We start from the raw sequence: 144,179 nt of genomic DNA on the forward strand, positions 1-144,179 counted from the left end.
ACGCATTACAATCGTCTGATTGGCTCCTTTGCTTTCAGTGTCCATTGAGGCCAGTTCTAAGGCCTATCTACATCTAGTCTCTTTATAAAGTGAGAGCTTACAAGGTGTTTTGTAGCAATAAAAAGATTAATATTATGGGCAACTTTATGATATTTTCTAACCTTTATAAACTTTTAAATGCTGTAAAGTTATTTCGTTATCTTCTTTTATTTTGGTTTTGATTATCCCAAGATTGACGTGGTTGAAAAACCTGTGCTCAAGTTTTTACAAAACATCCTGACCTGATTGATAGGGCCTCAATTTCCATAGTTCCACTACCAGCAATCATCTGAAGAAGAGACTGCTGAGGTCCCCAAAACTTAAGTAGCCTTACATCTTTTTCCATATTGTATTAGAGGTATTAAAGTTAACTCCATGAAGTTACTATAAAATGTTTACTTTAGAAATAGGTTTAAACAAGCCTTTAACCCCTTGGGTGCCATGGGCAAGCAATATATTAAAGGTTTGAGCAACCATTCAGAAAATATTGTTTGTTTTGAACACATTTTTGTTTGAAATATTATCCTGTTTCATAACGTTCCTTGTGCAGAGTTCTACATATTGACTTTGTAATATGCTATGAAATTATATATTAATTGCCCCAAAAACAATGAATGACTTAATGTATTTAATGCAATGAATGTTTGTTATTTGAGTTTCTTTACTTTTTCTACATGGAAAGTACCATATGTGTCACTATATGATTATGTTATTAAACCATGTAATAATCCAGTACAACATTCTGTTAACACAGAATATCATTTGTAATGTAATATTTAAAATGTAGCTTTTTTTGTTAATTTTGCCTTTCTTCATAAGAAGAGATTTTTAGTTTAAGTATATATATTATTTTGCTACATTAAATTTTATTAATTACCATACCATGTACATCTCAGAGCATAAACTATATATTACAAGAGGTCATTTTAGCTGTTATTATGTGAGTTGTCTCCCAGGGGTTTCTCACATTCTCCGACTGCCGTTCGTTTCTTTGCATTTCACCACAACTGTCAGTTTAGTGAATCAAACTCCTTATTTATGAAAATATTGCGCTGTTCTGCAGAGGTGACGCATACATGGATCAAGCATATTTGATATCCTATGCATACCTAAGAGCCTCCGGGTTTTACCCAATCTCAGGATAAAAATGAATTGTTGAATTCCCTGCATAAATACAGGTACCTTAATACAGAATATCTTTATCTGTCACTACAATACAATGTTTGGTAGAGTACCAAAGTGTTACTAAACTATAGAACTTAATTAGCGGGACTATATTATTATTAATATTAATAATATTTATTATCATTCTGTGTTGTACAAAGGGTAGACAGGTATGTGTATATATGTATGTATGTATGTATATATATATATATATATATATATATATATATATATATATATATATATTAATTAGGCTTAAATAATGGCTAACAAATAGGTATACATTATATATATATATATATATATATATATATATATATATATATATATATATATATATATATATTAATTAGGCTTAAATTATATATACCTAATAAATAAATATATATATATATATATATATATATATATATATATTGTGTGTGTGTATATATATATATATATATATATATATATATATATGTATGTATGTATGTATACACATGCATATATATATTGTACTACTGTATCGCTCTGATTGCCAGTATTATCTCAAGCACTTGACTTTGCTTCTTTTTAAACCCGTCTTCCTTTCCTCTAATCCCTGTCTCCTGCCCTCCCCTGACCTCACCTTTGCCTGACAGTCTGAACGTTTCCTGGTCAGAATAACTGCCCGGTCAGTGAATGGCAGAGAAAACACATAGGTGTTACAATTGGTGCAACATTCTCACGTCCAGCCTAAATCATTTATTTAAAAAAAAAGTATCTTACCTGCGGAAACTTTGTATTTTAACATTTTCTCCTTTCTTTGGATTGCAGGCGTTCTCACTTCTGTGCTTTATCTTTAATTTTGACCTGTTCGTCTTCTTCATAAGCGTATGTTTAACTCCTGATTTAGATTGCCAGCTTTTGGAAGCGATTTATTAATATTTTTCCCCCGGCATGCAGTCACTGTACTCGCGTGAGTCTCCTTGTTTCACTTCTCCAGTCCTACATGTGAGAATTTCAGAGAATAAAATTAAATCACCACCGAGGTGGCTCAATCCTTTGATCCAATCACTGCCCTGTCCTAGGCCTTCAGCCAATCACTTCTCAGCCCCGGGTCCATATGAGGATGAGCCATCCTTAAGCAGGCTTGGAAGTGACCGAGGTGAGGTCCCTCCCTCTGAGTCTAGTGACATTGGTGCACCGGTGACAAGTGCACGGCTCTCCGTCTCTGCTACAATCCACTTGCTACCACTATAGAGATAAAGCGTAGAAAGTGCTTCACGTTTCACAGAGTAACTGAAAGCAGAATTTCCTTCTGCTGTATTCATCCATGCATTTGCCCGGATCCATCTGTTTTGTTTTCTATTCGGAAAGTCAATACGTGTTTTGATTAGGGTGGCAGAAGTACCGTATTTGCTCTGAAAAATACCCCTTGTCTTCTAATCGGGGTCGTCTTCTAATCAGACCTCAAATAGAGGTCTGATTATGAGACTAAGATCCAGATCCCCCGCACCGCTGCAGGGGGCCTGGATCCTCCTGTCTCCCCCCCCATTTAACACCCCCCCACACACACACTTACCGGTGCTTCCTGCTGTGTTGCCGGGGCAGCGGGTTGACGTCTACGCGATCCGCGTAGACAACGTCCGCTGCAGCCGGAAGGAGGTGTGGCTAGCAGCGGGGGTTGTCTGCGTCCGTCACGCATACCTTCCCCGACTGTCAGAGATCAGAGTTCCCCACACCGGTGCTGACAAACCCCCGCTGCCAACTCCACCTCCTTCCGGCTGCAGCGGAAGGAGAAGTCAACCCGCTGCCCCGGCAATACAGCAGGAAATTGGAAGCACCGGCAAGTGTGTGTGTGTTAAATGGGGGCATAGGGCATTTCTGGAATGCCTTATACCCCTATATGCCACTCTGGCACTTAGGGGGTTAAAAGGCATATTATGGGTCAGAGTGGCATATAGGGAGGTATAAGGCATTTCAGGAGGCAGAGTGCTCTATTAAATGCCCCCTTAACGCCACTCTGCCTCCTTAAATGCCTTATACCTCCCTATATGCCACTCTGCCCCATAATATGCCTTTTAACCCCCTAAATGCCAGAGTGGCATGGAAAATACAAGGAAATAAAAACAAAAAAAATATTTTTCTCAATCATAGCTTTTATTAAAAAAAATTGTTTACATGAATTAACATTTACTGGTAAAACTTTTTTCCTTTAGGGTCGTCTTATATTCAGGCTTTTTCTTTTTTTCCTAAGTTAATATTCAGATTTTGGGAGGTCGTCTTATAATCAGGGTCGTCTTATAATCAAGCAAATACGGTAAATCCGAACTGGCTTTTTAAAAATAGGAACTCTGCCTCTAACATATGTATAACTAAATCAATATATATTGTGTCCATCATATCAGTAACTGACAATTCCTTTGGAGCAAACCTGGTTTTGACCTTGAGATTCCAAGGTCCTTGACCCAATCTCAAGGTGAAGGCGTAGATTGTCCGGTCACACAGTCTGCAGTTGACTTCTTCCTATTCTACACGGCTGTGATGGTATTCCCTCAAGATTGTAAGCTTGCATGCCGGGCCCTCTCCACCTAATGTATCGGTTTGTCTCAGTCTTGTCATACCCCTTGAATATATGTATTGTATTAAGCGCTGCAGAATTGTCAGCGCTATATAAATTAAAGATAATAATAATAATCTAACACTCCCGGTGGGTGCTTTTGGTATTAGTACTGTATGTTATGCTTGAATGCATGACTAAATTTAGTGTATCTATAAATAATAGTAAGTCAGTCCATGAGCACCAGTATTAGAGCCATTTGGTTAAAACATTTGTCGAGTCACTCCATAGAATCTTAAGTGGCTGTTAAAGGGTTAATACGTAAGAGTCTCGGGGCATTTAGAAAGTTCCCAGGAATGCTTATGAGATTTTTGCACAGTCGTCTGTAAATGTCACTGCTTTTCTTTTGAAGCAGCACTTGTAAGTACACATTGTGATACTTGTCTGGGCTGCTTAATATACCGACACACGCCACGGAGCTCCTCTGGGTTAATAACAAACTGTTAAGCATGAACTTGTCATTATACACCAAAGAACAAGAAAATTAGTGTGTTCTATTCTTTATCATATGTCTCATCCAAATGTGCATTGAAGGAAGAACATATCAGATCATTTAACGAGTATTATTTACAATGGATGAACAGATTCAGTTTGCTTACCAAGTCTCCTCATTCACACATACAGCTGTCACCTTCCCAGTTTAAAACGATACCAAAAGGGGAGTAGTAGTGGGAACTAAATCTCTAATAGATTGATCAGGAAAAAAAGCTAATTTTAATAATCAGTAAATGACACCCTCGAAGCCGGGGTCACTAATTGCTCAGCATACATACATATTAGTCAATAGTCCTACAAATAGTATTGACTGTTGGGTGGCCCATACACGGCTCCCTGTATCGTATGACTAAGAAGCTAGATGAGTTTCGTACCTTGCCGTCTGTGACCAGCCTCTACTGCGAGTATAGTCTACTGCGGGACTAGCTCTACTTTGAAGCATCAACTCTTTCTAAAGAAGCTATGGTCTGGCCGAAAAGAGAGAAAATCCCTATAATCACGCAAACTGAACCTAAGGAACAAATAAAAAAGCCAAGGCTTAGCTCGGCTTCATCAGGGGTTTTTACTACTCCCCCTTTTACTGCCACCCCCTGTAAAGTGCCTGTAGTTAGCCTAGGCCAAGGTGCAGCCCTAGTTATTTGTATAAATTATTAAGACTTTTAGGGCTGTAGAACACTGGGATAGCCTCATACCCTTAACCCCTAACTTCTACAAAATAGAGTCATCGGGAGGGAAGAGGAACAGAAGCACGAGGGATGAAAGAGGGACATTTGTGAGGTATTCTGAAGATAAGACAAGACCAAAAGTTTAATGACGTTTGAGATCTTACAACAAGCAGAAGACTAGGTGGCTGCCATAAAATGTATATTATCACCCATACTATAGGTCATAGTCATTTACTCAAAGTTCCTGCAAAGTGTTTCCTAAACAACCCCCCTCTACACATCCCTCGTTTATCCAGGCGAGGAGTACAAAGACAAGTGTGTCTTGCCTACATTCAAGCATGGTGGTGGGAGCGTCATGGTCTGGGCCTGCATATGCTGGAAAATAATGGTGAACACACAAAATATTGACACTTTTGGGCCCAATTTGGACATTTCCACTAAGGGTGTACTCACTTTTGTTGCCAAGGTTTAGACATTAATGGCTGTGTTGCGTTATTTTGAGGGGGCAGTAAATTTACTCTGTTATACAGGCTGTACACTCACTACTTTACATTGTAGCAGAGTGTCATTTCTTCAGTGTTGTCCCATGAGAAGATATAATAAAATATTTACAAAAATGTGAGGGGTGTACTAACTTTTGTGAGATACTGTATTTCATGAGACGTGTTCCTGAATCTCACATGAGGTTTGTACCAGAAACTACGTTGTTCCTTTACAAGGCTCAATAATACACCACGTCTCCCTTTCACATGTAGTGATATAAAGTCTGATAGAAAGAGAGCGATGGAAATCAATGAATGGAAAATTCCCTCCGGCATCATTCACCCTGCCTCCACTCAGAAGTCTGGTTTTGACTGATGTTAGCCACACTAACACTGATACATAATAACGCTTCCTTCTATTTCCGCACATTACATCCTCTCTCAGCTCCACTTTCTGTTAGGAAGTTCTCTATTTTGATCAAATAGCCAACAGATGTATGACACATTAATGCGTGCAGAATACAATTTGTATATCATTTAGTAACACATCAGGATACACTTTAATAGCCTTTAAAAGTAGTGGCTAATATTAATGCCTACTGATGACACAAAGTTTTGGTATTAATGATGTATGTACCTTGACATTGCGCTAGGCCTGGGCTGCACCCCCAGCCACCCCCACTATGGCTGCCATCCTCACTGCGGGGCTTCAGTATATGACGTCATGGCCCGGCGCTCCGTGTTTCAAAGGCATGCAACGTTTTTAATGCATTTTATGGAGGCTGTGTCAGCTTTCATAGAGTAAATCAGCAAGTTGGGGAAATCAGAAATCTTGTAACCATTCCACTGAGCAGCAGCTCACCAAAGGCTCCAGGTTTTGTGGAAGAGGGACTACCGCCCCCTAGACCTACTGACCTAGACCAAAATACATCACTGGTCAAGGTCATCTAATCATGCTTGGACCAAGCCACACATGGAGGCAGGGCTAGGGTCATACCGGGAGTAGGAGGAGAAGTGGGCAAGGAGTGGACATGGTCAAACTGTGTTCCCTTGCTGGAGGAAACTGCCCTAAAGACCTGGGGAAGCAGATCTTCACCCTGAGACTCTGGGACTAACCCGGAGAGAGTTCCCTGGTATCCATCTAATGTTTCCATGATGGTTTTTAACTGAAATTGTCTCTGGAAGTTTAGTAACCAAGTCCAAGAGATTTGTGGCCATGTTCAAATTAGTACAAATTATTAACTATTGATTCACAGAGTATGGCTCTTTTTCAAAGCTTTGTAAATTTTGGGAAAATCATAGGAAATTAGTGCAATAAATATTCCATCACATGTTTGATACAAGTTAATTAGTGGGTGGCATTAAGCATGTATTACCTATATGTGTCAGTTGACAGGGTGTGAGCTCCACAACTGGCCAAGTTCAGTATGTTAATTGTCAGGAAGTGTGAAGTCCTTTTGTTTAGTTCAGTCCTGATACCTGCTTATTCTTTACAATGTAAAATGGAAGTCAGTGTTTGGAAATTGTTGCTGCTCAGGAAATGACGTTGAATTCTTTTCCCAAGTTTTGTTTTAAAGAGGAAATTCTTCTTAGCCTGTGTGTCTGACGAGGGAAGACCGAGAGCAGAATAGAAACTCTTTATTTTTATTTCTATCTCTGAAAGTGTTAAAGGAAGCAAACACAAAGGGCTGAAGGTTTGGGTGTCCTTTGTTTCATATGTCCATCGTCTGCCCTTTTTACTGTGATTTTGTTTTTATGTGTCACATTCAAAGAGTCCTCTCTTTATAGTTCTAATTTGCTGAGCGTCATGGGAAGTGGAGCAACAGTAAAGCTGCAGATGCTAGCTGTGAACTAAAATTCCCATGATTCTCAGCCAGCCAGGTGTCCATCATAATGCTGGCTGAGCATCATTGGAAGAGTAGTCCACAGCGGCAGAGATTTTTTAAAATTTAAAAAGGCTAATCCCTCCCAGGAATTTTACATATACGCATACACTGCCCTTACACACACCTGCCCATAAACACACATATACACATACACTGCCCTTACACACACGTAAACACGTACACTGCCCTTATACACACACACTGCCCTTACACACACTTTCTCCCCATCTATTACCTCTTCCACCATCCTTCATCCTCTATCCTGTGGTGGGAGCGCGAGGCCTGTCACTTCAGACCTCACTTTACTATTCCCTCATCACTACTCACAGGCTATTGCTGCAGAGCGCAGGGATGATGTCATATCCCCACGCTTGGCATTATTTGCTGGCGCGTAGTGATGAGGGAGTAATAAAGGGAGGTCTGAAGTGACGGACCTAATGTTGAGACGACTAGAGGGAGATTGCGATCTCTCAGCTAATCTGCAGGCTGCAGCTGCTCATCGCGCAGCTATGCCCCCCCCCCGCAGCTGCACCTGAGGTGAGTACAGATCTCGCCTCACCTTTCCTCTGCCCCTGCAAAGCGGAACAGAGGAAGGGATAGGCAGGACAGTGGGACAGAGACCTAAAATCGGGACAGTTGGGGGGCATGCAATTTCCATTTTTTTATTTCTTTTACAGATACACAAAAATGGGTTGTTCTTTAAATATATATTACACTTGAATAATTGTATTGTCAGCACATTCAGTAAAAGAAAACTTGTTTTGTTTTTTAATTTTAAGACTTTTTGTTATTCTTTCTCTTCAATTGGGAAATGCCTTGTTCTATAGTGACATCTTGTGGTCACTTTGAGTAACAGCACCATACCTCTAAAACAAGGAAATTGTAGTTTATTCAAATACACATAAAGAACTTTACAGCTTTATAACATTTGAATGAGATGTCTTTTTAATGCAGTTATTTATGGAAAGTATCATCTATATGCATCTCATTGTCAAAGAAAACAACTAATACCTATTTAGCTGCAGCTAATCTGGAATTTAATTGGCTCACGATCACTACCGCCAACAATAGCTAGACTGAGGCACAAAGCCTGAAAACTGGGACTGTCTCACTCAAAACAAGACACTTTGGAGTTTGACCATGCTCACCCCCCACCTACTAAAGGCTGCGTGTGGCTAGGGGCCCCCTGTATGCTGCTTGCCCCACCCCTACATGCTTCTAGTCCTTTATACAAGCCCCAGGAGAGGGAACACTCCGGGTAGCATACTCCGGGAAGTTCCTAGGTATTTTCCTTATAATGTACCCATTCAGATTCAGTGTTCCCAAGCAATTGGTCCAACAGGTTTCAGCGCCAAAGATAGGTTATAAAATACAATTTAATTTCAAATAATTACAATACAATCCATATGATACCCATATATAAAACATTGTAAAAAATGTTATTGTTGTTTTTGTTATCCAGAGATATATATAATCAATATAACGGTTGCCCTTACGCGTTTTGCCTTTAGGCATCAGAGGGTGAATAATAAGAATGTATGATATCCCTATTTATTTAGGGTGCTTTTATGCACGACATCTTAGTCTGTTGGTTAGAGGTGATGTGTGTAGGAATCACCAGTGTGGATAATATTACTGCAGGTTGTGCAGCCTACTGGTTTAGAGCTCTCTGGAGTGTGTCTCTGTGTTAAGCTTCACATGCATTGGAAATAAAATTGTAATTTTATAACATATCTTTGGCGCCAACACATGTTGTAACAATTTTAGTATTAATATCTTGGGGGAATTCAGCAGCCTTTTTCCTTTTTTCATCTTTCCTTCCTTTCTTTTCTTTTTCTTCTGTACCATTATCCCAGTTTATTTAGTGTAACTAAAGACAGGATTTGGGAAATATTCAAAGGGTACTTTTATTAACAAATGTTTTAGGGTTGCAGTTTTTTAATGTGTGTGATCATTTCGTATTATTCAGCCGTGAATGCTAGTATAAATGCAGTATGAGTTTTGACTTGCTGGAGCTGCAGATCAGTAAGAGCCATCAACCCTGCCTTGCCCTAATGAAAGAGTAAATAACCCCTAATTAAAAAAAATATCCATCAACTGCACCTAAATTGAACCGTATCATCATTTCACTTTTTATAGGAGCTTAGGTACATTAAAAGAATTCCATCTGAAGGAGAGATGTAACGTTACATCTTATTCTATGTTGGGCCAAAAAAAATGTACCAACTTCGAATTAAAGGGACAGTTTAGTTGCAGTCCTCCTCAGCAATTGCAAATGTTTGAAAGAAATGGGAGATCTACCTTTTGGGTAGGTTTATTTACAAAGAATACATACATACAGCACCAATCGATGACAGTAACAGAACGATGGAACTTGGGTGCTATAGGCTCGCAGTTCTTGAAATGATGGAGAAGACAAAGGGTGGAGGACAGGGGTAGAAGTGACCTTGTCCTTCTAACCAGGAGTCTTTATATTCTTGTACAGTATCAATTACTAAAGTGACAAGGATATGGAAGCTGTTATAGCTGCAAATGGGGGACCAACTTAACATTAATGTCTATGTAGTTAGAATGCAATGTCATCAAAGTCCCTGTTGGTGTAATGGTCAGGTGTCCCAATACTTTTGTCCTTATAGTGTATCAATAGATCTCATGTGCCCGCTAATTTGTATGACAATTCCAGAAAGAACTTGTAGCAGTCGTGTGATTCAAACACATGTTCCTGGCACTCATGTTTCACTCCATATATATTTAGAACAAAGAAAATATGGATTTCTAACAATAAAATAAACCAAAGGTTCAGTGAAGGGTTTTCAAGACCATATTCTGTCCCTTTGACTTCTTATAACATGACTTCTTGAACCTTGGGGAGCCAGAAAAAATAACTATGGCTTATTACCTCTTTATGTACTGCCGAAGGAGACTTTACTCAGGTTGAATTACCGCAACCTGCCCTTTTGGAACCCCCAAAAGATTTTCTTATAACCCACGTGAAAATACCCGCTTATCAGCTCTGCTTCATTTTGACCATCTCCATGTATTTAAAAAAATGTATATGTAACATAAACACATCTCCGTGGTTCTAAATCCTCCAGCAACGTAATATAAACAGCTTGCGTGTTGTTACACATAATAGCCCTTCTAAATTAGTGAAACGTTGTGACAGCATTAAACACTGCAGTATAAGAAAATAAATGGTTTTATCAGATTCCTTCTCCTCCAGAGGGACATATATTTTCTCAGCTTGTGAGGTCTGTGTTAAATTTTGTGCTGACGCAGACTTCTTCTTCTTAGAAATCATTGGGTTGCATGCGATGAACTCACACTTAACCTGCCTGTAACAGATTATCATTTTGAATGTAAGATTATTTGATATGTGCCCAGGCAACAAGGCCCAATGCATACATTATGGTGAAGATAATAGCCTGGGGGTTTATCCCAAGGTGTGCGGTTCCTGTAGTCACTGGATAGTCAGTCCTGGCAAAGACGGGTGAAATGTTTCTAGTTCCATTCGTTTGCCACCTCCTCGCCTTCTTCTATACCTCCAAACAGTCCTGATTTTTGGGCGGCATTTCCGATTCCCAGGGTACTGCACCATGGTCCCAGGTAACTGGCCCACTGCTAAATATCTAAGTATCCCTGTGACTAAAGATCAGTCAAATCACGCCTTAAATAGGTTTATTTACAAAGCATATGTATATACAGCGCCCATCCATGACAGATGACAGGAACAGGACTTGTTGGGTGCTACGGGTAGCGGGGCACAAAGACTGGTTGAGAAGATCCTCACAAGGTGGTTATTCCTGTAAGTCAAGCAGGTGACCTCCAACGTTCTCCAATGTGAATTACACAATGGGACAATTGGTTAATGCTGCAAATGACTATTGTAGGTGGAAACAGCTGATTTTTAATGGAATATCTTCACAGGCGGACAACGGCCCTTTATCACTCCCATCACTCCTGTGTTCCAATGGCCCTTTATCACTCCCATCACTCCTGTGTTCCAATGGCACGTTGCGTATGCTGATCCAAGTTTAAGTTTAAAAGGCTAATTGATCGCTAGAAAACCCTTTTGCAATTATGTTACAGCTAGAAATTTCCTCGTTTTCCATGAAAACAGCTGGGTGACCCCAAACGTAGTAGTATAAGTTCATTTTAAAAGTTATCCAAAATATCACATGACTGCCTACAATGGGAAATCACAGGTAGGAGGCTATTGGAACATAAGGAGAGAAAAACACTTTCCCTAAATACTAAACTGCATACAACACCCGTCAGAGTGCGTTATTCGCTTGGTGGGCTTCTGTTTTCATTTCTCTTTATTTGCAAAGAACTGTCATAACTGGGAAGTCCTACTTCCCAAGGTCTCTGGGTCAGTTTCTTCTTCCCCTTCTTTCCCTACTACTGTCTGCCCTCTTCCACTCCACCAGAAGACAAGTTCCAGGTAATCGTCCATGGGAAGTTCTTGACTATGAATTGGTTAATTGACTTCGATGATTGCCTATAACATGCTACTTACAATGAAGGGCCTCATCTGGTAACATGTTGTAAACATCTGTTTTTTTTTGTTTTTTTTTAAATTCAGTTTAGTTCAGTCACCAGATGATTTTCTTGTGCAATCACAGATGAGTCACTTTTTTAATCTCAACAATATCATTTTGTTTAATTCTGATAAAATGCAGGCTCCACAAAAACACAAACTGTGTGCAACAAGATCAGAACTATAATACAAAAAAAGTGAAGTATATTATTTTTTCTTTTTCCACGCATGCAATTTGACGTGTCGAAAGATAGGGAAACATTTTTTCAGTGTTTTTATTTTACTTAAACTTAAATTTAAGACACTCGGCTTCTCCTTTTATTGGGCCAATATACAAGAAATTGTATATGTTTTCAGTACATCAAAGGTCTCTTCCTCCGTGTCAAATTCAGCTAAAGACTCCGTATAATAATACACCCTTAGGGCAAGGGTTTTAAGTTTTTTTTTCAGGATGGGGAGATATAGATGTAGAAGCAATCATTTTGTGAAATTTCCTTTCTATTAAGGATGGAATCTGACAAAGCTTATGTAAACAATTCATGGACCATCAAAATGTTGTCAGGCTCGCTGATGCGAAACCTGTATTGTATTGGTATGTGTTCTTAGTTAGACTTGAGTGAGCGTGCAAGTGGTGAGAACACCAGATCCCCCAAGCTTTTTGTGATTGTATGTCTGGAGTTGGACTTTTTATATGCATCGCTGGCTTGCCATATTTGATGCCATTGCCTTCAGCCTCCTATGCATCTAGGATATTATACACAATCTACCAATCCACTCTTTCTTCACCTTGCTTGTCAGTTTTGCTGGCTAGATGTGTATTTTATAGAAGTTGTGTTATATTCCACTGTAATGTCCAATATATGACCCTAGTAGTGTTGATAATGCTTGGTCTTCACCTTGATGTATTCTTGGAGAACTGGATTATGTGCCAACCGCCACAAACTACACACAATCTCATGGGTCTCTCTTGGTATTGTTCATTTCTGAGTGGACATGGTATTTTCCCCATCCAAACAAACTCAGGTGTTCACCTTTGGTTATTGTGAAGACTTCTGTTGAACTTTAGCTTATCACCAATCTATTGTTTCCAACATCAATCCATTCAAATAGAGAAGGCTATGCACAACAACATTTTTAAGGGTAGGTAACCGTTTTTGGGGTACCAGGAGGCTTCTAGTAATCTCAAATATATTAAGTGACACTAAGTGAGTTTGGTGCCGCGTACGTTTGAGACATTCTAGACCAGGGTGGATCTCAATTGCTCCTGAACTCTACTTCCTCAAACCTAAAAGTTTGGTAAACCAAAATGTGCAATGTGCCAAAGGGGGGCTGTGGATTCTGGACATTGTCTTTCACTAAAGCCACATTTCAAAAAGAGAGGTTGGAATGCAGCACTCAGCAGTGAAATGGTGCACGAGCCAGGGTACCACCAAGTCCCTCAATAAATCCAAAATAAAGAAGCAGAGGCTCAGCACTTCAAATAATAAGGTGAGTTTATTTCACACAGGCAACCTGTGCGTCGAAACGTTGCCTGTGTGAAATAAACTCACCTTATTATTTGAAGTGCTGAGCCTCTGCTTCTTTATTTTGGATTTAAAGCCACATTTCAACATCCCCCTTAGAGACCATGACAACAAAAATAAAGATACATTCTGAGGAACAACCAGATAATCAACCCTTGAAAGCAAGTATAAGAGATTTGGAGTTTCTTGCCAAGTCAGTTGGAAAGGATTGCTTGTGAAGTGATCCTTCAAGGTGCTGTCTTTCTGCATGGGTACACTGGGTAGTTGCCCAGGGGCCCTATGTTTTAGTGGCCCCCGGTCCCATGGTAATCACATTATACTTGTTATATTGTGTAATGTCCGTGCTTAGAGCAGCTCGAGCCCCAAATAAAAGTAGTAAAAGTATGGTACCTACTTCGGTATTGTTCTGAAATGAGAACTTTTGCCACTGGCCGGCGCTGACTCATTTTTATGACGTAGTGCGCTGGTCGCAGAGATGCAGCAGGTGGCGCAAGCACCTGATGCAGGTAACATTTCACAAGAAGAAATATACAAAGGAGCGTCCTGAGTGTCTCTGTGAATGTATGATTCATGACACATATTCCAGACTATGGAACATTACGAATACTAGTGCAGTGGATTACCGGAGTTGTAGTTGGCCTGACATCATTTCAGAATCATGATTGCAGGCTTTGCAATCACTCATGTCGAGCGTATGACGGAGCCGGAGTAGAGATAGCACAGACAAGGTATCTTTAAAAAAATGTAAACTGCGGAATGGCGAATGTGTAAAACGCAAATGGTTAAAACATTCATCATCCAAAGGTTGTTTGTACTGCTTTGCATGTCACCTATTTTCCAATAAAGAATCTCCCTTGGCTACATTAGGGTTTAATGATTGGAAACCCCAGAAATCTTATTGAAGAACTTCAAAATGGAGAGGAACATCATAAGTTCATGATGGCATATATATATATATATATATATATATATATATATAGATTCATTCCCCAGAAGGGGCTCTATGGGCTTCCCAACAGAGGAACCTATTGAAGAATCCTCTTAAATGAATTTAAGTATTATTTAATTTCCGCAGATATTGTGGTGTCGTTTGTAAATCTTACGATTCAGCATAAAGAAACCGGATGAATCGATTCTTTATTAATCAAACAGCATTTCTTGCAGCAAGAATACTGGCAAAGTATCGGCACGTGTGGTTTCTGTCATTCGCTTTTTTGCTTTAGAGGTTTTGCATTTCATGGAGAAAATCAAACTTCGACAACATTTTTTGACTTTGTTAAGTGTTTGTATTCTTTTTTCTCGTCTGCTACACATCGATGGAATGTTCTGCTCTCATGTTTAGGAAAATATCATGTTGTGGTCAAGAGTCATCGCATTTTGTGGCTGTCCATGCTCTGCATGAAAGATGCCCTGGATTCTTTATCAGCTGACTCTAATCAGGAAGTGAACACAAGGCGAGAGGCAGATGGATTAAGTGAGAGAATGGAGAGCATGGAAACAATCTCTCTGACAATTTTTTGGAACGACATTATCAAAAGATTTAACAAAACACGTAGGTTCCTGCAGTCTAAAGATGTGGACATTCTTGTTGCCGTGAACCTTCTCGAGCCTCTGAAGACTTATCTTCAGGAAATTAGAGGCAAATTTAGTGACGATGACCTGAAGGCCAGGCGGAGGTGCCCAGATTCGGATTATAGTTAAGTGATGAACTGGAAACAAATGAAGTGTCTTACTAGTAGATACGCATACAAATTCGAGGTGGAAACCCTCCTCCCTGTTTTGGACTCTGACCTGGCAAAACGTGCAGAAGCTTATTCACGGATTGGAAATCTGTTTTCCTTCTTCTGTCCATTGGAAACAATTATTTCTGATGAGCTAAACAGAAAATGTGTGCATCTGGCTAATGTGTATGACAAAGACCCTGATTATGGTGACCTAAGTGAACCAAGCATCTCAAGCACTACATGGTTCTTGATTAAAAATCTAAGACCCTCCCTCCATTTCACAGCAAAATAATTTCAGGAAACCGGAAATCCATCCATAATCCATATTAATAAATAATTAGGGGAGCAATCTTCTTAAGACAGCTCCGATGTCATGGGGAGGACATAACAATACCCCACAGCTTGTTTATTTTATAAATATAATAAATTCACGCTACAGCTTCAGACACAAACTCACTTGTTAAAAGTGGGATAGAACCAACCACAGAAATGTAACGGGCAAGAGACAGATGCGAGAACATAGAACTGGGAATGTTGAAGAAACAATCTTTCTCCATCTGTACCTCCCCAAATTCATATTGTATTCCATTAATTTACACCTAGTCAAACTAAAATCTACAGCTTCCACACGCAGAAGATTTAATTTATGTAAAGGTCAACTCCAAATTCCACCCACCTGCCTTCTATAGCTTCTTCTATCAAGTACAATTGGCTGAAAATGGCCCAAGAGCAACAGTAGTCCAGGAACGTCACCAGTTAATGCCGGTTTGTGTTGATGGTCCATCACTTTGGTTACATTTTTTGGTTAAAATTTCAGATTTGACAACATACTGAGTGTTTCGGATACTGCTGAGACCCCACGAGACAAAAATAGGACTATAGGTAATAGGTATTTTCACCCCTGCACCGATGTATAGCTTCATTTATATGTCCCAGACAGACTATAAGACCTTCAAAGGCGACAGAGCCGTGGGATCTAGAGCGGAATCTTGTTCTCTAGACTTTCTGAGCTGAAGCCATGGTTGAAAATGTACACCATTTGTTCCAGACTCCTAAATCCTAGATTTGTCAAACTATGCAGAAAATAAAGTTTTAACTTGATCCCACTCTTGGTCACATAATCCCAGGTGCTTCTATTCCCGCCAACGTCAGTAAATAGTAAGTAGAATAAACATCTTTCCTTTTAATATACTTTGTCCTTGGGCAAACATGTCGGCAGCAGTTCATACCCTCCACCTGAAAAACGCAGACCGGTCATTCTAATTGTTCAAATGATCTTATCTGGACTAAGGAGGGGAAATGGGAAAAAGGACTTTAACCCTTAGGCAGACTTAAAATGATCTGCAAATATTTAAGCATCTCGCTCTGTAATCTTTAATCTTAAAAGTTAACCATTCCTTTAAATACACAATATCTATATTAAACACAATTTGCCGGGAGACACCTGAAACCTATGCCTGGGTGCTGGGTGTTGTGATGACCACGGAATACGAACAGACCTGCATATAACATCACTTTTTGTTGGATATCCTTGCAGTGGGAGCCCAAACCACTGCAGATTATGATACTATATATGATAGAATTTAAATATATATAGATCATTATATATTAAAATAAAAATTATTATTCATATTAATAATAATAAAATAAAAAGACCCCAGATGACCTCAGAAAAAAGGAAAGATACACAGTAACATAGAATTTGTCGGCAGAGAAGACCCATTTGGCCCATCTAGTCTGCACATTTTCCTGCAGTAGAGACTTTAATCAGTCCTTGGTCTCGCCTTAAATCCAGGATTACTTTACGCCTACCCCTTAAGGATTCACTGCTGAGGGTCTTAACCATCACCTGGGCTCTATGAAGGTCCTGAGTATGGACTGAAATTACAAACAATATAACTTTTCTTGCTCATCAATGATATTTTATTGTTTCTACCCGAATGGTAATGGTAACCATTAGGATACTGGGTGTCACAACAAGCTCTGTAGTCTCTTGATTATTTTGTAGTATTAATTTGGCGTTAAGTCTTTTTCAATATGTCTACCAGTTATCTTCTTTACAATGTCTTTTTTTTTTTGCTCTTTATAAACGTATCTTGATATGCAACTGTTAGTACTTTTCTTTTTGTGATATAGTAGCTCAGTCTGAGATCATTATAAAACACTCACAGATTTTATTTAAGAAAGTAAGAAGTGATTTATTACTTCTTTAGTTTAGTCCAAACTTCCTCTTTGCCATTGAACATATTGAGCCATGGACCGTAATCGGCATACCTGGTAACTTCCAGGTTCTGGCCACCAGGAACCCTGACATTGGTGGCCGGGTGACAACAGCGGTGGACAGGGCAACTGACTTTGCCTGGGGGCTAGCCCCAACCGCTTTAAATTTGTATGGATGTGGGAGGGGGAAATGGCCATGGATGGGAAATGAGGTCTAAACCCCACTCCTGCAACCTGGAAATTTTGGCCCATGGCCCGAAGACCCGGAGACGCTGTGCCTCACCCGGAATCTTTGGGCAAAATCTGGAGAGCTCCCCAGTATGAAAAATCTGTTGATGGCCAACTAGTTTATCATTATTGTGCAGAATACGTTTCCATTAACCCCGTCCTTCCACGTCAATGTGAGTCTATTAGGGTAAAAACAAGGACTGTCATAAAGTGATGGGATTGTAGATGAACTGGATCTATAAGGTGATTCATGGAAAAACTGAAACGGAGGATTTATTTAAATAATCTTAAATGTGATATATGTTGTAACACAACAGTTCCAGCCCTTTAACTCAGAACTGGATTGTGATTTTGTTCCCCCCTTAAAATTCATCTCTTTAACTAATTTTTTAGATGGTTATTTATGTTAGCAGCAAGATGTCAGTCTACAGCATGCAGAATTGCTTTTAGCTCATTAAAGTAGACTTTTTTTTATAAGGCGGTGAATGACTAACTCTTGAAACTGGCTCATGGAAATTTTTTGATTGTTGTTGAGAACTGTATCATTGTTGACAAACAATACAGTCGTACCCCTGATTTCGGTCCGGGATTAGTGTCATTTTATCCTGTGTCGACTCCTTTATTCCCTGTTGTATATGCAGCTGCCTTCCCTGCAGGGTCTGTCTTTTTTTCCCTAATACCCCGTGTCTGCCTAATGATTGTTGGAAAATGTTTAAATAAATAACTAGAGCCTTGATCGACAGATAAGAATATGAAACATATGCTATGCCATTTATCTCATCCATAATTCAGCAGCCTCTGCTCCCTGCAGGTCGGAAACTGTTTATCCTGCAACCACACCTCAGCCTTGGCTTTCTTTGGACTCCTGGGTCACTGTTGTTTTCCACAAACTGCAGCGATGGACCCATCCCAGAATACATAGTCTTTTTAACTCTGTTATGTCTACTTAGTCATGTTTTCATTGTTATGTATACCTGGCATTTGTAACTTACACAATTACATATTTTGACTTTAACCTTTCCAAGAGATCCCTAATGGAACTGATCTAGACAGGGGCAGACTGGTGATGATGAGGTGGACCAGACTGGTGGTGATGGGGTGGACCAGACTGGTGATGATGGGGTGGACCAGACTGGTGGTGATGGGGTGGACCAGACTGGTGATGATGGGGTGGACCTGGCGCTTTAAGGCCACTGAGCCCCCAGCTGCAACCTGTACCACCTGATCTGCTGCTCCAGTAGTGTGGCCCTGTCGGCCAGTTGCCCATGTGCCAGATGACCTGAATCCAGATGAAGGAAAACAACAAAACCCTCTTCTAATATGTAACCATTTTTCTATATATACACTTGAACACACACAAAAATATAAGGTTTAGTCTGAAAAAAATATCATTGTTAGTCTATAAAAAATAGAAAAATTGGTTTTGCATTGAAATATCCCAGAAATATGTTCACAGTAATGTGAGTTGGTGATAAAAGCTGTGATTGTTCTCTCTGCGCTGTTGAAACAGACAGTGGTTCTATGTGGAAAGCAATGTGTTTGGTGCCTAGAGCTGTGACATCACATCATGTTCTGCTTTCATCGTATGGTAGGGTCATATTACATCATATTGCCTATCTCATGGCAGCATGTCCAAAGCCAGTTTCACAGTAAAGCAGCACTAAGATAGAGCGAGTGCCAGGACTTGGTCGGCTGGAAAGAGGTTCCATTGTTTGTAACGTTCTGACGGTTGGCAGTTTGGGTTGATAATGGGTCAGATGGTATAATAAATGTTCATTATGAGGCTTTTCTAGATCTGGATGAAATTCAAAATGAACCCACGCCAAATGTAATTATGTCTCCATTAAGAATCAGCCCGAGCCAAGCCAATTTCATAAACATAGCTTTGCGGTCCTCTTTCTTAATGGGCCTAATAGGAGGTTTGGGACCAGCAGATCTTCTGCCAGAGAACCTCTTTTTTTTAGAAAGCTGGATAAGGTGAAAGATTAGATTATTAATAAGAATAGTTTGGTGCCCTAGCTATCCGACTCTATCAATAGTCTACAGTATTAACCTGCAATGAATTACAACAGATCAAACATACGGCCTCTTCTTTACTTCTTCCTAATATCTCTGAACACTAGGTAACCTAATCATGGTCATTGTGCGAACTAAATCACTGTCCATTGCCACCCGCATAATCCCTCAACGTAATCAGTCCACTTTATCCAGTAACACCACATCCAAACAATAACTGCGCACCACATCTTTCTACTATCTCGACCCGTTGACCTGTTTTTGTTCTCAGATTCCTTATTTCCTTGCAGTAGGCATTTCATAGGCTTAAGCTTCCTCGCTGATGCCCCATGTACACAATGTCCTTGCGCACGCCGAGGAACATCTCTGAGAGCCAGGAAAATACACCAATGTCCTCCAACATCAACCCCTGCTAAGAGAAAGCTGGCTATCATTCAGACATAGATACATAGAATCTGAAGGCAGATAAGAATGGTTCAACCCGTCTAATCTGCCCTTTTTTCCTGATGTAAAGACTTAATCTGTCCTTTAACGTGTCTTCGGGAAAGCTTTATGCCTATCCCATGCATGCTTAAATTCCCTTACTGTATTAGCCTCTACCACTTCTGATGTGAGGCCGTTCCATTTATCTACCGACCTCTCGATAAAACCTTCTTCCGTTACATCTAAGCCTCTGACGTTCTAGTTTTAGATCATGGCTTCTTGTTCTAACATTTGTCCTCTTTTGAAAGAAACTTCCTTCCTGTATTTAAATGTCATCTCCTCGTTCTCTTCTTTCCTCCTAGTCAATCTTCAATGGTTAATTATATACATTTCATAGACTTAAACGTAGCAGAATGAATTTCTGTTGGTAGTAATCGTAACTTTTGACTGCCATCTCGATGTAGAGGACAATCTCCGTGAGATCTGAAAACAGAGGAATTATAATTAAAGGGACACTCCAGCCACTGGTTGCTTTAAATGATAATGGGGTCTCTTTGGAGAATGCACGAGGGGATTCTGCGGAACCCCTAATATGGATTTGCCGCCCATCCCCCAGCTACTTTCTGTGACTTTCTGTGCAGGAGATGTGTTCGGCGGAGTACACCTTTGTGCAAGCGATATACTCTCCACTTGTCGGTTCTAGCGCTCGGAGAATGTTGCTAGAAGGGGTCTGTTCGGACCTGTGCACATCCACGGTAAGCGCTCCCATCGATTCCTGCCACTGATTGGCTGCTTCAAGCAGATTATCCTATATATTTGAAAAGAGATTCAGCGGTTATTTAAAATACGTCTGAGCAGACAGACAGACAGACAGCCGGCCCCTTTAAAGCTTGTCTTACAGTTTCAGTGTGCGGGGCTTTAACAATAGCTCTACACAGAAACCATGGGGACATCTTGAGGTGTGAAGTCTACTGATGAAGTTTCTCTTTTGGACTTCAGTAAATGTGATTCTCCTGCATGCAAATAACTGCAATCTCCTTTTTTTCCTGCATTTTGTTGCCTCTTGAGGCAGGCAGGAGGGGGGTGCAGAGTCTGGAAACCTGACCCTGGTGTTTGGAATCTGGGCAGCACCCAGAGGTTGGGCTTCTAATTGTTCTAGGAGAGATCCTGCCCCTCCACTGTGAAGCAGAGAGAAGGGGGAGAGGCACAGACACAGCAGGAGAGGCAACAGGAGGGGGAGGTGTGGCAAGAAGAGAAGGCACAAGGAGTCTGTGGCACAAGGTGGTTTCAAGCAGGGTGAATGGGGAGGAAAGGAAGTGCAAAGGGAGAGTACAAAAGGGAGTAAGGCAGATCAAAAGAGAGCGCTGAGAGGCAAACAAAGTGATGTTTGGGGAGGAGAGGACATCTACAGCACTGCAAGAGAGAGAGATCCACTGACCAAAAACATTTGATCAACAACTGGAGAGTGAGGAGGAAAGCCCGGCTGAACCTCACCCTGATGCAGATGGCAAAGTAGTGTGCAGAAAAAGCAAGATCCAAGAGTCCTGGTAAGAAATCATTTTCTTAATCTACCCCCCCCCCTCCCCATTCATATTACATTGTTGTTACTGCTCTGTTGGAATCCTGACTCCTGCAGTCCCTTGAGGATTTGCTAGGCACTTGAAGATGCTGCTCCTGGTGATTGTTAGGTATTGAGGTCCCTTCTCACATGGTCCCATACCTCTGGGAATGAGGCAAATTGCTTGGGTTAATGGGCTTTAACCCTTGCAGTGGAACCTAGGATGTATTTTGGATGATGAATCAAGTTTGGGGAACTGTTGGATATCTTAACATGCTGGGTTCCTTGGTGTGGTTTGGGGAGGACTCCACTCCTGGGATGTTTTGGTCTATACAGTGTGCAGTCTGCCTATTGTGTCTGTATTTAGTAAAAGTTTGCATGGATTGTTACACTAACTGATACATTTGTATAAATATTTTATTTCTGTAGTTTTACAGAGATAGTTGTACGAAAGTTCCAATACTGGAACTGAGTAAAGTGAGATTCTAAAAGAAAAAAACTATGATTAGTAGATGCCAGGGATGAATTGACTTGTAATTTTAATGTCACAGTTCCACTAGACAAAGAATACATTTTATTTTAAATAGAAACCATCCTTTTGGGCAGAAAATGGCCAGATTGTTGTGTCACAAAATGGTTTAAGTCAGCAGTGGCTTTTAAAACATATGATGCTAGATCCCAGCAGACAGTGGGACCCACAGCTGCGATGTATGGCACCAGGCGCAGGCAGGCATCCCCCTCCCCTGGGCAAGCAGTGGGGTTTGTCAACAAGCAGTCGTGCAGTCACATGCGCGTGGTCTTGGACAACCTCTTATTGTATGAGCTTCCTCTCTATAAATCTATATTTTTTTAAATAGATGGCCTGGTAGGCATCTGAAGAGGTTAATTCCATATCTTAATGGATTCTAAATAAAGCAGTATTCATAAGTGTTAATAACCATATTAACTCTTTACGCCTACCCCCGCCCTGCACACCTGCTGGCATACGCGGTGTTTGTTAACAGGTATATGTGAAAATTGTGTTGCGTTGTCTTGTGTCTGCATTTCAGTGGCCATCGTTTAAGAAATATTGGACTTTGACATCAATAAATTAGGCCTTTGTGACCCGAAAGTATTCAATTGTCCGGCTGAAAGGTCTATGGAAAGTAACTAAAACTGCCTTAGACTGCTGATATATGAAGGAGGGGGTCATTTTATTTTAGCCCTTAACTCTTTGAGTGCTGGGAGTGTGCGAAACATTCAGTATTACTATGTGGTGCACATTAGGAATGGTTTACCCCATCCACATAGTGTGTAGTCGCTCGAGTTTTATTGTGTTCTGATTTGGTAAGTTCAGATGTCTCAGAAGGTGACATCAAGTCTTAAGTTTTGTCTGGATATGCCTCCTTTTTTATGAGGCAGCGCCTCTTTATTTGCCTGTGGGATATGTCTGTTAACACACCTACTCTGATTTACCGATGACACAGGCTGAATCATATTAAGTGCTCTGTGATTATACATTAAAGTTTCAGGGGTCATGAAAATGTTACTAAATATTCAAACTGATGATTAAACATATTTTAGGTCATTTGACTGAAAGTTATTGGGTAATATGAAAGATTCGCTGTAAAGGTACAGTCGGTAATTTCCTGTCTGTTCCTTCTATAAAGACGTATCATCTCCTTTGTCTTTTTGCTATATGGTTGTGTTTTTGGTTTAAAAATGTATAGAGCAACAACAGTCGCTGAAAGGTATGGAGTTCTATGGATTGTATCTATTGGTTGATATCAGTAGGTAACTTATGGACCACTCCTGACATTGCGTGGGTTGATTTTGAAGAACATACATGTCTGGAGAGTAATGCATCCTCCTGAGATTGTTGATGGGCCACGAGCAAAAATGAAGGGACCTGGTTACGTTTTAGAAAAAAACAACCCTGCTTTTGACTAAACACGTTCATGGCCACCTTGAGTTGACCACAGTAGCTGTCCCATCAGATGTACAGCCAAATGGTAGGTCTTGAACAATGCAAATATGTGAAATGGTGTTTCTTCTTTGAGGACCTGATAAAGAACATGGGGTGTAATTGTTAATCATCCAGAGGAACTATGCTTTGTACCACACTCAACTTGTACTGTCTCCATTTCTTGTTTCCATTCGTGGCTTGGATTTAAGGATTCCTTCAAGATATATAAAAACAGGTGATACGTATTCCCTTATTCCAGAATCCCGAAGAATATGATATAGATGCCTTGCCCTCTCCGTACTTATGTGGGGAGTTGTAAGGTATGTGCAGCTGTAGTGGGGGTGTTAAGCAATCTGATATAACCGTACATCTCTGCTCCACCAAGTGTCTGTAGCTGCCAATTTTACCACCTCCTTTTTGCTTTCTTCCCAAATGGTGGTTTGGGCCATGAGTTCTTTGCCAGTTGGTCCCGATTTCTTTTAAAATGTAAAATTCCATTTCCTTTTTGTTTGCTTGTCCTGATCTTTTTGTTAATGATTTGTAGTTTAAACCTAAACTCCTTGACTCCGGTCTGGCACACTTTATACAATGCCATGCAATATAGGGTGGGTGGATGTTGTCCTCCTTCAATCTCTTCCTAGATAGCCGAGGATAAGAAATGTAAAGAAACCTCGGCTTCGCACACAGCCTCTATTAATGGCGAACAGTGGACTGTACGCTGTGTACAAACACAGATACTGTGACTCATGGTTTGCTATTGTTAACATTCAATTAGGAAGATAGCGCATTATCAACAGACTGATGAATCAGTGCAACAAAGGTCAGGCTTCCTTGCCCAGCTCCTTATAAATGTTTTTAATGCTTTCTGTCTGTCCTCTTATTGCCGGTGTATATCACTTGTGCAAATAAAGAGAGAGGGACAACTTTAACGGGGAACGCCCGCCATTTTAATTCCCGGTATCATGTTAACAATGAGTTTTCAAAAAAATATTCTCATTGCTCGCTTTCTCATAATTTATTGTTTCCAGGAAGCTGCATACGAGCCGTTTGTATGTGTTCCAGCTCTATTATATCGGCCCAATCTGCTAGACTCCTTATTTTTTACTGCCTTGTGGTAAACAATAGAAAGGTTTAGTCTTAAACACCCAATTGGGCCCTCTGGCTCAGGGAACAGACTTCATTAGAATTACCATAAAGCAGCGGCTTGGTGTGGTGTCACTCAAAATATCACATAACTGACAACAAGGGCGTCCTATAGGCAGTAAAAAAAAAAATTACTAGAAGAACCCAAATTCAGACACAAAAGTTTGTAATGTTGTCTGTAAAGCGTCATAGTGCTAAGGGGTGGCTGAGATTTAAAAGGAAAGTTTTATATCCCCTGGCCTCTAAACCTTCTATTAACAAAATTCTGCTGTTCCTACCTACGGGAATAGTAGAATTCCAAAGATGCAGGGCTTGGCTTTCATTCTTATTGGCCACTTCCTGGTTCCTAGCTGGACACTTTATTTTAGGGAATACGGTGATGTCATAGTGCTCTACGCAGGCCTACAGGATATCCCCTGTTGTCAAGCAGACAGGCACACGTATGAGGGCATTAAACACAAATGATAGTATTGTTCGTGATACAGATCTTCACAAAGAGTTGTAGAACAGCATTTTGCTCTGAAAATAAGAGTATTGTTTAATCTATAGATAAATGCAGTTTTCTGTTTTTGGTCTGTTAGAGTTGATATTTCTTCTTGAGACAATGAGTTCTGCTAAAGAATGGATGTCCTACATGGCCTTTGGCCCATCTTCTCTTATTCATGTTTATAAGACTTATGTCATGCTGTCTCTTGCGCTTAATTTTGCATATCACCAGCTCTTTGGTTACAATAATACCTTTTGCAGCTTTTACCTTCGTTAAATCCATTCATTAAAACTACCCGCAAGGTGGGTAAGCTGGCCATAGAGCTGCCAGAGCCAAGCACTGGAAGAATACCACAAGGACCCAGTACTGGAAGCGGTCTTCCACTGCTGGATCCAAGTTGGCTTTTGCTCCTTCTGCTGAGCCAGTCACATCGTTGGGGCCCACCTTCCAAGAGTCCATCGTTAAGAGGACTTTGGGGCCCATATTCTTTGGTCCCGCGTTTCAAGTTGCTTAAAATTATGTGGTGGGTACACGTATATCGCCATGTTCTACGCCTCTAAATATCACCGTGATTTGTATAGAAACATCCGGAAATGTGCTTATAAATTAAAAATATAAAATACATAGTTCAATAGGTTACACAAAGTTTTGTTTGCCCTCTCTCCTGCCATGCCTCTATCCACACCCCATAAAAGAAGACTGTCCCTCATTGACAATTCCAAATTGTGTGACGCACGCAAGTGTGATTTGGCGATCACGGTAAACAAAAGCAGTCTAGAAATAATCACATTATTTGGCTTTGTGTCCATAACATACAACCTGAATGCATATGTTAATATCATTAACATGCTAATATCTTTTTTATGACACAATGGCTGTTCTTCCACATGACAAAAGCTGACCCAAAGAACTGTTTGTTGTTATCGATATCTGCATTCTATTCAATCCATTTCCTTCTTATTTACGTATTACGTGTGTATTGTATAGGCAGAGATATGGATTGGGGGTTGTTGTAATTGTAGATTAGGCAACTAAAGATCTATAATATGTCTCTGATATTATCCACAGGCAGACAGGTTTTCTTAGTATGCGAAATTCCTAAAATAATTTGTTTAATTCAGTGGGGGGCGCGCATCGGAGGACAATTTCTGCTCGTGTTACGTACATCAGATAGGCTATCTGATAAAAATAGTCCACATTTGTTATTTGGGTGTAGATTTCCATCCCCCAAAGTTTTGCTACATTATACTGGGGTGTTGGCCGTATCATCTACCAAAGCTACAAGATAACTATCATCATACTTTCTCTGGCTGTATGCGATACGAGAAGATATAAGATGCTTGACTTATTTTAAGGGGCCTATTTTGAGTTTTGCAGTTCCTACGTACTCTTAAAAACTGACCATAAGGCCACAAGCGTGAACTACAGGCTGCTTTGGAGACTTTTTTTTTTTTAAACAAAGGCAATTAGTGTGAAGATCCTCTCACCAGTTGTGTTTTGTCAAGGGAAAAAAAACACATGGACTTAAGTCAACCCCGTTTGAGATTTGTTTTCTTTTACACCCTCTGGGGACTTGTAAACTAAAGAAGGGCAGAGCTGTTGTCTTGATGTGATGTTCTAGGAAAGCTGTAGCAACATGGGCCTGTACAGGGACCTTGATGAGTAGTGACAGCTGAGACCTTTCGTAGATTGGGCAGTGACGTGGTGGTGGGACCGTAGAGTTTGGTCGACAGAGCGTCGTGATCTATGGACATGATCTATGGACAGCTCTTGTGCGTGTGCTTTCAAGTGATAAATGGACGTTCAGTGCTAGAGAAGTATAAATATTTATCCCCTCAACTAAACATACAAAAGGTCAGAGTTCCAGTCGTAGAACCAATGTACCAATCAAATAAGGGGCATTTGCCTCGGTTGCTCCGAGCCTACACGTCATCATCTGCGAGAGTCCTAGAACACTGTTGTGGAGTCTTGCCGCCCAGTTATAAAGAATATCCCCATTGAATACTCAACCGGCAACCATACTGACTACCCCGGCATTGTAATGTTTCTACAAGTGGCATTTAAAATGTATTCCCTGGCAATCATAGTGATAATCTTTTTATCCCGCATAATCTCTTTAAATAAAGTTCCTCCGGAATCTACAGGAATTTAAATGCCCAGAACTAGAAAAATATAATTTTTTTATTTTTTTACCCATTTACTATTTAGCTCAATTCATCATTTAATTGTCACGTGACACAAAACCAGGCACTGATAGGCGGCTGATGTACATTCATAAAAACGCTGCCTTTTTTATTTATCACTGAGCCTTCAGAGGACATGACGAAATTACAGATCTGCCAACGTTTATTTGCTTTACGTACTCAAGGGTACACACAAGCGCTGATCAAATAACTGCGTGTGTATGTGGCGTGTTTATTCACATGACTATTTACCGGTTACTGAGTTTGGGACGGTTTTCTAGCGTCTCCTTGCCCCCCTTTTCGAGAAGGAGGATTAATTATACTGTATAATTACTTCCAGTAGAAGAACATGCTGTTAACCCTTTATTCCACTTTTAAGGGGTTTCCATATCAATAGACTTAAACCCTTTTCAGCGGATGACTCCTTAAAGCGCCCCCCCCCCAATCGTCTAAAGGCCAGATCGACACAAACTGTGTGTAAATAGAACTCGAGTCTGGTTTTGAGCAGCATGTTGTCTGCCGTTCTCCGCAGGGCACCTGCTCTTTGAATCGCATCCAGGAGAGCGTCGGATGAATTACTTATTTCGGCTTTTTACCCGTTTTTGGTTACTAACAAAAGCTCAGCCAGGCGTCAGACTGGCCAATGAGACACAAGCAAAGAATCGTGTTTTATTTTTTTTTGTTTTTGTTTTTTTTTGACACTTTTTAATGAATTCTTGCATACCATTAATAGCATTCTATCAATACTTTTTTTTTTTTTTATAATGAACTGTATGTTTAATAGCGATCAGGTCACAAAAGATTCCGTTCCAAACCCCTCCCTCGGTGATTAGGGTATGAAAGAAACTTTTCAGAACATTAACTGAAGTCTTTAACGTCTCTGTGTACCTTACGCGCTGCCGGGAGAATTCGGGGCTTTGATGTGGAATCCAAGCATTGTGATGTTATTTCTTCAACTGCCCCGTAAAACAAAAAAAAGTGTGTGTGTGGGGGGGGTGTCTGGAATGGCCCGTGGAGAATGTACCGTGCCTACTGGGAATAGAATTTCTTTTTATACCCGTGCAGCGCTTGGTATGTATTCTCCAACAGGCTCCGAGGATTGAATTTTTATTAAAGAATCCCTTAACCGTGTAATTAAAACATGAAAGACGTGCAGGATGCAGCTTGTCTTACACCCAGCAGATTTGGGACTGTTGGTAGCTATGGGTGAGAGGGCTACTGTTTGTCTTAGTCTGTCACTTCTCGTCCTGTCATACTCCTTGAATGTATGTAGTGTATAAAGCGCTGCGTAAATTGTTGGCGCTATATAAATAAAATAATAATACTAGGATGTTGAAAGTTCATGAAAAGGAGGGCGCGGAGGTTGAGTGCGATCGATGAGCCGAGAGTCATTTGCTTAAAAAGAAAACCGGTTCTCAATTCTGAATCAATTTTTTTTTTTTAGTGTTTTCCCCTTTTTTAATATAAAATGTATAGTGTGTGTATAAACATCAACATATTTAATCACCCCCTTGGGCAATCTGCCCTTCCATTGTGTCTGTCCAGTGGGCCGCTGACAAGGGAGCTCTCCGAGCCGGCACCACCTCCATGCAATGCGTTACTAGGTGCTGTGCGCCTTTAATACGCAGGTAGTGTGGCTTGGCTGCAACTTGTGACTTTATAACCTATTCGTAGTTATTTGTACAACATTGTGTTTTTTGTTTACACTATTTCATTTATAAACATACCTGTTGTGACTGCTGGGGCTGTAGAACCCTCTGATATACCCAGCAAACATTCTGAGCTCCTGGAAAAGAGGGAGAAGAGGGGTTTGGGTTGCAAAAGGACTGTCCCCCCTGAGCAGGGGCACTTGGGAGGTATGATATAACCATTTAATACTAACTTTGACGTTACATTTGTCTACCCTCTGGCATGTCTAAGGTGCATGAGTCACTTCCTTCCACTAAAAATACAAGATTATACCTTTCGAAGGCTGTAGAATATTAACAAGATCCGTACCTAACAGGAAATGACCTAACTGCGCTATTGTGATTTTCTTTATTATTATTTGTTATATTTTTTTATAAATATTTCTATTTTATTATATATGTAGCTTTCTGCTGGATGAAGTGGGTACATAATTCTAGTGGCATCTAGTACAAAAAACTAGTAGTTTTTTATAACGCATCAGCTTTTATTGACCAAGACCCAGGAATCTGTATAATATAATTCTAAAATATATATATATATATATATAATGTATGTATGTATTTACTTACTTGTTTTATACTGCGAGGGGGGAGTGGCCCAAGCATGACCATGTGTGCCACAAACACACGCGACCACGCATTTAGTGGGTTACACCCTGGTATTAGAGGGTTAAAACAGGGTTTATTGCATGCAGACACCTACTTTTCCTTAGTGTCTGAATTCTTGGCAGAGACCATAACCACGGTGTTGTAGGGTTCAGTTTTTTGCTATTTAAGGGGGGAAGGGGTGTTGTCGGTTCTTCCTGCATTTTTATACATCCCTGACTTTAATACCCCCCCCCCAGCACGTTGGTCTGCCCCTTGTTTTAGTTATGTCAGACTTTGAATACTCTTTGTAATGCGCTTGGCTGGTAACAACAGCAACTTGAAGCCTCAATGAACTCCTGGCTGATTTTAACTTTTATAGCTCATTTCATACAAACGGCAATCCCTTCCAAACATTCTGCGGTAAATTGTTAAAAAGTATGGTGTTTTTTTTTGTTTTTTTTTGCATTTAATAACTTAACTGTAAGCTCTTGTGCACAGAGCCCTCCTGACTGGTTTCTGTAAGTCAAATAGTTATGTTATATACTACTTATGTCCTGGCTACCCATTGTACAGCACTATGGAATATGATGGCGCTATATAAAACAATAATCGATAATAATAGCTGTATGTATGGAGGAAACCCTCCCCACCCCCCAGGGTTTTTGCTTAGTTTTGTCTGAAATCAATCCTGTTGACGGGAGCGCCGGTAAACTAGACTCCAAAGAAAGCCACACGCAGAGGACAGAGATCACGCTAATGCTTTTTAATCTTCTTAGCGATATATGCGCGTTCAGGTCTGTGCAAACCAGAAGCTGGTAATCCACATGCCCGAGACTACGAGAGTGGAAAAACTAAAAAGATTTTAGTTCAGATCCCCGTGACACTATTAATCTGGACTGAATGTGACAGCATTCATCCCGACAGTCTTGGTTTTTGCATGACAGTCCCGGTTTTTGGCCACTGTCCTGGGTAGTGGTTGGAAATAAGCAGCCCACAAGTTGACTGTAGCCAGAACTGGTCACTGTTGCTTTGTATTAATAACAAACAAAACCATTGTAAATGTCACTCCGGGTTATATGACCGTGTCTTGGAGTACACCTACCATGTCTGTCTTTTTTTGTAGGATCATGAGGTTGTCTAAAGTGTAAAGTTGTATTTTTGACCCTCCAGTGAAGAATGTTTCCTCCCACTTTAACATCTTCTTTTAGCCTTTATTTATTGTTCTTGTAAAGCTTAACCTTCAAGGGAAGGAAATATGTTCCACATCCCATCTTAAGGGTAAGAGTATGTCTACAGAAACTGATCCATGTGAACGTGTGATAACATGACATCACACGGCATCTGTCCTTCCTGCTGGCCCTATAAACAGGACATGCGCTGGGACACATGCCTGGTCGTTGAGACCGTTCTGGCAAATTCATGGGGTTTGAAAGCTGTAATGTTATGGGTTTGATCGTAGGGGTGTGTTTAGAAGGATAGAATGGAAAGCAGAAGACTATGGATGATCTGGTGGCTAAAGACATCCTGATGAACCTGTAAATGCCCAGTAGGGTTCTGGTTAAACAAGAACCCAACTAACGCAAAGACCTAGGAGTGGCAGTAGAAGGTGTCCTTGGCCACCTTAGACTCGGTGTTTAACACTGGGTGCATCAAACAGCCAGAACGTTTGTTGAATGCTTCAGTCTGGTCCTGTAATGTTAAGCGTTGTGCATATGAATTGGCAATTCATCTGGTTACAAAATAACTATGTAGAATTTGACGTCGGAGAAGAACCATTCAGCTCATCTACTCTGCCTGTTTTTCCTGATGTAGACTCAAACCTTAATCAGTCCTTGGTCTAGAGAACAGCACAAGCAAACTAAAAAATAAGTTCTCCAGACAGTGATTTACATGGTGCCATCATGGTCTGCTGTTCGTAGTTGGCACCATTGGCGTTCGAAATCATTGGCACTAGATTTCCCCCCGATCTTCTACCCATAAGAAACGATACCAATAAGACAATAAGAAAAGTCTACAAAACAAAAGGTGTCGCTCTGGACAGGTTTCTGATACGCATGTAGGATTTAATTTGAAGCTCAGGAAAAAAAACGCGTCTCTATCTTCATTCAGAATAGAAGACTGGCTCCTACCCCATCACTATATACAGAGAGTCGTTCTAAAATGTTGTGGAGAATTCTTGACTGTCATAAAATATTTCAAAGTCTATGTATGTATTGAATTTTGATGATATTTCCCCTGTAACGGGTGAGGCTTTTATTAAACAGTAATCTGGTTTTAGTCACTGGGGCAGTTGGAGAGAAGTTGGGGGTGGGGGGGGGTGTTTGAAGCTGTATGGGTGTATTAAAAAGATAAGGATTTAGCATGAGATGAAAAGAACGCAAGCCCAGCACCAGTTGGCCAAGGCGCTGGAGCGTTTCAGTTGCACTCAAATAGTAATTAGAATGTTTAGAACCCCTGTGGAGATCTGAGAATGGAAAGTGTACTTAATCTTCCGGCCACAACAGCATGGTCAACCCCAATTAAAGTGTATGGGGTGGTAGCCACGGAGGACTCTAATCTCAGGACAATGGGTTTGTACCAAGAGAACCCCACTAAGAGACACAAACTATTACATTTAAGAAGTTGTAGTGTGCCCCTTCAAACCAAAACCAGAGAATATGCCCTGTGTTGATATGTATTGTGTTGTAAAGCTCCGCCATACTCTACAGCACTGTACATTGGGCGAACATGACCTCCGGTAGCAGTTTGGGCTTACAGAAACCATAGGCTAATACATTGAGGGAAGTTAAACATGCATGGGATAGGCATATGGTTCCTGAACCAAAGACAAGACCAACGGCTGATTAAGGTCTGAGTCTTCACATAATGATAAATTGACAGCCTAGATGGGGCCGAATGGGTCAAATCTGCTGTTAAATTCTGCGTTTCCCTGTTCTAAACAAGTAGATATTGAAGTGTTTTGTCAAATGATAGCGTAACAGTACTTGATATTTCAAATATTTAATTTGGAATGTACACACGAGGCATGCCCTGAATGTGAGAATATATATCGTATGATCAGCTGGGACATTAACGTATTGAATGATAGAAATGACAGACCACCCATGCATATCTTGGGCAGATGGCAGGTAATATAAGATATGTTATGATATTATTGTAAGACGGTAATACCCAACCTACAGCTGTGCGTTCTGGCACATTTCTCATGACGCAGGGCAACACATGCGTTGATTATGTTTCTATGAAATACATTAGAAGGATTTCTGGAATTCCAAGCGGCATCACCATAGAATGCAGACTATGAACTCGTGGTGGCGTTTGGCTGCCGGTGGCATTTACAATACAGGCGTCTACGATAGAAATGAGGCGTTGGATATTAAGAATCCATTACGACGTGATTCCCTCCCTGAAACCCAAGCCGGGTTTATTAATGTTCTCGTGCGGTGACACAAATAGTGACGATGATTGAAATTCAGTATATTTTTAGATATTTGCAGTCACAAAGGCGTGAAAAACAAATCTGGGGTCTCATAAGCGGAGGTTTCTGTTTCCAAGGCGACGCCTATCTGTGCCTGATTTGTTTCACATGACAGGTGTTCCAAAATTTATGAAAGAGGTTACATTTTACTCAAAACTTTCTGCAAAGGATAAATAATTCTTGTGAACGATGCTTCTAGCGCGACATCAAATTACAAAAGTGTTGGACAGAGTGGGTGAGACAGCACCTATTAAACTATAATTGTAAAGTTACATTAATAAGTCATAGAAAAGTGTGTGTATGTGGATATCTATATATATATCTCTCTCTCTCTGATAAAATACCAGGTATTCTATACAAATGCCACCATACCAGCCTGTGGAGGAACCTAGAATCCCTTGTATGGCTTTCCAGAAAAGCGCCACTAGTGGGGATCTTTTGGAGAACCCAAGCCTTTAGTATGCTTAGAACTAAACAACTAATGAAATGCATTTTTTCTATACATCTTGTGTTAACTTGCTTTATAACTGCTGCAGGACTCAAGAAAGGAGGCATAACCCAGTGGCTAATTAGATGTGTGGTAGAAAATCCACAGGCTTAACTGGTTCCACCGCTGTAAGTATTGCGGTTAATTTAGTAAACTGTTGAATGGGTAAAGTAGGTTACATTTATTCTCCTATTACAACACCTGCCTTGCTATATGTTACTATTGGAAATTAAGAATAGTGACGTGATCGGGGTGTGCGCACACGTGTGTCCATGCATGAAATTATGGACACCAGCATTATTTTTCTTCTCTTACAAACCATGGAAAACCATTCGTTTACTTAAACTAATTTGTAAGTTATTAATCGTGAGCTGGTTGGATTTCTGTTGGTTAAGGGGACATCCTTTAGTTGCTAATTGCAGTTGCTGTGCTCTGCTGAGCCGTTTAATTCCTAAGGGTGGTAGACCTTGGATAGGAGATGTAGGAGTGCTATGAAAGGGGATCTGTCTGCTTTCTGTCTCCAGCTAGACACTCATTAGCGGACAGAGCCTAGAGATCTGATGAGTGAATGATTGTGGGTGTTGAATAATTCCTGTGACCTAAGATGTTCCCATCCCTGTAGTCTTGTGCAGTGACGCCTACAGAGTGTTGGCTAGCTGTGAAATTTGTGGGATGATAAAGTAGGACACGGTATTAACAGTCCCCTCGGAATGCAGAGAGCCCTAATGTATTAGCAGCTTTGAGCAGGTAATTAATTTGTGGCAGGAATTAATATGATAAAGTTTGGAAGACCTTCGGCCGCATACAGACATTAAGGGGTTTTTAGTTTGTTACCTAGCTTTTCAGAAGAAAAGTCTGCTCTAGATATGTTTGAAGAGCTGTATAAAGCCATTTATGGGTAGTAAAGGTTCCGAAATGCACCCCTGTGTTTGACCACATGTCTTTGCCACAGAAGGACTCAGCCTGAAACTCATCAATTAAACTCTGAAATGTAACTGAGTTATCTTTCTACTTGAGTCTGCGCCAAGCCAGTGATGCGGCAATCAAGGGCGATCTCACTTTGGGTTAGAATTCGGAATAGAGTGGATTTTGTTTGGACGATTCTCTGAGCCAAGCAGGCCACTAAATACTGAATTTAGGAAAATGTTAAAATTAAAGTTTGGTGAACCCAGTCTTATGGACTTGAAGCATCTTGTCCTAGTATGACCAGACTGCTTCTCCAAACAGGTAGCATCATGTGAATCAGGAAAGATTTCAGATATCGGTGCAGTCCATACACATTGAATTTGAAAGCCGGAAAGCTAAATGTGCAAGATGTCCCACGACAAGAACCTATTGATCTTGATGGAATCACAACTCAAAATAATAAACTTACAGACCCTGATTTTCCACCTGAATGAACAACTTCTTAAACGTGTTTGATAACAAAAGACTTTTCCTCAACGAGAAGGGCAAACATGACCCTTTTGTAGAGATATGGTGCTTTTGGGGTCACTTTGGACAACTAGCTAGACCACTTCTGAATGTGGGAATACACATTACAGGTATACATACGGCCCCCCCCCTTCCCATTTATATTCTAGGACATGGTTGTGTTTACTGATTCATTTCTGCAAAAAAGCTAATTAAGTTCTGTTTTGATTTAAATGAGTTACTTATAATAATATAGCTCATCGGGTCCACACAGGTGTTACCATAATCCTTTTCTGACATGGTGGGTAAAAAAGAAAATATTGTCCTCATCATAGCAATGAACTCGTGCTGAGTGATGCCATAAAAACGAGTACGATCCTTTTTCCAAATCTGTAAATCAAAATCATACATTTATATGTAATATGTTTTTAACTTCCATAATAATTTTTGGAGATTTATACATTTTTACAGTCTGACAAATATCTAGGTTTTTACTCCTCTTGGAGTTCGGTATTCTGTTTTCTCACCAGATGTTGGATACATCTGAGATGTCTCTGAAACAGAGGACTCTCTCAAGTGCAGGAAGCACAATGGCTTCTTAGTGATCCAATATTGGGACGTAGATGCAAAACGCTGACGATGCGAGCACAATACATGGCCACAGGACTTCCTGGAAAACAGGAAGTGCTCTCTGGACAATTATGAATCCTCTCTTAATTGTAAGGAACCGGTCCAGGAACCATGCTGATGTCATGCAGTCCACAATAGAAGATGTGAAAATACACGTTGTACTTGCAAAACTTATAATTGTGTTTCAGTTCAGAATAAAGCTATCCTGAGCGGGATAATTTGCAAGTGGCTATTAATTTGTGGGAAGAAAGAGACTTCTGTGCAGTGGCAGATATGTATGCACAGTGGGAGGATTATATTGTTTGCTTAACGCATTGGGCATGCATCATGCCATTAAACACATTTCTCCGTAACATCTTTTCTCCTTGGAACCATTACAACAATGCAGTGGGAGGAATACACTCGCTGGATCATAATTCCCCTTTGTCTCTGTTGCTATGTTAATTTTGTATTGGAATCCTTATGTATTCTGTTTCAAAGAGAAGGTCAACAACCAAGACTTAACTCTGCTGGTGAGCGATTCAAGACCACACTAGATATGTTTTTAGGAGACTAAAGAGGGTTAAAGTAAAAGTCATGGATTTTTTTTTCTCTTCTGCTATTATTTTAATAGAAAAAAATACTTCTTCCTTCCTATTTCAGTCTCCACAGCGAGGTTCTTTTGAGAAACTCTCTGCAGTTGCTAACCCCTCGTTTGGCTAATCTTGACGTACGGACTGTGGACAGTTGAGGAGCAGCGAGGTTTGTTATTGAACCCTAGTTTTAGAAATGTAATGCATTCTGCCAGTGCTTACTCGTCTATTTCGTGTCTGGAGCCTCCTGCTAGATAAGCTCTAGATTGTGAGCTCTTAGCTAGCGTCTTGGCACCATGCATGAGTGTCTGCCAAGGATATGGACTGTAATGACTAGGAGCCACAGGGTTCAGTGCCAACCCAAGCAGTAAAAGTGGGAAAAGGCGGTGTAATTACGCAAACGTCACAGGTCCGTTTTACGTGTCACTCCTGATCCGAAAATGGGACCTCGGGAGCCTACTGCATGGAAAGAAACTGAAGAGCGTTTCACACAAACCCCACCAGGACAGAGACTGAAACCACGTGGAAATGGGAGAAAATGTTCTAATATGCAGAATAAATACTGAATGATATTCCATTAGGTGGTCAGGACGGCTCCATCTGTAGCCAAAGTTTGCCTGTTGGTTTCACAATAAGAGTTTCGCACATATTTCTCTGATTACCATGATTGTCCCGTCACATGCTCTTGATAAACGGTCTTTATCTGTTTTGTGCTACAGTGGAAAGAATTGGAATAGCCACAAGTTTGCAGTTTTGGAATGGGGAAAAAAATCCCGTATATTTAAGGAAATCCGTGATCTTTGTTTATTAGTAGAAGGAGAGTTTAATTTTTTTCTCGGTATCTCCTATTTAGTTGTAGACACTGGCATTGTTTATATGATGGGGAATGTACAGAAAATCTCCCTTTCTGATAGTGTTTTTACTCTGCGAATGCTCACGTTTCTTTGATTTAGACTTCAGAAGGTAGTGACGTGGTAAGAGAATATTTTGGGAGATGAGTGGAAACAACTGGAACCGGATCGTAAATGGGACGTTGGGAGACATCACATGACGCTTATGAATTTCTGACTCCACACCTGGCGTACATCAGGGGAGGCACAGAACTTCTGGGGTTCATGATTAGCAATACTTCAGAAAGGGTTGTTTTGTTGTGTTTTTTGGCAATATATCAAAAATTATTCTTGGCGTATATGTTATTGAACATACATGGGGAGGGGCTGTTAATATTTAATTTATATAGCACAGTGATGTGCTTTATGTGATTATTTTATGTGCGTTGTTTACTTGACAACAGACAATTACAAACAACCCTTGTGGAAAACTTAAGATTTCCTGCACGTTTTGAGTTGCGTTCTTACCAATTTCCCTGTTTTGAAATAAATCTACCATTGTGGGGGCGCTTGTTCTCTCCTTGCTTTGTTACTGAAGAAGAGATGTAGAACGTCACAAACCTTTGGAAGTGACCTAACTTGTGTCTTTGTGTGCATGTCTCTGACGCGTCCATATGGACGCAAGTCCTTCCGACACGTCACCCACCGTAAGCATTTCGAATCGTCATTTTTGTTTTGCCCGGAAAGAGATGATGATCATTCCCATGGCGAAAATCAGGACACGCATTCCAGTGGATGCCTGTCACAGCTACAAATGGAAAGAGTGGGAAGTAAAGATAAAGAAGGGAACGGCCAGGGGGGGGTCATAGGACCAGGCCTCTAACAGCTGTGCTACCAAAATAGTTTGAAGACCGCACCTGTTCGACTGAAGATAATGTAGACTTCTTAGGAAGGCGAATATATATACCCCGTAGTAGCATTTTTCCGCCATTTTTCAATTGCTTGGACAACTAGTTTACCATTTTAACGTGGACTGCTGGCCAAATGAAATTATTTTTACCCAAATCCGTGTTTGAAGCCACAGGTCTGCAAATGCCCAGCTGGTTTCATAGTGTGTCCGCTGCCGGACGTTCAGCCAAATCATTAACAGCACGGTTGCGTGAGCCAGTAAATGGTTTTCTGCACAAAGCCCTCACATTGTGATGTTTTAACCCTTTGCGTATGAAAAGTACAAGCAGACCCTTGATTGGTGCATCACACTAACCCTATTAGACCAAACAATATTCACCTTTATCCTATGTTGAAAGTTTGACATGGTATAATCAGCCATGAAAGGAACCTTGGAAAAGCTTCAAAGACCCATGTACATTGTGTAGTACTGATTATAATTTTGCTTCCAGCTTCCCTCTTAATGGTAGTGCACTTGATCTTCGCCAAGAGATTGAGAAGCAGCCTTTAACCTCTTAATGGCAGCCAAGGAATAGGTTATTGTGACTGACTATTGTTGCTCTGGATAAAGAAGAGGCGATATGTGACATTGTGCATATTTTACGCTTAATCAGAGTGGTGTGACTGCTTGAAGATATGACAAGTCCTAAGTAACCCACAGCAGCCTGGTGTCTAATGTGACTGCTCGTTTCTAGAAACCCAGATCTAGAACGGCCCCTGAGTGAAGCTAGTAGGTCTTGGCAGGTGCAAACAATAGGCCTTCTGTTAACCTTTAGCAAAAAACTATCCATGTATTTTATAATATAGAGATGTTCTTTTCCAAAAAGACTATGTTATTGATGACACCTGTGGCAACAAGGTCTTCGTTCGTCATGCATATCTAGATGGTGGAAGTAAATGATGGGTTGCTACAGCTGGAGAACTGGAACATTTGGTACAAGGTATAATAAAAGAATGTTTCAATGATAGTATTTCAGAGTTCTACAGAGCTGGTTAAATGAACCTTCATTCTACACAGTCTTTCAAGATAAACTAATGACCTCTTCATGGGTTCCCCATCTGAACTAATGTTCCTATCCTGCCTTTTCCAGCTGGACAAAGTGTCCCCGATATTTCTTTTTTTTTATTATTCCTACCTCCTTCATTTCAGAGTCTTATTGACTGGTCGGTCACCCCGTCATGTAGCTTCTTGCTTCCTGTTCGATGTTTTCGGGATAGAACTATTTTAGATGGCTACTTTTGGTAAGGATGTTTAGGGTCTCCATAAATGAATATTATGTACCACTTATAAGGCTTAAAGATGTCTGTATTTCTTCTTTGCAAAAAAGACATCTCTTCCATGGGGAAAGTTCTACTTAACGTTTACCAAAATGTTATATATATATATATATATATATATATATATATATATATAATGTATATGTGTGTGTATATCATGGCTTTTTGGACTTATTCATGTTAAACAGATTATATGTATTTAAAAATTAATAAGTCCTTATTTATCGGGTTGAATTCATGGTGATTTTTTTTACCCCCTCTGTCTGAAACTTCTAGAGCAACTGACATTCAACCAAAAGGGAAGAAGAAATCCATGCCAAGTTCTCATTGGCACCATGTCCACTCCAAATAAAATAAAGCTTTTGAGAACGTGGTAGGGTCACCTTAAGGTGACACATGAGAGAATCTGTTGTTCACGAACCTCTCCTTAGTGTTTCTTGTTCAATGCTTCTGATTTATGCTGGTAGCTTGTAAATAAAGGTAGCAAAAGACATTTGGCACGTATCCAAAATTACTCTGCAACCAGTCAGGAAGGCTAATCAACCTCTGCAATATGTTTGACATTTCCTGAAAGTTTAAAGTGGCTCTCTGCCCGTAGATGGGAGCCGAGGTTAACGTTCACGATGGCTGCGGTACACTGTTCCACTTCTTATTTGTTTTGGTCAATTCTACGTATTTTTACGTAAACAACTGATCGTTTCCTTTAAATTTCGAGTACTTAGAACTTCTGTTCTAACCTCGTGTTTAGTGAAATATATTTGTGGCTGGCGATGACCTTTGTGGGTTGGCATGAATAGGACATTCATATTTTTCCCTAATGTGAAGCCTGATTATTGTGATTTGTAGGTGGAAAGCATTCTTTACATTGTTAAAGGGTCCTTGTTCGGAGTCAGAATCTCCCACGCACCCCCTGTCCTTGGAATGGTCTACAGAAGTCTAAGCTGCTCCTGTCGCACACAATGAAACAAACATACGTTACCAAGCGCACTGCTTTTTGAACGTGACTTGGTCAGTGTGAATTTGCGATGTTTGTGCCAGCTCGACTCGAGCTTCTTGAGCGTAATATGATAAGTGACTATTTTCCGATGAAAATGGGGCCTTGCCAGGGTTTCTGTATGTAAGTGTAACACAGATAACACATACCATGGAACGGATTACGTACATCGTATAACACCTTATTGATATCAAGGCATGTGGAATTGTCAGTTACGTAAAGTTGAAGGATGTTTTTGTATTGCTTGAGTTCGCATTGCGTGGCTCAGTAACTCCATAAGTTCTCCGAGGAACGTGCATGCAGAAATAAGATTGTTTTGGTAGGATCTATGCAAAATGAACGCATTACATATGTTGAGGACAGGTTCCTGTGATCTCTTCACATCAGTATCGACAATTCAATCGGAGAGCAACCTGGATATTTGCGAAGCTACAGTATATCTTGGAACCTGGACTTTCGCAAAGGATCGTGAAAACTGGACTTTGGTACCACCGATTGTATTGATTTGGGTTTGTAGGGCGGTGAAATATTTTAACTCATGGACATCAGTACGCGGACTCTAGAAAGCTTCTTGCGTAAATTTATCTAAGCTGGCCTGGCATAATGCATTGTTTAAATCTTTGAGATGACTTTCAAGAAATCTTCCAGTGTTCGCAATGTATTGTGCAGGAGAAGATCGCGGGGATGTTTCTTCTAACCTGTAGTGAACATAGACAACTCCTGGTACTGCCTGGAGCTTTGTATGCATAGCTTCTGGGTAAAAAGGAGTATTTAGTGGCCAGAACCACCACCCATGAAATGTAAGAGCTTAATGACACATGTTATGTCACCATCAACATATTGTGAATGCCGGGGATGCACTCGGGTCAGAGTTAAAATGTTCTAGTCCTCTGCAAACTCTCATGTTAGTGAATGAACCCCTGTGTTTCTCTAATACTGTCTTTGACTATTCTATGAAGGTCCATGAAGATCCAAACACTAAGCAGCTAGCTAGATTATATTAAAAACCAGCCTTGTGGCTAAGACCCCTCAGAGTTGATGGGGATTGTTCGGATAGACCGCTTTAGCAGAAAGCTGCAGTCTCACCGGCTCCCTTTAAATCTTTGAACAATGCTGAAATACTATCCATTATAAGCTGTAGGCAGCTCGTTCTGTTTCTGCTGTGGAAAGCAGCCAAATTCTTATTTCACTCGCTATGCTCCCCCATCGATACACCATTACATTACCCTTCTCCCTTTTTGAAGATGGAGCCAGCCCAGCCCTTAGACCTAATCTCCCTTTTTTCTCTCCCCTTCCATATTATTGTGTTTAAGCTTTGTTGGAAGTTGCTGGCAGGCGACGTTTCCTGCTACAGTTTCTCACACAAAGTCACCTCCGTTCAATGCAAGGGGTCAGGGGGTTAATCCAGAGGTGGTAAAATAACAAGGTATTCTGCCATATCCAGCAGCTATATCTACACGCGGGCCTCAGTTTTCCAGACTCTTCTATATCAGTCAAGTGCTTATATTTTATTTTTCGTTTAAGTACTTTCATATGCGTTCTTTTTTTTAATGGGTGTCAGGGACATTAAACGGTCCCTTTTAATGGATCCATGAGTTGTCTACCTTCTTGCAGGTCAACAGAAGTTTGCAGGAGATCATTTTTAGCTCTCTGACTTTATTATGCTTAACGAAAGGCCAATCCGTCTGAGCTTCTACCGAAAGAAGGGCAGCGCTGGCCCCAGGTAATCCAAAATTAATGTAGGAAGAGTTCATGAACTTGACCTCGCTTTGAATTTGGAAAGGTCAGCTAATCCCTTGTTGTTGGAGAACCTCAGTAGGGTTGGCCCTTCGTAATGCTTAGTGGAGTAACTACAGAGCTGAAATGTCTCTCTCTTCCAAACTCTTGCGTTAAGCAGGTTGTTTCTTAGGGGAAGCTACATGGCTTAAATTCCCTTATCCCTTCTCTCTTTGCTCCTACCGCTTAACCTTAACTCGATACAACCTCGTACATCAAAATATATTCCTTGACGTGTTAGACTTTGAATGACTTTGAATGGTATTTCTTGGGTACTCTGTAACCGTCGATGCGCTGACTCAGAAACCGGGAAGGTGGCAAAAACGGGGAACTCGGAGCGTTGGTGCAGAAATACGCAAAAAGTTTTCTTTTGCTTAAGAAATTGACTTAACTCAAAGACTGCAAGTAATTTGTATTAAAAAAAAAAAGACTGTCTGTAGTTGATCTCAGACTCGCTTGGAGAATTAAGCCCGTAAAAGGTTTTTATTGTTTCACATTTTTGGCTGCAATTTGTCTCTCCAAAGAAACCAATAAACATCTCGTTTCTGTGCGCCCTCCATGTGCCCCTCTTATGGGGTGTGCCCCGGCAGACCCTCGCCGGAGATGTACAATGCTTTGATTATTTACAGTGGGATTTACCGCTAATGGAGAGATTAAGAATGGAAAGCATTTGGGCTATTCAGACTTGAATGAGATTCACTCTGGTTATGGGGTTATTCAGATGAAGCACCTTTTGATCTTTTGCTCTGTTTGTGAAATGTTAATTCTTTTGCCTTAACACGTTCCGTACCCTTAAATTGAACTACATCAGACCTTGTTTGGAAAGCTAGATTGGTAACACTTTGAAGCAGCCTTGCTGATTTCATATATTTTCTCTAGTATCCCTCTACAATTATTCTATATTCTCTTCTTACTATAGGTTTGCTCGCCAAAAGTATAAGGATTTCCCAGCTATGGTTACTTTGCTTATGGTTTATTAACAGAGCAGGGTTCCTGCGGTAGGTGGAACCCATGGGTGATGTCCCATGCTACTTGATGGGAAAATAGTTTTAGGAAGCCATTTTTTACACCCCAAATTTCTTAAGGAACCAAAGGTGACTGGTGCAGTCCTGTCCCCCCCAAAAAAAATTAAAGGTCTGTGGGTAGGGATCAGGTAGCATCTACATAAGGACACATGGTGGTAGTTAAGTGGAACAGCCTCCCAACAGAAGTAGTAGATGCTAATTCACCATGTAGTTTAACCCCTTAATGACAAAGCCCATACATGTACAGGCTCAAAATGCATTGTTTTCAATGGGTTTAGGGACCACCCGTTGTCCTTAAGGGGTTAAACATGCATATGGCTGACCCTGAATAGTGTAGATGTATACGGGAGTATTTGTTAAGTTTGTATATTGGAACAATGAAAGACAATGTGGCGTCTGGATGAAGTGAAATATAATTTGCTTGGTATAAATGATTCAATTAAGCTTACTAAAATAATCCTTTTTTCTTCGGTGTCTTGCTGTGTGCATCTGTTTCGTTTTTCCGGAGAATCTCATGTTTCCTAATGACTTATTGTTTAAAACAAAACATTACAAAGAAACTTGAATTCCATATACATTGAATAGCCTTTGGTGATCTAAACCGGCTAACTAGATGTTTAAGGCGTTCAATGTGTGGATGAAAGTCGGTTTGCCATTAATTACTAAAAGGTTTATCATTAACAAGTTTGTTTGTTTTTACAGGGCGTTTGATGAACTCCTAACCCACCAGCTGAAAGCTCCTCCTGTCCGTTAGAACCTCCAAACCATGACTGAAGAGATGGAACGTCCCAGGAGTGGACTAAGCATGGCCAGCAGCGTGGTCACCACCGCCTCTGTCAACCAGGGGTCAAGGGTGAGTATCATTTCCCCTTCATTAACAGGGGGTTTGTGTTGCCTTAATCAACTCCCTAATATGAATGTTTAACAGAAAAAAACGATACTTTGTTCCAGGAGCATTAGTTTTAATCTGTCCCTTTTACGGCTCTTTAGTGCAACGTTGTTATTCATCAAACATGTTCACCAAAAACACGTGGCACAGTTGAGACTTTATTAAGGATACGTCATTGTGGTTTTGCAGCATGTGACTTATATATTTTTTATATTGTGCATTATTTATTTTTATTAAAAAATTTTTTATATATATATATTGTATTATGTGTGAGCAGTAACCTGACTGTTTTTGACTGGGTTCTTAAGTTGAACTCGGAGGTCAGGAGATGCAGAATTTTTTTGTTACAAGAGATCCACATGGTGGTGACTATGGTCATTTAATGTTGATTACCCCCCCCTCTCGTGTTTTGATGCAGCCCTCAACCAGATCCGTGAAAAGAGTTCACACATTTGGCAAAAGAGAATATTCTCTCAAGAGAGACCCAAACTCGCCAGTCGTGATCCGGGGGTGGCTTTATAAACAGGTACTGTGGTTTTCTCCTTTCAAATAATGGTAACAGAGAAAAATCTTTGTATATAAGTAAAGATAGACTGGGACTAAATGCAATTAGTGTTTTTTTATTTTTTTAGAATTTTATTAAATGATTACTCCAAAATAATAAATGGCACTACCGCAGACAACATATGGTAATCATTGTTGGGTACTGTATGGAGGAAGATAAACGTTCACTAGTATTCCCATGTAGGTAAAGGTTGAGTATCCCTTATCCAAAATGCTTGGGACCAGAAGTATTTTGGATTAGGGATTATCTCAGATAAGGAGTCTGGTTTGCCGGTGTCAGAGTATGGTTTGTGGGGATATATTACCCCCTTCTCTACTCTGGCCAGTCGTACGGCGCGTAGCGTCATGGCGGAGAAGCCAAATAGGAGGTGAGGAAAGGCTCTACGGGACTACAGGAGAGGTCAGACACCAGCAGCAGAAGCTACCCTGGTTGCTTTCCCGATTGCTTAAGATATTTTGATCTAAATGGTGTATTTTTGCAATTTTGTAAACACTTGGTGAACAGTCTGTTTGCTGTCCAGATTATAGTTTAAAAACCAAGTCAAGTCTCCCAAAAAACAAACGAAGTGATGACTTCCAGATTTCATGCATAAGCATATTAAATTTGTTAAAAATAATAAACGCACAAAACAAACCACAACAATTTTAGCCTTCAAGTAACTTTGCCTCCCTCTAGTGTCCATATCCAAAAGTGTCCTTGACTATTTTACAGCTAAGTGGTTCCTATAAATACCCCCTGACTCAGAATTTAGGAGTTTCAGGATAAGATTATACAAACGCCTCTAGAAGACTTTTTGTAGACCCGACGTAAATGTGTCTAGGACAGAGCAGGCTCCATGTAGAACGAAATTGTGTAATAATTACTTTTTACGTGATTTATCCTCTAAAACATCAGGCTTTTACCGTGAAGGTACGTCAATAATTCTGTGGAGTAAACCTTTTCAGCTTATAAAGTGTGGTCTGACAATCCTTCTTGACTTCACTTTGTTTTTTTTGGTTTTTAGGACAGTTCTGGTTTACGACTGTGGAAAAGAAGATGGTTTGTGCTGTGTGACTTCTGCCTGTTCTATTATCGAGGTAGTATGAAATGTTTTGATCCTTGACAAAATATAGTTGCACATATAATCCATAAACTGACATCATAAGCACTCTTTCCTATATTTAAAAAAAAATTTCTTGGGTGGGTAGTCCTATCTAAGGCATAAGGTATAGGCAGTCTAGGGTAGCATTACCTACTACTCCTACTGAGGGCACTCATGATCGCAAAAGACAAAAAAAGGACAAAAGAGCTCATTGAAGCAGACCATATCAATCTGTCTATTTTTTGCTAAGGAAACTGTAATTTTGAATAAACATCTCCAGGATCCACTTACGTCGTCATTTTTGTCCAGTCTCTAAAACAGTTAGAAAGCTATATCTTTAACGCCAGGTCTCCTAGAGCAGAATGATTTTGGTGGAGCCTTGGAGAAGCAATACTTACTCAGTAGATTGCCTTTAACCCGTTTCTAACTCTTTTGGACGCTGTTTGTTTTTGGGTTCCTCAGACAGCAGAGAGGAGACTGTGTTGGGGAGTATCCTTTTGCCGAGTTATGAAATCTTACCTGCCAGCCCACGAGAAGTGAAAAATCGAAGATTCAGCTTCAAGGTAAAGTTTCCTAATGCGATAGATCTATTACATGTGATGTATGATGAAATAGGCATGTACAAAGCATGATGAACCACCATGTAAATGAATTTATTAAAAGGAAAACTCTGGAGGCCATTAATTTGCCACTAGTGCATTTGCATACAAACCTATGGTGTTAGATAATGAAAAGTATTCTGTTAAGAAATGTGTTCTTTACACCTTTTGGAATCACGGCTATGATTTTGTAGTTGTACGTAACGGGGTGTCTCTGATTCCGCAGGCAGAACATCCTGGGATGCGGACTTATTACTTTGGCGCTGACACACAAGAAGATATGAATGCTTGGATCCGAGCCATGAACCAGTCTGCCCTGGTGGTTGCTGAAGACAAAAACAAGTATGAATGTTGGAAGTCATGTTTAATATACTAAGTCTATAGAAAGCATATTAATTTGGGCTCTTCGTGGACAGAGAATGCTTTGTTAACTTGGTTGAAAGTCTTAATGAAACTCTGAATAGTCTTGATTATTGTCATATGTAGGCCTTTGATATCTCTCTGTCCCTAAACGATGAATGCTTTTTTTTGTGTGTTCAGTTATACACCTGCTTACAGTATTTTATTTACCATGTAACTACATTGACCATGTTTACATAATAAGCCTTTTTTATTTCTTCCGTAGGGCAAGCCATACTCCTAGAATGTCCGGTTCTCCGCATGATGACCTTTACGCGAGCTATGAGGATTTCCCAAACCCCGGGATCAATCCATCCGACCATGCCAAAAGCGCAGAGTCTCTTGAAATCGCTCAGCTATCTGAATCCAGATCACAGGATGAGAGCTCCAGGGAAAGCCTCCAAGAGCAGGACAGGAATGGAGACTTTGAGAAAGATAGCTTATTCAGTGGGCTCAGAGAGTCCTTAACTGATGCTATGCAGCAGTACACATCCATTTCCCTGAATGGGTCAGTCCCACCGCCCACCCCTGAAAATGGCGTGAAGAATATGGAAGTTACTTACAATAGGGAAGAGGTGGAAAGCAAAGGGTTGGAGAGGAAAGATTCTATTCCTGAGGACGAAGAGTGGGTGCCTTTTCATAAAGATCAGTCCGCCTTTAAGGACCCTTTAGAGTAAGTAGTGTTTTGAAAGGTTAGGTTGTCCTAACATAAAAAATCGCTTTTGTAGTAGCATGTTCTCACAAGTAAAATAGATTCACTTAATGGCACACCCTAGTCCAAGATCTTACAAGAATTCACAGAAAAACATATTTTGCAACCACATCGAAACATCAGGATTAAGCCATTAACCCGATTACTTAAAAATAAAATGGGAATTATATTTTAATCTGTAACCATTGGTGGTGGGCATTCTCAGACCTATACATCACCAACAGAGTTTGATGCAATATATTGTGTAATGACAGGTGTAGCTGAACTCAATGAGTTTTGGCAAATTTTTAAGTGTCATGAGTTCTAGCTTCTTAAGGGCCATATAGTTACTTGTTGGTTATTCTTGATGTAATGGGGATTTTAATTGCAATACTATTATTGTATGGTAGTTGAGAAGATTTCTTATCTGTTTCTGCTCAGGAGCTACAGCACCAGAAGTCCATCTAGGGTTCTGCAAAAGGGATTTGAATGTCCACATGATGTCTATGCCTCTCCGCTCTCTCGCTCTGCCCCTTCATCGCCTGCTGTGCTTCCAGCGCATATTTATAACACTGAAGTAGGTGACAGAATCTGGAGTTCAAGGGATGAGAAATCTGTGTCACAGACTGAGCTTCCTGACACACCAGACGGGAAGGATGAGGATCTGCCCAATGTGCCATCTTCACCATCAAGAACCACAACTGGCCAATCACCTGCAAGAGCAGAATATGTGCTACAAAGAGTAGCAAAGGCCTCAAGATCTCATTCTCTCCCACCAACACCTTCTGAAATTTCTAGACATAGGATCGTAAGGAGTTCACCTCCAAATAAATATGGAAGCCCTTGTACTTCTGAGAAAGTTGTGTACTACCCTGACAATACCTATGCAATACCTGTGCCGTCTACTGCAAGCCCTACCAGAAAAGATGCCCCCATTACACCAAGCCTCAGTCCTAGGGTTCAACAAGCCCGTCCACCTTCCAATGATGATTTGGCTGTGCCTGGATCTCCATCTCAAGGCAGGGTCTTCATCAGATCAAATACCCCCATTGGGCGGGTAGACATGCTTCCTTTAGAGGAAAGGTCTTCAAATTCTGTACCTTCTTCAAGACATAATGAAGAAAGATCAGGTGAATATTTTGTGACCAACTCCAGGACAAGGTGTCACATTGTGAAATCTTCGTTATCGAGACCTCAAACGCCATCTGATCGGTACGATGTCCTGCCGTGTGATGATCCTTACTCTTCATCTTCAGTGGCAAAGGGTCCAGGTAGATACAGCAGGAGATCTCAGCCTCTGGGCCCAGAAGATGAAAGACTGGTAGATGGATGTGGGGTACCATTGCCTCCCAGATCTCACCTGTATTCTAACCGGATGCAGATGAGACCAAATGCTCCAGCTGACAGAGTAATCGTAGAAGAGTACCCACCAGAGGTATCTCTAACACCTTCTCTCATGAGACATCGAGGCCAAGCATCAAGGGTAAGGGCATTGTTTATATCCCATTATTATTGTGCACTCTTTAAAAAAAAAATCTTCTTATGAGTGTAGCATGGAACATTCAAATAGATTTAACTAATCTGCCGAATGCTGTAGTGATAAGATCTTTTTCTAAATTGAGCGCCCTTTGGTTACTTGCAAACTCTTTTTTTTTTTTTAAGTGTGGTTTGAAAAATATTGATCGCTGTTCCATGCTAACTGTATTAAAATATGGATCAGTCACCATAGCAACCCTTTGAGCGTTCATGCTGACTGTTCCACATTTACTGCCTTGCCTCAGAATTGCCATTTTATAAATATGGCTCTGTGTGTGAGAATTTATTAATATGCCAAGAGCAGACAAATAACCGTGGAAATTGTTCGTCAGGCTGATGGGAAATAGGTCCAATCGTATCGTTTTCTTCAGTATGGTTGGATACTGTCCAACATGGTGTTCCAGTGGCTGATTTGTTGTGGGCTGGTTGTCTTCACATGTGGAGGTTGTTACATTTAGTGACTGTAGTGTATAGGGGTCGCGGTCCCGGTGTGATTTCTGCTGTGCAGCCCTTTTGTACCTATGGTATAAAGGTGAATGTAGTGCGTTTATGAATTTACCGCCAAAAATAAACTTTGAATGAGTCAAGTAAACAGGATTGTGCTGTTCATAAGACAGAATGACCTGCTGGCGCATCTTTTGAATGACAGCTATGTATGCTAGTAGATATACTTTCCTGTTTTCAAACTGACCCTTCCTATCCATCCCTGCCAACAGTATTCCGAGAGATCATTACTTCCTCCAGCAGTGTGTTCTGGCCGAGGTCTTGGCAGCGCCCCCCGACACCTGTCAAAAATGGTGAGTGTCTCATAATGTGAGCTAATGGATAGTATTTTTAATATGCAAGCCCTGTCCAGGGGAGTAAAGTGATATTTCACAGAATTAATTCTCACTAACCACAAAGTGGATTTCTCTGTTTACCCAACTGACTCACAATGTATCATCTAGAGTAAATTGGCAGACCATAGGTTCCAAGTCTAGATAAGTATCATAGCTTGAGTATGCGTGCCTCCGCCAAGCTTTCGTAGAGTTTAGACATGGGAAGTTGGCAAAACTCCTTTTTGTGTGCTCTTTCTAGGGGCTTTCCATGCACTCGTATTTGTCCTCTTAAATAGGTGCCGCTGTATTGCTGGCCGTTTTGGCTGGGCTTGCCCCCCCGAGGGCACCTTAGCATCAGAAAGGTTGGGACACTTTCCAAACTAAATGTGGCAAACTGTTATCTGTCCTTTCCCTACACAACTTATGTTACTTATTTCTTGTATTAAAATATACTGTGTGTGTTGGCAATGTATCAATGTATTATTTCAGCACAAATTAAAACTTACATCTGGCGAGTTAAAAAGCTGACCTGCTATATTGTTGTTCTTCTGATTTTTCTTTCATGTATACAGGGATCCGCCAGCTATTCACAATTACCTCCTCTTCCTCCTGTCTCAAATCGACCGGGACCTCATGTGCCCTCCGGAAAGAGGATGTCCATCAGTGTCATGGTACGGAACGCATAACCCTACTAAGACATATGGAAATAGACAAAATAAATATCCTCTGTAATCATTTTAATGAACCGATAAAATGTTTCTGGCTTCTAACTGGTCAGAATAAAATGTAAGATGTATTGTAGGGTCTATTCCTTTTGTTGATGAGACTTTACAATAAATGATTGGCATAATGTAGACCTCTAATAGAAGGTTAGTAACATTGATCTCCACTTTTATTAAGTTGCCTAGACACCTTTCTGTTTTTGTAGTTTCATGCCTCATGAGGTCAAACCACAAAACCCGAGTTAATGTTCTTGTTTTTTTAATATCCTAGCCATCTGGCTCTACAGCCTACCGGGAGAGAGGTTTCCATCCGTCACGGCTGGCAGACAATAGCATTGACGTAAGTACCGAGTAAATTTGAGCCAGACATTTAAGAATAAAATTAGATGTAGTACAGCGGTGGTCCACTCTTTTAAGGAAGAGTAACCACCTGGACATCCCTAAAGTACTATTTGCTGTATTTAGTAATTCCTTTTCATTTATTAACCAGGTTATTTTGACAAAGCTGTGCGGTCAGGATAAACTCCTCGTCAGTATTGAAGATGAGACCACGCATCTCCGAGCTGAAAAGGCAAGTACTGTGCTTCTAGTTTGCAACCGTAAGACGGCTCGTCATCGATTGTTCTGGGAAAACCTGCCTGGCTTATTATTACTCTGATGTGGAGATGTGTATATATTAATGATCACAGCAGCCTCTTACAGTATATAATGTCTTATTTCAGGAGAAGCTGGAGGATGCTCTGCAGGTTACTCACCACCATCTTGATGAGTTCCAAGGTCAAGATCACGTGATTGAAAATATCTGGTACCAACAAAGGCTTCTACAGGATGACCTTGTTTACGTGCGTGCAAGGCTGTGTGACCTCTCCCTGGTAAGATCCCAAAACTAGTACATTGTTTTTCTGCTTTGACCCCTAAATTAGGCCAATTGGCCAATTAAAGTTGAAGCAGAGCACTCAACGTATTTGATTTTTTTTTGTCATTACTAGGAACGCGAGAGAGCATGGGAAGAATACAGAGTCCTTGAAAGCGAGATGAACATTCTGAGGGAGACTTTGGAACGAGTCAGTCAGATGGGTCATCCGCAGGTATTTCTTCCCATTTAACAAAATCTAATCTCTTAATTAAATGGTAGGCAAGAAATTTGAAGTATTTCAATTTCAGAAATCAGGTCCGCATAGAAATAAAATGCAAGGGCAGCAACTCGCATTTCAGGTGTTTACCATTTTTATGCCCGCTGTGCAGGTTTAATGATGATGATGATTAATTACTGGAAGAATCCAAAATAAAGTGAATTTTTGTGGGACATCACAGAACTATATTGAGATAGTTTCATTATTTTAAGAATTCGGGATATATTAAATGGAATTAGTCTTGTAATTTTCTTTCTTCGCTTGTTAATCACAATACACAGGACCAGGCAGCAGCCAATCGGGATCTTTGGATGATCAATGACATCATTTCTGGCCTCCGATTCAGTAAAGCCAATTTCCACGTCATCCCTGAGCCCACGAGACATCCTGGTATGAAGTACCCCATGTTTTTTTCCTGTTATTTTACTTGATATATCTGCTTTTATTGCTGTCGGATGAGGATAAGACGCTGGCATTAAGATGCATTCTTAAATTTGAAATTTGTAAACTAGAATCCACAGCCAGTGAACAAGAAATCTGGGATTTGTAATACAGGCAGAATGGACAGCAAATATTTCTTAATTTCAGTTCATGGAAACCCAATGCCTCTCAGATTCCTTCACACAACGTTAAATATTTTAGGGCTTCCTTCCAAGAAACGGGTGGGTTAGTCAGGCTTTGTTCTGAAGAGATACCAAGAACGTCTAGGCTTTTCTATATAGTGTTTAAGTACATTCCTACAAACCTTTTTTAATTTTTGCAACTTGGGTTGGTTCTTGTAGTGATACGGATGGCCTCATCTCCAGCTGGCGAGCCGCAGTCAGCCCTCCAGAGAAGTTTCCTTCATCATTCTGGACTGAATCCTCTAGGCCAAAGAGAAACTCAGCAAGTAAGTGAAACTGGAAAATGGCTTTGTCTTTGATGTTTCAAAGAGTAAATCCTTAGCATTCTAAGGAATTCTAATCTCATGGATTTATCGGCTGTAGTCTGTTCCCATTCTTCTGATACCTGGAAACTTATTTCTTAGTAGGTATGTGTATAAGATAAAGTGTTGGTTATTGAGGAATAATAGGTTTATACCTTGTGAGTCTAAGCTCTCTGATCCCCTGTCTATGTCATTACCTCTTCAGACGCTTGGTGACCATCTTACACCTATCTCTCCTCATTCAGTGTCCTGTATATCTGTGGCAGCCCTGTGTTTCATGACATAAGTTAATTGAAGTTCGATAAAACCAATGAAACAATGAAAGGTTTTTAATTTCTATGGCCAACACTGAAATGTAACAAGATTCAATTTTATCATTTGACACACATTAACAGTTTAATTGCTTTGATCCATAAAGGACTTTGAAGGTGTGCCTCCTAGACCCCCGCTTCCCAAAGACCATAACGCAAATAGTGCCGAGACTGATGCACAGAGCGGAGGAAACGGTGACCAAGTGAGTACGGTTTAGAATTAAAACTAACTTTTCTAAATAAGTTTTCTCTCCCTATTTTGCCTCTTTTTAGTTTTCCTTTGTACGCATTTCTTAAAATACTTGGGGCTGCCAGTTCTTGGTGGTCTAGTGGGGGGGACAGGGAGATCTTTACCCATTATGGTCCCCACCTAAGCACCTGTATCTCATAACCTGGTGCTTCCTAGCAATGCATGTCGAGCAGGAGAAGATAACCCCGTAACCTGGGTAATCTCGCCTCCCTGCCCTCCTATACACCATCATTAAGATGCCTTTTTCGTACAATAATAATATTGCACACCTTTTGATCTTAAACACTTTTCTATCGATCTCTCCGATAGCCTCATAGATTACAGTAAGTACAGAATATTTGTTTTCTAATCATGGTGTCTTCTTGACATTTTGAAACTACAGAATGAACAAGACCAGGTAATCGAGCAACAGGCTAACCCGGCCCCCGTGAATAATCCAGGACAGCAGACATTAAATGAAGGTGGAGGTAAGGAAGTTGTATGAGTAAGCCCCAGTCGGGTGCGAAACGCGTTGTTTACAAGTCTCCCTGTACAATAGAACTGCCTTACTAATAAAAATGTATCTCTCTGTGTCGGATCATTGTGTGCAAAGCCTTCCTTTTCTTTTCGCTAAGATCATATATAATGTGAGAGATAAGACAGGCTACAATAAATGCACGCAACCAATAAGCTATGGGATTTGTGCTCTGTCCTTCAACCATTGTCTACAAGCTCTCCTGTCTGAGAGGTCTGGTACATCATTAAGGAAATTAAACTTATTGTGATTTGTAATTGGAGATTGTATACTGTTAAAACATAAGGTTTATTTTTCTTCTTTTTCCACGCTTTTTAAGGGTGACGAGAGAGAGTTTACCTTTTTCTCCCTCTTTTTGAAGGCAGCTCACAATTTATATTTAATATTTCTTTCAATTTATGGATTTAATTCCCATCTCTTTCTTGAGCTTTTTTGGCAGGAAATTTGTTGTCAGGCTTAATACCGGAACATCAATGTTTAATAAACTCAGAATAAATTTAGATTTTTAACTTTAATATCCTCAGCTATAGTCCACAATCGTACAGTAACCCTCTTAGTCCTTCTAGTAACCCCGACAGGTCCACTTTTTATTGCAATGCATCTCCTCTTAGAATAATTTTGAAGACTTGTATAAATTTCCATTAAAGTGTGATTTTTGACAGATATGTGAATGGTAAAGAAGGGAAGAGAACATGTATAAAATGTCGTCTTAACTCAACATCTTCACTTTGCAGATCCTGTGCTCCCCAGTAAGGATTTGATTGGCTTTTGCCTGGTTCAGTCCACTTGTCCTTTATCCATCCCCAAAGTTCACAAGATAACTTCGGAGCCGAAGGTATGACTTTACACATTCTACTTCAGAACACTCAGAGGAAACTAAAAATGGGAGGTAGTTTAGATGAGTGCTCTAAATGCCCAACGTTTATTGGTGGATTATGCAGAAATAATGATGTAAAGTTTTGAAATGTGGTCTAAATCAAAGTAGAATGGTCCATTTAGCAGTAACATTGGGTATGGTGTTGGGACCACTATCCAAGCTTTGGGGGTTATGTTTAAAAGCTATTATATAAATTATAATATTATATGTCCCGTAAGGTATGGGGTTTTGTTGCTAATATTTGAGACAGTTGTAATATTGGTTTCACAAATCATCCAGGCTTCACCTCCCAACGTGGTCGAAGTGGGCACTGTAAGGAAACCACGAATGAGTGCGGAGGAGCAGATGGAGCGCATGCGGAGACACCAGGAGGCTCAGATACACGAGAGACCAAAACCTGGTGTTACTACTCAACGACAAAATTCTCAGAGGGTCATCACGGCTACAATTGGTGGACGGGTGAGTAAGTCGTACAGACTTTGATGTGATTGCATACAAATCTGTCCAGAAGAAGTGTTTACGAACTAGGTCTACATGCACTGTTTTCTATATATTAAATCCAACTCTTCAAATAGTAAATAAGGAATAGTTGTCTCTGAAAGTTCACTTTTTTGGGGCATTGGTTTCCGGTTGTCAGCTTAAACCTGGAAATGAGGAGAGAAGACTGACCGCATTAAGTTCAGCTCAGAGGTCTTATCGGCTGATTCTGCATGTTAAATCATTTTAAACTGTGAAAGATTGCAGTGACGATGATTGCTTGTGCAAAAAAAAACAACAAAAAAAACAACAATAAAGTGAAAGAGGAAATGCAGTTATAACCGAAGTAAATATCCGGAACTTATTAAAATAGTTAAAAAGACAGTTAGTGGTTTCTTGCAAATGGCTGCTTAATAAAGGCATGTCAGAATTTAAGAAGTTTCCAATACAGTCTGGGTTTTTTATTGCGTTGGTTTGATTCATAAAAACAGGGCTTGATCATTTTCATAGCTTTCACCAAGGAACTGTGTAGCCCAAAGCCCCTAAATTACATTTTAAAATAGATTTTTGTTTTCCAACATTCCTAATGGACCATATTCTCATTTGGTGCAGTTGGGATCATCATCTGAGTCCCTCCCAGTCCGAGCAAATTCCCAACAAGCGGACAAACCACCTTCAGAACAGCGGAAGCCAGCACTTGTGAGGGTTACGGCTTCCTTTTACCCAAGTACCACATCTACCCCACAATCCGGAAAGATAGGAAGTGGGAAGTCAAAAGTAAACCCTACTAAGGCCGTTCAGGACAGCAGAACTTCAGCCCAGTGCAGTGCCGATGAACCAACATACAGTGTGTTGATGGAACCTCAGACAGAGAGCGTGACTTCCATAACCAGTCTTGCCATCTCTCCAGTGGCCAAGGTGACTCCCCCAATGAGGACAAGCAGTAAAATAGTCACTGCTGTCTGTATGCAGGCCAGAAAGGATGTGCGAGAGGGCAGCCCTAATAAACAGGAGGTACGGGAACAGTATGTGTAGAAACATTTTGTCCGTTTTATTGAAGTTACTACAGATGTTTCCATCGATATGATTCTAATATGCATTTGGGTTTCTCATATTCGTTTTTTTTAAATATTTAAACGGGTCCCTTTTAATGTCACCTTTCCTAATCGTATGTTTTTTAACTCAATACTCTAAAGCAGGGGTGTCCAAGTTTTTTCTGCGGTGGGCCACTTCATCAGAAATGTGTGTGTGTGTGTGGGCCACACTCATTTTTCATGCATATTAAGACGGGGTTAATTGGGTGATAATGAAAAAAGCAGTGGAAAAGTTTTTTGATCAATTTTTATAACACACACACCAGGACAGGCTCTGCCACGACACACAAACACACACACCAGGACAGGCTCTGCCACACCGACACCCAAACACACACACCAGGACAGGCTCTGCCAGACCGACACCCAAACACACACACACACACACCAAGACAGGCTCTGCCACACTGACACCCCAACACACACACACCAGGGGCGGAACGAAGAGCTGAGGCACCGCTGCCACTGGGCAGCACGGTGTGTACACACCGGCCGCTTTACTCTCCCAGGGGCCAGTCCGCCCCTGCTCATGCGGCTGCGCCTCGAAGTCTGGCGGGCCGCATGCTGGATGCCCCTGCTCTAAAGAAACTTAAGTAATCATTGTTAAAGGAGAATTTCCTTTGGAATACAACTTCTTGAGTATAAAATAGTTCTGTAGGTCTGCACTGACGAAAACTTAGTTTTATCTTGTGTTGCATCAATAAATCCTTTGTCTGCCGTCATGGAGGCGGCCATTGTATGCAGTGATGTGGTATTTCGGTGGAATATAAAGACATTTTTGTTCTTACGGTTCTTATAAGGTAGAGTAAAGGAGGCAAAAGCCATGACCGACCGTACAACATTTATTACAGATTTTAGAGCCTCAACGTAAAATAGTCCTTTACTAAACTTATAAGAACCGTTCGACCCATGGCTGTGTTTGTAGATATTAAAAAAAAAAAAAAAAAAAAAAAAACTTTATGAAGCTTTGTTGAATTAAATGTTTTCATTTTTTTTTCTTTTTTTTTAAAGCTTTATAGGTGGGCCTTTTACTTTTTAATATTTATATATAATGCTTTTTCCCCCCCAGTCTAACTCAAACCAGATGCTATTCCAAGCAAGTTCTTCTTCAACAGTAGAGCCAAACTCCACTCCACGACCTGAACAACTTGACGTGAAAAGGCAGACTGTGGCTGGGACCAGGTAATTAATCCAGTGTTTTAATCTGGTTCAATACCACGATCATCCCATCTAGTCTGCCCGTTTTACCTAATGTAAAGACTCGGATCTTAATCACTCCTTGGTCTTGTTTTAGCCATAAAGCTATCTCGAATCTACCCCATGTATGTTTAAATTCCCTCACTGTGTTAGCCTCCCCCACTTCTGATGGGAGCCTGCTCCATTTATCTACCACCCTCTCAGTAAAGGGAAACTTCCTTACATTACATCTAAACATTTGAACCTCTAGTTTAAGGTTATGACCTCTTGTCATAACATTTTTCCTCTTTAAAATCTGCCCCACACCCCAGTCCTGCCGACGTAGGCCAAACGACACCACTGCCTGTATTGATGATGTATTGGTTCTGGTTCATTTTTCTTACGTAGATAATGAGCCGTTGTGTTCTAGCTCTCCTGGCCGTCTGTGTAACATGCTTACTCTGTCCTCATACACCCATTCTATGTTCTCAATGTATGTTTGGCTTTGCAGCCCTGGCACATCCCCTGGGGGTTTCAGCAAACACTCAGACGAGGGTAACACCATCACAATGGAGGGGGAACGGGAACGGATTATGAGTTTATCCCATACACTGGCAGCAGAGGCCTCGCGACGCGGCAAAATTATGACAGGTAATTGGAATTTTAGTCGCAACCACACTTTCTGCCAAAAGACTCAACAAGCAACATATATCACACCAGACGTTTGATACAATGAAAGAACATCCTGTAGGTATATTAAACAATGGCTGGCTACGAGTTGACCGGGGTTTAGCCAACTAGTAGGTCTCCAGCTGTTGTCCATTTCCCATAAAACACGGCTACCTCGCACGTGTGTTAACAGACAATCTCACTTCGAGATGTACCAATATACACATATTTCTGATATGTGAGCTTTGCAAGATACCCCCAGTGAATGTCCTCCATGCCCTGGCATTTAGCTTATCTAATGTGCTTAGGGGAGTATCGGCTAGAATACCGCTTATCAGTCAGACAATGAAGGCGATGAATTCACGCGTATCATTGGAATCGAATTGAATTCTGTCCAATTGTCCAAGACTTGTTGGCAATTGTGGTTTTAGTTCTTCTATGGTCATGCATGAGTATGTTGGAATTTTGATATCTGTAGAGCTGAAAGGCATGAAATCGCGCTAAAAAGAAGAGATTCCATTATACTGTACAGGAAAAAGACAGCTAACAGAAGGAGCATAAAACTTGATTTAATACAAATAAGTGCCATTTACAGATAGTCATGGATTCTGTGTTTGTAGACCTGTATTGAGAACATTAAGTATGTGATCATGTAGTTTTGGCAACAGGAGTATAATGGATAGATATTCTGTTACAACAAACATTTTTTAAGGGTTACAATTTTGTCTTCCTCAGCCAAAGCATTTGCCGATGACTGCGATGAAGGAAGCGATATCTCTTCCTCAGATGAAATTTATCCATGGGACTTCATTATGCAAGATTCTTATAGCAAACGGCCTGACGTTAATGAATCCAGCCAGTTCCGAGCTGCGTCTAACTCTCTTCAAGCTGAAGGCAACCCAGCAGCCAAGCTAGGAGGAGTGTGCCAACCTTCCAAGCTGCCACGATCTTCAGGAGAAACTTGCAGCCCACAGCCAAAACGTCCAGAATCGGGAAAAGACCTTTGCCATTCCAGAAATTCAGAGAACCAACATTATGAGAACTGGTCTGCCCAAAATAACAATGGAAACTCTGATCACTGCCCAACTACTAGAACAGAGACTGTGACAATGTCGAAGTGCAATGGACAGGTGGCCAATTATGATTTCCTCATAGAGGACTTGCATTACCACCCGTTGGATATTACCAAAGTGGCTGATTATTGTAAAGAAGAAAGGGAACCAATCAGAATCACACTACTTCAGTCTAGCTTCTAGATTCAGAGACAAAAGAAGGAATGGTCCAAGAAGATCTGAATCTAAAACATGAGCCTTAGTGTTGGAAACGGAATGTTGCGATGAAGATGGGTTAACCTATGTGGAGTAAAGGCGATAAGAGAAGGAAATCCTAGATGAAGATACATTGTAAAGTCTGTTAGATAATGTAAATACAGTGTACATAGTGAAGATGTGATCAATATTTGAATCCTGAATTGGAATCTAGACGCACTGAAGAGTGGAAAGATTTGGGAAAGGTTGATTTAGATGTTGACTTGATCAAGAAGGTGACCCTCTACAAGGTAACTGCCGATGTTGGGTGAAAGGAAGAGGCATGTAAGTGTTCTATGGAAAGAGGAGGTTATTCATGAAGTCGCACTTGTGAAGTGTTAGAAAAATGTTATTGCTATTGTTGTTGGTCCAACCCAAGATAAACTGAAGACTTGTGTGAAAACTGGAATTCTGGGTTGCCACGTTAGCATCGCTAGGGACAGTTGCACTATTATGAAACTATGATATATATTTTGAAAGTGATGCTGGCTTATAAAAAGGGAGACTGGAACATATGAAGGGATTTTCCACCTATCTGAACATTTTTTTTTTATTATATATAATAATTCGGTTCTACGCCGCTTTATAACTGGAAGACGCATTGTGCCTTATGTGTTGGCCGATTTCACAAAGTGAAGAAAACACAGTGAAGTTTTTTTAGTTTTCTTACGAAACATTAACTCCGGTTAAGTCCTTTACATGAAGAAAAGGTCACGTCGATCCATCCCAATTCTCCGACGAGCATTGCCACCCTGCTATACTGGAATTTTCTTTCAAATCGAACTGTTACTTTTGGTTGGTTTTTTTTTAACTTTGTTTTAACTCAAAGGCCACTAAATGGTCTCTTTTTATTTTTTAATTTTTTTACGTTGTTTTATTGCTGTGCCTTGACCAGTAATATAGTGGTTTGTTATTCTGCTCTTTTGTGAAGGGCCTGTATAATTTTTAATACGAAATACATTGTTACGAGTGTGCCTCTTACATACATAGGGTTCAAGTTATACGCCGACTGTCTTTTAACCTGCTATTAAACCCCAAAAAAGTAGGTTAGCTTTATTGCCTTATTAGCATATCTAATACTTTTTATTGGATTTAACCATTATTTCAAATAAACTCCAAGTGGCGTTTCGTTTTTTATATATTTAATTTTGTATTACATATTTGTAAAGGGGAATATCAAAACATACAAAGGAATGGGACTAAAGCTTTAAGTTGTTTTGTGTTATCTATGCAAAACTGTAACGTGCAAATAAAGCAATGTCTGAACGTGACTTTGGTGGGACTGTTGAATTCAAGGATATTATTTTCAAAATGTTTATGGGGGGGGACACAGTCCCCAGTGAACACCGGTTCCAGTGTAGATGGGTTCTGAGACCTCATCCTTTCTTCACCCAGGCATGGCTTGGGTGCAGGAGAAGAGGAATGTTGTACCAACGGAAGTAAGGATCACCATCTGATCACAAGATCAAAGGCAACGGATGTACAGTAGCCTGGGTCCAGACACAAGAACATACGCTACGGCTCGGATGCCTTATTCGGCTGTCTGCTCAAAAAGAGCTGGGCTGAGCCCAGATGCTAGAAAGACTATTATGATGTCCTACCAGATCTTTATGGCGTTAAGAATCAGTGGACAAACCATCCCTTGTTATATCTCACGGGACTGGTAGGTGGCATCCTGAGCTCAGCTTGCCTACTATGTATGACTTATATCAGGGGCGTCCAACATGCAGCCCGCGGGCCAAATACGGCCCGCGTGACCTCGAGGTGCGGCCCGCGTGAGTTCGGCAGCCAGGATCACAAGCCCTGCCGCTTACTTGTGGGAAGGTCTATTCTCTGCTCCAGTCCTGCCTCCTCTGTGGGGAGAACGAGGGAGGCCGCGCCCCCTGCTGAAGTCTGTGAGCGGCGTCGAGAGCTGTAGTAGGTAAGGGGGTGGGGGAGGTTGTTTGAATGAGTATGCCTGTGAGGGAATGAATGTGTGAATGAATGAGTATATGAATGAATGAGTGTGTGTGTGATAGCATGGATGTGTAAGTGCTGGAACCTAGGCATGATGGGACTGTGATTGCTGTTAGCAATCACACTCCTATCATGCTAAGTCAGCCAGTACATGCTGAAACCTGGCTAGCTCCCCCCCTTGTGTATTGATGCTGCCAGCAGTATGGGGTCTGCACTTACAGCCACCCTGTACCAGCATGTACTGGCTGACTTGGCATGATAGGAGTGTGATTGCTAACAGCAATCTGCTAACAGCAATCACAGTCCCATCATGCCTAGGTTCCAGCATTTACTGGTTGGCTGGGTATGAAAAGAGTGTGTTTGCTGTTAGCAATCACACTCCTATCATGCCAAGTCATATTGTTGATTTTTTTTGTCCAATTGTAGTGTGTTACTTTTAATAAAAGTGTGGTTACACACTAAAATTGGACAAAAATTACTAGTACAATGCCCAGCCAACCAGTACATACTGGAATCTGGGTATGCCTGAGATTGCTGTTAACAATCATAAAAAAATGAACCCTGAATTTTCGGTTTTGGTCCAGAATTTTCATTTCGGTGTATCCCTAAAATAAATAGAACTATTTCATTTTTACTTATCCAGAATCCTGAATTTGTAGTCACAAAACTTTCTAGGCCCAGAAATCAGTGAGAGGAAAAGTAAAGGTTTTGTGTCATTTACTTTATTTTAATCTGCATATCTTATTAAAGGCCATATTTTCACGCAGTGAAAAATTAGTGCAGCCCGCGCACGTATACAATTCTGATGAAGTGGCCCACTGCAGAAAAAACTTGGACACCCCTGACTTATATAGTTGAAGTATGGGGAAATAAATCTTAAATGCAGATAAAGAGTGCATGTCAACACAACTGAACAACCTTATACCTGTCGGGGGTTTTGACTATCAAACATATTACATCCCTTGTATATTTTAGCATAGGGAGGCGTGCGAGCTGGAGTCAGGTGAAGCTGATTTTTGCTCTTCTTTCCTTATGTTTTTTTTTTTTTTACACAGTTTGAGAAACTGAGTGTTGTAATCTGCTCTGGACCATTTAGATTTCCTCCACACAGAAAGGGACTGGAAATGAAAATCTGTCCTGACATTTTAAGGCCGGTGGCCGATACATCGCATGTGCCGCTACACGCTAACTCTCTCTCGAGTCATGTGTATCGAGCAGGGTGCCAAGCCCTAAAGAACTGTGTCTGCTGTGCAAGCAGTGATCCTGGTAATAGCAGGAGGCACAGAGGGCATCGGACCATCAGACATTTGCTTGGTTCCACCATCCATTTTACAGGCATTACAGGCTCGTTTCCATCTGTCGGCCGCACTTACGTCATCTGGCAGCCACCTTCTATAAAGTTACGATCGAATAAAAAGTGCTGGTAAAGCCGTGTCCCCGGTCACATTTTGGGCATCTTTTTTTGGCAAAGCAGTAGAAAAAGGATGGTAATTCCCAATTTGTGAGCGGCAGTAACAGCCCTCTTTTGTTGCATTGTATCAAATGGCAGATAATTTTAATCTAATATTAAAATACTTTTTCTGAACAACTTAAGAAATGAAGCACAAGCTATGGAGCAACAAAGCATATGTTCCCTTTAACGCTGATATAAGAAAAGCACCAAGGACTGAATAAGGCTTGAGTACTTTACAGAAAGAATAGAATATATGGGCCAAGTCATTCTCACCCCTTACCTTGGTTACTGCTTTCTCGCTCACGTAACTTTCCATCATGTAACCCCGCCGTGTCCCGCATTCTCAGGCTGGTACAAAAGTCTCGGTCAGAATGGCCCTTTGTGGAGAATTTTGGACTTGCTGGGGGGGGGGGGGGCATTTCCCCCCCTGCCCCACAGGCCAGCCCACCCCTGATCCCTAACCCATGGGTATGTAAGACAATACCAAACCTGAATACTCTCCGGGTTTGACTAGGAGTCTCTGGGTGAAGTCCTGCTGCCCTGGGTCTCTGGGTCTGCTTGGAAAGTTTGGCCCTACCCACTTTTCACCCACTCCACGACCACTTTCAGCCTACTCCCCATCCACTAACGGCTGCTTGGGAGCTTAAGCTCCTTCCCATACTTGCAGCTAGACCGGCCCCTTTCCCGCTCCCCAGAGTATTTCAGGTATGCCCAATACAATAAGATATACAATAAGGTATCCTTGAAACATTCCTATTTTAAGGCAAGACAGGAGGCTTCCTATTTTGCATATCTTCCTTTACTCTCACCAACAGCAGCAAAGAAAGAGTTAATAACACAAGTGAAAACAACCAATAGAAACAGTACACAGGTGGTATATAAACCCCTAAACTATCTTCCTCTTTCTTTGCTGCTCACCAGAGCTGCAGGTCAGTCCTTTTCCTACCTATGTTTATTGCTGATTTATTGAATATTATCCATTTATTATTCATTACATATTGTTTTTCTCACCATTTATATACAGTATAGATTTCTGGTATATATATATGTGTATATATATATATATATATTTTTTTTTTTTTTTTTTTTTTTTTTTTTTTTTTACTTGTCTTTTATTATTTATATTCATTGTTTCTTTGCATCTGTGCATTTTTTTTGGGGGGGGGGAGACCCCTTTTTATATGAGTTCCGGTTGCTATTTTCTTCAGTTATTTTCTAGATCATTACAGTAACGTTGTGTGTTCTGTATGTGGAAGCGATTTTGAACCATACATTGCCGAGTCCATGTGGTTTGCACATTGTATACAGGCTGAGTCCATGTGGTTTGCATATTGTATACAGGCTGAGTCCATGTGGTTTGCACATTGTATACAGGCTGAGTCCCTGTGGTTTTGCACATTGTATACAGGCTGAGTCCCTGTGGTTTTGCACATTATATACAGGCTGAGTCCCTGTGGTTTGCATATTGTATACAGGCCGAGTCGCTGTGGTTTTGCACATTGTATACAGGCCGAGTCCCTGTGGTTTTGCACATTATATACAGGCCGAGCCCCTGTGGTTTTGCGCATTATATACAGGCCGAGTCCCTGTGGTTTTGCACATTATATACGGGCCGAGTCCCTGTGGTTTTGCACATTATATACGGGCCGAGTCCCTGTGGCCTTGCACATTATATACGGGCCAAGTCCCTGTGGCCTTGCACATTATATACGGGCCGAGTCCCTGTGGCCTTGCACATTATATACGGGCCGAGTCCCTGTGGCCTTGCACATTATATACGGGCCGAGTCCCTGTGGCCTTGCACATTATATACGGGCCGAGTCCCTGTGGCCTTGCACATTATATACGGGCCGAGTCCCTGTGGCCTTGCACATTATATACGGGCCGAGTCCCTGTGGCCTTGCACATTATATACAGGCCGAGTCCCTGTGGCCTTGCACATTATATACAGGACGAGTCCCTGTGGCCTTGCACAATATATACAGACCGAGTCCCTGTGGCCTTGCACAATATATACAGGCCGTGTCCCTGTGGCCTTGCACAATATATACAGGCTGAGTCCCTGTTCTCATCACCTACCTTATACAGACATAATGTCTCAGGATACTGTGCCATCCCAGGATTCCTTTATGGCCTGGTTAGGGGCAAAGTTTTCTAACTCAGTGGAATCCGTTTTCTCTAAAATGTCTGCCAATTTGCCCCAAGGGCAACCTCCTGCTCCCTCCAGACCAGAGGCAATACCATCGGAGTCAGAATCCGAGAAATCTGAAGGAGAGGCGTCCGGCTCCAAACGGCCTTGGAAGGGCAGTAGTGTTTCAGTCGGCAAGGGTAAGGTACCTGCCAATGCCCAAAACCCTCTGACACTCCTTTGCATGACCCATTATCTATAGTGGACGTATGGCACGCGGATCCATCTAGTGAATCAGAGGCTTCAGCAAATCTGGTCTCGCCCAGAGATTTCGACTCACGCTTCGTCCATGAGTATTTGGTGGATGAGCCCCACCTAGCCGATCCCCAGCAGAACTTGGGAGCAGTCACCCAAATCCTATCCCTGGCAGACAGAGCAGTTCTACAGGAGACACCCCTTGATCCCAAGACTATCCGAGATTGGGCACTTTGTGTGGTATGCCTTTTGGGAAATGCAACTGTTTCAATCGCTACTGAACGTCGCAAAGCGGCTTTACTCCGCATGGATCCCAGGTTGGCGGAATTGGGCCCTAAAGACCTAGGTGCGGCCACTTACTGTTTGGAGACGCATTCGTCAAGGAATTAAACCGCCACGTATTCTTGATGACATGATGGAATAAGGCCAAACTGTCAATGAGGAAGGTCTTTCAGACTGGCCCTCGTTTTTCTGGGAGGGCTGGTCGACCTTCTTTCCCTTCCTTGGGTTGCGGGCCATATATCATCTTTTTCCACGACTGGGTATGGGTTTCGTCGGACCCTTGGATCCTCCAAACGGTACAGGTTTTCCAGATAGTTTTTCATCTCTTCCCCCTTTCAAGTACGTTGACCGCCCACATCTCGGAGGGCATTCCCGATCAGGCCTTAAAAGAAGCAGAACTCCGCGCCTTACGCGACAAGGGGGCTATCCAGCGGGCAAGGATCAATCGGTTTCCTCAGCTCCATTTTCCTAGTACGCTAATGCACCGGGGATTTCTGCCCGGTGATCAATCTACAGGCTCTCAATGCTTTCGTTGTTTATCGCCACTTCAAAATGGAAGGGATCCGTCTCTTCTGAGACCTTATGTCGGAAGGCAATTGGTTTACACGGTTAGACCTCTCGGACGCTTTCTCTCCGTCCCGATTCACCCAGATTCCGGGCGATTTCTTCAATTTCACTGGGGCAGGCAGGTATGGCTGTTCAAGGCCCTTCCCTTCGGCCTAAGTTCAGCCCCTTGGTGTTTTACAAAGCTTCTGAAGCCAATCATGGCTCTCTTCAGGTCCAGGGGTATCAGGTGTATAGTCTATCTAGACGACATTCTGCTCTTCTCTAGCTGCCGGGAGAACCTGCTCGCCCAGACCGCTTTCGTGGTGCAGACCCTTCACCAACTCGGGTTTCTAGTCAATTCTCAAATCCGAACTAGTCCCAAACCGCTTTCTCTTCTTAGACAACATGTCGGCGGTTCGGTATATCAACCGCTTAGGGGGTTCTCGGTCCAAAAACCTCACAGAGGTAACAAAGAACATTTTCGACTTTTGCCTTGCACGCAACATACTCTGCAGGCAGAATACCTCCCGGGCGCCGAGAATCTCTTGGCGGACGGGTTCTCCAGACACTGGCGGGATGCGAGCGACTGGAGACTTCTCAGTCGGGTCTTGCACCTGGACCTATTTGCATCCAGGACGAATCGCCAGACGGTCATTTCGAGGGTCATTCATCACCTGTGTTGGGACGGGGGGTCTTTGGCTCTGGTGACCCCCCCCCTGTGGCATGCTCAGCCGTGGTTTCCAGCCCTGCTGCAGTTATCTGTCCAGGATCCTCTGGAGATCCCATCTCTGTACTATCTCCTGACGGGCCCGGAGGTCCAGGTTCATCCGCTCATCCTGGAAAGACTTCTCCTCCTGGTGGCATGGATGATTTCAGGGGACCCCGAACGGTCTCGGGCCTATTGGAGGCGGCTCAGTCCTTGCTCTGCAAATCTTGGGCTCCAGGTACCAGTATGTCATACCGGACAGCTTGGCGAGGCTGGGCTACTTGGAGTTTGGGACGGCACATGGATCCCCATTTGGCTAGTCTAGACTGTTCTTAATTTCTTGGCGGATTTATTTTACTCGGGCAAGTCCTACCGGACGGTTACTGCTTTCCGGTCAGACATTTCGTGTTGTCACGCCGGTTTGTGAGTCTGTGGGTAGGGCTCCCTTAGTCTGCCACCTTTTGCGCCGTATTCATTTATCCCGTCCTCCGGCGCCACGCTACGGTTCTCTGTGGGAAGTAGCTGTCGTGTTAGATTTCCTTCGGGATGGCCAGACAACGATTCGCTCTCCCTCCGACAGTTGTCGGCGAAACGTACCCTTCTGTTGTCTCTTATCCTTTCGTGGGGTTTCGGATGTTAGCGCTTTGGATGCTCATGCTGTCTCTATTCTCCCCTGAGTCTTTTCTTTCGGATCCACAGGAGGACCAAGACTTTGTCCTCGTCTGTATCCTAGCCGTTTTTTCTAGATGACCCAAAAAGGTGTCGCCGGGTGTGTCAGGACTTATCTGTCACGCACGACGTCGATAAGTCCAGTCTTGACATCTCAACTCATCTCCTATGTGAAACTTTCAAGGCTGTTTCTTCTCCTACAAGAGCATCGGTGCTCTTTCCGTCAGGGGGGCTGCGGCCTCCTGTGCCCTTCGGGCTGGTGGAGCTTTAGTGGATATTCTGCGAGCGGCGGATTGGTCCTGTGCCTCCACCTTTCGGGCATTTTATTTCCGCCCGGTTTCTTCGTGGGCAATGGCGTTGGTTTCAGGCGTTAAAAATGAAAAATAGGAAGCCTCCTGTCTTGCCTTAAAATTTGAAATTATTCTAGCCTTGGTGCCCGAATAATTATAATTTTAATAAAGACAGGAGGTGAGTATTTTCCCTCCCTGCCCTCCCGATGGTTAGGTGTACACTCTGGGTAAGTAGGCCGGGTTTGAATTCGTAGGGCCGGCCCTGTGTAGACGGTTTGCTGCGTTTTTCAGTCCCGGTTCACAGCGGACGGAAGAGGAAGATAGTTTAGGGGTTTATATACCACCTGTGTACTGTTTCTATTGGTTGTTTTCACTTGTGTTAACTCTTTCTTTGCTGCTGTTGGTGAGAGTAAAGGAAGATATTTATATTTATTATTAAAATTATAATTATTCGGGCACCAAGGCTAGAATAATTTCAAATTATTTGTTTTTTTTTTTTTTGTTTTTTTTTTTGTTTTTTTTTTTGAAGAGAGGGTGGTCGGGGAGACTAAATTATGAACAACAAATCCTTAAGAATTTTTTATGCTGTGACTACCATAATAACAAAATATCTCTGAGATCTATCTGGACGACGGTGTTACATAAACCTGCATTCAGGAATTTATACCTTAAATTGTGTACATTTTTTTAAAATTCCCTTTAAAAGCAGATAACTGCAGCTTTTTTTGTGAAGTCACTTAAACAACTCAACATGGAACTGAAACTTGCTGAAGGATACAGAACAGTTTTCCAGGCAGCAAACTGGTTAACTTTTTGTACGTAAACTGTATTCCTTAAGAACAGCCTCCTGTTTACTCTGTGGGACTACATATCCCATCATGCTTCAGTTAATACAGAACATGCCCAGCCTGTTGATTTCCTCCCAGATCAGCTGCTGGGAGCGTGACTGGAACTGCCGTAACATCACTTTTAATGCATCCCATTGTCTACCTTGTAGACGAAGCACCATGGCTTTGAGCGGGTCAGAAATGGGTCTGCGCTACCACAACAGAGTGGCTGTGGTCACAGGCGGCACAAAGGGCATCGGCGAAGCAATTGTCCGGTTGTTTGGTAAGCGCTAGCATCTAGCAGTCTCTAAATTGAGGATAAAATCTACTGTTGTTTTTGTGTTGTTTTTTTGTCAGTGTGATTAAAATGAATTTGTTTCTAAAAAAAATGCAGTTCATGTATTATAGCCGATGGCCATCAGCTCTCTGAGTTTCTCCTAAGTTGAACAAAACTTGATAGAACTTAAGTGAAATTCTCTGGGTGTGAAGGTTTGCGATACCCGACTTTTTCTGAGAAGGAATGACTTGGGTATTGACTCCATATAGTAAAGGCTTGTTAAAGAACATAAAGGACATTTAATAAAGTCATCTCTTAGTGTTCCCTCATGGGACATATGTAGTTTATACATTCCATTCTTATAGATAATCATTGTGGCTTCCACAAAGCCACCTCACGACCCATTATCGGCGTGCTGAGAGGTGGCTCCTCGGGTAATGTAGGGGGGCAATAGTGTCCCAGCCGTGCCTCATCTCCGGTCAAACTCCCCACAACAAAGTGTCCTGGTTCACACACCCGAAATGTTGGAGGGATATGCACCCCTGACATCAGGTGCCGCGCAACTTTTAGAATAACTGGCTCATAATTGTGAGAAAGTAACATGCTGCTTTCTCCATGCAGACAAGGATTTGGCCGCAGGTATTTATGTATATATATATGTAATTTTGCAGTTTATGTATAAAAGGGATTCTGGTTCAAAGACTGAAATGTTTTTACAACAGCAACCAAAAGAATACTCCAGTCAGCAAGACTATTCCATCGGATGCACTTGTGATAAGACCATGCTTGGAGCTTTGCATTAGAATTATGTTTCTTTTGAGTTTGTTCAATGTTTTTGGAGCCTTTTAAAACCGCATCTTCTAAAAATATCTGTTATTTATTCATAGTCCAGAGTGCGTGTTTAGTTTTGTTAATGTTTAGAGAGATTTAAAACAAAAAGTTAGCTTGTAGCCTAAAAGAAGACCACAGTATGCTTAGTACAGGATCAGTTTGTATCCAGGAGAACCCACAAGCTTCTCAATAATAAGGAAACTTTCTGGAATCTCTTGCATCATTTAGAAACTCACGACACAATCAACAGAGCTTTAAGAAGACTTGGTGGGGTCTGTGCGTTATGGGGGGCCAGTGCATGCCCCAGGTGGGCTCCAGGCAAATGGCTGGCTTGGCTTAGCTTTATGGTAGGAACACAAGCCAGAGATGATGTCCAACCTTCCCCTCCAACATACAGTTTACACAGAGCTCTATAAAGGCCAAGCAAACCTTTCTTTTTTACACACAATATAATGTTTCCAGGCAGCTGCATATATAAGTGTGTGTTTTAGCTATATTATCATAGCCCAGTCTATTACAGAATAACTCTTATCATACTGGTAAACAATAGAATGGCTCAGTCTTAACCACAGTAATGAAACATTATGGAGGATAGGACTTCATTAGCATTGCCATAAAGAATTTGCTCAGTGTGGTGATTGAGCAGGAAAAGACACTCAAAATATCACATGACTGACAACAATGGCCACCATCTGCAGATAAATGAAGTTTAGGGGACAAAATGAATAGTTTTTTTTTAACTGTGCTGACCTACTGTATACGGTACCAGGGTTGTTTTCTACCCTATATCCATACCTTGGCTACCTGGAGCCCCCCTTCCAGGATGTGGGTATGAGGACCCGCTGATGTCAGTGGGGTGATCCCGCTGATGCTGGTGGGTGGTCCCACAGATGCCGGTGGGCGATATTGTGTCATCAGTGGGTGGTCTTGTGGGACACATGCCATTTTTGGAGGCGAAGTTGGTGGGAAGTGGGGCATGCCATAATTCCACTCCCGTGACCCGGAGTGTCCCCGCAGTGATCTGGAGTTCCCTGGTGTGCTCATATCATTCTGGTTGGGAGTGGGGCGCTGACGGACCCTTGTAAAAAAACTTAAAGAACCCATGAATGAGGCATCATAAAAATAGATAGTAATTAATTGGAATTGATGATACACTTGGTATAGGTGACACAAATAAATAAACTAAATGTTTTTCTTTTTTGTTTACATGGACTCGTTTCATTCGCAGTGAAGAATGGTGCCAACGTCATCTTCTGCTCCAAGGGTATTGTAACATCTTGTATCCTCTTTTGCTTTAATGTTTCTTATTCCAGTAAGTCACGTGACGTGGTGTCAGAGTAAGTATCGGCTTCCCTAAGCCTTCGGTGCAGAACAATCAGGGCCGGCCGAAGACTTAACGCTGCCTGGGGCGAAGTTTAAAACGCCGCCCCCCCCGCCGACCCCGGGGGGGGGCGGCATTTTAAACTTCGCTGACGCCATAATCTACGACCCCCCCGGTACTTACCTTTAAACAGTCCTGCGGCGAGTCTCCCTGCTCTGCCACGGTGCCGGCTTGTAATGCTGAGCGCCGGAAATTGACGTCACTTCCGGCGCTCTGCATTACAAGCCGGCACCGGGACCGAACAGGGAGACTCGCCGCAGAGGAGAGAGAGAGGGGGGCGCCGAGCGGGTAAGCGAAAACCACTCGGTGCCCCTCTCTCTCTCCTCCGCTTCAAAAAAAAAAACAAAAAAAAGCGCTTGGGGCGGCAAAGTGCCGCCCCTTCTAAAGTGCCGCCTGGGGCAAATGCCCCAGTCTGCCCCATTATAGGGCCGGCCCTGAGAACAATACAATCACACTCATGTGATTTAGACCCATAAGACACAATAACTGTCTGTAACCTTGAAGTCTGCCGGCCGAAGGTTCAGTTTTCTAATCATCGACAAACTTAAACTGCGATATCTGTATCCAGAAAATGTGGATATTGGCCTTATACTGAATTATGTTCTAGAGTGTACGTGTAGAACCTACCACTATTTTATGAAAAACGATATCTTTGCCACAGAAACGCCCTCAGCTAAAGATGCCAATTCTTGTTCTTTATAAAATTGCAGTTTTAAAAATTTAAGTTGGAAAAAGCAGCAAAAAATTATTAGAAATGTATCCTCACTTAAAAAAAATACCTCTTTATTTAAGAAGAATGAAAATATAAATACTTTTTTAATGAAGCAATTTTTGATACATTTTAAGTTTGTTTTTTAAATATTTTTTTATTTTTTTAATTATTTTGCCATATGCCAGTCCACAGCTTTCTGTATGATAATAGATCCAATATTCTAGATATATCAAATTAAAACATGGTGTCTGTATCTCCTACAGCCAGTCTACAGTCTATCGTAACATAAATTATGAACTCGTTCTTGGTTTTGTGTTTTATAATCTTGTTACATGGCTTATAAACAGTCTGAAAAACACACATTTTACCGGCAGTAAAATTTAATTAAAAAAAATTAGCAAGACCCCCTCCGGGCATTTGGATAGACAAAATACTTTTTAAGCGTGTATAAATAATTCACATTGCGTGGCTGTATAATTTAAAATTCAGAAATTGAATTAACAAAGTATATTTTAATCAACTTTATGTATGAGTCCCTTGTTATTGGAAACATCCTTTAGGCTGTCAAACGTTTTGTGGTCATCACATCTTATACGAATTTGTTTTTCTTTACAGAAGAAAACGCTGGAGATCTTGAGAAGGAGTTACTGGAGTCTGGACCAGGAACCGGTACTTACGTCTCTTGTGATGTCACTAAAGAAGATGAAATTAGGGTAACAAAAAGTGTAGTACTATGAAGCACCGTTTGTGCACAATGCATTGTTAGTGTACTACTTTCCTTTTTTCTATTTATTTTTTTTACATGACCCTACCAATAGCCTATCTATCAGACTATATTGTATTAAATAATATTATATTACATACTAAAGGCACCACCTTGTGGCTGGGTGAATGCAGAGCCCATGCCAGCAGACAGAAGGCAGCCTCTCGGAAAGGGAGCAGGCAACTTTCCCGACTAAAATGCTGTTTTGTCTAATTTTCCTACTCCCTCTAACAGCAGGAAGCATACCTAAGTATGCTTCCTGCGCATGCTCTGTAGCACTCTCATGTATGTTGGCTAAACTCTTTTGATTTCACTGGTGGCTTCAACAGTGGTGCTTCAGAGCATGTTCGGGACAATTCCTTGTGTCTGTAGAGGCAGCTCCTCTCATTTTCTAACTCCGATATCTAAAAAAAAAAATGTCCATCCTAAATAAACTCCAATATTTAAAATAAAAAAACATTTATGGGGACTAGAGTGTCCCTTTAGATTTAGGGTAAGAAGAAAACCTGGCCAGTTGTGTTACTAACTACCTGACTTTCTTTGAAACAGAGGCTAATTGATGTAACAATGAAGACTCATGGACGAGTAGACTGTCTCATCAACAATGCTGGGTGGCGTAAGTGTCAGAATATGGAAACCTTAAACAAACCCTTTCCCATCATAGTTATACTTACAATGTTAAAGTTACTGTGCCCTCCTATATGTAAAAAAATGTAACCATTAAATAGTGTGTACCTGATTAACTATTACAGTGAATGTGTAGGAATTAATATTATTATAATTTGTTCATATAGAGCCAATTGTTTATGCAGCACTGTCACGGTCAGGACTACTTGCCAAGCCGTGACTGTGTGGAGGGCGTGGGCATGAAGGGGTTAATAGCACCAGGCCTCTGGATTTACTAACTTCACCCCTTAACCCAACCTTTAATCCCCTTTAGCTACTGAATATCCCCCCTGGTAGCCATCCTGTTAATGGGATTAGTTTAACAATGCAGTTCCTGCCTGTTTGGCAGCCAGGCTGGAGCCATCTCTGACTACCTTGGGCCCCTGTATGACAGCTCATTCTGTCACAATATATATCCTGTAGAACTTAATAACAATACGGTAACGCGTTATCCTCTCTTAGGGTTTGTGGATATCGATACTAGAGCCCAAAGACAGACTTAGGTTATGAATATTTTAATAACAAAAAGACAAAGATTACACAGTGCCAGAATTACAAAAAAACGAGACATACAAAAGAAAATAAAACAGCAAACAGTTCTTAAAAACAATAGGACTTAAACACAGGACCCTCACTCACGAGTTTCCCCAATAAGCCGGCCTGTGAGAACTCCTTAAGTCCAGATGGTTTCTTATGATGTTGTTCCGATCAGAGTATATCATGGAGTTCTGCTTTTCGGTCGCTGCATTGTCCCTAAATCAGACTCTGTTTCAAGAAAACACCCCTCTGACCACATGTCCAATTATATGACACCATCCCCAAGAATCGGGTCCCATCTTTGATGTGCCAATAAGTTATGGTGGGGTAAAGGTGATGGAAACCCCTCCACTTAAGATAGGAATGGAATTCCTATAACTCAGGATCCTTATCTGTTAGGCCATGAATCACCACAGGGGTCCTTTGGGAAGATGACACTTCTAGCCAGAACAGATACAGAGGGCATTCACAAAGAAACACATTTAATTCAACCTCAGATTAACTCATTGAATGCTTAAACAAATAAACTAACCACCTCTGCTGGGTTACCCTTCCATGCATCCACTACGTTATATATGAGTTAATCATGACAAGCACCTTATATATTGCATGGGTATAACCATATGTGGGAGCTCTCTGGGTCTGACCCGGGGTCCCCAGGTAAGGTTCTGTTTCTCTGGCCCTCCAGGTCAGTTTCTTCTTTGTTCAGGGAGTAGAGCACCATATGTTAATGCCCACTCCACTAAAGCCCCACCACTACATTCATCTAGTCTACCCCTCAATGAAGCCACACCACCAGAAGATGGAGAGCTCTAAGTAGTCTAGTGTAGGAAGTTCCCAGGTATGGGTATAACTGTACCTAGGAGGGCAGATGTGCCTTGAAGCCAACATCTTGCTTGGCCATGGCTTATGTAGAGAAGAGGTCATATCTTTTTAGTCATTGCAATCTTCCTTATGTGAATAGGATAATATACTCTAAGTTGCCATATGCAATATATGTAACAAATGATATTGTCTTTGTTTTGTATTTCTATAAAAAGTTAATTATTTCTGTATTAAGCCTCTTTAGGCCTGGAACTTAACTGGATCCATCATTACATTAATAGACATAGGTGTGTGTGTAGATATAAAATGTTAAAGTGCGTTCTGTTTGGGAAATACTTATTTAACCAAATAAAGTAATTTACATTAAACACTACGCACCAGTTACACCTACAGCTTGTTTGCAAATGTGATTCTAGACCCCCCTGAACAGAGAATAGATGACACTCATGCCGAGGAGTTCCTTGATCTCTTGAAATTGAATTTAATTGGATATTTTCTGACGGCAAAGGTAAGCCGATGTAACAAAGGTAAATAGCAGTGTGGGGTCTCATAGTTAAGATTCTTGGTATGTTTTATTCCCTGCTTGGGTGGTAGCCTGTTGTCTTTATTGTCACAAGCTCCCATTAGTATGAGTGGAAGCCGGAGGTGGTGTGGGGAGAGGGCACTCAAGTTCAGAGCTTCAGAGGCCACACACAGAAGCCAAAATAAAGATCTGTGCTGCTCCATGGGCTGCTCAGAGGAGATCAGAAGTTTTTTCGGCTCGTGTATCCCCACTCCCTGCAAAATACTGTATATATATATAATTTATTGATTTATATAGCTCCATCATATTCCGAGAGAGAGAAGAAATTAACAACATCGTGTGTTTTGAAGGAATGAACAAATTCAATTTTGTTTGGTTTTTAGGGCCAAAAGGTCTGTTTATGAAATATACCCCTCCTAATTATATTCATTTTAACTTTTTTGTTTTTTTAGTACGCTTTACCTCATCTAAGGAAAACACAAGGAAACATAATCAACATTTCAAGTCTTGTTGGAATCATTGGTCAGAAACACGCTATACCTTACGTTGCTACTAAGGTAGATTTCATTATTTGGGAAATTCTGTTTTAAAGATGTCTGATCGAATATATATATATAAATGCTTACAGATATAAAGCTTCATAAATCAGACCCTCCTTTTAGTGAATGAACCTCATTATTGTCTATTCACAAAGGTTTGAGTTGTGCCGAGTTCACAATTGAGTTGGTCATGTCGACTTAACTAAAAATGAGTAATTTAATCTGTTCACTAAGACAAATTTATAGGCCAGTTGAAAAGTGAACTCAGTTCGGGTTGACTCTACTGCCAACTCCCAGACAGTGAAAATTGTAGCAGTTAGGATTTTAGTCGACTTGAAAATAAGCTTTAATATGACAAAATTCCGTGGAACTGGACAGCGACCAACTCAACTGACAGACTCACGCTTGACAATACTCAGCTCAACAGCATCTTGTCTTTCCATGGCAAGATGAGTCGGTGTTCCAGCTGACTTGGGTGAGTAGTTTTGAGTTACCTCTGTCGCTCGAAAGGCAGCTCTAACCTTACTGAATCGACCATTGGAACACATAAGTAGCCAGAGTACCGTTCTGATAACAAAAAAGTATTATGTGTATTTTCACATTCAAAGCTTCTGCAGGAAACACCAAGGAATCATTTTTAATGTCAACTCAGTCACTTACCAAGTGTGTGTGTGGGGGGGGGATTAAACTTGGCAGCCCAGAACACCTCATGGTTTAGGAAGGACCCCATCTAAGGGTATAGGTGCCGACTTCTCATATTTTCAGGATAAGATTTAAAAAATGACCAAGACATAAGAACGGCCCTCTGAAATATAAGGCAAAAGCTTGCAGAAGAAACTCTATGTACACCTCAGATACTTGACAAGCCATGGGTCAGTAGATCACTTAGAAAACTAAGATCCTTCACCTGTTAACATAAACCAAATATGGCCACCTGTCCAAAAATGAACTTAATTACATGTTAATGACATATATTCTATTGGGTTTTGGGATGCATGTTGTACAATTGAGGCTCCTTCCAGGATTCTCAGTGGGTATAAAGATTTTATTGTACATTCATTGTGACCGTTCATTGAATAGGACTTTACAAGTGCTCCATTTGATCCCCTAACTTTATTGGCAACTCATTACTATAGAATTTTGGAATGATCTCTGTTGAAATATCCATTTCTCGTTTTTAATCTATTATATTTGTATCATTACCAGGGTGCAGTGACTGCAATGACCAAAGCAATGGCTGTGGACGAAAGTCAATACAATGTGAGGGTTAACAGGTACGTTATCATTTATATGTGATTTTATGAAACAAGTGGCACTTTTTAGTAGCATAATACCATAGTACCATACCTGTGGTAAAGGTAGAATCCTATGACACCGCCATGTTTAAAGTCACTGATCTCTTCTGTATGACACATTCTACTGCCAGTGCTTCAGGTGCCAAATATTGCCCGACCGTACGCTAGAGATGCTTCAGGTGCCAAATATTGCCCGACCATGCGCTAGAGATGCTTCAGGTGCTGAATATTGCCCGGCCGTACGCTACATGAGTATTAAAACATACCATGCCGGCTGTCATATCCAGCCATTGGCTGCACTCTACATCATTAGGTGGGCACCAGCCTTAAAGTGCCAGGGCGACCTAGTTATCCCCAGTCTGGTCCTGAGGACATCCACTTATGTTATTCAACATGCAGATTGTCTTAATAATATAATAAATATATAACACACACAGCACCTTTTGGAAGTATTTTGTACTGCTTTGTTATCTTGATAAATGACCACGATGCATTTGAATTATAAGTAAAATAATGGTGTTTTAGGGCATTGGGTTGTTTACTTTATTAATTGTTTAGGTTTAAGAGAAGTTGTCATTCTTTTTTAACAAACACTTGTGTTATTAAACACTACATGTTGTGTCTGGCTATTAAGGATTATGATAAAGACTTTGTCTTTTATGCCGTAGTATATCCCCTGGTAACATATGGACACCGCTTTGGGATGAACTCTCAAGTCACTCTGCTAACCCTGAAGCCATGATTCTTGGAGGAAAAGACGCACAGGTAAGCACAGAAACGTTAAGTGTAATAACCCTAGCAAGGGGATATTTTAGTAATAACCTTTGCACCAACCCACCTCCCCTCGCAAGCAATAAAGGCAGACGTGGCCCCATGACCTCAATGAGAACTCAACTCAGAACTTTATGAGCTGAGATGGCATACTCTAGTTTGCATGCCCGGATAGTGTTTGTAGGTATGCTCCCTGCTGCGGTAGGCTGGTATACCCATGTGTCAGACACGCTGTCCTGGTTCAGGACCCTGCCACTAGGGAACAGCGCATCGGGAGCACCTGAACATCAGATCACCATGTTGGTGAATGCGCAGTAGAGCTTGAGTTGCCACTTGATTCCCTTCAACCCACCCAACTGCAATAATGTTCCATTCTAATTCAGAGTATAATTGCTGTTCGGCAAGCAGGCTGCCCGCTTCAGTAGGCTGGCCTGCCATGTCAGATGTGCCGGGGTGGGGGTTCATTCCTAAACCCTGCTTCTAGAGAACAGTACATTGGGGGCCCATGACCATGGGTGCTGCCCAATTTACTTCAATCAGACTAGCTTCAATAACGTTCCAGTCCAGAGTATAATTTCCTTTTTTTTGCCTGATTTTGTTTGTCAGCTCTTGGGCCGGATGGGCACAGCAGAGGAATGTGCCAAGGCTGCCCTGTACCTAGCAGCTGAAGGAACATTCTGCACAGGCATTGATCTCCTACTGACAGGAGGAGCGGAACTCAACTACGCCAATAAAAACCAGCAGGAGACCCGTTCCAGCATCTACCATTAACGCTTTATGGAAGTAAGCTTTTTTAATGCCATCAAATCAGAAAGATGAAATAGGTGACCCGATGTCCTTTAACCCAGCCTGCATCAGGAGATAATATATAAAAAAAAATATATATGTATATAATAAAGCATAATAATATAAAGTAAATAAATTCACCCAAAAAAGGTCTAAATAATCTACATGTTCTCTCCAGATTTTATGGCTACAGGGCACAATATATTATTAAATGTTTTTAATGAAGATCTCTTGTTGATGGTCGTGTGGAAATTTGATCCGAAGACGCATAACCACACCTGGGAACTCTCAAGGTTTGACACTGAGTCTCAAGGATGTTGCCCTATTCTCAGGGTGCAGGGGCAGACTCTCAGGGTCACACATGGCAGGCGCATAATCGAATGTGCCCCAGGATAACTATGACCCACACCCCATTTTCCCCGATAAAGACACGTACGCGTTTATTAAGTTTAAATATATTTTCCACAGCTTTATTAACAATTTACAACTTACCAAACTGTAAGGTGCCAGCTTAAGGAATGCACGAGTTTAAATTGCACAATTTCAAGAAAAAAACTCAAAAAGCAGGCTTTCTCTTATTACGAATAGGTGTCCTTTTGCTGTGGTGGGACATGCGGAGCCAAACAGGCTTGAAACGTGAAAATGAATGCTGTTACCTGAGACAAACATATTTTTCTGTATTGATTATTTCTTTATTATGTTTATATTTAATTAACTGTATGGTTACACATACTGTTATATTTGACACACATTGTAACCAACTGCAGCATTACAAACAATTCTTGGTATTGATGAATGTCCAGGTCCATCCCTAAAACCGCCATTTTTATCAAGTAACATTTTGTCTCATTCCGATTTTTTTTTTTTTTTTTGCTGGAGACACAAAAACAGGCAATAATAGGTTGTTGCCATACAAACTTGGAAAGAAAAGATTTCTTTATTATATTTATGTTTTTAGGTGTGCAGTTAAAGTGTTGTCTTGGGTCTCTGCAGTCAACTATCTGCTGGTCTAATGTATGGTTTTGGGTCACGTATTTCATCCGATACATTCCATGTTTGACTGTCACGCAGCCTTCTTTATCATGGCGTTCTATGGCAGTAATATTTTGTAGAAAAGCATAGTCTTTTAATGCCGCTCAAGACCGGACTGGCGATGACAGGGCAGCCCTAGTACTTTAAGGCCAGTGGCCACCAGATGATGATGTGGATGGCAGATGGCTGGATATGCGTGGCCACACATGATGTTTTTATGCTCTCGTGGTGCGACTGGGCATATCCAGTCGGTGGCAGCACCCCGCAGTATGGGGCTGTGTCGGCCAGTTACCCTCTGGGCATTTGGCTGATGTGCCAGATGGCCAGTCCGGGCCTTATGATGCTCATATATTAGCCTAAAACTCAGGTCTTGAAGGCCCCAAAGGGTCACTGTCTCAGGATATCTTCATGGCCAGGTCTATATGGAAAGACATAGTGATTGAGTATCTTGGGTGTGTATTTGAGGTCCATTCATCTAAACTCATCTTTTTAAGTGCTTTTTATACATACAAAAGGGATCTAGCTACGTGATTTTGTGAGGCAAGGAATTACGTTTCTGTAGCATTGTGCCAAAGATTTTACTCTAGATTTATATTTTCATTTTATGTACTCTATAATCTGGAAAAAAAGGAACAGTTGTATTTTTATTTTTTTTATCTTTTAGAGATATTAAAACAAAGATTTTATACCATACAGTTACTTGATTACTTTAAAGATCAAATTCTTTGCATTGTTTTTTGTTGAATCTAATACTTTTATGATTGTTCTTATAAACCATAAATAAATGTGAATTTTAATATGTTTGCAACACGTGTGTGAGCGATAATGGCGCCTCGGTACAATGCAGCACCCTGTTTGGGTTATAGGCATACCTGGGAACTTCTGGGCTCTGGCTAACTGGAGTCTTTCTTTGCGGGACGCGGCCAGGACTGCACACTGACGTCAGCGGGAAACAACCCTATTTTAAGGGAAAATGGGTGGGGAGCGGGGCGCCCGGAGGATTCGGGTCTTGACCTGGAGAACTGGTGCTTCGTCCGGCAATCTCCAGATCAAACCTGAAGAGTTCCCAGGTATGGTTATAGGTTTTTAGGTTATAATCAAAACAGGGTTATAGCTTTTTGGGTGAATGGTGTTCTGGTTAATTTGCAGGAACCTTCAAGAAGAGTCAGAAACCAGGAATACAATTGCAGTTCATTTATTGAAGAGGACCTTTTAACCAACTGAAAAATGCATTCCTCCCAACATGGCCGATCTTAACATCAGGAGTTCCAGGCGGCGGCCTGGGGTGACTGAATCAGGGGTGCCGGGTGGTCTATCCTTCGCAGGGAGTCATGTCAGCAGAGGTGAAAGTCTGTGTGGATCTTTACTATGGGCAGATTGTCCTTTTTAGGACCCAAAACCCTGTGCCCACCTTTCCTCCTCTGTTGGCTGAGGATGAGTGTATCACAATGTTCTACAGTCCTAATGTTCAGAATTTAGATAAAACAGAGAAAAACATGGGTTTAAAGATTAAAATGGGTAAATACATACTAATTGTGTAAATACGGTACATTAAAAAAAACGCAGGGTCACCAAAGAGTATGCTTGTCTGGGGTGCCATTTGGTCTAGGATCAACCCTGGGGACACTTATGGTAGGCACTCCTGGTAATACTTCTTCTTAGTGATCTCCTTGGTTTACACACACTATGGGACGGAAGAAGGACGGGGCAAGGAGAGCCCTATGCCATGATATTTAAGGTTAAATAAGAGTCCTGAAGCAATAAGACCTTGAACATAATAGTTGTCGGATGTCCTAGCTTTAGAGTGGTGGGTCATAGAGGTTTTCCTAAGACATGTCTCAGCAGTCAATGACATCATGCATTACCCAGGAAGCAAAAATACGCGCATCTTGTGAATCGGTTACTAATGAAAAAACGCAAAGAGAGAACAAGTATTGAATTCTGTGCTCTCTGCGGTATTATTATACACACCTTAGAGCAAAACATTGTAGTTGGTGGGACGGGAGCTGGTGGGACCCACAGCATACTTTTACCAGCACAGAGATGAAGTCAGACATCTTTGTCTCGTTTTGGCTTCTTTCCCATCGTGATGTGGGCGCCCTGTTTGCACGCGTCGGCTGGTAAAACGGGTTTTTGAGTAACATCAGTATAAACCCATGCTGGCATAGACGTGTCCTCTTCTAACTCCTTTTGTGACCGTCATACTCCTCGTAATCATTCGAGTGCCTTCCACTCCACACAGCGCAGGACTAACCTTATTAAAAAAGTATTTCTGGATTATATTATTAGCTTTTATTATTATTATCTTTTATTTATATAGCACCAACAATTTACGTTACATTAAAACATCACTTCCAGCAACTTAAATAATGATAAATTTTATTAAAAATTCTAAAAAAAAATAACAAAGAAGAATAATCCTGATTTTGAGAAAATAAAATGATCCGTGCTACCAGGGGAGGGCTGGCAGCCTAAGGCCTGGGGGGCAAGTCAAGTGGCTCCGCCCCTCGCACTCACCTTTCACCCCTCACGCTGCTCCAATCACTATGCGGCCGTCAGACTGCTGGAAAACTTACCTAAACGGCCGCTGGGTGCTGATGCTACCGGTCGGAGCTACTTTAATCCTTTTTTTATTTATTTAATACGCTTGGATCGGCTTGCCATATTAAAAATAAATAAAGTATTAAAGTAGTGCCGGCCGGCAGCATCAGCACCCAGCGGCCATTTAGATTCGATTTCCAACAATCTGATGGCCGCATAGTGATGGGAGCAGCGTGAGGGGTGAAAGGTGAGTGCGAGGGGGCGGAGCTTTCACCCCTCACGCTGCTCCCATCACTTGGCGGCCTTCAGATTGTTGGAAAACGAATCTAAACGGCCGCTGGGTGCTGATGCCGCCGGCCGGCGCTGCTTTAATACTATTTTTTTTTTCATTTAATAGCCGATCCGGCTTGCCATATTAAATTTTTAAAAAAACGTATTAAAGTAGCGCCGACCGGCGGCATCAGCACCCAGCGGCCGTTTAGATTAGATTTTGGGCGGCCTGGGGGGCAATTGCCCCCCCTGCCCAGCCCGCCCCTGCGTGCTACTTACTTTTTTGTCCAGTGTTGGAATGTGCAGCCGTGGGATGGATATCCGCAGCCACAAGCTGTAAAGGGGATTGTGTTTGGCCACGTGTACATCATTAGGAGGCTGCTGGCCTTAAAGCTCCAGGGCCGCTTTTCTGCCACCAGTCTGGCTGCTGACAGCTACGGAACTCGCATGATGTGCAGTCAACTAAAAAAAAAAATGCATAATGGGAATTGTAGTTTGAAACCGATTTGTAGTTTAACAGAATTTGCCGGACTGTCTGTAGTTGTTTGTAATGCATGTACTGTAACAGAGCCGGACGGGCAATCAGGGGCAATCATGTAGGTGCAGCCGACGGGTTGAGGTGTGCGGCCACGCACTACGTTTTTCGCTCAGGTAGTATGTGATCGGGCATATCTGGCCGCTGTCTGCATGCTCATCTGGGTGAGCATTATGGGGGCAATGGCCAGCATTTGCCCTGGGGGACCGGATGACCGGTCTGGGTGAGATCTTAAATAAAAGATAATATTGATTGTATATATTAAAATATAATTAAAGGTCTGTATGCTGAGAATACACATGACAAGCAGAGTGTTCTGTAAACTTCCATTTTCAGCTGATCAGTACACAAAGGGTGTGTTCCTACACTTGGCCGGGCACAGCTCTCCTTGCCGTGTCATTGAATGGGAAACCCTCCCTATTTCATGTTAACCCCGAGTACCCAGCAGCTGACTGCATTTCCCGCTGGCTCCTGGTATTAGTTTACACCATCAGCTGATCACGTGCACGGGGGGCGGGGGCCCTTCAAAGCCATCTCATTGGTCCAAATATAAAAGCGTTTAGGAGGTGGAATAGGCGCCCTTGTCTGTGATTGGTCTCTGCAGAGAGGTGGGTACCGATCCGCCCTCATGATTGGACGAGTCTTACAGTCTGGCGCGCACAGCTATCAATGTTTTCTTTTGTATTGCAGGAGGAATCCTAAACAAGTGACCACCTATGGCTATACATTACCATAGCAACAGGGAGGCCCTAAATACAGAATAAATAATACTGGGTGTGGAATAAAGCAGCAGGTTTTTCTACAAACCAGTATTTTTTATAGCAATGCACAGATCAGCTTTATTCCTCCAGCAACATAAGAGTTAATATTTAGAAGGACTGGGTTATTACTTATAGAGGATGCATAAGAAAAGTATGAGATCAGATCACACACATATGCATATATATATCTATATATATATACACACACACATGTAATATAATATGTAGTATGTGATCTGCCTCTATGAGTGATATGTATTTATATATATATTATAGGTAACCATTTATTTGCCGTGGGTTACAGTAAGGTAAAAGAAACTATAAGGAGTGGTTAATCATGCGCATGCATGTGAATGGCTGGCATGTTGCATGATCCTGTTCATCACACGCTCTAGTTTATACATACATGTCGAGGCCCCGCCTGCAGCTTTCTCACCAGTCTCTCCTAGCATTCAGGCGGGTAGGAACCATAAGATCGGCGGAACGTTTAGCGCCAGACCGGGGCTCACCGAGAGGGTGTACGTTAACCATGGCAGCAGGAGCGGCTTTATCCGGGGTGAAGGTGAGTCTTAGGGGGTAGAAAGGGGTGTTGGGGTGCCCGGGATGCTGAAGTAGGAGGGTCCGGTCCATCGAGCTGGAGGCCCCCCCCTAGAATAGAAAATTTTACCCCCAAGAGGGCATCTGAGCGAGACGGAGATCATTCAGTGGGTTATGACCGAGACTGTAGTGGGGTCTGGCGTTATCTATGGAACGATGTGAATGACCTTTAAAGATAAGAACATTGCATTATAATCCATATGACCTTAATGGTATAGAATGAGTGCATCAGCCTTCCCTATAGCCTTAATACTGTAGTTATTATTATTATTATTATTATAGGCCACAAATACTTCATCAGACAGAGGTGCCCTGCTCATTATTATTGTTTTATATAGCACCATCGTATTCCATAGCGTTGTACAATGGCGAGACAGGACATGACAAGTGGAATATAACAACAGCCCTGAACACAGGAGCTTACAATCACATTGATCTGTATTATTGTTATTATTGTTGTTTATTTATATAGCGCCAACAAATACGCAGCGCTTCTTTCAATGCAAATATTCAAGGGGTTTGTGAAGACCAGTACTAACAGAATAAGACGAACCGATGCATTAGGTAAAGAGGGCTCGGCCCGCAAGCTTACAATCTGTCCTTGGGGTTTTAAACTGTATTAATTATTCACATATTAAATCTAAATATTTGGTATATTTTCTCGCATGCCCCGAACTGACAGATCAGATCCCTGCTTCTTTGAGTCAACCTAAGATGAGCAATATTTTTTCTTGTTTAATATTATATATATTTATTTTATATTCAAATTAAATAAAATATTTAGGTATTTCTTTTCTCGTAGGCTTTAATATTATATATATTATATATTAAAATAAAATATTTAGGGTTATTTTTCGTGCTCACTGCAATAGTTTTTCTTGTAGGCTTTAATATTATATATATATTAATTACAATTAATATTTAGGTTTTTTTTGTACTCGCAATATTTTTTTCTCATAGGCTTTAATATTATATATTTATTATATATTAAAATAAAATTAAGTAAAATATTTAGGGTTTTTTCATACTGCAATTTATATTTTTTTCCATGGTTCTGTATAGATCGCCTCTATTACTGCCAGGCGTTTGCATTCTGATGCTGTCATCTTCTTGAGTAGCCAGCGGCCAAATTCTAGTCATCTGTTTTCTGAAGTTGATTTATTTCTTTCTGATTGGGAAATAATGGCATGTAATAGTAAAATAATAATTAAACATTATTTATTGAGTAGGTACAGTTTATCCATAGAAGTTAATGCTTCAACCATACCAACATCTTAAATCCCAATGAGAGAGAGACTTCAGAGGGTTGTAGTGAATGGAGTATATTGGGAGCGAGGTCTTGTTCCCAGTGGGGTACGTCAGGGATCTGTACTTGGACCCATTCTCTTTAATATTTCTATTAGCGACATTGCAGGGTTGATGTTCGTGGAGGGAGAAGCCAAATGGCAAATGATTTGGGTAAAGTGGAAAAATGGTCAGAGCTGTGGGAACTGAAGTTTAACGTGCATAAGTGTCAGATAACGCACTTGGAGCATAAGAACCCAAGGGCAGAGTATAGAATATCTGATACTGCCCTAACCTCAATGTGTGAGGAAAGGGATTTAGGGGTAATTATTTCTGAGGATTTAAAGGTAGGTAGACAATGCAGTAGAGCAGCAGGTAATGCTAGCAGAATGCTTGGTTGTATAGCGAGAGGTATTAGTAGATAGAGGGAAGAGCTCATGCCGTTGTACAGATCACTGGTGAGACCTCACTTGGAGTATTGTGTACAGTACTGGAGACCGTATCTCCAGAAGGATATAGAAATGTTGGAGAAGTGCAGAGAAGGGCTACTAAAATGGTTTAGGGGTTACAAGATAAACCTTACCAGGACAGGTTAAAGGATCTTAACCTATATAGCCTGGAAAAAAGACAGGACAGGGGGGATATGATAGAAACATTTAAATACTTAAAGGGAATCAACAAGGTAAAGGAAGAGAGTTTATTTAAAAGGAGAAATACTACCACAACAAGAGGACATAGTCATAAGCTAGAAGGGCAAAGGTTTAAAGGTAACATCAGGAAATATTGTAAAATAATATAACCTCTACGGAAAGGGTAGTGGATGCAAGGAATAGCCTTCCAGCAGAGGTAGTGAGGGTTAATCCAGTGAAGTAGTTTAAGAAAGTATGGGATGGGCATAAGGCCAAGCTAGATATAGGGTAAGGCCAGGAACGAAGGATCATATAACCCATCACCGAACGTCGGCATAAAGGCTGCGGTAAGTGCAACGTGTTCAAGGTCACCTTATTGTTTATTAGAAGCACAGAATTTCACGTGACGGGGTTATTATATTATGCGCTCCCGTAAATAACGTCACAGGGTTTGTTTGCCGGGTAGAGTTTGAAGTGGTTCACCTGAGCTGTATGTTTAACACGGCCCTCAACACGGCCCTCAACGCCTTTGGTTGGACATCCCTGATTAACTCCCAATGCAAAAATTCAAGACAATAAAAGTGGGGAACCTGGGACTCTCCGTTTTGCTGGGAGGTAGTAAGTAAGTGGAACAGCCTTCCAGCAGAAGTGGTAGATGTGTATTTAAGGTATCCTGAATGTAGGATACCTTAAATATTTTAAGGTTTAAGGTTTGAGTCTTTAAATCAGGAAAAATGGTTCTTATCGGTTGATGAATTACAGATCTATTAATGATCTAGTCCTGGAAACTGTAGTTCACCAATAGCTGGAAGGTTACATTTTGTATACATTCAGTATATAGAAGTTTTCCAGATAAAACATGTTTAGATTATTATCCTTGCTTATAGAGCGCATGCTTCTGATCTGCTGTGAACCTCTCTGACTCTAGAGTCATAAAATCCCTCCAAATGCATAAAGTAAATAAATTCCTTTTATTCTTATTTGTGATGGATCGGGTTTATATCAATTCTGCATATATTTTTTTTTTGCGAGGGGGCGTATTCTTATTTCTGGAGAATATATATTAATAATACTCTACATGAAAGCAATGAATCCTACTTCTCAGTAATGATTTACAGTGGAGACCCCCTGTCGGGGCCGGACTGGCCCTCTGGCACACTTCTAATGCATATTGAATTTAGGGAGTTAAAACTCTATCGCCAAATCCTGCTTTTGCGAATGAACCTCGGCTTCTAAACATAAATACTACATGGACAGAAGTATTGAGACACCTGACCGTTACACCAACAGGGACTTTGATGACATCACATTCTAAATACATAGACATTAATATGAAGTTGTTCCCCCTATTGCAGTACAGGGGGGAATTTTTGCCCATTCATCCAGTAGAGAGTTTGTGAGGTCAGGCACTGATGTTGGACGAGAAGGTCCAGCTCGCAATCTCCGTTCCAGTTCATCCCAAAGGTGTTCGATGGGGTTGAGGTCAGGGCTCTGTGTGGCCGGTCAAGTTCTTCCACCCCAAACTCATCCAGCCATGTCTTTATGGAGCTTGCTTTGTGCACTGGGGCCACAATCATACTGAAATAGAAAAGGGCCTTCCCCAAACTGTTCCCACAAAGCTGGAAGCATAGCATTCTCCAATATGTCGGCTGGAACGGAGATTGTGAGCCGGAGCTTCTTGTCCAACATCAGTGCCTGACCTCACAAACGCTCTACTGGATGAATGGGCAAAAATTCCCACAGAAACCCCCCAAATCTTGTGGAAAGTCTTCCCAGAAGAGTGGAAGCTGTTATAGCTGCAAAGGGGGGATCAACTATGTATTTAGAATGTGATGTCATCAAACTCCCTGTTTGTGTAACAGTCAGGTGTCCATATAGTGTGTGTAATATATATATATATATTATATTATATTATATTATATTCAAGTGCATATAAACTACCAATGTCTGTAATAATTATGTATTTTGACGGAATGAGAATGTGTAACATTAGGACATCTTTTCTTCTCGGTACTCACCGTTTCATCTCCTGATTTTCTTCTATGTGCGATGTGTCCACAGATGAACATATTCTAAAATGACAAAATGACATCATGTTAATTGAAATGTTTAAACACAGAGATAAACCTTCCTTTAGTTACTTAACCATTTCCAAACAGTTTCATTGGCATTGCTGGAAAGTTACCAGTTGGCTAGCCGTGTTTTTTTTTGACCTAGCAGGCATTGTATGTTGTTTGCAAGCATGTCACGTGATGAAAAAGCGTCGCCCGTCTATTCTTAATGCCAAAGTGTTCGTGCGGCTCCAGTTGTACCTGTTTCGCTGCATTCAGGGGACGTTTAATGCATATCGTAGCTGCGTGGTCCCTTTTAAATGGTGCGCTTTTTGGAAATGCGCATGTGTGTGTGTGGGGGGGATCTGCTCAACCCCCCCATATGTATTTGCCCCATCCTTTAACCCCCAACCATTTCCCGTGCAGCCGAACACCTACCTCCAGACAAGGCAAGTCATTGGCCAAAAATGCTTTAATTAAACCAGAATGCTTAATGCGTTAGGTCCGCTTATTATATTTTGAACGCCGTAGGATTTCTCGTTACCCTAATCGTTGCGCCATGATTACTTTTATAAACAAGACCTGCCTGGTATGGCATTCTCCAATGGATTATAGCCGCAGGTGGCCATCCAAATATGAATGGACGAAAGAAAACTTGCTTATAACGTAATAAATGCGTAATATATGCTGAGGCATCAATAGACGCCGTCCTGTATACAGCTCCAGACTGAGATCATGAGGTGGCCTGGCACTTTAGGACCAGCGACCACCTGATGATGAGTGTCGGTAAATAAAATGATCTGACATGCAAGTTTCAAGGAGAAATCTGGTTGCCAAATTGTGTCAGTAGTAGCCACGGATATGTGACGGGGTGAAACGGATGGGCGAGAGTATCTTATTTTATTAACTACTAAGCTTAAAATAAAACATTAAGCACTTTTGAGGAAGCCGGTAATCTTGGCAATGTCCTGGGGGGTTTGGGGGAAGCAGCTTGTACGATAGAAGGTAACCAGCACTGACTGGTAGGAGACGATGCTACGTGCCTGAAGTCCGTCAGAAGTAGGCACACGTGAAGAGCCGGACAGTAAACATTGTGGTAGTCGCATCTCCCCCAAAACAATAATCTCCATAACCCAGTGCTGTAATATCAAATATACTCAACCATATTACCAATGGCTGGCAACTTCTACGACGGGGCAAGCCCAGCCAAGTGGCTTTAAGGAGAGACAGTCCCTCTCTTGGCCCCAGATGCTCCCATCCCTCTTTCTAGTCCTGATGTTGCTATTATCTCATAATAATAATAATATTTGCTCATAATGTTTGTATTGATGTGTTTAGAAAGTAAATAAAATATATTCTTTATAGCTTTTACTCCAATTTACACATAATCTGTCTTTATGGGGTTTGCTGGATAGATTTGTGTATCAGGGGGAGGAAGAATAAAATAAATAGAGAGTAGAATGAAAAGGGGGGAGAGAACAAAAGAAAGAAAGAAAATGAGAGCGAAAAAGAGAACAGACACATAACTAATTATTAATAGTATTATTATGGTTATTATCACTAGTATAATCCTGCTGAGGGTGATGAGAGTTGTAAAGCAGGCAGGAGATGATAGGGTGACAAAGAGCAAGGTTTACATTTCCATGTTTCAAACAACTGATATGGGGCTCATAAAATAGTAACTCTACCTGATATGGAAACATTGGCTGACAGCACTGCAATCCATTACGCTGCATCTAATGCCTGGGAGTTACGTTCTCATCATGTAATTAATATGAAATGCACTGAAATTGGGAAAATAATTCTCCAAACATTTAATAAACATACAGAAAGTGAGAGGAAATGTATTTAACCCCAAAACGTAACGTTATGTTCTGGGGGGTATAGTAACCACTTGCAAAAGGCCACCAGGACACCTTTTAGTTCATAACCTCTTGCTATAGTTTCAATTTTTAATATTTTTCTATAAATGTGATTATCTCCAAAGACTCTTTTCTACTTTGATCCTGCAGCTTATTATTGTCATTCATTTTGGGTATTTCTCTTGCTATTCTGCATGTTTATACCTTTCTTTTTCAATAAAAGTTTCTTTCTTTATCTGAAGCGGATTTGTTGTTGCTGTACAAGCGTATACCTTTAAACCGATACATAAAAATCATTAGCTGCATAATTTATGGTTATTGCATATTCATACCCCTTGACAGTGTTTGATGCGCATGCCAGAGGCAGCAGGATCATCACTCGCGTTCTCCAAGTTCTTGTAAGATGTAATGAAGTTTTACTTTAACAAGGGGCTGGTAGATAAGTGGAACAGCTTCCCAGCAGAGTTGGTAGAGGCTATCACAGTGAGGGAATAACCCGCAACAGGCATTATTTCTTTACAATACACTTTTCATACTGCTTGATGAAGAATTTTGCTTGCGTCTGCAAGCGCAGAACTTGACGCCTCCGCAAGCAGCACGTTGCATACTTTGCATATTCTTACTGACCCGACCTAATCCTCAGCTGGGGATCTGAAGTGCCCCCCCCCCTCCCTTTGGCACTGCTGATCAACCATCCCTCTATAATTAATATAATCTTATACTTTGAGTTACAGTCTTACCCTCCGGTTTGAATATTTATACACTCCATATATGTTATTCACAGCATTCCTTCGAAATTAGGTAGACGTTTAGTCCCTTTATTCCCGGGCAGCTTCCGGATCATAGGAATTGTAGTGCATCCAACCGTACCCTTCCACCAGCTGTTGGTCTTCAAAGTCCCAACAGCATATGGAGCGCTGCCATTGGGCAGCCCTTTCATTTTCCTTTTTTTGGGCTTTATTACCAACTTAAAAATAGAATATATATGTATTCATGCTTAGAATTTTTTTGCCTTTTATATCCAATTTTAGTCTAGTAGGGTTTGTGAATAATTTTTTTTTATTATTTTTTTTATCGCAAACTACTCACCATTGTTGTCTTCTATAAACTGTCTTCAGTTCTAAAAATTCTTCTAAGTGACCAGTAAATAAATATCCCCAATTCGGTGCCATTCTTCTCGTCGCCGTACTCCCGATGTTAATGTAGTCCGGTCCTGTTTGCTACAGATGATACCCCCCTCTCTAAGCACTGAGCACACATGTGCTATCTCTTTAGGGTCCAGAGTCCAGTATAAAGTGTCAGCTCGTGCTGCCGGCTGATTGGCTAAAAGGGGGGACCGTCCCATGACATCCCACCGGGTAGGAGGAGCTCGTATGGCAGGGACAGCTTCTCACGGCACTATTTCTGCTGAGGTCGGCAGAAATGCTAATGAGACCCCTTGCTTTGTACCCTGTCTGCCAGTCGCACATTACCTTGCGCTGTTGCCGGAATGATAATTAACAAAGTTTAATAGCACGGCTGCTAATCCCTTTGTGGAAAAACAGCTTAAACTACTCTACATTTTTTTTTGGGGGGGGGTTAGCATTTGTTGGTCAGGCAGGAGTCATGTCCATGTCTGCTCAACAGCTTTTCTAATCCGATACAACCGAGAAGGTCATAGGTTTTGAGTTCAAAATGAGTTCTAAGTGTTGATTGTGTGGAAAGAAACCACTATTCATAAACTAGAGACCTACTTGTTGCTCAATAGGGGGTTATAGACACATTCTGGGGCACATTGGTGACAGTGGGCCTATCGGCAGGAGAATTCAATCGGTTGTCAAGGTGTTTACATCGTAAAAATCTCTCCATACACATCTCCAAAATTATTTCCTTACCCCAGGGTGACCAACATTGATGGACGAAGTCAGATGGAGAGCTCTATGTGGACCTTTTGATATCTCAAAGCTAAACTGAAAACATGCGCATGTTGCCAGCAGAATAGCCTCCCCAAATCTATCCTTCTCATTGAATTTGCTATCAAAAGCCAGACATAAATGTATTTTGTGATGACAATATGTTTAATAATCTCCCATAAAGTAAGGGACAACTTTGGCACGTTGAGGATTTCCTACGATGTTTGGCCAAAAGCCATGGGACTTGGTACTGGTTCTGTACAAAAGGTTGCTGATACCTGAATTACTTTATGGTTATACATATCGTTGATGGTTCTAAATAACCAACACTCACGTAAGTCAGCGTGTATAATGCCGAGGAGCTCCGCACACATTCTCTATGAGTTGGCTGCTATATGTCATTACAACTGATTTGAAGGACATACAATGTTGCGGATCCCATCGTTTTGGTGTGACATTGTCATTGTGATTTTAGTGGGAGAACCCTTGTATGGTTTGTATGGATACTGCAGATACATTTGTATCGAATATGTATACGAGCCGGTTCATGTTTATTACTTTGTTACTCTGGGCTCGGGGGAACGTCCTTGGACTTTATTACTTTGCATTATTTACATTGAATAGATCTCCATGATGTAGATTTTTATTATTTCAATGAAGTACTTAACATTAAAGTTGAAATGAACCCTCTTTGTATCCCAATTTATGCCGTCTATATTTCTCGTTTGATGAATGTTTGCATATCTTTTCTGTGTCTTCTCCAGGTTTTGGGCAGACAAATCATTTCTACTCATCGTAATTGGTCGTATGTCACCTGGAGAGCCGCCAGCACCGCCTTTAAGGTAGGAACTCATATTTCCAACCCCAAGTCCCCATTGTAAATGCAGTGTATGGAGCACCATGTGTATAGTGTGAAGTTTGTCTTATCTGAGTTGTTCTCACTGCTCGGATAGGGTTTGTGATTTAGCTGCTTGACGGATCTTCAGTATAGTTGCCTTGAGGGATTGGGAAAACATAGACAGATAGCCGTAGATCGAATCATCCATCGTATGCAATTTTCAACGTAGAATTTTTTTAATTTTTAAGTAAAGAATCTATCTCGCTGCACGTTTTGGGTATTTGTGACTGTTTATGATAAAGGTGCTGTTCCAGACATTAATAGCACATCCTAGTGCAAATAAACCTTAGCAAATCTGCCATTGACTTTTTTCCTGTTTATGAAGCTTTTTCCATTTCTAAAGCAAAAAAAAGTTCCACGTGGCCTTCTTTTGTGTCACATGACAAGCGTTCTCGGTGATGGTGAACGTTTTTGGGCCTGAGTGCCCGTTTTTATGCACGAAACCCAGTTGCAGTCTTCAAAGTGCCCAAACTGCATGTTAGTGCCGACCCCCGGTGTAGTACTGTATAGTTTTCACCTTCCAGAAAAAAATAACACGCACGCCGGCATATAATCACACAACTATTATGTTTAACCCTTCTTTTCTCATATCTAAAAAAGGGCACCCATCCTGTTTAATCTAAATCTATATATTATATTATATATATAATATATATATATATATATATATATATATATATATATATATATATATATATATATATATATATATATATATATATCTCACCTTGAACCCATGTTCTATCTCTCCCTTTTCTCATCGTCCCCTTTTCGCTAATTCTCCCTTTTCTATCTTTTCATTTATTTTTATTTTTCCTCCCATCTTTTATCTTGCAGGCGTCAGACTTGCAAATCGAGCTGAACAAGCATCCCAAACAGAAACCAGACGTTAAGAACTTAATATTTGGGAAAACCTTTACTGACCACATGCTGACCGTAGAATGGACCAATGAGAAGGGATGGGGGAAACCTCACATCAAACCTTTCCAGAATCTTTCGCTTCACCCAGCCAGCTCGGCTTTACACTACTCGGTGGAGGTGAGCGCGTTGGGGACAGCTGTGTATCTGGAACAAAGCGGTCGGCGCTCAACGTATCTGTCGGCCACCATATTGTCTTGTAACGTTACACTTTATTAATGAAAAAATGGATTCAGACATCTTGATTGATACTGTTTAATTAAAAACTGGAACTTACCAGCAGTGTCATCATTTAAATATCTTAAATACTCAGTTTTTTTTTAATACACGTATCCTCGCACATCCAGCTTCTGCATAACTCTGCATCTAATATATCTTTGCTTCTTTGTTGCAGCTCTTCGAAGGCATGAAAGCTTTCAGAGGAGACGATAATCGTGTTCGTCTTTTCCGGCCCAACTTAAACTTGGAGAGGATGCACAGAACAGCTCTGAGAGCCGCATTGCCTGTAAATATCATACTAACTATGTATACATTTTTCTCTAACCATTACAAGCCCAACCGAGAGGTCTAGAACTAACCAGCTAAGACCGTTTTGATCTCCCTGACCTCAGTAGTATATCATCATGTGCAGATCCAACTTTTCTTACCATGTTTTTATCTGTAACCATTCAATGGTAGCAGGGATCTGTAACTACTAGTGTTTTTTTCCCCCCACAATTGTTAATTACTTCTTATTTTTCTGAATTGACAGTCGTTTGACAAGGATGAGCTCCTGGAGTGCCTGAGAAAGCTTATTGAAATCGATCAAGATTGGGTTCCCCATTCTAATACCGCTAGTCTGTACATTCGCCCTACTTTTATTGGAACAGAGGTAAGTGAAGTCCTTCAGGGTTAGGGTCTTTTCTTAATATAAAATAGCATTTGTTGTAAACACAGAGCTTTAAGCATGACCTCCACTCATATCAAGGTCCTCCAAGGGTTGAATTTAAGACCCCGCAGTTCAAGAGTCTCGTTCTCGTGTGAGATTATTTTTGTGCTCAATTCTTGTCATGCATTATTTTTTTGTAACTGCACAGATTGTGATATTCTATTCAGATGATGTTAAGGATGGAAGGTAGCTAGGCACAGTCCTTCACGCTGCAAATGGGCCGGCCAGGGAGATCGGAGATCTTCCTTGTCTCTAGTTTATTGACCGGTAGTGCACCGGCGAGCTTGATCACCCAGTAGTGAGATCTCCCTCTGTTTTTTGTGGCTGCATCGGGGTCCCTATACATCGATATGAGAGATATGCAGGCAGGGCATTCCCAGTAAGTGTATCAGACCAGGTAGATTTCAGTGAACACTTCCTACTAAGTGATATTTTAAACATCTAGATTGTAAGCTCATTCAACCAAGTCCCTCTGCGCCTTTTGTTTCGGGAAGTCCAAACTGTTATGGGATGTGCTATTTAATAAATCAGAATCATACTTGCCTTATTTCACTTGATCACTTAATTAAATATATTGTCCTGTAGGGTGATTTCTTTCACTAGTTTAGCTGGTCCTCCTCCCCTGGGTCGGTTTGTCATCTTAGGAATAATTAAACCTTTAGCTTTCAGGGCATCAGCTGCAGCATAAACCGGCTGAAGTTCTTTTATCGTTTCTGCTACAGTATGTTTAATGTGTCTAAAGATACATTTTTTTATCATTCGAATGCCAGCGGAAGGCTTAGCATTGAGGAGCACAACAGTTGGATAGGTTAGTGGCGATGTGTTATTATGGCATTCAGAACAATGTTATGCATCTAGTGTCACTCTTCTCAATCTTTATAGGGTACTTGTATGGCCAATGAACTATGAAAGATAGACTCCAACATTCTTGCATGATTCCAAATATGTAGTTAATGGAGTACAATTACCGTTGTAAAATTACAAATCCATTTTGGGGTCATTGGCTTGTATTGTCCATGTGTCGGCATGTGCATAAGAAGATAGGATGTGCTCACGGGTACATGTTGGCGGCTGCTGGGCCTTGGTGGGTAGATCCTCCAACTAGTTATATAGTGTGTATATATATATATAGTCCAGTATAGCTGTACTGGGTTATGGCTTTAAAATCCATTTCAGGTACAATTCTGGGTTAATGTGTACCATACAATATTATTTGTGTGTAATTTAAACCTCTCTCTCTTCTCATAGCCTTCCCTGGGAGTCACAAAGTCAAATCACGCCATGCTGTTCATCATCATTGGACCAGTGGGGCCATATTTTCCCACAGGCGGCTTCAATCCAGTTTCGCTTTTGGCTGACCCAAAATACGTACGAGCCTGGGTTGGCGGAGTAGGAAACTACAAGCTGGGAGGGTAAGCGATGAATGGGAAATAAAATCATTTACACTGTCCTGGTGCATAAAAGGTGATTCTGGTGATCAGTAAGAACATTTTGTTCACTCTTTATACATATTTATCAAGAGCAATGTCTGATTTTTAGTTTTGACCCTGAGATATATATTGGTCGTCTAAGACAGGGATACATTGCAGGTATGACTGCAGCTGTTGCGCTCCCATCATGCTCCGTTAACATACTAAAAGAAAAGGAGTCTGTCCATAGCTGGGTAGACACAACAGCCGGAGCATTATCTCCTGGTTATCCTTCCTCTGGGACACGACGTTCATGTTTAGCGTGGTTGGGTTTGGGTTCTAGATCCTGTGTTCTCCGCCAGCGTTTAATACTGTGCTGCTATCGTTGTTGTTGTTATAAACAGAAACTATGGTCCTACAATAAATGTCCAACACGAGGCTGCCCAGCAGGGATGTCAGCAGGTGCTGTGGCTTTATGGTGATAACCGTCAGGTGACTGAAGCTGGCACAATGAACTTCTTCATGTATTGGGTCAATGAGCAGGGCGGTAAGTTTCAGATGGAAAGAGCTTTATCGGAGGTAGTCACTGTCAGAGTCATTGGTGCCGTTGGGGTATTTACAGTGCAGATTGATACCCTTCGGGGCACTTACGCCAACACATGCTGTTAATAAGAGGTTATATAACATGAGGTGGCAAAATGCCAATTTTGCTAGACTGCCTTAATTAAAAAAAAGTTAGAAAAAAACAACAAATGGAAGGATGTTACACTATACAATTTGTAGAAATAATACATAAATAGGATAACGCAATGTTCCAATCCAAGTGGGCCCATGCTAGAAAAAAAACCAAAATGCAGTAATATAACACAAACGTATAAAGAAAAGGTACGGAAAATAAAAATAAGTCTATAGTGAAGCGAACCAACGGTGACCGATGAGAGCCACATAGAACCAATACTGTTCTATGAAGAAGTCCAGACAGACCCAAACTAACCTGTGCCAAACTATTATTGGGAAATCTAAGACAAAATGGTCTCATTGTACAACAAAGTAAGAGCTTAGATCTTCATTCTCTTCAGTCTTACGGTTGTCTCCCGTTCAGCAAACCAAATTTAAATCTGAAAAAGGGATCCATATCAGTCATTTGACATTAAAAGCCTTTCACATTAGTGAACTCTGGTTTCAAACGTATCCAATGATAACTTAGTTCCAAGAAGTTTTAGTAATTGGGCAGCCTCACCAAATGTGGAGGATCTCCTTGATTTGTATATGTTTTCCTTTTCACCCCCTGTACCGGATGCTGGATCCCAACATTAGGAAAATTATTGGCATTGTCAAATTTATATGAGTTTGCAGGGGTTAAATTGTAATATTTGGTACATCCCCCCCCCCTTTGCTTCAGATTCACTCACTGTCATAGTCTATGTTTAAGATTCGCTTCCCAAATCCCTTTACCTCTGTTGTGTATCCGCCATCGTTGTATGTGTGATGAGATTAGTCTGGTGTAATCCTAAGAAATTGTGTTTGTTTGTCATTTTCCCCTCACCTGGTAAAGTGACTACAGTATATAAACTCAGTCCCAGTACAGTGTGTTCTCTTGTATCCTGACTGGTGTGTCGAGACTGGTGGTTCTTTGGGAGACTCTCTTTCTCTGGAGGAGCATATTAACCCTGAGAACCCATCTTGTAGCCATTGCAAGCAAGATAGCAATGACAGCCGGGGATGGTGCTGTCACCCTGGTTCCTCTCCTTTGTCATGAGATCGTCACAGCATCACTGTAACAATTATAGAAACGCAAATCCAAAAATATCATTATTGTGGATAATCAGCTTGTGTGTGTGATTTCTTTTTAATTTACCCAAATAAGGGTGGAGTTATTATAAATTAATTGGTTAATTAATGTTTTTTTGTCACTGTATAGAGGAAGAGCTACTGACTCCTCCGCTTAATGGTTTAATTCTGCCTGGAGTGACGAGACAAAGTTTGCTGGATCTGGCGAGGCAGTGGGTGAGTGTACAGACGGGAAACCCGTTTACGATCTCTTTCCATACACAGAGGCCATTTGTCTTCAAGGATAATTCAATGAGGTCTGTCTGACCGGGAGGTAGAGCTTCCTACTGGCTCCGGGTTGGCTCTGGCCATTAGCTCCGTGTCAGACTTGTCTGACTCTCTTCAAATACAGGCAAAAGTCTTGATTTCATCCAATCCGTTCCAACTATTGTTAAGCAATTTAGCCGGGGGTTGATGATGGTGTACCCAGAACATATTCGGTATGGCCTTTAAGGCCTAGCAACAGACTGGATACAGCAACAGAGTGTAGATACAGACATTGGCGGCTCTAATTGGTCTGGTGGATGGAATCATCTAATGGTCAGTTATCAATAATAGTATGAGGAACGGATTAGTAATTTGAGGGGAATATTTAAGTAAAAACTGATTTTTGATCTCCTCCACTCCTAAAAACATGTCTTTAAGTATGTACTGTGTTTGTGGCATAACGTATTTGTACTCCCCCCCCCCCCAGGGTGAATTTAAAGTTTCTGAGCGCACTGTAACCATGGGCGATCTCATCAAAGGGCTTCAAGAGGACCGAGTGAAAGAAATATTTGGATCGGGAACAGCTTGCGTTGTTTCTCCAGTCAGCAGGATACTTTATGAGGGCCAGGTGAGTGTCCAATCCTTTAGAAAGATGGAACCGCTGGTGTTTAGAGGGCCTTTGGGAGTTTGAGGGGTTTACCCGGGACCCTATCCGTTATAAAGAGAACCCTGCATCGATCTGGAATAAGTCAGCATAGTTCTGAATTCATGTAAGTCTCAATAATGTTAGAACAATGAAACAATACAAATAGCAATGAAAGAAAATATTCTCGCTGTTGTCCCTTCTTTACCGCTACGTGTCCGCAGTGGCCCTTTAAATGCCAATTTATCACAAATGTTACACATCCGCCATCTGCAACGTGGAGTCAATAAAGTCAAGGAACCTACACAAGGACACCTTGTATTTTCTTTACATGCTATAGATATTTTTGCATGACGTACACTGGATACAGGAGGGCATACATATTTTTACTCTATTTATTATATACATTTTTGATCCATAATAAATCTGTGAATTAACCCCTTAAGGACAATGGGCCTTAAAACCCATTGAAAACAATGCATTTTGAGCCCGTACATGTACGGGCTTTGTCATTAAGGGGGTTAATGTAAAATCTCTTTAGCCAATGTAATAAACGAAATGCTAGCGTTTTTATGCAGTAGCCATTATTTTTTTTTGTCACTTTCAGAATTACGACATACCCACCATGGAGAACGGGCCTGAAATGTCGAAGCGTTTCCTGAAGTCGCTGAATGACATCCAGGTAGGTGAAACTGGCCACCACGCCATTGGTACAATGGGTTAATATGGAGAACAAGTACAAGATGCCCTATAAATAGGTGAATTAACACTTTTCTAGTGAAGCTGAGCTTTTATTTTTTTTTGTTTTTTTATTTAGTAATTTCAGACCTACCTGCATATTTTTATACTTTTAAGTAGCGACTTTATTCTTTGAATTTTTGTTTTGCCTTCAGAGAATGCAGTTTTATTCAATGGCGCAGACTTTGGTTACTTCTTTTGCAATCTCTGTGGTTAATTGCTGGGACAGATTATTATATCTGCGCTCAACCCCAATTTACTAGGTGGTGCCAATGTCATGAACGTTTAGTCATATAAATGGGTGGATGCAGCTTCACCAGCTATATCTAGGAACCCCAGGGGATGGGAGGAAAAACTTTAGCAAACTTGAAATGGATGGGCTTCCAGATCAAGTGAATATCTGTAATAGGAAACTGTTGTTGTTGTTATTGTTATTATTATTATTATTAAATTTGTTAGCCTTTATTTATTGCTAAAATATTCCTCAGTCCTATACAGTTTAAATATGGGGATCAAGTACACATGAGGAATGGTGGGCTTATGAGGGCTTTATATTCTAAAATCCAGCCTCCCCCATCTGGTGTTTGTGTGCTCAGACTAAAATACAGTGCTTAAGTCATATGTTTAATGTATGTAACAAAAGGGAACTGGTTCATTATTTGATGGAAAGTTGAAAGAAAATTGGTTGAACCTTTAAAAATCTGTTACTTCCAAAAAGGCATTTCACTTTAGATGCAGTTTTCATTATAAACAATAGATGGCGACATAGGCCCATGTTTTTTGTGAACAGATCGAGTAATACAGACGTGTTTTTTTTTATTGCAATGATTGGCTTCATTATAAAGAACAGTTCAAACTGACTATATTTAGATAAATATTATTCTTTAACTGTGTGTGCTGACCAGCGTATGGGAGCATTCACTATTGTGGTTATTTCCAGGAAAGTTTAATGTTTCTACTCTCTCTCACCATGTATTATGAGATTATGCAAAGCAGTTGTGAGATGTGATGTTTCAACTAACTAAAATTCATACTTTAGTAGATAAACCCCTATAATGTCAACACGAGGACCATTTATTAAAACTTCTGCTTTATTAAATGTTATCATTTTGTTCTTCACAATAGTAAACCTGGTGGTTTAATTAAAAGAAACAGTAATTGTCACAACGTTGTTGCTTTTAACATATGCCTATATCTGCACACACATACAATCTGTATTCGCTTTCTCTTTTCACAGTATGGACGCACTCACAGTGACTGGGCATACCTTGTTTGAAATAAGATGGATGTCTGTTAGATCCTGCATTCCAAAGCATTAGAATCATAAATCTCTTGGATTTTATTTATAAGGGTTTTAAACGTGTTTCTAAGGGCGATCAAGTGGAAGAAAGATGGAGCAGCTTCTACCTCCACATCTTCGGTTCTCTACCCACCCTTCCTTCCTTGATTTAATATTAGTTTTTTTTATGGTGCTTGAGTAAGACAGGTGACATATTTTGTTATTTAATATATGAAATGGAATAGGGGATTATGATTTTAGGAAATGCAGTGTAGACATTTGACAGCCGCTGTTAAACATAAATATATATTTAATTTTGTTTGCTGATGTGATATATATACACTCCGATGAATTAGCAGCATCATCATTCATGCATGTTATCAGGAACAGAGCTTTTCCTCACTGCAATATAGAGTTTTTTCCAGTGTATGAATGGCACACACTGCTGTTTAGAATGTATATTGCTTCACTATTCTAACACACAAGCCCCTCTTAAAATGGGGAGCATGTGGCCGTCGCTTCTTACAATATATGCACAAGCCCCACGTACAAATACATAAGAAACAGGGTTCTTTAAATAGAGAGAAATGCTTAGAAAGAAATGTTTTTTTTTTCTTGTGGCAAGTGGGGGATTTATAATGTCGTGCGACACAAGACCAGCTTTGGGCCAAACTCAGGCATTCTGTATGTGTTGTTTTCTAGGGGGTATTTTTGGATTTTTTTTTTTTATTTTTTTTTTTTATTTAATTCTCTTGGCTAGGTATCCAAATTTTACACGTGAATGTAAAAAGGTTCCTTTTAAACAAACATAACATTATTTACTGAGATTTGAAGACGATAACCCAACCTACCAATTGATGGTAAGTTACTACTGGTGACTTTGATACCTTTTGTTAGAATAAACCTCATTCCAAAAATGTATTATACAAAGATTCCATCTATTTAAATCATCTTTAATGATAGTTTGGATCCTCATTTTGATAAAGGCAGGTTTATTACATCACAAATGCCCTCTTACAGCTGCGTTTAAACGGACGGTTTCATGTGATGCGTAGAGCCATGGTTCACCAGGTAATCACAATGACCTACGATGCCATTTTGAATTCAGTTGGGACTGAACTCAGGAGCATAAGTCTAGGGCAAGGGTGTCCAACCTGCGGCCCTCCAGCTGCTGCAGGACTACATCTCCCATACTCCTCTGCCAGCCCCTTACATGAAAGAGCATTATGGCAGATGTAGTCCTGCAGCAGCTGGAGGGCCGCAGGTTGGACACCATTGGTCTAGGGTGTCACCAGGGTCCAAGGTGCTCTGAATCCTGATATGTTTTTGTTTTTTGTTCTTTTTAAAGATTGAAGGAATTTTAACCTGACAGACTTTATTTTTTTGGAGGGTCAACTCTCCAGCTTTTCTAGAAAAAAAGTTTGTTTATTCTATATAAATCATGGTTAATTAAGTCAAATTTCTTGAAACACATCATTCAGGGACAGTTCTGTCATTGCATTAGAAACGTCCCGTAGGCCAGTTGACGCCACAATATAGCGTGAAATGGAAAGTTAGATGTTCTTGGTAGTAATTACTTTTTAGCCAATGCACCCCATATTCTTCAACTAAAAATGGTATCATCCCAAGACGATATTTGCTCCTCTGTAGATAAGAGACATTCTTCTCCTTGTCCACCTATTGCTAGATGCTATAATTACTACACTTAGTCTAAAAATATTACAAAGCTTGTCCTAGAGAGGGGCTAGGGTGTCATAACCTGCACACGTTCCTCCAGTTTCTATTCTTTATCTATGGACCGTATGTCATAAATTCAGTAAAGCCCCCACATGCAAATGAGGCTCTTTAGAATCACAGATGATGGAGCCTTGGAGCAAACCCTTATTATATTACACCTTTGTGCATCTGATCCTTTGATGCGTTTTACTACCTCACCACAAACTGTAGTCACAAATATGGTTTTTGAACTTATGATTGACATAACCACTAAGTGGGATAACTAACCTGAGCTTCCAAACGTTGCTTAGTGAGTTTGTGTATAAGCGTATAAAAAGGTATGGACGTGGTTTTACATGCTTTAATATTGAAGTGAGGAATTCCTCCTTATTCTATGCAGTATTCGTCCTGGAGGACCCAGCTTGCCGCTTTTAGATTTTTGGAACACCAAGGAATGCACAGGCAATAAACCATACAAAATAATAAGTTTTAGACAATCCGAAGCAAAGTTTATGCTGAATTCTCTTACCTCTGAAAAGTTTTATCCCTTTTCCCTCTCCATTTTAGGCTGTAGTCTAGTTATAGTTTTGAGATTAAATCATTCAGAACCTAGAGCTTTATTATTTATTTTTTTACTACACTACGAGGCACATGTCCTTAATATAGGGCTAATTTTCCTTTTGTTCAAAATGTGAAACCTGAAAAGTTACTTTTGTAGACCTTGGTGGAAGAGGAACCAACATCTTCATAGAAAGTGTATAACGGTTCATAGTCTTCAATTCATATGTCTGAGTTCTTTGGTGACAATGACTTATTGCTACATATAGTTTTATGAATATGATGAACCAATAACATGTTATTAATGTCTGTATCCCAATAAATTAAGAGATCTTCTAAAAGATGGCGACAATTGTAAAGCAATAATTTGTGTCCTTTGTGGAGACATCAGCTATCAAGCTTTTAGTAGGAAATTGAGCAAATATTCAACCGTTGAGTGCCAAATGGACGAGCAGTATTGTTCCTCACCCATCAGGCCGTTGTGGTTATGTATTTAGTAAGACCAGAGTTCTAGGTACTTGGTTAAATACCTAAAACTCCAGTACCTTCAAGAGAAACATGAGCTGTCTGCATTCAGTTTACGCGTAAAATGACTGGGTTTGTTTAACCATGTTGAGTAGGTATTGTTCATGGTGGGAAAACCCGTTTTTTATGGAAATTCCCCTGGGTTTAAGTGACTTGGGGTAATCTGCGTAATTTATTTTAGCATGGTTTTCTAAATCTAGTGATGAGGGACCTTCAAGATGGGTCCATGTTAAGGAACGCCTAAAACTCATGTGAAACGGGAATGAATTAACCCACACATTCATTATTTTTGTGGTAGTATATAGTAGTTTTAAATTATATTTAGTAAGATACTGTATTCGACTTCAATACATAGAGTAGAATTTTTGATATTGGTGGCTTAGGTGCATATACGGTATAGAATTTTAGGCTTGCAACTTTTCATTTGGATTTATGTAACCTGTAGGTGGTCTTGTGAGAAAAGTCATTAGAATCAATAAGAAAATGCTGATAAGTGCACTTACTGTAGTTCTCATTCTAAATTACTCAATCAGAGCAATGTGCGAACAATCAGAACAGCTGGTCAGCTTAAAAACACTTTGGAATGCGTTGGACTTTCAAAATGACGCTTAGTCTTCTCTCCACTCTGAGCCGTGATTCTTCCAGTAGAGCCGCAGAAACATTTCCTTATGTTTTGCAAAATGTTCTGTATTTTTACAAAGTTTATTGTTTTAGCTACTTTGTGTGCTTCAACTTTTCGCAATAAAACATTTAAACTGTGAGTTGCTTGTTTTTTTACTAAATATGTTATAAGGTAGTCATGGACATATCATGAACGTATTAGGGAGCCAAAGGTACATCTCAAATACAATTTTTTTCAGAACCTTAATGTCAGTGTTTCATGTCCAATGTGTTTCTGCGGATGGCTTGTCATAAAATGTAGGTAGCGATATTTCCTACTTTAAGAATAAAGAAAAAGTTGACCTTTGCTCTAAACTGAGACAGTCTGCAGCACTGCTTTATGAATGTTTCAAGGTTCTTTGATAGGGCTTGCAATTCACCAATCCTCCTGACTAATGGTATAGCCATCAAAAACAAAATGCAGAAGTCTAACAGGTTCAACCAGGTGGTCACACAGCTGGAACAAGAGTAAGTTTAGGTAAGGCATCCATGGTATAGGGTTTCAACCTTCATTATGCAAGACTCTACTACATAGACATTGTTCAGCATCTATACCATCAACTGGAGAGATGACCTTGGAATACAAAGTTTGACGCCCATCCTCTCCTGGGTGAGTACTATAATACAAGCTCGCTCCCCGGCTACCTTACAAATGACTTGACAGACAAAAGAAAATGGAGGGAAAGCATACAGAGAATCCAGGATGTCTTGATTGTTGCTTCGCTAAAAAAGGAAAACCTTTGTATTTTGTCTTGTTAACATTAAGTCTTATTTCTGCAAAAAATAGTAGAAGAACTTCTGCTGGAGTTCCCACTCTGCAACCTCTGAGTTTGTCCCTTTAAGTGTACTACGATATTCTGTCCAGATCATGACTTGATGGCCGTGATACATCACCGTGAGAGGCCACATGCCCTTGTTCCACCCTGCCTAGTCCTGTTTTCTTGTATCTGAAGGGATAATGCCTCCAAAACCCGGTTTACAATCTTCAAGGGCTGTATTTAATGAGAGATAAAAGAGGAAACTGCCTTGGCCCAATCCCCTTGGGCTCCCTCAACAGACCCCAGTGACAAGAGGCCTGCATGACAAAGTGTGTGCAGCCACATCACAGACCTCTATACTACTGACTTCTCCGTCACTGGTTTTTGCTGGGCCAGGACATGAAATCTTGGCCCAACATCTTGAGGCTCATAAACCCTGAAAGAGGAATCAGTAGTGTGGAGGTCGGTATCATGCCTTGAATATTCATCTCTTTATACTTCATACTGTTGTCTAAAAGAAACCCTAGCAAACAAATCCTTTGAGTAGGTTGGTGTTGAGATTTCTCCTTGTTTATCACTCAAGAGTCTACAGCCTTTGGAGGCCTATGTCCTGACAGCTTGTAAATCGGGATTTATGAGATACTTCCTTTTGTAAAGGATTTCTAATCACTGAGACAAAAGCTTGCCAGATCAACTATTCTTGATTAAATGATCATGTCTGTCCTGTAGAAATCTTTGCTAGCATCATAGAATTTGCTGGGAGATAAAAACCATTGAGCTCGTCTACAGTAGTCTGGCCATTTTTCCTGATGTAAGAACTCAGATCTTAATCAGTCCTTGGTCTTGTCATGCATAAGGCTATCCTGAACCTATCACATGCATGTTAAAATAAAGCAAACATTTCTTATATTCCATCAAAACCTCTAGTTTAAGACTATGGCCTCTTGTTCTAAAATTTCTCCTCCTTTGAAATATTCTTTCTTTCTGTATTTAATCATATCTACCCTGACTCTTCTTTCGTCCAAGCTATACATATTACGATCACTGTCAATATTATTCTGGAGATGAGGTCTCCAAAACTGTGCACAATATTCTGTAAGGCGGGAGAACCACCTCTCTTCCTACTATTAATGCCTCTCGCTATACAACCCAGCACTCTGCTTGCTTTTCCCCCACAGTTTATCGCATTTGCCGCTGACGGAACAGTTGTCCCCAGTGCAGTGCCTTGGTATTATTTTACATTAATTGGGAGTTAACAATGGGCCTGGACCTGAAGGAAATAAACCTTTGTGTTCATCATACATTTTAAACCAACTTTGCTCACTATTCCTTAGCCATTCTTCTTTTCATGGTTCTATAGGACTGGAGATCAAGGTCTATAAAAGAAAATTAAATTATCTTTAATTTACTCTATCAAATGTCTAGTTTAACTTCATTTTTAGTACATAATATTTTGGCACTGGATAAAATAATTGAAACCAACACTGATGATACAGCCTGTTATTGAATATTCTGCAATTTAATGCATAAAATTTATTTATGCCAATGTCCTGCTACAAATATTTAGAATGTAAATATGTACACGTCTGGCTGGGTACTTAATTGAAATTGAATAGATTTATTAAACTCTATAGTTTGGGATACTTAACATTTCTCAAAGAACTAAGGCTAACTTGCCCCATCTCGGTAGCAGGCTGGCCTGGTATTAAAGTATTTGGACTGGATGAAGCAGCCCAGGTCCAGCACACCGCTGGACTCTGCCTGCCAGTTCAGGAAAACGTTGTTTGGTCTGACATTCGTAATGTAATATTCATTCTGGCAATTTGTCACCATCAAGAGTCAATCCGGCAACCTGCTATGGCCAGTCGCCACCTTAGACCTTGGTAAGTTTAATGCAAAAAAGTATTGAGTTTCAAACAGTTTTTTACCGTAAGGGAGACTCATAGCAATTTCAGTAAGAGTTAAGTAATCAATAAGTACCTGTGGGCTTCCTGATATAGCTCAAAGAAGCTTGGTGAAGTAGGAATACACACTGTATACCATGTTTGTGTTAATTTCCCAATAGATTGGTTTTATGTCTATACGTCATAAGATACATTTTAGTGCTAGCTCCCATTGGACAAACCATTAAAAAAGCTATGGATACTGGTTCTTAAAACAGCTGTGAAGTTGGGTTATTTTGCTGGAGTTCTATGACCAGTGTTTGATCGGCAGATCTCTGGGAATCGATCCAGAATGTTATGCATCATTGGGTGAATGAAAAGCATGGATTGGTGGCTCGAAATGTACAGCAAGATATACAGGCTCTGTTTGCTCTTTTATGAAACCTGAACTTCATCTCATCTTTTGGACTTGGGTTTTTGGACAAAGGCTGTAGCCAGTGTGAAGGTCTTGGTCTGGCAGTAGATATTATTTAGAATACGTCTCCAACGTTTTCCTGCTTCTGTGTAATCCTCTTTCACCCTAAATTAAACCCCCCTGAAAATTTGTACAATTATTTAAAAAATCTACATGCAAAGTACATAATATGACAAAATGATTAATCAAATGTCTGCATGTCCAGCTTGTTCCAGGCACAAAATAATCCAGCACATCTTAATAACCACGTTCTTTCTGCGATGACGCCAGTTGCCTGGAAAGTGGCTGACTTTCTGTGAACTCCCAAATGTCACTACGTATACACTGTATCTGTGTTATTGTACATTTGTGTGCTTTTTTAATTCTTCCCATAATGTACTTTGTTTCAGTGGTCCTCAGTCAAGTCCTAAAGGCATTCGCGGTATCATTTAAACAAATCTTTATTTTGTTGAGTGCTTCTAGGAATTGTTCTGTTTTCTGTTACAGTTTATTAAGGAAAGTAACGTTATACCGACATTGACAGTCAAGGAAGACACCGCTAACTTGTATTACGGTAGGAATATGAAGCCAGGACCATTGGTTTTGTGGAAGTTATATAAGCTATTGTTTAATTGTTGACAATTTGTTCCGTAGTATATTCCAGTTCCTAAGTACCTGAATCAGGGCAGGATTGGCAATCACATGGCAGCCCTGGCACTTTAAGACCATAGGTCGTTAGATGACATCAGAATGGCCAATGGCTGCATTAGTGCTGTCACATGCTACTTTTTTATGCTCCCTTAGCGTGCGACCTGCCATATCCTGCTGCTTGTGCTCAGTGTGCCAGGTGGCCACTCCATGCCTGGCTGGGATCACTTCCTCCAACTACTGTTTTAACTATGGATTCATAGATGGATCAAATGTTTGTGTTACACACACACTCTCCCTAACACACATCTGTGTTCACTTGGGGTGCGCTGCAGCACTACCGCTGCGGTGCCATGTAACGTCACTTTCAGCGACTCTGGTGAGTGCCTGCTTCCCAGAGCAGGCTGGCCCAGTGTTATGGGTCATGTTAGTTTGACCCTACTTAAAGTATTTTTGATGGTGAGGAATTTGAAACGGTCTGTCATTCATAATGTGATATTCATTCTGGCATTTATTCATTCATTCACCATTAAGAATCAATCAGGCACTTTTAATACTTGAAGAATTAACTTATTTTGACCAATAGCTGCAAGTTCATTAGCAGGTATATCCTATTGACACTATAAAAGGCAACTTTAACTAGAAACTTCATGTTCTGTATTAATATAGTTATATGCATTTTTCTTGTTGTGAAATGACTCCAACCCATAACTGTTAAAGTGAACATTACCACATCCGCCCAAAAATATATCCAAATACATGATAAGGGGACATCATCGCTTTAATTCCCATAGCAAAGTGGGATGTAGGACCAGAAAGGAGGTTTACACTCCTGTTGCCCAGAGCACTTTCCACTGAAAAAAACCATATCTGTTTTGTCAGGGGAGAAGCTACTCCACTCACATCCAGATGAAATATCTAGAAAAAGATTGTTGATAGGAAATTATTGGAATATTTTCACTACTGTTATTTTTGTGAATATGTACCACATTTTTTTTTTATTATCTAAGTGTGCTGTAGCCCATGGAACCTGACTTGCTCTACATACAGCATACCCAAACCCCCCTGTCCCACGTTCCTCCCTTGATGTCCCTCTCAGAATGTTTGCTAGGTATCGGTGTTCTGATGTTCAATTTCTCTGTTTTCACCTTTATTGATAACCCTTAAAACAAAAGTGGTCCCTGTCTGACTCTTAAATTGTGGGTGGTATGTGTATATTTACATGGGATTATGGTCTTGGAAAGGCAGTAAATTATTCCAAAACGATATGTTCATACAGGCTTAGCTAAAAGCTCTGGTATTCTTAAAAAAATTCTAAAATGTATATTGTTCTCAATCTGTCCAATAATACGCATATCCGCTTTCATTGCGTCCGGCTTTCAAGAGGCTGGACACGTTTCTGACACGTACAAACTGCAAGCACTCGGGATATAATGCAGGCATAAGAAACGCTGTTGTCATCATTGTGGGTTTTTCCCACTGTGGGGGTTACACTGACACTGCACAATCTGTTATTATAATACTCCAGTAGGTATTTCCGGTTTCCTGTCATCACATTTTCTCTGTTCCTTCTTCGTTTCCCTCCATTTCATCCTAACGACTGTAGCCCTGGCAGCTGGAAAGTTACAAAGCGCTTTTTGAAGTTTTATTTGTTTCCAAAAGTATGCAGTTAGTCGAGAGCAGAAAAAAAAACGTTATTGAGGATACGGAGGAACTATGTATGCATTAATACCCAGAAATTGGAAAGAAAAGTTTAAAAAAAGAATATTCACAAGATTAGTTTAAATAGTTGTAAATTTAAGATCTGACATGTAACAAACACTTGACCCGTACAACCTGACCACATCCAGGCCAAGCAGGGATTTCAAGAGGTTTTGTTGGAAAGATATACAGTACATATATTGTCAACAGGAGGAAGCAGCCACTTAGAACCATAATGTTTCATGGCAATGGGGTTATTTAATAATGGGAGAGTTAGCAGAAAAGTTATGGCTTCACCAATCATTAAGTTCTGAGGTAAATTGTGGGCAGGCGGCCATCTTGGGCAATCAGGTCATTTGGCTGTGCCAATGCTCAATATGTCGGTTGATACTGGATTTCCTGTTATAACATTCGCTTTCGTGGTGAATAGTAGCTGTATGTTTCCAATGAAGACTGGTGTGTCTCAGATAAACCGCCATACTGTTACCGATCGCTGTCTCGGGCAAAGCAATTTATTATACATGTCTTATGTAGAAAACATGTTAAGCAATTGGGTCCTTGGAATGTCAGTGTAGAAGGGTTAATATTTAATTCTTGTAATAATTTAATTTCTTACATCAGACGCTGTACATTGTGGAACTGATCCAAGGGAGGATTATTTGTGATATAAGCCTTTCATTGTATTCTGGAATGTAGACGGAGTCCTTTTTTTTTTTTTTTCTTTTTTTTTCTTTAGAAAAGTTGGTAACATTCGCACAAGGTTGCATCAGATTTTAATTGTAAGGGATTCAGTGATATGACAGGCAATGATTTAGCTTCAAGGCTGTAGGTAAAAATACCTTGAGATCAGGAACAAATGTATTGAACTCAACCCCATGCTCAAAATACCTGTAAATACATCATTTTTCATGACAAACTTTAAAGCTCTTTAATCTTAACCTCCAGGAACCGATGATGCAACTCAAGAACTTATAATAAAAAATACATGAAAAATATCACTTACCCTACGCCCAGGTACAGAAAAGATGATAATTTAAATCCTAAAAGGGACCTTCATAATGGTAAAACATATCAAGTGCGAGTGAAAGAGAGGGACCAGATGTCCCCATCTTCATTGGACAGTCCCATGATTGAGACTTCGGTCCCAGATGACTCCCCGCAGAATTTTAAATTGCGATCTATATAATATTGGGTCAGAATTAAGTCCAAAACAGTTATGAGTCAACAAATCTTAAAGCATAGTTGTGTAAATTTTCCATGATATTTTCTTGTCAAATCTGGCATTTCCTACGATTTCCTTAACCTCAAAAAATGAATATTTCCGTTAGTTGCAGACCCAGCAGTAAAAGTATTCCCAATATTAATGAGTCAGACAAACATATTTATACTCTTTCCCTCGTGAATGTCAACTTCATTAAACAAGAAGAAGACCTACGCTTGTCTACAAACATCACTGTGGAATTATGTTTACAAATGGTAGTCAATTATTAATCAAGCAATATTTTGCTCAGACATGTTGGGGCTTGTTTCAAGTAAAATACCGATACTGTGTTTGTGTTCCAAAAATAGGGGATTAAGACCTATGCTTGGGAAGAGATTGTTTCATGTACAGCTATGAAGACACTACAAAGCTTTAAAGAGGGGAGCCATTTTGTAAAAAGTCCAGCATCCAAGTCAAAGGTAAAACATGAAGTAGCATGTATAGAGTAATATATTGCAACAACTAGGTAAACGACAACAATACTTTACACGATGACTCCACATGATATAAATCCATAAAAATGGGGGGGGGGGGAATCACATTCGTGTCAGTTTCATACCTCCATATGTCATGTGCCGGAGCCATAGTGCTTCCGTATACTGTAAGAGCATGTATGAAAATGGTGGTATTACACCGGTAACATAATTATCTATTAAGAAAGATAATTACATGTCATTATACGCCACATGTGTGATTTACGGCATTGCGGGTATCTTGCGTTTGCGACACTTTATGGACCAACCTCATGATCTTTGTAGAGATGGACCTCCAGAAATTATGCCTGTGGCTCTATAAAACCTAGAACCTCCCAGGACCAGTATACCAAAAATGTATAGGTCAATATATAATTTGATGGCAGAAAAGAACCATTTGGCCCATTTACTCTGATCATTTTTCCTAATGTAAATTCCCTCACTGTATTAACCCCTACCACTTCCAATGTTCCATTTATCTACAATCCTCTGAGTAAAGTAAAACATTCCTAAACCTCTGACCTTCCAGTTTTAGGTTGATCTCTTGTTCTGACATTGCTCCTCTTAAATAAACGTTCCTCTTGTGCTTTAAGTATTTCTCCATGAACAAGAATATGACTTCTGTATAAAGTGCCATAAAGTGAATAAAATTAGAAAATATATATTTTTTTGTCACATGAGGTGGTATCAGTGCACGTCTTAGACAATCCATTCTAAGACAAGTTCATGGTAAACACTAAGTAGTAAAGGTTTCTGTTTCCCAAACCCATCAATTGTTGGGTGAAGAAAGGTCCCTCATATGTGGCTACAAGTTGGATCAAATTGACCAAAACCCTGGCTCGGTTACTGTCCTACCCCTGGCCTTTGATACATCGATCCAAATGGCTAACCAGCTGTTCAGTACGCTTTTTACTAGTGATTTCACATTCATATTTGGTAAAGATTAAATGCTTAATGGAAACATCTCTGTAAAAATATTTGAAAATTCTAATGCTTGTAATTCACTTTTACAATGAAACGTGTTTTGTCTGACGGTTGGAGTTGGCTGAATCTCAATGAAATTTTACAAACTTTAATAAACACTGTAAAAGTCTGTCAAGGATCAAATGCAAATGTAAAGTTCATTTCGTGTCTTCGAGTCCGCAAAATGAAAAACAAATATAGAATATAGGGCTGCAACAACTAATCGATAAAATCGATAATCGATAATGAAAATCATTGACGATTTTCATTATCGATTAGCCGAATCGATTTTTATCGATTTTAAAAAGAGTTTTTTTCAGAGCAAATAATAATCCGACCTCAAACAGAGATCGGATTATAACACTAGAATCCAGATCCCCCGTAACGCTGCAGGGGACCTGGATTCCCCTCACTGTCAGCCGGTGGGTGTCCGTGCGATGCGCACAGACAACTTCCGTCTCTCTCCTCCACTTCCGCTGGGGCTCCTACGATGCAGCGCCAGCATCACATGATGTAGAAGGCCTAGCGGAAGTGAAGGGGAGTAACGGAGGCTGTCTGTGCGCATCGTGCAGACCCCCACCGACTGACAGAGAATCAAGGTCTCCTGCAGAGGATCATCCTCTCTGTCAGATGGTGGGGGTCTGCGCAATGCGCACAGACAGCCTCCGTTACTCCCCTTCACTTACGCTGGGGCTTCTATGAAGCTCCAGTGAAAGTGCCTGTCAGCAACGGAGGTTCACAAAACACCAGGGAGTCGGGAGAGAGGCAGAGTGGTGTATGGCAGGGGGGAGGAAGCAGAGGGGTATATGGGAGCAACCCTCCCATACACCACTCTGCCTCCTCCTCCCATACACCACTCTGCCTCTCTACCCGACTCCCTGGTGTCTTGTATACCTCCGTTGCTGAAAGGAAGCAGAGTGGTGTATGGGAGGGGGGAGAGAGGCAGAGTGGTGTATGGGAGGGGGGAGAGAGGCAGAGTGGTGTATGGGAGGGGGGAGAGGCAGAGTGGTGTTTGGGAGGGGGGAGAGAGGCAGAGTGGTGTATGGGTGAGTTATAGTGGTGTATGGGGGTGTAATGAATTTCAGGGAGGCAGAGTGGCATATCTGGGGGAGTTAGAGTGGTGTATAGGGGAGGTAGAGTGGTGCATGGGGGATATAATGAATTTCAGAGTGGCATATCTGGGGAGGCAGAGTGGTGAATCAGGGAGTATAATGAATTTCAGTGTGGTGCAGGGCATTTATGGGGGGCGGAGTGGCATATCAGGGTGCACAGTGGCATATGGGGAGGTATAAGGCATAAATGGGGCGAGTGGCATATTGGAAGTTATAAGGCATATCAGGGGGCACAGTGGCATATAGGGGGTATAAGGCATATCGATATTAGGCATATCAGGGGGGCATAAGACATATCTGGGGTAAAAGGTATATCAGGGGGTTCAGTTGCATATCACTGGCATATAAGGAGTATAAGGCATATCGTGGGCACAGTGGAATCTCTGGCATAAGGCATATCTGGGGGCAGAGTGGCAAGCTGGGGGGTCAGATGTGCATAACTGGGGGCAGTTTGGTAAATAAAAGAAAATATAAACAAGGCTTTTTTCTCAGTTTTTATTAAATATGAGAAATAGTTAACATGAATTAATATTTACTAATAATTTTGTATTAAAACCTAGTTTGAGAAACACTGGGTTCTTGTAGCTTTTATTATGTCAGTAAAATAAGAAGGTGAATAGAGAAATGCCATTGTGATAAAGAGATGAAAGTGTAAATTGTAAGTTTTTTTATTACATTATTTTTTTATCTGATTAATCGAAAAAATAATCGGCCAACTAATCGATTATTAAAATAATAGTTAGTTGCAGCCCTAATAGAATATGATTTCTTTAAGTAGTGTGGATTTACACACATTACCATTCAAAAGCTTGGGGTCAGGTTTTCTTCAAGAAACGCACCTTATTTTAATGCACAAAATAAGGGGATCAGAAATAAATGACTATTGTAGTTGGAAACAGCTGATTTTTAATGGAATATCTTCATAGGTGTACAGAGGCCATTTATCACTCCCATCACTCCTGTGTTCCAATGGCCCTTTATCACTCCCATCACTCCTGTGTTCCAATGGCACATTGTGTTCGCTGATCCAAGTTTAAGTTTAAAAGGCTGATTGATCGTTAGAAAACCCCTTTTGCAATTATGTTAGAGCTAGAAATGTCTTTGTTTTCCATTAAAACAGCGGAGTGACCCCAAACTTTTGAACAGTAGTGTAAATAAAAATGCAAAATGAAAGACCCTGAGTGGCAGTGTTTCTTTATATAACTTTATGTAATATAATTGGTAAATCTACCCATTTAAGTAAAAGTATAAAAACTTTTCCATGCTACCCTGTGGACTTTGGAATTGATTTATTTCTTTATGGAGATGCTGAGTGTATAATTTACACGTGTGTGATTACCATGTACTGTAACATCTCCTATATACAGTATAATCCAGTATTTCTAGACTTGTGCATTTGTTTTCAAACAGACTTTAGTTTTAAGGAAATTTTCCTGTTTTGTGCACCTGTACGAATTAATGGAATTGAGGGCAATCGCCAATGAAACTAACGAAAATGAATTGCAAAAGTGACGCAAAATTGGTTTGGATTTGTTAGATTCGTTGCTGCATATAGCCGCCATTACAAGCCGTTTTGGAGCCATTTTAGTGCTCCTTGATGAGGTAAAGTGGGAGGGGCTGTGTGTGGGAGGGTACATACCAATGACTGATAGGTAGAAGTAGCCAAAAAATTGAGGATGGTCTCATTGATATGGCTGTGATTGATGGGTCCAACAACCTGTGGGAGTTTTTCCTTACTTTTTCACTCTGGCCAATCAGCATTTACAGGGGAGGGGACAAGCGTTGGATATATATATGTGTGTGACGCCATTTTAACTTGTCAGTAGCATCAGTTACAGACTTATGGGAGTTGGAGCATGAGACAGTGAAGGCTAGCTTAGCAGAGGCTGAGATTGATGCTCATTAATCATGTACAATACCGTAAGTTAATGAATAGTTTATTTTGGTGCAGGAAATGTTGTGGGGCTAATTGGAGAAGCTATAGTGACTACTGAAGTGTATTACAGGGACTGCAGCAGACATTTTCCCTCTGTTCCTGAGTAAAGTTTAGTTGATTAAGACAGTTGGCCATTTATGCTGCCAGCCAAAGCTGTAATTTGTAGACAAGTCATTTTTTTATTATCTTTCTATCATCTATTCTTCATTCAGAAATATTGCTGACAAACCCTGGCATTATAATATATGATATTCAGGAAATTCAGTCCTGCTCCACGGGGCTGTATGCGCCAATTATCTGCCAGTGTCTGCCTGCTCAGGCCTAGTGCTCTACTACTACTGCAGCCATCAACATCCTAACCTTTTTTAAATTTAAATAATGAAAGATTAGTCCAGAAGGTGTCAGGGATCTTCCCTTTTTGGGACCCCCCTCGCATATCATTCTGAATAAAAAAAGACCTCCAAAACGAACAGCTGGGAAATAAAAATTTGTTGACTGAAAATTATTCTCACGGTCACACAGTCTGGACCTGACTCCTTTCTATTCTACTAGGCTGTGATAATATATGACTCCAAACCGATACTTTTGCTACCAGTATGGTATGATTGAAATGCCTACTGGAATACAGGTGACTCGATTAAATGTATCTTTAATGACAAGTCAAGGTTTCCATTAAGACCGCTATTAGAGCCACTTGGTTAACGCATTTGGCAAGTCACTTGATATTTCAAGTGTCTCTTGGTGGTCAGGTGTGCAACCACTCTTGTGGACTGCAGATAAACGTATAAAGGAAGCACAGATCCAGCTTAATAGTTTATTTTTATCATTAAACAAAATGCAAAGTGAACACAAGAAACACCTAAATTAAATGTGGTGTGATCATCTCGATCAGTACAGTTAAGACTAACTAAATAGGGATTCTTGGGGGAAATCTGGTAAGGGTGAGGCTGACTAACTACATTAGGGCTTATATTTGTCAATTCCTGATTACTCATAATATAATTTTACAGGACTTTGTGTAAATGTTTATGAAAAGTAAAAGCTGATTCCCTCATAAATGTTCTGATGATCCGATGAGGTGGAAATGTATCATCCCGGGGGTCAGATGATTCAATTCACAAAGTTAACGGCTTAGCATATTTTTTTATGAATGAATGTATTTATGTTGTATGTCCATGAGCCAGATTGCTAAATAATCTCTGTTTTAATTACTTTAAACACAGTGCACAAATTATAGGTTTTAGAATTTAGTTATTTTAAATAAACTGTAAATTTTAAATTACATTTTAAATATTCAGGGCATAATACAAGGGATAATTATTGGCTTATTAAAACAATGTTGTTTTCTTTATTCATATTCAATTCTGTTATTATCCTAGACGAGTTGATAATACATTTTAGATATTATCATTTTCTGATAAAGCAGTGCTACCTACTTTTCATTACTATACAGTGCAATTAAATTGCAAGTAATGGACTATAGATACTATTTTTTATAGTTTTGTTTTTCCCCTGAGTTTTAGGCATGAATCTTTCATTCATCTTGATGGGAAAACTAGTCTATGGGTCTCTAAAAGGCAATTTAATGCAAAGAAGCATTAATGAAGTGAAAGGAAGGTCCTTGTATCTCTTATCCATCCACCTTAGACACGGGCTTTGGGCTAAGAGCAAAATATGTATGCTTGATATACAGCAGTCCCAAGTTATTAAAATGGGGTTGCAGGTCTTGAGATGGCCTTCGGAAGCTGGAAAGACTTCATAAATTTAAGACACAATTGTGTCGAAATGTACACAATGTGTAGTGTTTATAACATGAATACTTAGTTTATATGTTACAATGTGGTTATGTAGATGTTTGCCTGATTTATGTGTATTTTAAAAATTTGCTGGTTAATCCACAGAAGAATATTTAGTTCAAATTACACTTGGAGGAACCCCAATTTTTGGATTGCATTGTGTTGCATTTTTGCTCTCTCTCATGGTCTCTCACACTCGTTACATTCTCATTCTTATTCACACTCTCACACTCTTTCAGTGTCTCACTACCTTCTCTACCAACTGCTTTTGTTTCCCTTTCTCCATTTCCGCATCTGCGCTTCTTCTTTCCTCTTCTTGTTCTTTCTTCTGTCTTTTTTATTTCTTCCACTTCTGCCCCGACTTCTCTCCTCTGTTATCTTGTTCTCCTTGACCGCTTTGAAAGCCTCCACCCATACTATCTTAGTGGGGTGTGCCGTGGCTCCACCCATATGTGGAAGTTTTCCAAGAAGCCAGAATAATGCAGACTGGTTCGCGGAGAAAGCGAGTTGCAGAAACGCTTCTCTTTCTCCGCAATCCAACTGCGAAATTCTAGCCGTTTGAACTACTTTAGCAAAATGGCGGATCCATGGTGCACTCCACGGATACAGCCTCTCCCTCGTTCCTTCAACTAGGGGAGCGGGTATGCAGAGCTTCCACACGTTTGAGGAAGCTCTCCAGAAGGCATGGTTAACAGAGCTGATACTGGAGAAAAGCAGATGAAGAAAGAAGACAGAAGAACACATAGAGACAAAAAAAAGCAGAGCTGTGGAAAAGGAGCAAGGGGCATGGAAGCGGTCAGCAGAGAAGGTAGGAAGATGTTGAGAGAGAGCGTGCGTCAGGGATTTTCTTGCATGCCTCAGGAATATATATAAGGGAAAATACTGTATATACCTAATATTTGGAAAAATGAAGAAAAAACTGCTATAAAGAAAATAGTGAGATGCAAATAGCTGGGCATTGGCCTGTAAGTCCCCATTAGCCACTGGTAAATAACAAAGACTTAATACAGACTTTAAAATATTAAGATTTTAATTTGCCAGACGCTTTGACCAGAAATGGTCTTCGTCAGGTATAAATAACAGGCCTTATAATAATAATAATAGCCTTAAGTGTATTTTTCTGTGTGCTTTTAGCCTTCCTTATTTGGCATACGGTTAAGAATTCGAAATAGCATATTTTATTGGTTTATAGATTAAATGGAATTCCGTTTATGGCTTTGCTTACTACCCAAGTCCGTGTGTATTTTCACTGTTTTTTGTTCAGTTTTATGTAACTTCTGTTTACATTTTATTATAGTATTTGTATATGGCAACAGCCATAGGCTTGCCTAACGAGTGTGCCTTCTTTTACTAATGACATTTTTTAAGAAGCTCTGAATGTTTGTTGGGTATGAGTATATCACAGTGTCTCTACAATCCTAAAAGTGTTTAGAAATTAATTTGTGTACTATTGTTGTTTTAGACGCCTTGCTTATTAACTAAAAAAAACACTACTTATAAGTCACAGTGACATAAAACACTTTAACAAGCTACAGTTTGTCTTCTACTTAGGCCATTAACCACAAACCCTAAAAGAGAGATTCGTTTTGTCATGAAACGGGCCAGATTCACACATTTAGGGACAATTAAAAAAAGGCGGAGGGAACATACAGTTATGGTGGTACCTAAAAAGAAATGTATTAATAATAAAGAAATAGTAAATTAATATATAATAAACTAATATATTATTAATGAACTTAAAAACAAGATTTACCAGTATAAATCTGAATGGTGGGAACCCTCTACCATAACACTAGTACTAACCAAGGAGATGTGTCCTGAATGGACTTCAGATAAAACTAAATTTTTTATTAAGCTACAAAAAATCAGGTGTAAAAAATTACATTAAATGTTACATGTGACCTAGAAATGGCGTATAAAGTGGGATTCCTGTACTTTTGCAGAGTAGCGGTTAGCACTTATAATCGCACAGCTGGTTTTGCTCCTTCCTATCTGATAGAACTCAATATGTGTCAGTCGCCGAGGCTTCTTTCCTTTCGCTGCCGAAAGTGTAGAGTGCCTCAAGGATCCTCCCAGACTCCGTTAAATCATCTAATAGCCTAAAATCCCTTAAAATTAGTCTCCCAACTTCTAATAACACAATGTACCTGTTATTAGCTTTATACTGTACATTTCTATTGTATTTTTTTCCTCAATTTTTCTATATCGATAACCGTATGTAAAACCGTTTCTGGACTTGTTCCCTAAGACATACCTGAAAACGAGAGGTAAAACACTAAATGAATAAATATCCTAGCGTTATACTTCAACAGATGGTGAGGTGCAGGTAAGCTATCCCCCGCATTTAAACCCCCTTAACAAACGTGTCTTACTCTCGGCACCAGAAATGTTGGAGATATGCTTGTCTAAGACAATTTGAAGTGTTATATATGGTATGCACAGTATGGTACACAGATCCGCATATTGGTTGTATACATTGATATTGGTTGGTCCGTGAACGGTTGGTGCGGACTTTATGAACTGATTAAGGCTTTGAATATATAGAAAATAGCCAGTTTGAATACATATAGATTTGTTTACTTTGTCACATTAAGGAATACAAGGAGTTATAATAAATATATAGAACATTTTTATTTCAATAAATAATGATGCACTCCAGGTATACTGCAGTGAACAATAAATATGATGTTTAAAATACATATTATTATAAACAACACATAAATAAATAAACAAGACAAATAAATAAAATACAATATTCTGAATATTAACAGTAATATAAAACAAATTCACCTTTAGCCCAAATAAAATATAAAAATATCCCCATCCCCTTTTAGTTCAATGTGTTTTTTTGGCTACGTTACATTATCCAGTATACGGTATAAACATCTACATTTACTAGAATGTTGCCGGTAACAATGGTGGCCTCTACCCGAATTACCAACAATAACGCCAAAAACGTTCTAAACGATGCATTCATGCTTCGATGTTACCCATCTCTAATACATATGAGGCTACGCCACCTCTTGAAACATTTTTAAATATAATAATCACACATCTAAATAATATTTTTTCTTGTGACTATTGTTAAATACAAAAACATATTTCTAAATTGTAAAAGAGACGACAACACTGCAATATGAAAATAACAAAAGTAATAGATGCTAATAAAGCCACAAACCAAAGTAATATGTACACAGACTATTACATATCTGCTTAGCCAATACAATGTCTGCTGTAAGAAAGGCAACCATAGAATCGTAAAGTTTATCCTTATTTATCAATAGTTATAATTTATTTAAATTTCTAAATATAGTGACCCTTTTAATATTTTTTTAAATATTTTTTTTTGTACCTATCATTCAGCAGACTTTTTGAAATCCTTTAATAAAAGGATTCGCTTTTCTGTACCCTGCATGTTAAATTGGACCACAAAAATGCCTCTAGCTTACTAAATGTTGCGTTTTGACCCCTAAAATTCCATAGAATTTGGAATTTTAAAACTTAAATACTGGTATTCTGAATGGGGTTCAGTCAATGACCATTCAAAACCATTCATGAACTCATGGTTCTTACAAGTCACAATTAATAAAGTATAAAGGTAAAGTAAACCGCACTGTTTTGTATATAACATGCTCTTGTGTATAACTTCAGTGTCTAATAAGCATTTTGTAAGGTTCGTAAGTGAAGCTTGTGGTAAAACTATTAGTCACCCCAAAATATAAGGTGTTCTTCACGTTGAGTTTAAATGGGCTGGGTATGAGCTAAGATAGAAACAATACAGAACAACATGTCCTGTCTCCATCGCAGTTCTTGTCTTGATCTTCATCTTTTAAGATGGACATCTTAGACTCACAAACATGCAAGCAGTCAGATGGTGAAAGATTACTTCTGTGTTTGTCGCTAGAAGGAAATGTCTTTCCCACTTCATTCACCAGTAAGATACAGGTGTTTGCACTGTCCCAGAACAGATGATTCTGTTTATTAGGAATCAGAGCTGGGGCTGAAGATGTTGGACTTGATTACCATGCCAAGAGGATCTTCTGATCCGATGTCTATGTTGCTCCTTGGAAAAGGCTCAAAAGAATAATCGCCCATGTAAATGGATTCCAGGGAGATTGTATTCTCCAAAGGGATAAATCGCGCCATTTGTCTACCTCTTAATGGAGTTAGACTGAGTGGAGCCGGATGTTTCTCTGAAATGTACAGGTTGTACCCATCTTTTAATGGCACCTCTCGGAAGTTGCAGTCATCTTCAATATAATCTGCCTATAAAAATAGTTGCTCGTTAGAACACAATGACCGTGAACGTTTCAAGTGACACATTTTAAGTGAAACTACCATTAAAATAAAAAATTCAGCTATATGAAGTAACAATTTATAATTCCTACATGCATCTAAAACAACTTTTTCGTAGGACGTACTATTATTATTATTAGTAGAACTTGGCAAGCTGGAGAAAGCAGGGGAAGCCAGAGGCCAGCCTAGCTTGTGGATATGGCATACGAGGCCGAGTCTATGTCGGTAGAGGTCCCTGTAAGGACTGCCTGCTGGAAGGGGAATGGGCCAGTTCCATGTTTCCTGTGGCTTATGCTTCATACAGAAACCAGTAGCTGAACCCAGTCCTTCTGCACCACCCTATAGGACCAAATAGGATAGGATCCCTTATCAGACCAGTGGTGTCATTTTGTTCCCCATGTTCTTCACCAGCAACAAATAAATTGGCAAAAAAATATGATATATTGGCAGTATTACTAGCAGATATACTTTTAATTATCCTACTATAGCGTTCACAAAGCATGCAGTCATAGCCAGAAATCGCTCTGGATATTGTGGTAGAGATTTGCTTAAGTAAACATCCTAGGTAGTGACATAGTCTTGACCTATAGATCCTGCCAAGATTCCAATCGGTGAGATTGTATCACAAGATAAGACATCAAAGATTCTTACTGTTACCTGTTTCAAAGATCACTACAAATAGCAACCGTTTCTCTTATCTTTCAGTGTTAACAAAAGTTCAATAGCCCAATAAATTCAAAGGCCTGTATGGCAGCATAACTTACACAACAAATTTTGACTTAAAGGAGAAGCTGTCTCATTTCAACATGTACACTTTCCTCAACTTACATCTTATCCAGGGTTGTAGATTTCCCCTTTGGGATGTTAAATAAGCTAATTATTTTTTTTAGAATCTATAAACCACCAATCTTTACGATAAGTCACAATCTAAAACTAGGTGGTCAGGGGCTTAGATGTAACGTAAGGAAGTTTTACTTTACTAGGAGGGTGGTAGATAAGTAGAACAACCTCCCAACAGCAGCTGTAGAGGCTTTTACAGTGAGGGAAATTAAACATGCATGTGATATGGCTCCTGGATCTAAGACGAGGCAAAGACTGATTAAGGTCTGAGTCTTTACATCAGGGAAAAATGGGTAGACCAAATGAGTCTTATCTTCCATCAAATTATATGTTTCTGAGTTCTTTGGCATAGAACTCATACTAACGTGTCTGTATGATGTCACTTGTACTAATGGGTAAGGTTCCAAGGGATTATATCATACCATTAAATAAACAAGACAGGTTGATTTATAACCTAAGACCTTTGGCACTAAACATTCCATCTACTGTTCAGATTTCTTTAATAGACAATCGCTGACATTCTATGTGTATTTTTTTCTAATATTTTTTATAGAGGCTCTAAATTAAAAACTAATGATATGCTTCCATCGATGCATATGTAAGATATATATAGAGTGTAACATAAAGGAAAGAAGGCACATGTATTACGTAAATGCTTATGCTAGAAAGATACTTACTGAGCCATATAAGTTGTGTCTGGAGTCCATGCAGAGAAAGAGGGTACTTTTTAGTCCGCGCATAACCAAGACGCTGGGTTTTACAGCTTTTATTTCCAGCAAACCTGAAAGATAAAATAAGATTTTGAATACCGGATGCACAAATATGTTGGATTTTTGTAAATTCTGGTACCCCAGCAATTCTACAGGGTTTCAGGCGAAGCTAGAACATTCTGAGACAAAGTTCTAGATATGGAACTATCACCCTAGGAACCAATGAATAAAAAGGTCTTGTTGAGTTTGCCAAATCAATCACATTACCCTCACATAGCCATGGATAGATATATGACCTAGAGTATTAAACAAATAGCAATTAAGTGCAACCTCCCAAATCGAATACTAATTTATTACATCTTATGGCAGGGGAAATGGCTGCACGTTTTGGTATTATGGATTGTAGTGGGATATATTAAGATGCGCTCTCTTCTCCTTGTCTGGCTCCTTGAGGTACTGGCCAGGGCCTTGCAAAAGTTCTTTACTGGTTTAATCATTTTTTCCAATGGCTCAGTAGACCAAAGAAAGCATATCCTACTAGTTAGGTGAGAGCAGGTACAGAGATTACGTTTATAGCTAAGACATCACCACAACCAGCAGCAAGGTCTGGATGATGGGAATAGTAGTACAAATCAGCTAAAGGACCATTGGAATCCAATCTCGGTCAAAGAGATCTCTGTTAGAATGAATAGGAACACAATTCCAGAACAGTCACCATCAAGATAACATTACTTCCTCTCCTTCCTATTGATAGACTGTTGAACTTGGCGTGTAGGCATTAAATCTGATCTTTAGCTATACATTAACGTATCCTTCTGACCTGTTTCTTTAACTAAAGACTGCATTATGTAATGTTTTCTGATGTAATGTGGGAGCCCTCTTGCAAATAATCCTAATTTGCTTCATAAATATACACCATCTTTATTTATTTTACCTTTTTGTATTTCTAAGGACAATTAGATCAACATAAAGTGATTTAATACAATTAATGTGATTGGCTTTTATCATTTTCTGCTAAATTGATTGTAAAATTTAGATAATGAATATCATATGCTTTGTTACATAAGCTTTTAAAGTGAGATTTGCTTTATAATTGACCCAAAATATAAATCACCGCCAGTCACGTGTCAAAAGGTTTCCGTTCCTAGAAAGAAACCCACACTGACTAATCTCAGTTGGAGAGGAGATTTCCTTTTAAAACTTCATCATCAGGCTGACTAGACGGGCCAAATGGTCCTCGTCTGCCATTAAATTCTATGTTTCTATGAATTGGAAAGCTGCAGCCGTATATAAAGGGTGCAGTCAACATATCCCCCCAGACAATATAGCGCGGTCAATATAAAAATATATGTTAGGCAACTATAACATGCTTTCTTGCATAAGAACTTGTAAATTATCCTTCGTTTTTATCCAAGTTTCTTGGTACAAATACAAGTTCATTAATAAATCAAATTTGGGTAATCTTAAAATTCCATTCATTGCTCTAATTTTTTGCAAGTGATAATTGCCAATTCAATTTGGCAATAAATAATTTCCAACTTTAAGGGTTTAGGTTTAGTAATCTATAGACCAGACATTTTCTAATCAATACATCAAGACATCTTAACAATTTTGCCACTATTCAAAAGAATATATATATATAAAAAAAAAAAAACAACTTACTGTATAGGTTCTGTTCCTGTGTTCCACTTACAGTCCCTTCCGGAGAAATCTGCAAATGCAGATGTGTGTATTCATTATCCGCATACAGATGTCTATGTCGTACTTGGTCGGAAAAGTGTAAAATTGGGTTGCTATCGCCTAATGGATTCCCAAGAGTTATTCTAGTGTTACAGAGAATAAAGGCCAAAAGAAAGCACCGTCTCAATTCCAGACATTGAGTCGCAGCGACACACTCTCTTTTTGGCATCCTAAGATTCTTGATCATAATGCCAAATAAGCTAGAAAAATTATTAATTAAAAAAAAATAATAAAGTTAAAAAATAAAATTAAAGTTTAAGATAATTTAAAATCAAGAAAAATATTTTTTTAAAAAATATGATAGGAACTTTTCTCGTCTTTTAATTCCAGAATAAATATTTCAAAGAAAATATGCAGTAAATTGTTTAGTGAATCAGAGTGTTTCCTTGAAGTCTCCTAATAATGTCTGTGGATTTAGTCTGCGCTCTGGATCTGTGTAGTTCTGGGTTCAAACTCACATTTCTAATGACAAAATAAAGGAGAGGAGACACTTTTATACTCTTTGGTCTTTAACCCTTATCACCACTTTTTTTTTTTTCTGTAATTTTCTCTGAGTAATATCTTTTTTTTTTTTTTCCTTCTCTTCCTGCCCCCTCTGAGTCATTGTGCACGAGAAAGCTGTTCACTTTAAGCAGAAAGGTCTATTTACTTTTTTTTTCATAGCTGGGGGAAGGACAATACTGTAAACATTTTTTCACGTTTCCGACCAGAGATCACCAGGTCTGGGGTTACAAGATGATGCAACGTTGAATGGCGGTATAAACTTCTTTCTTGTCTTTTGGGAGGGGTATATAACCACCAGAATACACGTGTGGTAGCTCTAACTACGCATTTAACCCCTGCTTGATAGCAGTTTCTTCTTTATCATTTAATTTTGGTAATAAAAACAAATGAAATGAGAATTTGTTTTATAGGTAGACATATCACTTGTCTAAATCTTACATTTTACAGTTCAGTATAATATATATATACTAGTGTTTAATAACTAAAAAGGGATTTTATTTACTATATCGCCATGCCAACATGAGTAGCCATCATAACGCCTTGACTAGCAGGTTGTAAATATAATAAATATGATTATACCACCTTGTTAAAGAGGTGCTGTATCTGTCTGAATTTAATCGAATACTGACAATCCCCAATTTTTATAATTATTATTTTATGACACCCAAATTATTCTGATTTAGTTTTTCACCTTTGACATGGCATCTACTTCCATTACTGGAATAGCCATGTGCTTTTCACATTTTTCTTCCTTTCCCATGATCCGTCAGCAAAGGTTGCAGTGGAATCCTGCTGTCAGCCCGAGAAGGAATTTCTAACACGTTCCCTGTTGCATATCGATATTGTCGTTGACAATCATGTAGTCAGTGTACATATTACCATACCTGGGAACTCTCTGGGTTTGACCCGGAGATTGCCCACTGAAGCACCGGTTCTCTGGGTCAAGACCCGAATTCTCCTGGTCGCGGGAGCGGGGTCTTGACACGCCCTCCCAAATGGGGGTGTTTCCTGCTGATGTCAGTGGGACCTCCCACCAGCGTCAGTGGGACCTCCCACCGGCGTCAGTGTGCAGTCCTGGCCGCGTCCCGCAAGGGAAGGCTCCAGGTAGCCGGAGCCAAGAAGTTACCAGGTAAACACAATAACAATTAATAATAATAAATGTATTACTACTTAAAATATAAATATATATAATTACTATGCATGTATGTGTAATAATTAATTTTAAATTATTCTTTTGTGAAACTCCTATAGAAGGACTTGTTGCTTTATGCATTTTTTTTTTATTATTCTGCATCAGGATCCAGGCTGTCATGCCATGCACATCAGTCTGTAAAACCTCTAGATCCTATGACATCATAGCATCACTATGGCATCACTAATTAAGAATAGAAATTATATTGATCTTTAGATTATACCTTTGACATTGTACCTTATGTGCCCAATTTAGTATATTGATCAATTTTACCCTTATCTCGAACTGCTTTTGCACAGGTTCATTCATCTGGGTTATTTAATTGAAGAAAGGTTTCAGATCATAGTTGGTGACTGGATACAGGTGAGGCGTAAGTATTTTCTATGTCACGGGGTCCGATGGGACCAGGTTTTTCCGTTCTCCTTTTTGGCTACGATTCTGTTTGGCCAACAAGAGGCTGGACTCCTTGTGAAATACATAGGATTGCGAAGAACAGAAATCGCACGTCGTAGATAAGTAAAATCACTACAGCTTTGGACTCCTATAGAAAGATTTCTGTGGCCATAGGGTTAATATATCGGTGGGAATCTGATCGCTCTTGTCAGGCTCCAACAAGACAAATAATCTCACATTTTTTTCCTACTTATGAAAGTGGTAATTTGAGAAGTCTGCACAGGTGTTCATAATAGTCATGGATGTGTGCAGAGCTGGTTATTATAGTGGTACATTTGGCGTTATCTGTAGAGTGCATACCTGAACAGCTGATTAGTGCCGATTTAACCTTCGGCGTGCCAAAGTAAGTTGGCAAAACATTTACTAATGGTTATGTTTATCTTATACCCTTTGTTATCGCACGCAAGAAATATGAGGCTTTTCATTTTGACTCGCTTATCAAAATTTTCCATAGATTGATGACGAAGCCCTGTTAGAATAATCATAAAGGTGCCTATATACACACACATATATCTGTTCAAGATTTCTGTACCACTCTGTGTTACGGGTAAGAGAAAAGAAGATGATGTACAAGAATTCTCACATTGATCGCTTGTTAACTATAAGGAGTGACCCTGAGTAATTTCCAATACTCCAAAAGCACCCTAGTAGATAGTTTTGCGTGGTTTATGTCTAGAAGAGGGGCTATACATATTCATTCTGATGCAATTGAAATTCCCCAAATAAATAAAAAAAAAAAATGCAAATTAAAGTAATACATTAAAAATCTTAAAATGTATATATAATCCCAAAGATATTGTAAATTAATATATGTTACTTAAATACACATCTTAAAGTTTTTTTCTGGATGAATCAAAATTATACCTCCTTATAGGAAAGGATGGAGACATCTCATCTGTATAATGGGGAACTTTGGTCCAACTAAGGCTTGCACGCAAAATGCAACCCCTAAAGTGTTTTTTTTTTTGTTTACCTGCCTTTGAGGTGTGTGACCTGTGCTCTGTCAGAAGCGCCGACTGGGTAGATCAAAAGATCTCCCCTCACTAGCCCTTTTTCTGTGGGATTAGGGCTGGCACCCTCTCGTGCTCCCTGCACGTTTGGGGACAGGGGTTGGCAAGATGTTCCTAGACGGACAACAGTGTCTGCCACCCTGCCAGCTCTAACTAGAGGTAGGTTGGACTGCCTGTCACTGGAGGAGCAGGGCTGGTTGAGGCAATCTAACTGGCCCAAAATAAAGGGAGAGCAGGTTCTGTTCCTTGAAGATAATCTATATAAAGATTGACTGACTGAAAGTTTATCGTAAAACAACTAGTTAAGAAAAACTGGGGTTTTATAGTGGGATGGGGTCACAAGTTAGAAGCTGATTAGTCTGTGTCATACATAGCTTGTTTTGCACATTACAACTATTTTCCTTTAATCCAATGTTCGTTTTCTGAAAGTAATGCCCGATTAACCTTACTTTAAGTGATAGGTAATTGATTCCTCTGTTGAAGCAGAGCAGGTTGAACAAGTTATCGAGCAGCATTACTGTTCTCAGAACGTTAAGACTTATAGTCAGCATGAGGATGCATTTAAAGAGTCAAAAATAACTCTCATACCTGTCGGTGCCACACTCTAACCTAACTTATTGCAAGTATCCCCTTACTTTGGAGGCTGAAAGCAAGTTTACAACCCAAAGTTTCAATTTTCAATGCATCGTAAAGAACCAAATCCAGTGAGCTTCTTCTGCAAGAACTCCATTGCTAAGATGACCCTGCATCATTTACGCTGGAGGTCTCTTTAACATCATCTTTATTATGAGGCCCCCCCAGCTGTACTAGCAGAAGAAAGTCACTTGGGTTGGCCCTTTATAAAGCATTGGTGAGTTGAACCTGCAACTCGTCTGAAAGCTCACACTCTCATTTCCGAACAATGGTGCAGTCAATGAAACACAAACCATAACACAAGTGGGAGCTCTCTGGGTCTGCCCCAGAGGCTCTGGATATCACATCTGATTACTGAGCATTTGGGGTAGCCTTTGTTATCTGGATGGAGAGGAGTCACAAATGGCCGCTCACTTTCTGCCCCTATCTCTACCTCCAGGTCTTTTACAAGTAAAGAATATCAATTAAAGAGAAATATGTAATCTAGTGTAAAAGGAACAAAGCCCAGGTTATGGCTCTGTAAAGGCACAGGAAAATGATCTCCTATTTTAATTAGAAGAAGCACCTGTCATTGGGTATCTTGGGAAACTCCATGGCAACTGGCAATGATAATGTTTCTAATAACATCATATGATTTAGGGAAACTCTGCCAAATAAGAGTCATTTTACGATCTTGGAAAATCTATTGAAGAGGACGGGAAGTTAACCATGTCATAATATATATACGCAAACAATTAAATAATCTACACCCACAAACAAGGATCCGGGATGAAAAAAACGTGATAGATAAACACAGTTCTGTAAATGAATTGGCTGACAATGAACACAAATAAAAGGACCGTAATGTTTATTGCCAATGAAAAGTAAACAGGAAGCAGCTCTCTGAAGTATGCCCTGCACATGAAGTATAATTTCCATTTAGCACAATGGTAATTAGAAGAACTGATGTAAAAGAGTCCCCAGATTCCTAGTTATGGTTATCGGGATGTATAAGTTCCTTTCATTTTTCAAAACTATCATGAATGGTGGTCTAGGCAAACCCCTGCTTGTGAGCCTCAAAGTCCAGGCTCTCCAAGCCTCATCAGGTCTATCGTTTCAGTCCACCTATCCCCCATCAGACTCCACGTAAGCACCCTTTCTCCATTTTACCTTCAATCTCAGCCGTCTCTGTCCTATCTCACTAGAGGAACACAAGAAACAATTGTTGGATTGTCTCCCCACTGTAGATCCCCTAAGTAATGCGTGGATCATGGGCAGCTGCACGGTTTGCCCTACCTTAAAGACAGCCCTGGTTATTTTAATGCCCCATTTTCCTGGTTCTCTGTGTTTATGCAATGTTCTTGCTATTAAGATGCAAAAAAAATGCATTTATTAACTTTGAAGTCTATAGTAAGTCCATTTAAGCATCCCTTTTGATACATGTGTCCCACCAAATGTGCTTTAGAATCATATGTAACCTAAAGTTGTCTCCTCTGCCCTGGTAACAGATTCATGTCACTTAAATCTACACAATATTTTCTTTAGGAACAAAGCACTTTTATTATGTAGTCCATGGTTCGTGATTTTACCAAATTATCTTCTTGAAATCTTAACGGGAATATGGAATCCCATGTTAAATGACGTCTCTCTATGACTCAGCACAGAAGTATACATAATGCTGTATTGTTTGGAATACATCTTTTTCTTGGTGTTTGTTCAGTAGCCCTTTCTAGCATCTGCATTACACATTTGTGTCCCAGTCACATGTATGTGCATAACGCTGGGTGTTTAGAAGTCTGGTAGAAGCGCGTGATCTATTGGACCTGTCTAGGTTTTCATTGGAATGAAGACAAGACCAATTTGCTAGTCCTTGGAACAGACGTCTATTCACAGTATCGTGCCCCTTAAACATGCAGAGAAATATAAAGCTCCAACCCATATGCTCTCTAGGAACCTCCATATACCACGATGAACCCTTGTGTTCTTGTGTCACAACATCTGTCTTTTAACAATATTTTATGTAATTGAAAAATTGATAAATAGGTAGATTAGGTATCATGGCATAAGAATATATATATAAGAAAAATATATGTAAAAAACGTGCAATGACTTCCTCGAGGGGCAACACTCTTTATGGTTTGTTTTCTTTATTGTACGACTGGAATAAGTTAAGATACTTAAGATGTTTGGCGATGACATCTCGGCTTTATCACATGATAACTATTTGGATGGGGAGTTAAATGTACTCATGTTACAGTAGTTATTTATTATTTCAGATGATTGTAAATGGACCCAAAAATAGAAGTCTTACAGCATAGAAAGGAACAAACAAGTTAAGCCACAGTTTACAGTCTTTCCATGAGGACCTGGGAACCTGAGTGCACCGGCGTTTATCATCAGATCTATTTATTGGAAACGTTTAGACTGATATTATTCTTTCAGGTATGGATATATCCCAACTTCATTGGTTCAGTGGATATTGAGTCCAGACATGGAGTGTTGGGTGTCCCCGCTCATATGTTCGGAAATACCCAGGCATTAGAAGTGCACAGGGCTGGATAAACATTCCAGGCGCCACTAGGCATCATGAGGCCTACTTGTGCCCCTATGCTTTAAATGTTCTGGCTTTAGGACCTGGTATTTCCTCGTTGGACCTGGTTTCAAAAATTAAGATGAAGATTAACCCAGTTTTCATCAAAAACCCCATGTTAGCTCCTATCGCTTTTGCTAAAAAAAAAAAAATAGCAGGCTAATAGTAATAAGTTCTTCATTATACCAGTTAGTCAGCCTGGTCCCAAGATTGAATCGCGAGATATAAAAGGGGCATTCTTGTGCCCATATGGCAGATTGTTTGCTTCACCCGTATGACGCAAAAATGATGTGAATTTCCATTAAATTAATTTGGAAAACAAACTTGGAGATACCAATGTTTACTAAAACACACTGTATCTCATGTTTTAATTTGTTGTTGATGTAATCAGACTAAAGGAGGAAATTAATGTATCCTATAATTCTGCACATATTTGTGCAGTGTTCCTATCTGATTTTTATTAATTTGATTGTATTATTCACTCCCATATACACCGTCACGGAAATGGGTCACATAATACGGTAGTCTTTTTTTCAAGTCCTGACCAGAGCGAGTAGTAGAAAATCTCTTTTATTCAAGCCATATTAATAAACCCAGACCTGCCTTTGTTAGCAACTATGGTGTTCAAGTGATTAATCCAAAGTCCAATTTGGCTACAAATCATATCTTTTCCAACAAAACGTGTTCAACTTGACTGTTAGTGTCCATGTCCGCTATGTTATTTTAAGTTTGTTTTCTGTTTTAGTGTTTTCTTACTATAACAATTGCATTTCTTATCGTTGCCAGCCTAGTATTCCTACGGAGACAACAAAGGGAAGGGCACAAACCATCTGAAGATCTGTGCGGAGGCTCTGGATTTTGGAGGCTGAGTGGCATAAAGGGGGTTAAAAGGCATATCATGGGGCACCCTGCCTCCAGAAAACCCTTATGCCCCCCAATATAATATCCCCCCCCCGATTTACCAGTGCTTCTGACTCCCTGGTGTCTGGTGGGGGCAGCGGGTAGAGGCTGGCATTAGTTCTGCTGACGCTTCTATGACTGAAGCAGCAGTAGCTGGGGTTGTCTGCGTCCATCGAGGGGATGTTCGCCAGCTGCCAGAGAAGAGAATTCCCTGCAGCGCTGCAGGGAATTCTCCTCTCTGGCAGATGGGAAAGGTATGCGCGAAGCGCGTAGACAACCTCCGTTGCTGCCTGCACTTTTGCCGGTGCTCAGTGGAAGTGCCGGCAGCAGCTGAGGTTACCAGACAGGAGGATACAGGTCCCCTGCAGCGCTGCGGGGGATCTGGACCTTAGTCTCAAAGTCAGATCAATATTTGAGGTCTAATTAGAAGACGACCTGGATTATAAAACAAGGGGTGTTTTTCAGAGCATTTGCATAATCAAGCAAATATGGTACATAGACATTAATAGACATTAATATGTCGTTGGTCCCCCATTTGCAGCTATAACAGCTTCCACTCTTTTTGGAAGGATTTTGGACAGTTTCTGTGGGACTTTTTTCCCATTCATCCCGTGGAACATTTGTGAGGTCAGGCACTGACCTAGGCTCTGTTTCGGTTCATCCTAAAGGTGTTCGATTGGGTTGAAGTCAAGTCTCCATGCGGCCGGTCAAGTTCTTCCACACCAAACTCATCCAACCATGTGCACTGAGGCGCTTCCTCAAACTGTTCCCACAAAGTTGGAAACAAAGCATTGTCCAAAATGTATATGTATGCTGAAGTGGCTGTTGTTGTAATAGTCAAGTGTCCGAATACTTTTGTCGATATAGTGTATGATTATCTATTGCTTATAGTTGCTGTCTGGCGTTAGAGGTGAATCTGTTTAATAAAGCAGTGGCTGGTTCTATACCTAATATGTACATATGTTGTGCTTTTATTGGAGGATGGTTGGCCTTGTTTTACACAACATTGGGCTCCCTCTTTGAGTTCTTAATTATGTCTAAGATATGGCACTCATGAAGATTATTTTGCGGGGCTCGAAGAAGAGACACACATCATTAAATCACTTAAATAACTTTGAGCTCAACAGAATTCTGAGACCTTATTTACACAAACAGAACCATAAAGCAATGAAGTAATGATGTTCCTTGTCAAAGAAAGACAACATATACTCATAGGTAGAGTGGGGAGGTCTCAATTTATATTTTTATACTAGAGCACTGTTTTTTACTGCATATTTATTTCCTCTTCAGAAAGCTATTAAGCCAATTTATATTAAACTTTCTAAAAGAGGAAAAATAAAAATGATAAAGGAGTTACTTTGTAATGGATCTGACAGCATGTCAGCGACTGGTCCTGCCAACCAGGGATGAAAAAAGACTCATTGAAGGAAATGTCCATCGCTACTTACCTAACTTTACTTTACTAAAGGTAAGATTTTCTTAATATTTTTTGTGAAGAGTAAAAAGTTTACTGTCTTATTAAAGATACTAAAATAAATCACATGGCAAGGCAAAAAAAGGGAATTTTAGTTTGAAGAAGGGATCATTTTCAATATGGTGTCAAAGATAACTAGAGTTGTAATGGGATTGTGAGGGAAAGCAAAATCTCTCATGAGTTGCGTTATCATTAAACTCATTGTTTATATATTAATATATTGTAATATATGAATATTTATACTGTCATTAATTACATTTTCATAGTCCAGTTATGCTTGTAATAATTTTTTGTTGATGGTTGGCCATATAGTAATATGTAGGGTCTAGACCTCAGATGATGAAGAGATCACAAATTTGACTCTGGACATTGGTCTTATCTTCTCTGGGTCTAAAAGACACCTTCTATGTTTGTGTTTAAGATAATGTATATATTGTTTATAATTATTACATCAGCTTAAATTTACACCTAAAAATAAAACTTGTATAAATAGCTTTTGTGTAGAGACTGGGTCAAAGTTACGTAACGACACCACTTACAAGGAAGTTCATTGCTTAATATAGAAATGTTAATCCAACTAATGTTTCCTGAAAGTATTTTATAATCATTTTAGTTTACATAGTAAAACCCCAAAACACATTGGAATCATTGACTTCACTGCTTTCTCTGCACACGTGTCTTCCATAGAGCAAATATTTAGCAACCCAGGTTCTGGGGAAATGTTCTTTTATTTTGTCTCCTTAACCCCTTTCAGTGTCATTACACCTCCTCTGGCATTCTGAGATCAAGGCCAAAGATGTTGGTTAGTTTTGTTAAATAACATTGAGGGCAGTAGGGAAAAAATTAAATAACACATTTAATAATTTATCATCTTATTATGTGCACTTAACTTGCTTGGTAGTTCCTCTATTTTCAACTGCAATCTGGTGCCTGTCTCAGTGTGTTGTCCTAGGCCCAGTCATCCATGGCTTAAATACTACCCAAGAGACACCAATAACTCATATAAGAGTAGAGGGTCAGGTGTGTGATGAGATCACAGTATAAGAGTGCCTGTTCGAGTGGTGTTGCCATCAGCAAGGAACTGTTAATACTGGCTTCAGCTAACTCGGATTCAGGCTGTCATCAGTGGTGGTTTTGCGGGGGACAGAATATTACACTCATGGTGGTCAAAAGATTGATCTTAATGTTTCTACAGTTGCTTTTGTATAACTTTACATGGCATTGTCCTCTAATGCCGTAAAATAAGTATGTAAGTAATGAAAAGACCGATGTACGTAATGTGGTTATATTGCGGTTCCTTGCATTCCAGGGACGCCATGGTCCTTAAGGCAGATGCTGAAGGCATTGGGAACTTGATAACTAAGATTACTGGATCAAAATACTTCTAAGCTGAATAGTCATGGCATATCAAACTGAGCTTTTTAAAAAATAAAAAAGTACGAGAAGATTCCAAAGTCTCACAGTAGCCTCTGGTCTTGCTCCAGCTTAATTGTGGATGATCTTTAAGACCTTTCCGCACAAGTGTTCTCAATTGGTTGCCTTGAGGGACCATGAACAAGTCTGCTGCCAAAGACTCTAAGCTGAGCTAACTTGTCTGTGGAGGTAGCTGTCAGCTGCTGAGTGCCGTTCTCAGCTCGTACTGTAGATGACAGTAATTATTAGGGCCAAGTCAGTCCGCATGATTCCATTCTCTAACGCATCGAAAAGCAGAGTGCATTTGACTGGTCTTCTTATGACCCATTGGGTCTCTGTGTCACCATGCAACACTGGCACTCTAAATACCCTTAGTCTCCGCAGTTCAGAGCACAATCAAAGAGCCGGCTTTACTGCATTACTACATTTATTACCGGGAGCTATATGTTTCACCTTGACTACTACTACAAACACCTCTTATCAGGCTGCTACATTGACTTGTGTAAATAATCCACACAGACAAGAATCTCTATATGTCTATGTTACACTGACTTACAACTCTCCATCTTCTTGTACTGACCATTGGCTATACCTCTAGCAACAGGCACTGCTCTATTACCTTTGTATTACAGACCATTATGTGTATATGTGTATCTATATATATATGTAAATACTGTATATAAATACACACACTTATATATATGTATGTGTGTATGTGTGTGTGTATATATATATATATATATATATATATATAAATAAATATATATGAGAGATCGATATTTAGAGATTAAATCATATTTTAAGATTATTTTGGCTGTTTTGTTTGTTATCTAGAAACGGACAATTAATACAATATTTATCTTATGGATATCAGATTTTGACAGCAGCGCATAGTTAGCTGATAAGAGTTTCAGCTGTCTTGGTGACCAAAATATTTGTTGTTAAGTCAATTTACAGATAAACTTGTCATTTTTGTTTAACCAGATTTAAGTTATGGTTTCATGATTTTGCTGCGGGCTAAAATCAGCTTATTGATTATTTGTGTAATCACAGGCCAGGTTCAACTATCGAGGTTACTGACCTCTAACAAATGCAAATGCACCAAATTATGCTTGAAAAGAGGTATATATTTTTAATACCGTTAAAAACCTTATAGTTGCCATTTGTAAGTCAATTACTCTTTTAAACATACTTTAAATAACTTCAAATTGTGATTTTACCCCACTGGAAATGAAAGTAGTAATTTAATAAAACAATAAAGCTAATTATGTTAAATATTTTAAAGTTATTTAAAGTGATTGACTTACAAATAGCAACTATACATTTTATGGTATTAAAAATATATGTCTCTTTTGATGCATAAAATGGTTCATTTGCATTTGTTAGAGGTCAATAACCTTGATGAGGTCATGTCAATCCATCCAATAGATGATATACTTTTATACTTTTGCAGTGTGCACCAGCGCAAACCCAGCTATATAAATAAGTATGCAGACTAAATAGGCCGAATATTTGTCATCTGCTGTGAAATTCTATGTTTATTGACCACCGCTCAGTGGGCAGTTGCTTGGTGTGCCAGATAGGTGGTCCGGCCCTGAAAAGTATGGTGGGAGTTCCTCTATAATCAATAAACCCAGCTGAATACTCATGGGCTGTATTGTCCACCTAAGGTCTAGCTGCAGAGATCCAAACCTGAAACCACACCAACTTGTTAATTAAACCAAGCTTTGCCCTAGTTCTTTTCACTAAATACTTGCTCACATCTGAGTATAGTTAGGCCAACTAGATGTTGAATGAGTAAACCTTATGTATATTCTAGTATCCTAAATGTCTTCTAGGAAATGAACATGTAAAACATGAAATTAAACATATAACTCAACTCCATAAGTCTACAATAAATGTAGCGTAAAATATTGGTCTCCTTTAAAATACTTCCTGGGCGATCCATTTTAGTACAATTTTCTTTAATTTGATATCCTCCAGTTTCCGAGTCTGTTACGTCAGATCTACAAAAGTTTGCCAGACCCAGCAGAGAAGGAGCTACTGCAAGTCACATGTCTTGACGAGGACAAGCTGTCCTCCGCATCACCCGTATAATGCAAACATCTTTAAACAAACTTTATCCCTGCATCCCCCTCATCCTGCTGGTGAAATGAAGATCTAAACCTGCGTAAGAGAGGAAAGTACAATCCTCTTCAAAGCACTTGAGTTTCCACAACATGAGGATTCTGGCAGATATAGTCTTCATCACGAGGAAATGTTTATAGGATTTCAAATAAGAGCACGGCCAATACTGTAACTTTCCTAAGCGCGTTACATACGCTTCATGTTCATGCTGGTAATTAGAAATCAATGACATCTAATTTAAGTTTAATCGTTATTGATATTTAGAAGAAGAATAGTGTTTAGAACATGTAATGGTTAACCCACATGTTGTACTGGTTATCAATGGAAGAGTGTCATCACTGATGACCAATTTGAGAACGGTCTGATGAGATATGTAGCCTTCAGTAGCTTTTGTATGGTTCCGATTGTACAAACCCAGATGTTGTATAGTAATGTATCATTGATGAAGCAGGGTTTCATGCTGAAAATTGTCCAGTTTGTATTATGAATGGATATTGTTGTTTAAAGAGCCACACTCAGACATAGTGTCCTACAAATTTCAATATTACATGTAATGGAAGCCACATAAGATTCAAATAAGAAGAAACAACCAATACAAGCTGTTGTGTGATGATTTGTGTGTCACACCAGGAGAGGAAGTGTATAAAGTGACACGTTTGGGTTAAAATCCTTAAATAAAAATAGAACAATGTAAAAGAAATAAATAACGAAGATAAGATGAAAATAAAAATACATGATATAGAAAGAAGAAATCAGAACTAAGAAATTGTAGCAGGTGGAACCATTGGATAAAATATCAGACAACGCTTAGGCGAATGTGACAAATGGTGGGTTCTGTTAAAGCAGAGTCACAGTCCTATTAGTTCAGCATCTATCTCTAGTCTGGAATCATTATGACCACCAATAGAACATGAATTGCTGGAATAACAGCAATCATTTTTTTTAAAATCATATTATATTGTTCCTAAATTATAACAGAATACTACATTATTATTATTAAAATCCTGAGAACTAAAAGTGTCAAACGGCCCAAAATAGTACCTAGGGAACAGAACCCTAATCCCCTGACTTGTATGTTCCATCTTTTTTCTACAACAGTTTGTCTGTGCCCCCAAATAGCTTGCCATTTCCATCTTTGTCCCAAACAGCCTGTCTGTGCCAATTCTGCCCACAAACAGCCTGGCTATGCAAACAGCTTACTTGTGCTGTGCCCCAAACAGTCTGCCTGTGCAATTCCCCCCCAAAGTACATGCAAAAGAAATTGATTAAGCCAAACCTTAAATAGTTCTTTAAATCTCTAGATTGTATGCTCATTCAAATGATATGTTATATCCTACTTGTTACATCCTGTATACCCGCTGTACAGAGCTGTCGAATACGATGGTGCTATATAAAATAATAAATAATAATAATATAGTAATATAATCTGATTAGTAAATGAAACATTGGCTTCTATAAGATTCAAATGGAGGAGCAAAGCTATTTTGACAAAGCTAACATAATTAATAATTTATTTTTCTCTGTTTGCAAAAAATGAAATGCCAGTGGTGGAACATCCACAGAAAAACCTACATATAACCTCATTCTCACTTGATACGTTACTAACTCAAGAAGAGATCAAAGGGTGACTATAAAAACTGAAGATTAATTAAGGCACCAGACCCTGGTGGTATTTACCCAAGAGTTCTATGAGTGCTCAGTGAGGTTATTGCAAATCCTCTTTTTTTTAATATTCAGGGATAGGATCTTGAGAAATGCTGATGTTATTCTGGTATTTATAAAGGGATCATGAATTGAATCAGAAAATGTATAGATAAAGTGAATATAAAATCAGTAGTGGGCAAATTACTTGAAGGAACAATTTTGGATGCAATGCTAGATTCAATTTAAACAAACAAAATTCTCAATTTTAATCAACATGGTTTTATGAAGATTTATCGATTCTGCCAAACAAACCTACTAGGCGTCCATGATGAAGTAGGCTACCCAGTGCTCAAACATAAATAATAATCACTTTTTCATACAAAACTACCATAGCACTCTCCTGACACTTGGTCCAATGGAAGCACAAGGGATGAATAACTTCTGCAAGAAATACACAAATATTGAATATTTTACCTTATAGAACCTGGAAAGTATTACACAATAATCAACTACAGGTAGAAATTATTTAGAAAGGAGCTTACAATCTAGATGGCAATAATTAGGTGAAAGAGTGTCTGTGGTTGGTGGTGCCATGAGTGCCTTCTACCTTACTGTGTGAGTGTCCGTAGTCACACTTCCAATTTACAATATGGGAAAGCAAAAGCAGGAAAGTGGCCCTAAAATCAGGACTGTCTCTGGAAAGTGGGACATTTGGGAGTTATGCAATTAAAGTGGCATGGCCCTGGTGCGTCATGAGCCACTACATTAACACAATCCTGAAACCATCGTTTGCTTGTCTTTCTGTTGTTAAGATATCGTTCCATGCTAATGCTTAATCAGTAAATTAATCAATGGGCATTTTTGGAATTTTCTTGTTGCAGAAATTAAAGTTATTATCTTTGTAAATTTTATTGCTTGCATCTGATACATCTGAAACTTGGTTATTTTGCCAAACAACCAGCTGAATCCAAAGGTAACAAATATATATATATCCTGGATTTTCTAGCACCCTTGATGAAATATATCTCTGGCTACATTCCATCTACCTGCTTGTTAACATGAGAGAGAAATCGGTGGCAATGCCTCCCACCAGTTTAGCGCCTTAGACAGCTGCCTAGAGGACCAGGTTAAGGGGTGTGAGTGAGGGCACCATTAAGAAGGCCCCCCCATGGTCATTGTGACTGTGTGGTACCCAACGAGAGCAGTGGAGACAGAGTAGGGGATCTGTGCTGGCAATGGCAGTCTGTGTATCTATGTTTATATTGGTGTACATGCATGTCAGGGTGAGTACATGTACATTCCCTTTGGAGGCAGTAAGGTATCATAGGCCAGTTAGGGAGAGCCTCTGATCTCTTGTGACAAGTCCTGAGATCTGGAAAAACCAATAGACGTATGTGCTTTCACAGCACAGACCTCCATTGTATATCACATGTGACCTATTGTGGTAAGGCGAGCGAGTATCCGGGTCTCCTGTGCCACCCACTTGTCGCCCCCCCAACACAGAGGTCCCAACTTGGACACCTGAAATATTGAGGAGTATGGTGCCTGAAACCATCGTTTTAAAGGCTGTAGCCATTAAATATGTATAGTAAAGAATCAGAGCAGTCACAAAAATAAACAAAGCATTTTGGGCTGATCCAAGTTTTAATGCATTTGACTTTTTGTTTATTTATAATATAGTAAAGATTTCAGTGACTTTTATTCTATGTATGTAATGATATGCCATGAGTCATAATTCTATATATACCCATAGCAGATGTCTCAATTCTAGTCTTGAAATTCTAGCCCACAGGATGATGTCCACGGGAAACCTCCGGATAAGTAATATATAACCAGGGATCTAGAATTTAAAAAACAAACGCTATTAAAACATAGATGCAGAATTATGCAACAAAAAAGTCTAAAAAAGTTGACAATATTTTTTTGTTTATGCTACCATCTAGTGTTACGATATATGAACTCTCTCTCAACGCTACTAGTAAATTAGTTTTGATTATAGGAGACCTTTTTATGAACGCTTTATTCCATAAACCGCTTAACTGTACATTGTATGGGGCCTATCCAGGGAGTCTTCTCCTTCAAGTACGCCTGAGAAGGCTCTACATCATGCATAGATTAATGTGTTATGCTGCAGAAGATGTAGTAGAAGTTACTATACCTCATTTTCAAACTCCTCAGTCATTAATTGTTGGTACCTTGCTCTTTAGAGGAACTTGTTGTGGATCAAAGCAAATAATTAGGGGGCAGATGACTTGGGATGTCCAAAGAACTCTGTAGAGACATCTCGTCGTGTTTACCCCTAACATTACTGAACTTCAATGGGTCAACTTACTGATGAATCTCAGCTGGGTGAATGTACCCAAGTTTATGAGCTGAGCTGCTGCCAAGCTGAGTTCACTGAATGCCTGTGTTGGCCAACGTGATCTTAAGAGCAGTTCTGTAGAGGTTCGTTTTTCAGGATCTCTGGCAGATCAGTCGTTTTAATCCATCAATAAGTCTTCCTGACCAACAGACGTACATTCGGTGGTCGCTCTATAATAAGTGGAAATCCTGAGCCCCAGAACTTTGGAGGGGCCTTGGGATAGGCAATAAAGTAAATGCACCTTTTACTTAATAAAATTATTTAATAATAATGTATTAATTTAATTAACTTAATAATACTGTCAGGAGTAAAGCTAAATCCTCCAAATACATATATCTTTAAAAAAAATAAAAAAAACTACCTCAAGGGATGTTAATATTACTTTAATGCCATATTAACTAATGTCAACTTAACAGTGTTAAGAATATCCATTATTCCGTCTTCTGCAATAATTCTTCCTCTCATCTGGAATCCTGGGCATGTTCATTGTCATTTCTCTAAGCTTTCATATAGGATTATCATGTTATATATAATCAATATATATTAATCTCCATTTACATCTAACTTTAGTTATGATACATTCTCATGGATCCATATATAGATAAAATAAAGAAGAAAATGTAATTTAAAGGTAATAGTAAGCTATCATTTGCATTGATGTGCATATGATGACAAGGTTCCCTTGTAGCGTGTCATATTAAATATGCCAGCTATATTCTTAATCGGCCCGCTATCTTTCATGAAAGTACACACAGTTTGCTTTGTCCTGCTATCTCTTGCTTAAGTGTACTTGCAGGTCATTTTCAAACATCCAGACATTATCTGGTTAATTAGTAATATTAAAGGCACATATTTGCAGCTCAAGGTAAAGTAGCATGGCAGAGAGATTTATTGAACAAGGCCTTGGGAGATAAGAACTGCAGACTCATTCACATGGGTGCTGGGTATAGATTATGGGGCAATGACTGAAAAGGGGTCATGCCACCAGGGGCAATGGAGCGGCCTTGGTACTGGATGGTTCCATTGGTTACTATAATTCTAGACAGGAAAATGGATAAAGCCATATTGGTCCAAGAGGAGATTGAGTATTTAGTTGTAGGTGATAAATTTTATTGGTACTGGCAGTGTATTTATCTCAGGCAGTGCCTCCATCATGCTCACTGATTGGTACATAGAACAAAGTAAAGTCACATAAACTTTTGGAACATCAGGTCTCTTTCAGGTGGGACGCTAACTTTTCCTTTTTATACAAGGGTGTCCAGGTAGCCACGTTTTCAGAGAACAGAATCTGGCTTCTGGGCACCCCATGTTGCTTTGGTTCCATTTTGGTCCAATGGAGACAACTGGACGCCTCCTTGTCCTGCTTCCTCTGCTCACTATATTGCTAGACAGTAATGAATTGGATACTGTACTAGGACCGACCCAAAGCAGCCTCTCTAGTCGACCCTCGTGAATTACGTCCATGGCTGGTGTCTTCTCTTCTTCATAAGGGTACGTGGGCCAAGGTAAAGATACTATGGAGGTTGTGCTGGCTGGACATAATCCTTCATGGTGTAATTGGGCTAGTTACAAGGGAGATTTGATTTCCCCAACTGGCCTGTTGAGCAGCAACACACTGGGTAGCCTGAACACCCAAGAGCACAAACTTCCATCAGTTTTTTGAAAGAGGTCTACTCCTCTACCTCTGGACCTCCTGTCCTAGATGTAAGCAGTGATGTAACCTGGCCTATGATGACAGGGTGATCTTTAGTCTCCCAAATTGGCCCATTTACACTATGGGGTGCTGTGCCGGCTTAGCAAAGCCTCCATAGACGGCATTAGAAGGCCAATCACCCCTTTAACACTGGCAAGTCAAGCCTAGGGCAGTGTGAAAACTAAATATGACAATGGGCATAGCCCAGTATAGGTACTGGGAACATGGCGCTGAGTTCTGATGTCATAACCCAGTACATAGGTCCTTTAGCAATTCATTGTGCAGGTTATTTTTTAACCTGGAGTCCCTGCCTTCGGTGACAAGTACACAGCTACCACCTGTTCCTATCTCTTGCTTAACTAAGTCAATAGGCGACTTTCAACTTCTAGAACATCCAGTGATCCATCTTCTTCCACTGTGGACATTATCAGGTTAATTAGTAAATTGGAAGCCATATGTTTGCATCACAAGGTAAAGTTAAGTTGAAGAGGGATTTATTAAATAAGGTAAAGGTCATAAGAATTGCATACTCAGCAGTATGTAAAATTTCAGCTTAGTCATATAAATCAAAACACTGCCCTTTAAGTGAACCGGCAGATGAATCAGGAATATTTAATATATTGAGTTGGTTGTTAAATATGATTAATTGCATGAAACTTTGATAAGCAATTCCATTTTAATGCACCTATGAGTATATAGGGTATTGACCTGTGTGGGTTACATGTCTGATGTGATCGTGTTACAAAAGGTACAGTATTACTCCACGCCAGTCATGACATGGGACTTGAAGAGAAGCCCCAGCACCAGTTGGGATATGAATCAGGGTTGTTGGTATTTATGCTTCCACTGCTCACACCCTCCTAATACATGTAGATTGTTATTTTAATGTAGGTTAGTAAGTTCCTCCACTCAGTGATGTATGTAATGCAAACCCATTGTAAGACGTGTCCCATGTCCCTCAATTACAACTTGACTTCTTGACTCATTTTCTAAACTACCCCACTTCATGTTCAGCATCAAGCATATTACCTGCCCCGTTTCCTCCAATGTTTCCATCACGTGACCTGAAAGTCTTTTTCTATTTTTCTATAACGTCTGGCTGTTAATAGTCACAGACATCCATGTAAGCTTTGACAAGTATTTAAATCCACAGTTTTACCTTATTCCCGGAAATATTTAATTTTCCTATACCGAACCCTGTATACCCTTAGCTTGCTCTTTCCCTTTGTTACTGTATGGAATATGTGAATAAGGATAGTGCATATTTATATATATATATATAGTTATATATAGCTTTGAAGATGTGTGCGCATTTACTTATAGATTTATACATAGCTGTGTGTATATATATATATATATATATATATATATATATATAATTTTCATTTATTTATACATATGTATGCGTTTATATGTACATACATAAGTGTATTATGAAAAAAAAACTTGGGATATTTGATTTGGGAATAATGATGTTACAGCTCCTGTATAGATTACGTATAAATAAAATGAAAATGAAAACTCATACAATGATGTAGTATGTATACATTCACAGGCCATCTGGCACACTGGGCGAATGTGCTGGCCGACAGCTCCCCATACTCACTCGACCTGCTGCCCCAGTAGATTGGGCGCTGCAGCATGCGGCCGCTGGCTGGATATGCCTGGCTGCAGACTATATGAGCATAAAAACCTAAAATAAGACAGAGTTTATCCACCTGGTGGCCACACTTTCAAATTTTGGCAGTCACTGGTCTTAAAGTGCCAGGACCAGCCAATGCATGGTGTGGTTCATAACGTTCTCATGT

General features: G+C 40.1%; 4 protein-coding genes and 1 long non-coding RNA gene across 9 annotated transcripts; 3 read left to right on the forward strand and 2 right to left on the reverse strand.

Annotated features, from left to right (window-relative positions):
* Positions 1-21,202: 21,202 nt before the first annotated feature.
* PLEKHA4 (pleckstrin homology domain containing A4) lies at positions 21,203-60,314 on the forward strand. 4 transcript variants are annotated; one of them, XM_053451861.1, is made up of 24 exons: positions 21,203-21,536; positions 43,715-43,865; positions 44,320-44,427; positions 45,470-45,542; positions 46,010-46,110; positions 46,373-46,488; positions 46,772-47,218; positions 47,678-48,719; positions 49,489-49,569; positions 50,163-50,261; positions 50,584-50,652; positions 50,803-50,883; positions 51,035-51,184; positions 51,302-51,400; positions 51,727-51,835; positions 52,228-52,334; positions 52,789-52,884; positions 53,314-53,398; positions 54,180-54,280; positions 54,602-54,781; positions 55,412-55,813; positions 56,963-57,075; positions 57,581-57,720; positions 58,474-60,314. In XM_053451861.1, the coding sequence occupies exons 2-24, from the start codon at positions 43,779-43,781 to the stop codon at positions 58,992-58,994; spliced, it is 4,407 nt and encodes a 1,468-aa protein (XP_053307836.1). In that variant the 5' UTR covers positions 21,203-21,536; positions 43,715-43,778; the 3' UTR covers positions 58,995-60,314. The 4 variants fall into 4 exon arrangements, with proteins under 4 accessions (XP_053307836.1, XP_053307837.1, XP_053307838.1 ...); XM_053451862.1 differs by having other exon boundaries at positions 55,412-55,717; XM_053451863.1 differs by lacking the exon at positions 55,412-55,813.
* A 7,953-nt stretch (positions 60,315-68,267) lies between these two features.
* Positions 68,268-78,107, forward strand: HSD17B14 (hydroxysteroid 17-beta dehydrogenase 14). Its single transcript, XM_053451930.1, has 9 exons — positions 68,268-68,440; positions 70,494-70,529; positions 71,974-72,071; positions 72,671-72,737; positions 74,566-74,657; positions 75,125-75,229; positions 76,418-76,485; positions 77,175-77,271; positions 77,884-78,107. The coding sequence occupies exons 1-9, from the start codon at positions 68,338-68,340 to the stop codon at positions 78,046-78,048; spliced, it is 831 nt and encodes a 276-aa protein (XP_053307905.1). The 5' UTR covers positions 68,268-68,337; the 3' UTR covers positions 78,049-78,107.
* A 4,106-nt stretch (positions 78,108-82,213) lies between these two features.
* Positions 82,214-90,908, reverse strand: LOC128470341 (uncharacterized). 2 transcript variants are annotated; one of them, XR_008346022.1, is made up of 3 exons: positions 90,715-90,908; positions 87,731-87,784; positions 82,214-82,340 (listed from the first exon to the last, which is right to left on the reverse strand). It is a non-coding gene; the product is annotated as an uncharacterized LOC128470341 (long non-coding RNA). The 2 variants fall into 2 exon arrangements; XR_008346021.1 differs by lacking the exon at positions 82,214-82,340 and adding an exon at positions 83,863-83,966.
* LOC128470340 (branched-chain-amino-acid aminotransferase, cytosolic-like) lies at positions 83,627-100,963 on the forward strand. The gene is made up of 11 exons (XM_053452217.1): positions 83,627-83,764; positions 92,282-92,359; positions 93,253-93,453; positions 93,728-93,838; positions 94,085-94,204; positions 95,510-95,673; positions 96,075-96,217; positions 97,592-97,677; positions 98,195-98,335; positions 98,958-99,032; positions 100,326-100,963. The coding sequence occupies exons 1-11, from the start codon at positions 83,732-83,734 to the stop codon at positions 100,362-100,364; spliced, it is 1,191 nt and encodes a 396-aa protein (XP_053308192.1). The 5' UTR covers positions 83,627-83,731; the 3' UTR covers positions 100,365-100,963.
* A 19,743-nt stretch (positions 100,964-120,706) lies between these two features.
* Positions 120,707-124,610, reverse strand: FGF21 (fibroblast growth factor 21). Its single transcript, XM_053452272.1, has 3 exons — positions 124,320-124,610; positions 122,625-122,728; positions 120,707-121,077 (listed from the first exon to the last, which is right to left on the reverse strand). Exons 1-3 carry the CDS (start codon positions 124,582-124,584, stop codon positions 120,793-120,795), a joined length of 654 nt encoding a protein of 217 aa, XP_053308247.1. The 5' UTR covers positions 124,585-124,610; the 3' UTR covers positions 120,707-120,792.
* Positions 124,611-144,179: the final 19,569 nt, after the last annotated feature.

The sequence above is a fragment of the Spea bombifrons genome, chromosome 12, assembly GCF_027358695.1.
Source record: "Spea bombifrons isolate aSpeBom1 chromosome 12, aSpeBom1.2.pri, whole genome shotgun sequence".
Classification (NCBI taxonomy): domain Eukaryota; kingdom Metazoa; phylum Chordata; class Amphibia; order Anura; family Pelobatidae; genus Spea; species Spea bombifrons.

Excerpts from the sequence above, each read along its gene's own strand:
- PLEKHA4 (XM_053451861.1), top strand. The coding sequence starts at position 43,779 with ATGACTGAAGAGATGGAACGTCCCAGGAGTGGACTAAGCATGGCCAGC. Across the intron at positions 46,111-46,372 it reads ATCGAAGATTCAGCTTCAAG|GCAGAACATCCTGGGATGCG; the intron begins GTAAAGTTTCCT and ends CTGATTCCGCAG. Across the intron at positions 57,076-57,580 it reads CAGACTGTGGCTGGGACCAG|CCCTGGCACATCCCCTGGGG; the intron begins GTAATTAATCCA and ends TTGGCTTTGCAG.
- HSD17B14 (XM_053451930.1), top strand. The coding sequence starts at position 68,338 with ATGGCTTTGAGCGGGTCAGAAATGGGTCTGCGCTACCACAACAGAGTG. Across the intron at positions 74,658-75,124 it reads GATATTTTCTGACGGCAAAG|TACGCTTTACCTCATCTAAG; the intron begins GTAAGCCGATGT and ends TTGTTTTTTTAG. Across the intron at positions 77,272-77,883 it reads TTGGAGGAAAAGACGCACAG|CTCTTGGGCCGGATGGGCAC; the intron begins GTAAGCACAGAA and ends TTTGTTTGTCAG.
- LOC128470340 (XM_053452217.1), top strand. The coding sequence starts at position 83,732 with ATGGCAGCAGGAGCGGCTTTATCCGGGGTGAAG. Across the intron at positions 96,218-97,591 it reads TTGGGTCAATGAGCAGGGCG|AGGAAGAGCTACTGACTCCT; the intron begins GTAAGTTTCAGA and ends GTCACTGTATAG. Across the intron at positions 98,336-98,957 it reads GGATACTTTATGAGGGCCAG|AATTACGACATACCCACCAT; the intron begins GTGAGTGTCCAA and ends TGTCACTTTCAG.
- FGF21 (XM_053452272.1), bottom strand. The coding sequence starts at position 124,584 with ATGATCAAGAATCTTAGGATGCCAAAAAGAGAGTGTGTCGCTGCGACT. Across the intron at positions 122,729-124,319 it reads ACAGGAACAGAACCTATACA|GTTTGCTGGAAATAAAAGCT; the intron begins GTAAGTTGTTTT and ends TTTATCTTTCAG. Across the intron at positions 121,078-122,624 it reads GACACAACTTATATGGCTCA|GCAGATTATATTGAAGATGA; the intron begins GTAAGTATCTTT and ends CTATTTTTATAG.